This window comes from Aulonocara sp. 'chitande type north' Nkhata Bay, linkage group LG7, assembly GCF_057382095.1.
Source record: "Aulonocara sp. 'chitande type north' Nkhata Bay isolate Kocher_YH1m ecotype deep benthic linkage group LG7, A_spYH_male_GT1.1, whole genome shotgun sequence".
Taxonomy (NCBI): domain Eukaryota; kingdom Metazoa; phylum Chordata; class Actinopteri; order Cichliformes; family Cichlidae; genus Aulonocara; species Aulonocara sp. 'chitande type north' Nkhata Bay.
This window is the reverse complement of record NC_141350.1, coordinates 16,139,332-16,255,532: the sequence shown is the minus strand read 5'-3', so window position 1 is coordinate 16,255,532 and position 116,201 is coordinate 16,139,332. Positions and strand designations below refer to the sequence as shown.

The 116,201-nt window shown below is 40.5% G+C and overlaps 2 protein-coding genes across 2 annotated transcripts; both read left to right on the top strand.

Annotated features, from left to right (window-relative positions):
- Positions 1-13,152: 13,152 nt before the first annotated feature.
- Positions 13,153-57,152, top strand: LOC147324892 (tumor protein p53-inducible protein 11-like). The gene is made up of 7 exons (XM_086299044.1): positions 13,153-13,310; positions 47,455-47,592; positions 51,957-52,015; positions 52,173-52,221; positions 52,547-52,643; positions 54,121-54,222; positions 54,726-57,152. Exons 2-7 carry the CDS (start codon positions 47,464-47,466, stop codon positions 54,857-54,859), a joined length of 570 nt encoding a protein of 189 aa, XP_086155170.1. The 5' UTR covers positions 13,153-13,310; positions 47,455-47,463; the 3' UTR covers positions 54,860-57,152.
- Positions 57,153-58,500: 1,348 nt separating this feature from the next.
- cd82b (CD82 molecule b) lies at positions 58,501-82,357 on the top strand. The gene is made up of 9 exons (XM_086299043.1): positions 58,501-58,664; positions 67,028-67,100; positions 68,173-68,245; positions 72,873-72,997; positions 74,805-74,879; positions 76,395-76,490; positions 77,260-77,433; positions 78,755-78,838; positions 80,290-82,357. The coding sequence occupies exons 2-9, from the start codon at positions 67,038-67,040 to the stop codon at positions 80,365-80,367; spliced, it is 768 nt and encodes a 255-aa protein (XP_086155169.1). The 5' UTR covers positions 58,501-58,664; positions 67,028-67,037; the 3' UTR covers positions 80,368-82,357.
- The last annotated feature ends 33,844 nt before the right edge of the window (positions 82,358-116,201 follow it).

Here is a 116,201-nt window from a genome sequence, read left to right as displayed (position 1 = left end):
TGGTTGTTTTGTCACATTTGCAAGTCACACAATTGCTCTCATACCCTTCAGCTGTTAATTGGAAATGATTGGGAATTAGCTTCCACTTTGTTTATTAGCTCAAGAACAGTGCGTGGAGAGCTTCGTGGACTGGGTTTCCATGGCCAAGCAGCTCCATCGCAGCCTCATATCACCAAGCAGAATGTCAAGAGTCAACGCAGTGCTGTAACGTACGCTAACACTGGACTGTAGAGCAGTCGAGACGTGTTCTCTGGAGTGACCAATCATGCTTCTCTACTCCTGCAATCTAACAGATGAGTCTGGGTTTGGCGGTTTCCTTGTCTGACTGCATTAAATATAAGTATAAATCTGGTGGAGGGTGGATTAAGATGTGGGTTTGTTTTTCCGGCTTGACCCCTTAGTTCAAGTGAGAGGAACTCCTAATCCTTCAACATACCAAGACATTTTGGATAATTTCACGCTCCCAACTTTGTGGGAACAGTTTGGGGACGGCCCTTTCCTGTTCCAATATAACATGATCTAACCAGTGGATGAAGCAAGGTCCATAAAGATATAGATGAGTGAGTTTGGTGTGGAAGAACTTGACTGGCCTGACCTCAACCTGTATTTCTGCCTTCTCCACTTTTCATGTCCAACTGTCCTGGAGCAAAACAAAACAAATCCCAAAGTGCATGTATGAAAACTCTCCCCAAAACTGTGTATACATGCTGTCCCTTATACATATTTATTTATTATTGCTTTCTGTTGTGATACAGCATTGTGTCTCATGTTACATTTTACTCCCGTTCATCGTTGGCTTTATTGAAAGATAATCCCTATATTATGCTAAGAAGAAGAATATTGTCTTCATATGGCGTGCCAAATGTGCTGGGTTTAATCCATGATGATAATTACACTTCATTGAACTGTCAGTCAGCGAAGAGTTGGACAGATTTTCTTTCCAACCATCTGTGCTCCTTTATAAACTTTTTGGCTCTTTTTGTCCATCTGTTGTCCTTTGGCACACTGCACTGACCTTATTAGCATTTAATTAAACAGTATTTGCAGAGATGAGGCTGTTCTTGGCACTTAATCTTAATCAACTTCATTTCCAGCAGCAGAAACAGGAGTGGCTCTTGATGTCTCTGCTTTAACCTCTAGAAGTGTGTCTTGTTCTGACCAAAGCTGGCTGTTCCATACTCAGATACAGAGAAACAGACCTTCTGTGTCTTTCTACTGTTTTATGTTTCCTGTATTGGGTTAATTGTTGACTGTCTACGACTACATTCACAAATAAAAATGTCTCCACTACTGTTAATTCATTAATATGACAGTCAAAGACAGAGTGTCTTAGATGAGTGACCTTTTATAATTTGCTATTTCAATCACAGACATGGACTCCTATGACCTGCATCATGAAGTCATGTGAAAAGTAAGATCATCCATGGAAATTGGAAGCAGGTTTATACCTTTTATCCTTACTTCTTGTACTTCTTGCCTTTTTAATGGCTCTGTGACATCAGTTAACTGGACATTTTGACCAATCCTGCTTTAAAGATCCCCTCACCTGCAAGTTTGATGTTTTAAGGGTGTTGTATTCTTGCATTTTAATTCCCAACAAAACATTTCAACACAATTTCATGACCCTCCATTTATTCTTTTTGATGCTTTTCTTGGTGGATTTTCTAGTGTGCTTATAATCCTGTTGAAAGCTCCACTTCTGCTTCAGCTTCATCTTTCAGACAGACAGCCTCGTTATTTTTAAGCACGACTTGATATGACAAAATTCACAGATGAATAAATGACTGCAGGCTGTCCAGTCCCTGAGGCAAAGAAGCAGCACCAAACTGGCCTCAAATTATATTAGTTTATTTCCTGTCACTGTGCCTAAACACTTTTAAAATTTGTCTGTCCAAAGAAGTTTTCTAAAACGTTGGGTTTTTAACATATTTTTCTTCTTTTTCTTCTAATCTTCATGTTTTGACAGCAGTTATTTTTTGCCCTGGCGCACCTCCCAAACAGTTTAGACTCATCCAGTTTCTTTCTTGTTAAACAAAAATGTACTTTGACACCAAACATTGTAAGAGTTACCTCTAGTCTTGTGAAATTTTGAGGTTCCTGGAAACTTCTTTTTCCATCAGTCTGGTCTTGGGCTAATTTTGCATGATGACTGAAATCCATATTGATTTATTTGAAATAATTTGGCGATCTTTTAAAAGTCTTTGCCAGACTCAAGTATCCTTGGAGAGCTCTTTAGATCTTGGCGTGATGGCACCACATACTTCAGAGCAAACAGAAAACCAGACCCTGGATATAAGAGAGTTTAAAAGGCAGATTTCACTTCATGAGTCTAACCTTTGGCACCTAATCTTATTCTAACTTTATGGATATTTCCATGTGATTGATTTTTAACATTTAAAATCTGGCAATGATGTGTTTGAATATATAACTTTAGAAGGAAGAGGGCCTGGAAGGTATTGGCATTGACTGCTTTCAACTTTAAAAAGAACTTTATAACAAATTTATAAAATTCATACTTCAGAGATTGTATACATTTGTGTATTTTGCTATTTTGTGGAAGAGGCAAGCTGCAGCCCACTACTTCCAGTTTATTTGCTTTGCTAAGCAGTCTGGTCACTGGCTGTAGTGAACAAATGAGACTGCATTGATTTGCAGACTGACTCAAGCCCTGCATAAAAATGCATTTATTCATTAGAATAGGACCCAGTCTGTTGACACAGCAGTGTACGAAAGCCTTTGATGAAATAATGCAGCGTCATCAGGCAACAAGTGTAACTTTGCTAACTTTTGCTGCAGCTAATTGCAATGTGGGCTGTGCAGCAATGTGCTTCCAGGTGCTTGGATTATACCTGTGCCCATTCATACCTCCTGGAATGTCGTGTTTCTATTCTTTACGTGACAACTTTTGTGATGAACAATACAACAGGAGTCACTTTCCAGAGCTGCAAAAACCTACTGGACTGATTACGCCTTTGTATTGTACAGCTATGTAGTGGTACATGCTGATATTAGACATAGGCCAGACTTTCAGATCATTTCAGAAAGTTTTCACAGGACTTAAAACTGGAAAATGTTATCAGTATCTTACATGTGGAGGTATTTTTCGATGATTATGTTTCGTGAGATTTGCAGGCATTCCTTTATGCACAGCTCAGGTTGATGTTTGGATTTTGTGCCATTGTAACAGTTTGATTCTTTTCTCTTTTTTTAGTCATTCTGCTGCCGTCCTCAGGATCATTGTCTTGTTGCAGGATCCAAATTCTACCAAGCTTTAGCTGCCGGGCAGGTGGCCTCACATTGGCTCTAGGATACTTTGGCATACAAAGGAGTTCATGGTCAGCTCAAAGACTGCATGGTACCCAAGTCCAGTCACTGCAAAACAAGCCCAAATCATCACCCCTCTACCACAGTGTTCAACAGATGGTATGAAATCTTTGTGCTATGCTTGGTTTTTGCCAAACATGGTGCTGTGCATTATATCCAAACATCTCCACTCTGTCTCGTCTGTCCAAAGGACATTGTGTCAGAGGTCTAGTGGTTTGTTTAGACGCAGCTTTGCAAACCTAAGTCATGCTGCCATCTTTTTTTTTTGTTATAGAGAGAAGAGGCTTTTTCCTGGTAGCCATTCAAAACAAACTATACTTATTCAATATTTTTCTAAAGAAAAAGATATTGTACGGTTCTGAACTTTAACATTTAATATGCCAACAGAGGCGTTTAGAGTTTGAGATGTAGCTCTTGGTTCTTTTTGATGTCAAACAGAGCAGAAAAAGTAATCTCTGTCACACAGCTAAGCTCCACCCACCCTCTGTACAAACCTCCTATTTCCCAGAGGCAACCAATTAGGGGAAAATTGACTTAAAGGGAGAAGAATAAAACAAACAAACAGAAAAATCCTGCATGTTTCTGAGAGTGATTAAACTGTGCGCTTTCACCAAGATCCAGTGAAACATGGTACAGATGATGTTGAACTGCGACACAAGAAAAGTTACAGCTGTAGAGTTCAAGAATTAAAATGTGAAGGCTGAACTGAGCATAATAGATCCCTTATTATGCTCATTTCAAGCTATTAAGCACATTACTTTGACTCTACTACCACACAAATCATCTTTAAGCAACAAACCATCCTTGCAGGGCTAGGTCTGAATCCCCTCTAACTCCTGGCGAGGAATTCAGCATATTCCAAACATGTTACAGCTGGACAAAAGCATGTTATTAAAAGGCAGACAGGCCAGTGTGTCTGTAGACATTTTAGGTACTGGTTTCTGCAGTCTGGCGCTCACCCGCTGGATGCTTTGCATTTGGTCTAATAATGTTTTAAAGTACTTTGGGGAACAACATGCAGGGTTATATCAGCTATGATAAATCAATTACAGTAAACGAAACGCAAACGCTCGTTGATTACACGAACATAACTCTTAATGGGAAATCTGGGAGAAGTATTATCACATTTATCTCACACCTACACCATCAAAATGTCAGTGATGAGACCTCTTCACTCGAAGCAGATTGACAAGCGGTAAGAGATGCTGTGGATGAAAAAATGTTTGACATTTCTACACACAGCAGCATTGTGACCGGGAGATGAAGCCATCAGCTCTGCCCATTGCAATCAGGCCTCTTTTTTTTGGGAGGTGTAAAAGCAATACATCCTCAATCACCATTTTTATTTCCTCCTGCCTGCCTCCGGAGCCTTCTTTCAACTAGCCGGGATGTTTTTCTATTGCTGATGGAGGCGAACAGCTTCCAGTTTTCTAGGTAATTGGCATGTTGCTTAGTGAGCCTGCAGACGGAAATATTCGATATGAATCATGACATTATGGCTGTCTATATGAAAAGCAATAATTCACATATTGCAAACAGATCACGTTAAGTCCGGCCTTTCAACAGCTACCATTCAGTGGACTGTGGAGTATTTGTCTTTGTAATACGCAGATGTATAATCAATTCTTAAAATGAAGCAAGCTCATTAGAATGAAATCTTCACCTCTCCTGCTATTTCTCCCCCTTCAAATATCTTTTGGCCCATTATGAATTCTCACAGTTTGCTCGCTCTTGCTTCCTCTTCACACTCTCATTTATCTCCTCCGAGCTTTTGCTGACTTGAGTGATTTATTCACATCTCAAATTTAGCCTCTTGGTGAAATGTGAATAATGTCTGTGTCCCCGAGGGCAGCTGGCTGGTCACAGCTGAATACATTCTTAGCCCACGTTCTTCCATCCCTGCCTGTCATTTATATACCTGAGAATGAATAAAAATCACCTCTACAAAGGAGAACGAGCTGGCCAGGACCAGCGTGGCAGCATCAAACTGCATGGGTAGATTTTATTGCACTTCAGCAGCTGCACAAAATATCTTTTTATTTCAACTGACTTTATCACAAATGTGTAGGTGGTGTTTGCCACACAGTATGGCACATTGGAGTGCCCTGAGTGCCTTACCAATGCATTAGGCGACAGATTTTATGTAAAAGTAATATACTTAACAAAGCACTCAAACAGCACTCATCTTAACAACCTAAATCACAAAGTAGGGCAGTGAAAGAGGCAAGTGTTGGAGCATCGGGTTGCAGACGTAGATATGGATGCTGTCAGAAAGGTAGAGCAGTGAAGTATTTTGTTGATTTGACTCAGTATTTTCACATTTAATGTTTCTGCATATAAGAAAGTCTCAATAGCTGCTCCTGGAGGATAAGATTCTAAGCTTAAAAAGCTCACGGTCATAATCTGAACGTGTTGATGTTCTGCAGCTAGTCCTTTTTTTGTTCCAAGCACCATCTAAGTTTAGCACGTTAGCATGAAGACATTGGACGGTTGTAGTAAAACATAAAGTGCTCAGGCTGATCACAGTGGGATGTTTTTTATGTGTGGATCTAAACCTAGAGAGGGAGACACCACAAATGTCTGTGCAATATTTGCTGAGATATTTCACTCTGAAGGACAAAGCACATATTTACACTACAACCCACAGAACCAAGCCACGAGTAAACATTCATGTTTTTGTGTATTTTTCTATTATTCATGCAGCATTGTTTCTTGATATCAAGACAGTTATTGTTTCCCTGCCAGCTTCTGTAGTTTTAAAGCGCTCGAAATTTGATTTGACATGCTTTTACTGGGGAAAAAAATGAAAAATATTCCATTCTGTTGAGGTTTATACAGACTCAGAACTATTTCCAAATATGGTTCGACCCAGCAGCAGCAGCCTGCATGGACTTTGCCTTTAGTTTTTACTCTGCTTCAAAGGAGCATCTTGACCTGCGCATAAAGAACTGCAGGGAGCGAACTGAAGTATATGATAAGACTCCTGTCCCTCTTTATCCTTGTAGAGCTGTCATATATTCCACCAGGAAGCAAAGGGACCTGCAGAGTGTCAGCCTGGATCTTATTTCACCTCCTGTTGGAGAGGAAAGAAAGATACAGTTCCCCGAGTCTTCGTATCCTCATCAATAAAACGCCCGCCCCGTCAGCAGGGTACAGAACAAATCAATGTGTGCCTTTACATGAGAACATCTTTGATGAGTAGAGGTTGTCTGAACCCTGCTCAGCTGTATTTCAAGGCCCAATTTGGGCCTGGTGGAGACTTAAAGGTTCTACTGACTATTGTGTTCCTGAAATGCAGATTTTTTTGAAAGCGTTTACTTTCTGAGCTTAAGTAAGATGAAATGCAACTTTACACGTTTGTTTGTGGACCGAGGCAAAATGCCACTTTCCTACTGATGCAAACAGGACTGAACTGAACTGTGAAGTGTTTGCTGAGGTGTGAACTCTGACAAAGAAAACCTTGTTCAGACACTCACGGCACCAGATCGAAGCTTGCAGGTCTGTTCCTATTCATCCCCCCAACTTTAAAAGTTCATCGTGGGCGCCAGGCTGGACTTTTTAAAAAAAAAAATGTTTTAAATCTGCTATATTCTGCTGCTCGCTCTTATCTTCTTGCCTCACTGGTGTCTCACTGACACATATTTTATACTTTTATTTGGTCTTAATCAAATGCTCACTGATTGCTGATGGAGGGCTACATTATTTCCTTCTTTCCTGCATACATTTATCATCCAAGCACTTTCACTTGTTGACAATTCAACCTATTAGCTGCTAACAGCTGTTTGATATTGAAATGACACATTAATGTTGTGTGTGCTCATGCAGGCGAGTTACTCTATGGCTACATTAGTGGCTCCGCGGTGCTTTGAACTAAATAATAACATGAACCATTAACCATCTCCCAGTGATATTGGTGAAATAATACATGGATTATGCGGTGACCATGCACCAATCGGCGATAACATTAAAACCATTCATTTTGTCATATTACCCAAGTAGCTCACATGTCCTCAAAGCACTTATAACCCCTGTTGGAATAGCCTGACATTGGTAGCTGATCCTCTGAGCTGGATGTGACCTCTGTAGACAGGTCAGGTAGTTCTGAGGCAAAGTCAACAACTTGGTCCCCTTCTCTTATTTTGGCTGATTTCTTTAGGGGGGTCATCAGGCAGATCCTCTGCCTTCATCTCACCTGATCCGTAGCATCTTCCTTCACTACATCCATGAACCACTGAAGTTTTCAAACTGTTTTTGTGTAGTTTTCCCTTCCATGGGTGGTCACATCCATATGAGTGCCAGGATCCAAGGTTTCCCAACAGAACATTGCACTGAGAGGAGATAACCCAGGTTATCGAATGACCTGTCAGTTTTAATGTTTTGCTGAAAGATGCACATTTTCAACAGGTATATTTAAATACCTGATCTTACTTGACACTAAACATTGTTAGTTTTTGTTATGCTTTTTTAGAAAAAATTAAATATTCCTAAAATATGTTGCTCAACTTTGGCTATGTGTAAACTTTAGGACAAGCACGTAGGTGGCTAAGAGCTGTGGAGACATTTTTCTAAACAGCGGAGTTATCGTGGTGGGCTGACATGAAACGTGAAGCAGTCATCAAAGTGAGCAGGAAGGGGGTGGCTTGCCTGTCTATCCGTGCAGTATTTTCCAAAGTATTTTGGTCTAGTCTCAACAAAGTGGTATCTCGTTAAACACTGTGTTGTAGCCTACCAGCAAAACAAAAGTGGCCTAATAAAATATTTAAACGGCTCTCCGTTTCCGTGCATGCTGCATTGGTGTTCATTTATCCTCTGTGCTTTTGGAAGGAGTGGAGAAATTTACCGACATTGCCTGTGAAATGATCCACCAAGCAGTTTTCTACCTTAATGATGAAATATTAAGTAAACAACGCATGTAGCTGTGTGCAGGAAGTCATATACTCATCCTAGAAGGCGATGAGCGTGTTGATCCATTAGAAAACACTGCACAGCCCTGGCTTTATTCCCCCTAAACTGAACAAATATTGGTATTTTAAGACTTAAAAATATCTTTTATACCTGCATTCATTGCTTTAAAAAGGTTCGAACACTGTTGGTTTTTGTAAGCTTTGAGTCCAGCCATTCAGCTGGCACAGTCTTTTCATTTCAAACTGGAATTAATTAGAATTAATCTGTTTTTAATTAAGTTATTAGCATTTCTTACCGGTGAGATGTGTAGGCACCTAAAATGAAAGAACCCATTTTTCTTGTTTGTTTGTTATTTTCAATTTTTTTTCCTAACGCTCTTGGGAAATTGCTCAGCTCGTTTCATACATCATATAAAATGTGATTCATCATCACATTAAATCTAAAGTAGAACTATGTTTTTGCTAATATTTTATCCTTCTTGGAACAAATAGGCACACGAGTCTCAAAATAGCTCTTGGCTGGAGTAAAGAGGAAATTTAATTACACTTGAAAGAGGGAACCCTATTGTTTCCATAAGAAGTGAAGCTTAAATATTTAGTTGGATTCCCCCCCAGCAGCAGCACAATACGGCACACCGAGCGTTCATTTTTGTATCGAAACATTATTTCCATGTGCTTGAAGTCTTTTTAAATGAACTCTGTTGTGTAATCTCATTGGCTGCAGATCTCTGGCTTTTTGGAATACCTCATCTGTGTACTCCAATGATAACTGCTCCAGCATTTCTCTTTTTCTTCTCTGTCACCTTTTGTGTGGACACTATTCAGTGGAGCAGTAATTCAGCTTATGACCTGATTATTATTGAATTTATAGGTTCTTCCAATTCACGCCAGGATCAGATAGAGAAAATAATGATTAATCTGAAAGCAAAGAATGAGCCAAGGAAATGATTAACTCGCTGTGCGCTGGTCCAACCTGGTGGGAGAGGGGTCAACAAGCTTGTAAGCAGAGAGAATGGGTGGGGAAGAGGCACTGTAGCTCAAAACTGCATTTAACTAATACTTGACCTTTGCCTCTTTTCACTTTTGAGCAGCTATTGGACCGAAGTCGAGCCTCGTGAGCGAGTCTCTCTGATAAACATCCAAACCAGCAGAAACCTCTCCAACCCTCTTATTTGTTATACAAGAAAGAGGAGACCGGGACAGTTGTATTAATAATTAGAAATATCGGGTATTGCTTCTAAAAACAAGGAGGTTTATCCACCAGAATCAATAACTTCCAGTACATTTGCTCAAAAAGTTCACATATCAAATCACCTCTTCCTTTTTTCATTGTCTTCTTCATCATATCTTTCAGCTTTCATTATTGGCTGTGGACAGTATTGGCTCCTTTTCAGGAAGTCACTGTTCTCATCGATTTTGCAGTTTTCCTGTTGCGATGCTTGCCTCAAAATAAAGCAAATAGCCCATCACAGCATTGCTCCTTAACAGCATATCCTGCTCGCTATAGAAAAAGGGAAGGATTAAGGGGAAAGGAAGATTTTTTTTATTTTTTTGGAATCTCTTCATACATTTTTAAGGGAACAGGATTACCATATGCGAGGAGTCATCGTGCTTTTTAAAACACCCTGGAATCGTAGGACATGAAGTGAGATGAAGCACAGCAGGAGAATTTAGGACTAATGCCTGAGAGGCTGTCAGACTTGATTAGATGAGGACGTAGGGTGCCTGGAAGAGAGCTGATAACAAGACCCCAATGTTACCTGGGGCTGTTGAGGTGTTTAGTATATGATGCTAAGTCTAGTCTTTAAGGATTTGTTATCTGGACCATGTGTGCCCCATCATTGTTAATGAATCTTGTTAGCCTTGTATCCTCTTGTTTAGTAAAGAAATCGAGCTGTCTTGGCTACAAACCCTGATTTTCCAGGATTACATGATATATGTTTTATTTTAATCTTTTTATCTTCAGTGAAAACAGAAAACTGTTTCTCTTCCCGTTGCCATCCCAATTGCTTTGTTGACGTGAACCCTACCTTTTAAAATCAGTGAGAGAAAACAAGATAGGTTTTAAAGCCCCGTGCCTTTATCCACATTCATCAAACACCTTGTTCCAGTCAATCCCATATGGAAAAGAGTTGGCAGGAGGCAGAAACATTGAGTTTTGTGATACTGGAACCTGATTGGTTCGCTACACATTGGGGGTGTAAGAAGAGTGTTGTTTGTTTGACAGGTTTGAGTGTGGGTGAAGACAAAGCACACATGCCTCCCCCATACCAGCCCCTTTTCTTAGAGCCCATATTCTCTTGTTCATTGCTCAAATTGCACACAGAACATGCTTGCATTCCTGTGTCTGCAGGCTAAAAAAGGCACGCACTGAAAAATGGACAGGATAAAAGAGAAAAATCTCTATTTCAATCCATTGTGGCTTTCCATCAGTGTCTTCTCCCTCATTATGTGCCCATATCTTCAGTCCTCTCACACCAATCTGCTCACTCCAACACCTACCATCTTCTTCCATTTACCTGTAACAACCAGTCCTGTCACTGCTCAGTGTCAAATGTGACTGTTTCCCTTGAGTAACCAATATCCGGCTGAACCGTGGAACTGCATGTGTGTGTGTGTGTGTGTGTGCAATAATCAGGCGAGCAAAAATGCCACAGAAATAAATCTGATCTGCAGAGATGTTTTCCATGACTGCGATTACTAGTTAACGTAAACACCCTGCTGTGTTTAAGCGAACATTTTTTGCTATTAATGGAAGACGATATCTGTCTCACGTCGGCTTCGAGTCTGTTTTCAGTGTTTAACTGGAGTTTACGCGAGCAGTCACAAATCAGAAATGTGATGCTTGGCATTTTTCATGGAAACATGAAGGGGGGGGGGGGGAATATGCACCAAAAGTGACACATCCAGTTAATTTCGTCTTTCTGTGGTGTTGCAATAAAATGTACAGAAACCTGTGTTTCCTGTGCTGTATGTGAGAGAAATCTGTGTGGGCTACGTTGCAACGTGAAGCCGCTCTGATTAATGTGTGCTACTTCACTTCTGGCAGCTACATCAGGCAAATCCTCAGAGATACTTCCTCCAACACTAATTCAGCACCTCAAAGCTCGCAGCGTGTTTTATTAGCACCTGGATGAGTATTGTTGAAGCTGTTACAAAGGCAGAAGATAAAAACAAATAAACCTGCCCTTTTCCTTGTAAGCTGTGAAAATAGTATGAGGAAATAGGAGGCTGCAAAATTGTACATATGTGTACACATATAGCTTGTAAAGTATGAGTAAAGTACGAGCAGAGAAATGTTATTACCAAAATGAAAGTGTTCATAGTTCTGCAGAAGCATGCCATCAGTGAGTGCGCAGGGTGTTTTTTGGGATTGGGGTGTTTACTTTATTTCCCAACCTAGGGGAAAAGCTTTGAATCACAACATAAATATGGGGGAAAACTTTGAGGCAAAGGAAGCAACTCGCTTTCTCTCTGATTTCTTTCGTATCATAGGCTCTATACAGTATAGCCTATTTATGTTTCTTAGTGTTGATTTTTTTTTCACTTAAATAACATTCGGAGTTTACACAAAGTCTTCAGCAACTGGAAAAAATCCATTTATCTAGCATATTCTTTGGGCAGGCTAATCAATGTGAGCCTTTCTTTGAGAGGAAGGTTCTCTGATCAAATAGTTGTGCAAACTGTTTATTCAGACGAGCTAATAATAATAATAGTTTATCTCCATATATGCTTTCTCTCTATGTGCCTAGTTTTTGTGCGTAATTTATTCTGGAGCATGCATTCATTTTTACTCTATTTTCTCTACTTGGGTATCTATTTTGGCGATGAGGCAGTTTAGCTTAATTCCAGTAAACAGCATGAAAGTGAAGGGCTGCATAGTTAGTTTATAGCAGGGGTGCCCAATCCCAGTCCTCGAGAGCTACTATCCTGCAGCTTTTAGATGCATCCCTACTCCAACACAGCTGAATCAAATGAATGGCTTGTTATCAGGCCTTTGCCAAACATGATGGCATGCTGAAGAGGTAATCAAACCATTTGATTCAGCTGTGTTGGAGTAGGGATGCATCTAAAAGCTGCAGGATAGTAGCTCTCGAGGACTGGGATTGGGCAGCCCTGGTTTATAGCATTTGCTATTGCTCTGTGATTCTGAAAAACAGTAATATTAAAATGGCAACAGCTCTGATGTGCGTTTACCTGACACTTTACCTCTTACTGTGAAAGATTTAAGGCCTGTAATGACTTTAATTTAATTTTTTATTTCTATACATAATAGGCCTTTTGGGAGATTTTCCTCCATCCCCAAGATTTTTATGGAGCTTCAAAATATATGAGCCTTATAATGAAGTTGAAGCAGTCTATTAAGCATGTGTTTGTGTACTCGCCATGGTAGTTCAATGACCTTGAACTTGAGAAGTTTCTTTGATGGGAGGTGGAAATGTCTTCAAAAAACTGAAGTCCAGCAGCTTTCTTTTCAAGCTGCTTAGCCTTACAGAATTAAGGCTGCTAAATGTCTTATAAGCACATTTAGCCTTACAGAATTACTTGTAGGTGGCACTTATAATCTTTAATCGCATATGACTACCCTGCAGTGGGTTTTATGTGATTTTTTTGTACTTTAACTACGTTAATGCCACATTTCTCTTTTTTCCCCAAAGTCACAGGGAGCCACTGGTCATCTACTAGACTTAACTTTTCTAAGTTAAAGACTAACTTAGGAAAGAAACACAAACAAATGAAGTAAAAATACTTTCAAGGTTTTTTATGTTTTTACTTACCGCGAATAACAGATCAGCACACTCATTAAACCATTCTTTATTTTGCTTTTAAAATTTTTGGCCTGTGGATCACTCTGGCGGGCTTTTGCTACTCTGTGTATTACGGTAGAAGAATGTGCGTGTGCGCCCTGGTGTGAGCGCCGGTTATTACGGTAGCGCGGTTGACGATTGTTTGCTGCTCCGGGGTCTGTGAAAGCGCCGAGCGCTGCGATGAACCTCCACAAAGCCCGCTCTGCTCTCCCGCTGTAACCGCAGCTTACGTCTCCCTCTGAGGCAAACTTTGGATACCGCTCCGCTTCCAGCTGTAAGTTACACACACGTCCTCGTGTTTTGGGCACATTTCCCGTCTTTCCTCTTCCTTTTTAACGAACTACAGTTTTACTTTAAGATGCTTCACGCTTTGTTTTCGTCTCGGAGAGTTAATTGTTAACTGTCAGATAAAATAGAAGTCATTACGCGCTGCATGACTCGGAAAGCTTTTTTTTCCTTCCTGAAAGAGGTTTATTTTTTTATTTTTTTTAAAATTTTGTTCGCACCCGTTAGTTTTTTCCCCCTGTTGTATGAGTCGTTTATTTCAACTTTCTTAAAAGCTTTAATAGTATGCTACCACAGCCGGGGGACAATGAAGTTGAAAGTGGTGAACAGTTCTGTCAAACCCCACCTCATTAAGTTTAACGCTATTCCTAGCGTAGCGTTGAAGCTATAAGGATAAAAGGCTGTGTTAGTATTTAATTTTTAGCTATACATTAGCTTCCTAACTATCTGTGGCAACGTCTGAGCTGCTGCACCCCACCCAGTACATGTTTGGGAGCAGCTAATAATTGTTTGGTTATCCGGCTTAAAAGCATTTTACTGTCGTTATTCAACACGACACAGTCTATACTGTATTTCTTTTGGCTTGGTTTTAAATAGCAGTCTTCCAAGTTTATGGATTTCGTTATACATTTATTATTATTTTTAAACACGTTAAGGCATTGGCTTAATGACAGAGGTGGAAACTCATTTTAACTAGAGTGGTTGGGCATTGAAAGCCACAACAAACTAATATCTTCCTATACTGGCAGATTAGAATGACATCTAAATGTGTTTTCTTGAGAAATGCCTCAGAAGCAGCTGTGTTTATTATAAAGAGAAGAGAGGACACATGCATGCATGCCTCAGTGTGCTGCAGTGTTTGTAATATAAAAATGAAAGGAATTTCTGCAAGTGTACACTGTCCACATTTATGCTTTCTTTTGAAATTGTAATTAAGATGAATTAAGATGAAGCATGGCTACTGATTTGACGTGTGTTTAAAGAGCTGCCCCTCATTGTAGGAAATTAAAAATCCCTCAATGTGTGGGAGCCTGCTTAACGCCTGCGGGTCACATTAGTAATTGGTGTGTCAAGACTTGTCCCAAGCAGAGTTCAGCAATCCCTCAGTAGATGCTGAATAAACAGTCATGCTGTGAGTGTTTAGTTGTCTGAGGGGAAAGTCTCGCTTCTTTTTCTCCTGAGAGTTGCTGATTGAAATCTAAACTAAAAGTGCGTTTTCCACTTTCTGCCTGCTGAATTTGCTGAACATGTTGAGCTGGAAGGGTAGATGGTGAAGAGTTGTGTGTGTGTGTGTGGGGTTTCTTTTGTTTGTTTGGTTTTTTTTTTTTCCCCCCTTCCCCTCCCTCAGTGATACCGCTACTCGGTTCATGCGTGCTTATTGACACGCCCTTGTTTGCAAGGCAACAAGCGATTGAACACCTAACTCATGATGCTGGTATGAGTCAGACAAAAAGCAGCATGATGAAAGCGCCTCAGAAGCTTTTGCAAAAAATCTAATATTTCAAAATGTCACACGAGGAGACAAATGAGGGCTTTTCCTCTCAGCTTGAAGCCTTTAAAATTGCATCACTGGATTGCTGTTCTCATGAATGGAGCTCCCCCCCCCATCCCTTTTTGCATGCATTTGAGTCGCACTGTTTTCCCCCTAATCATCTTGCACTTGGACATCTCATCCAGGCTCTCTGTGTGGGCAGTGGTTTCTTATTGGTCAAGGAAATGGGAAATGGTAAACTGCGCTTCGATCTTTATTCTTAGTGGTCATGGCGACAAAGTTCCCACCTTTGTGAAATTTAAAAAAACAAACAAAAAAACCCGCAACAAAAACCTGATGTTGAGTGGGCAGCACTGGATGCCTTTTTGTGATACTGTGGCTGTATTGATGTAAACATGTTTTCCAGCTGAGGTACTTGCTCAGAATTAGCCAATCTTTTAAGCTAAGTGAGGATAATCTAACCATCAGGTATTTTTATTGTTAACATAGTAGCACTCTGAATGAAGTAGTGGCTCTAGTAAAGAGGTCAGATGTGGCTCGATGTTGACCTTTTGGGCAATTTGCCTTTCCTGTGAACGCTTCTGCCTGCAGGATACCGTCACCTTAGCTAACCCTCAAAGACTGTTTTGGCTTTTGTTGCAAGCCCTTCTCACTAATGGCTCTCATGCAGAACAATATCACGGTTCACTGTGTCACACAGAAGTAGCACACACTGTCATGCAACTGTGCTTATTATCTGTCTGACCAATGAAATCCTGAGAGGGGTGCCTGCAGTGCAGAACTGCAGGTTTTGATTGTGTCCCTGTGCACTCCACCAGGCTGGATAGGGAGTTGGGCTGGTCTCAGTGGAGTTGGGCTGCGAGGCCAACATCATCCTGTGAGAGTTAAGCAGAAGCATATGTAGATGTGTTTATGTGTCTATGTAGTCTTATATCAGAGCGCACTGAGACAAGCAGCAGCACAGAGTACAGCTCTGGGCAGTCCCACAGGCACATAAACATTCTTGTTTTACTGTCTGATGGGTAAGAAAAGCACATGGTAACATTTTTTTGTATTAACCTCTCAGTGATTTTAAAAATATTTCAGTTCACAACACTGTGCACCAGCATGGACCCAAACTAGCTATTCCATTTTTAACACAGAGAACATTTGTTTCTATTGCATTATCCTTTAAAAATGAAAATGTAGCACACGTTGTTGCTGTAGGGGAAAAATCAGAGTTTTGCCTTAAGCCTTGTTTTTAAGTGTTATGTAAATGGTTAGAGTAAGAATTTTGTTCAAACCACATCCCTGAATAAAGGCATCTTCTACTGTGCTCCTTTCATAATCGTCTCTTTAGATGTAGGCTATCCTCAAAATAGCAACAAATATGATTTACTTGAGCGAAACTGTGGTAAGCTATATTTAGTTTAATCTTTTTCTACTGACTTCTGGTCTGTCTCCAGGGCTTACTGTGCACCAGCAATATTGTCATGCCAGTGAAGATGGCTTTCTTCCTGGTGTCTTTGCTTTTAATTTCCTTCTGTCTGCTGTGACTCTGGGTTAGCAGACTCAGCAGATGGGTCCCTGTTTATTCCTAGTGGACAAGATTAGAGAAGCTAAGACTCCATGTTGCTTTTTAGATTTTGTCGTTTTATGGAGGTTGTAGACTTATTGATCTAGGAAATGCAGAAAAGTGGTTCTGTGGTTGAATGTTGGCAAAAGACTGGACAATTTTAGTGAATATTTGGCAAGGCCTTTCATTTTGAGAATTCCACACAGACTCTACAAAATCTCATCCTGGGTCCATTTCCTTGATGAGCACTGTAATTCCTTCTGCAATATTACTGTAATCTTTTGTCAGACTCACTTGCATCCTTATGCTCAAGGTGTGACCACAGCTAATAGTATTTATAATCAGGAAGTAGAGTAAAGCCTCTTACACACAGGCTACGTTTTTTTTTTTCTTTTTTGGTTTGTTTGTTTGTTTGTTTTTTTGTTTTTTCTGAAACAGCGATGCCATTCATTATCAGTTTAATTGTCCACAACTCCTGTCTCATTTTTGCTGCTAACCTGCTCTCCTCTGCCCTTTGTTATGCCTACGGAGTGGCTTACTGGACAGTTTGATTCAAACACCTCCAGTTATCCTTTAGGCGTTTTAAGAGAGGATCTCATCTATCTATTATCTTGGACTGCAGCTGGTGATGGTAGTCCTTGTTCTGCTCGGAGCTCCACAGGGAGCTAGGAGGCCACTCTAATCAGAACTGGCAGCAGGTGGAGAGCTGGTTCGTGTGCTGCTATGCCAAGCTTAGCAAGACTGCTGAGCAGAACAAAGACTGCCATCGGCAACTGCAGTCAGAGACGGTGAAGATTGAATTCATCAGCAAGATTAGAGGCTTACAGAAGAGACCCTTGATTATATTGCTCTGTTTTTGTTTTTTTGTTTTTTTAAAAGCTTTAAGCCTGTTTGATTACAGCAAAAATCATAATCACAACTATTTTGGTCAGTCATCTTGATTATTCATAAACTTAAAAGTTTTGCACTATATATGGGTAGGGATGGGTATCGTTTAGGTTTTATCCGATACCGGTACTTTTGAAACGGTGCCGGTGCTCAAACGGTGCTCAAACCGGTGCTTAAAGAATGGAGAACACAAAATTGGTCCAAAAACCTCTCATGTTCAGCTGTTTATTTTTTTGTAAAAAGATAACAATGTTAGCCTTTTCTGCAGCTATAGGGCATATATGGTATCACTCTTGGCTGGAAGCAGTGCTTAAACAATGGAAAAAACACAAACTTTGTCCAAAAACCTCTCATGTTTAACTGTTTTCCACTCTTTCTTTGGTCATTTTAGCCTTTTTGTTTTGGCCAGGGTGAAGGGAGTATCTGCCATCAAACAAGAAGACAGCCACATGTAACTATGATGACGTTTGCTAGTTCACCTTACATGCATTAATTTATTAACGTGGTTAGCCTACTCAACGTAAATTACACACGAACAACATTAAGCTACTCACGCAGAGAAGAACGGCTGCTGCTGCCATCATCATCCGTCATCATTTCTGCTACACTGGCAGGGCTAGGGGCCAGGACTCTCCTTTTCGGGTTTTTGGGGATGTTGCAAACTCCGGGTCTGATAACAGGCACCACACCCGCAGTAGATGTGCTCGGTGTGATGTCTCGCAGCAAGCTATCAAATACGGCACATTTCTCGGCTTTTAAAAAAAAAACGCTATGCGTCGCCAGGTGTTTCATCAGATTTGAGGTGTTACCTCCTTTGACAGTATCACAGTATCAGCTTAAAGCACTTGTTGCAGGCTGTTGAGTTTGCATCTTTTGCTGTGAAGTACAGCCAGACTTTTGACCACTTTGCCCTGGGCGTTTTTAATCTGTAGCTCTGCTCTAAAAGAACGTACGTACCTGGACCCGCCTACTATCCTTGGAAATGTAAAATGATTGGCTAGAATCTAAAGTGTATCACAGCTCAGGAAAAAAAAGCACCGAAAAAAAGCACCGAAATGTGCGCTGCTTTTCGGTCTGGTTACTACCGTTTATGTCAGAACCAGTGCCATGATGGCACCGGATACCGGTACCCATCCCTATATATGGGGGATTTCCTTATACTTTAAATATAATTCGTATGTGAAAAACCCCCCAGAAAAAACAAAACACATGTGGGCTCCAGGGGACACAGGGTTATCTGACTGGGACTTCTGACTCTAAAGCCCCTTCACCCCAACCAGTGGTGCCTGTCGGTCCACAGCCTCCACTGTGGGAATCCCTAGGGTACAAATGTGGTTATAAAGGGCCCCCTGCAGCAGCAGACTGGCTTGCATAGCAGCGCAGGGGTGAGCGGAAACCTTGTGAGTTTTACTTCCTTTAGAAATAGCTTGTTGACTGAGATTTCTCTTTTAGTCATCTTGGTTGAATCTGTGATAAACAGTGAGCAAGTGTACACGTGCAAGCATGCACAGCTGTAACAGAACAGTATGCACCCATGGGTGTGCATATGCTCATAGAATAAATAACCAATAGAATCTAAATCTGTGTTAAGCACTACAGCTGGTTTGTTTCACTCCTGTACAATAGCACAGGAGTGAAAGAAGTCAGCAGTGAAATGAAACAGAAATGAGTATGTCTGGTAAAAGACCTGCTGCCTTTCACAATAAGAAATAATTCATGCTGTGCTGGTTAGCTGCTCACAGAGCTATGCTGTGGAGTTGGGTTAATTGAGTCTGTGCGTATTCGTGCTCACAGTGGAACATTGTGATTGTTTTGGCTGCTCGTATGCGCTCCTGCATTGAGACATTCCCCCCCATGGTTTCACCTTTGCCATTTAAACAAAGTCTCCATTCATTTATCCTCAGGAGCACACAGACATTACGTCTGATGTTTTCAACACCCTCGTACAGTGGGGCAAAAAAGTATTTAGTCAGCCACCGATTGTGCAAGTTCCCCCACCTAAAATGATGACAGAGGTCAGTAATTTGCACCAGAGGTACACTTCAACTGTGAGAGACAGAATGTGAAAAAAAAATCCATGAATCCACATGGTAGGATTTGTAAAGAATTTATTCGTAAATTAGGGTGGAAAATAAGTATTTGGCCAATAACAAAAATACAACTCAATACTTTGTAACATAACCTTTGTTGGCAATAACAGAGGTCAAACGTTTACTATAGGTCTTTACCAGGTTTGCACACACAGTAGCTGGTATTTTGGCCCATTCCTCCATGCAGATCTTCTCAAGAGCAGTGATGTTTTGGGGCTGTCGCCGAGCAACACGGACTTTCAACTCCCGCCACAGATTTTCTATGGGGTTGAGGTCTGGAGACTGGCTAGGCCACTCCAGGACTTTCAAATGCTTCTTATGGAGCCACTCCTTTGTTGCCCGGGCGGTGTGTTTTGGATCATTGTCATGTTGGAAGACCCAGCCTCGTTTCATCTTCAAAGTTCTCACTGATGGAAGGAGGTTTTGGCTCAAAATCTCACGATACATGGCCCCATTCATTCTGTCCTTAACACGGATCAGTCGTCCTGACCCCTTGGCAGAAAAACAGCCCCATAGCATGATGTTTCCACCCCCATGCTTCACAGTAGGTATGGTGTTCTTGGGATGCAACTCAGTATTCTTCTTCCTCCAAACACGACGAGTTGAGTTTATACCAAAAAGTTCTACTAGAGCTGGGCGATATGAGATTTTTTCATATCACGATATGTTTTTTTCATTTCAGGCGATAACGATATCTATCACGATATAAGCCAAATAACTATATTTGTAAGATTTAAATGTGCCGTTGCTCACAAGTAAAATGTGAAATAATCAGCAGCTTGTTTTTATTTAAATATTTATTTCCCATAATAAGTTCAACAGGGTAGATGTACTTAAGGAACATGAGACTTTTTCAGATAAATAAAGGCAAATATTGCAAACTACACAAAAGGCAGCCGCTAAAGCGTTTAAGTTTCAAAATAGAACAAACAAAACAGACTAAATTGTCAATTCCACTTAGAAACAAAATATTAATTCTAAAAATAAATCTTAGTTTGTTTTACAGAAGAACAGACAAAACTGACTAACTTTTGTCAATATCAAATAAACTGAGAACTAAAAGGAAATTCTCAATCTCTCCTTGTTGTAGAGCTTAGCTTTTCAAACAGTTTTAACAGTTACTTTAGTCTGACAAAAGCCGAATGACGAATTAGCGCTTCCAGTCAGAGACACGTACACGGGTATTTTTGAAAACGGAGATTTTCCGTTTTTCCGTTTTCGTTTTAAAAAATAATCCCGTCCACACATAAAGGCAGAAATGAAGGAAAACGCTGCTATGAACATGCCAAAGCAGCAGGTGGCGCTAGATTCCTAACCGTGCCGAAATGTCGGCCAATCAGAAGTCTAGAAGCCTCGGTGGGAAAAAGTAAACAAAGCTGGGGCATAGAAGCAGAACCGAGTCGTATGTGTGGACGGACAGTAACTGTGTGTATATGTAAGCATTTAAACACTGCAGAGAGTACAATTAACAGTAACAGTATTGTAGAAATTCATTTCACTGAAACAATAACGTGGCGCAGTGTGACGCATGCACCAGTTCATTGTATTTCCAGACTTGCTTTCGGCACAATTTACAGTGCACGCTACTCTGTTTTTTGTCAGACTTGAAATAGCCGAAATACCTTCACACTACGGAACTTCTATGGCTCTTCCGTTCGACAATCTCTCCGGCATTGGAACCATCATCTGTTTTCTCTTCGGTCACGCTCGGTTGATTTTTCTAGTCGGCACACTCATTTCCTCCATTACCCGCTGGCTGCTTCCCAAACAAACACACGTGCGGCTTGGCACTTGTGCTGTACGTAACAAGTCACGCGACATGACGCTGCGGCTGTGATTGGTTCGGCTCTGCGCTACTTAGTTTGGATCGGCTGACCTTTTTTTTTTTTTTTTTTTTTTTGAGGACAAGAGCGGCGAGGTCTATCGCGATAGCTTAATTTCTCTATCGAGTAAAAGTTATATCGCGATACGTATCGTTATCGTTCTATCGCCCAGCTCTAAGTTCTACTTTGGTTTCATCTGACCACATGACATTCTCCCAATCCTCTGCTGTATCATCCATGTGCTCTCTGGCAAACTTCAGACGGGCCTGGACATGCACTGGCTTCAGCAGCGGAACACGTCTGGCACTGCGGGATTTGATTCCCTGCCGTTGTAGTGTGTTACTGATGGTGACCTTTGTTACTTTGGTCCCAGCTCTCTGCAGGTCATTCACCAGGTCCCCCCGTGTGGTTCTGGGATCTTTGCTCACCGTTCTCATGATCATTTTGACCCCACGGGATGAGATCTTGCGTGGAGCCCCAGATCGAGGGAGATTATCAGTGGTCTTGTATGTCTTCCATTTTCTGATGATTGCTCCCACAGTTGATTTTTTCACACCAAGCTGCTTGCCTATTGTAGATTCACTCTTCCCAGTCTGGTGCAGGTCTACAATACTTTTCCTGGTGTCCTTCGAAAGCTCTTTGGTCTTGGCCATGGCGGAGTTTGGAATCTGACTGTTTGAGGCTGTGGACAGGTGTCTTTTATACAGATGATGAGTTCAAACAGGTGCCATTCATACAGGTAACGAGTGGGGGACAGAAAAGCTTCTTACAGAAGACGTTACAGGTCTGTGAGAGCCAGAGATTTTCCTTGTTTGAGGTGACCAAATACTTATTTTCCACCCTAATTTACGAATAAATTCTTTACAAATCCTACCATGTGGATTCATGGATTTTTTTTCACATTCTGTCTCTCACAGTTGAAGTGTACCTCTGGTGCAAATTACTGACCTCTGTCATCATTTTAGGTGGGGGAACTTGCACAATCGGTGGCTGACTAAATACTTTTTTGCCCCACTGTATGGCTGGTTAGCTGACTTCCTGGCACCCTTTTACTGCTAGGATTCAAACCTACAGTGTGATGAAAGAAAAGAAAGGATCTCCTCTGCTAAATGTTGAGAATTAAGGCAGCAGCTTCATCTCCCTGTAGGATCAGTGTCACATCCATGCCACCCCTGTGGAGGTTCAGTAATCCCTATGGTATGGTTTGGTTTCTTTATTCACTCACAGATTCCTCATCATAAGTTCACCACTGAACATTTGGATTCTGCTAAACTCACAACTGTTACTCTTTTACTTCATTATGCATTACTTTCACGTTCCAGGTTCATCTAAAGGTCTTTTCACTGAAACAGGTCTTCTACCAAAGTCACTAGATTTCTATTCCAATAGCAAACTTGGATGATTAATTTAAGTATTGTTGAGCAACATTTAAGATAAAGTTTTCATTAATCAATTGCTTCTTTTCTTGTTTACTTGATTTTTCTGGACAGTAGCCAAAGAGTAAAACATGTCTTTATACCTTTTTTCAAAGTTGTTATGTTTATATTGTTTCAAATAATTGTTACAAATAATTAAGCAGTTGTTAATTAAAAGGGACAAAGTAAGCCTAAAAGGCTGGAATTATTGCTTATAAAAATGTTTATCATCCAGTTTTCCTAAGCTGCCTATTACTTTTAGGCAAACACATCTGGTAGCGACTGTGTTTGTCAGCAGAAAAGATGTCCCTGGTCCAAGTTGGCCAACCTTTGTTCAGCAGTGAGTGACTTTTCCTGCTGTGATGGTTTAGATAAGGATGGGAGTCTCATTTCCTATGACGCGATTCACAAACTTTGAGTTTGCAAGTTGGTGTAATCACACAGACTCTTTCAAACGCAAATTGTGTGTTTATATAACTGTCCAGGCTACAGCCAGTGCTCTCTTGACCAGTCTATATACATTTATTAGTTACTTGATTATTAATTCTGCCTTAAACTTTAAATGTGTAATGAGCTAGCATATCATATTTAGATTATTGTTATTTTTATTAATTAGATCAGAGCACAAGCATAAAGACAAGTATCAAGTGAGCATTGACCACTTTGTTTTTCGACTGCATAATGCACATGCAGCTCATATCACAGTGGTCACAGCAGGTCACTATTTAAATTGGTTAAAGACGAAGGCTCATTTTCTTCTTCTTTAGCCATTTGTGCCTGTGGAAGTAGGCGCCATCAGCAAGAGGCCTTTGTGCCTTTGCCTCTAGCTGGCTCCAAGGAAGATCTATTTTCTTGGTGTCTGCTAAATAATAATAATAATAATAAGAATAATGTAAATGTGTTAGTCCCTGTAGTGGACTAACATACCCCATGTGCTACTCTGCATTTAACCTATTCGCCCAGTGAAGCAGTGGGCAGCCACCAATGCAGCACCCGGGGAGCAGTGTGTAGGGTCGGTACCTTGCTCAGGGGTACTGCAGGGTAGCCGTACAGTGGAGTCAAATCCCCGACCTTTCGATCATGGGGCAACCACTCTACCTACTGAGCTATCCCTGCCAAAGGTGTCTTTACCACGTGCTTCTTGGATGGCTGGCCCTGCTCATGGCTTGGGGGTGTTCTATGTCAGGGCATGCATGGCTAGTTTTAGTACCATGTTCCCAATTCATCCTTACCACCTTGTTCCAGTTTCTTTTTCTACTGACACTTGTTGTGTCTCGCTCGTCAGATCGACATTGCTCATTTGGTCTGGCTAGTGGCTCTATTAAGAATTCTTCTCAGATGACTGCTGATAAAATGTCAAGCTGAGGGTAGTCTTTGTCATCCTGCATATTAAAGCTCAGGCTTGTCACCCTGCTTATTGATGTCATTCCCCTATTTTGTCTAAAATAGGCAAATAACTCCATTCTGTTAGGGTCTGAGTGTGACAGTTCAGACAATGACTGTGCTGTGATTTTGGCTGTATTTACTTGTAAATTGCTTGTGATTGCTCAGAGAGAAAGTTAGACCTCTCATTTCTTTTCCCTCTGAATCCTCACCCAAGAAGCACAGTAGAGAAAGAAGGAGAGCAAGGCACCGTTGCAAAGCAGTAGGACAACCACAGTTTTTGGGTTTTTTTCACTTGTTCTCAGATATTTTTGAGTTCATGTTGATTTCGTTTAAATATCATCGATCGTTTTGATAGCAGCCATTAAAACCCTGATGTGTGCACGAAGTTGCATAAAATCACCCAATTTAAAGTGCTTACTTTGAATAGCACTTCATAAGTTTGTTTAGAGATGAAATCACCAGGAATAATTCTTCTGTATGTTAAAGTAAAAAGTAGAAACACAGTTGAAAATGAGAATCCAAATTGAGTGAGATATGTCTCCAATTTGTGTGATTAAGCTCTACAGGATGGTTATTGGTTGATTACATTACAAATTATGCAATCAGTGCAGCGTGACATGATGTGACGGGGAAGAGTTGTTGTTGTTTTTTTTTTGTTTTTTTTGGTGATTGTATGGGCCATCAGATATTATTTTTGTATTACCAAAATGTACATTCATCATTTTGAATTTCTTTCACTATTTGACCTGCTGTGATTAAATCTAAAGGGTATCATAAACATTTCTTAATCATGTTGTCCAGCTATAATGGTGTTATACTTCTGTCTGCACTATACCTGATGTGGTTTGCTGACATTGGTGAGGCAAAATGACAAGACTCTTCTTTCTATTGAAAGGTTTAATTTTCTTCTAAATGGTTTAAGGCAGTGCAGTCACAACTAGACTTTTGCCAGGGGAATAATTGAAGTAAGGACTAGGAGATAAATGCAACCTTCTTCATGATTAGATGTCTACCTCATTGTGCTTGGACATCAACCATCTTATGCAAGCATTGATTTGCCACTGGCTAAGGTTGATTCCCTCATTTGTTTCTGCGTAAACTCAGCTGAGCCCACATGGTCTTTGTGGTGTTCAGTAAAAACCTGATTAGCGAGTTGCTCAGATGTGCTTACATTTATTAGGAAGTGGTTTTGGTGTATACAAAGATTGCAATGTAGAGATAGGAATGGGGACAAAAAAACTCTGGAAAAACTGTATAAATGGCTTACTATACAGAAATTGGATCAGAAGTTTTATGTGTAGGAATTTACTGACAGAGAAGAAAGTTAAAATGTAATGTTTTAGGCCTAATGGAATAAAGACTGAAATATTAGGATTGTTGCTAGGTAGCCTACTAATGTTACTACGAGTTACAACGTTGCATTACATTAGCTTAAGCATTTATAATACATTAGCATTATATAAATTCTTATGGAGCGTAATTGATATTACACTGACAAGTAAGGAATAATAACAGAAAGTACTTTTATGTTCTACTTACTGCCTTCTTTATCAGTGAGTCAGGGTGGCAGTTGCACTACTTGCTATCTCTGTGTGTAGTATTTCCTCTTGTTGTGGTTGTCCATCTTCAGCATGTAAAGAAACAAAAGTCATAGGCTTACAGTGCCCCTCTCAGTTCTGGAAGAAGGAAAAAAACAAGTACAGTCACTTTTTTCTTTAATATAATTAGAATAGAAAAGTATCGTAAGCATCTCTTCTAGTGACATACCTACTCTGCAGTGAAATGTTCATCTTGGACTTGGAGCTTATAAATGTTAAACAACAGTTGCTTTTACTGAAATCCCTTTTGATTTGTATTGCTTGCTAGTCACTATACATTGTTTACTTCTCTGGGAAAGTGTACCTTAAGCTACAGTGTAGGCTATGGCAAAGGGTATAGAGCCACTTGTTGCTTCCACATGTGCTAAACATTTGGCTGCATGGTCTTGCCATTAAGTGCCATATACCTGAGCATAGACAGTGACAGCATTGTTCATTGCCCATTGGTTTTACTGTTTATATTCCCCCCAACCTGAAAGTAAAAATCAATTTAATTAGCTGTTGGTCTACACAGATTTCTGCTACTGGTGAAGTTTATTGAACACGATTTAAGTAAGTGGCTTTGATTTTTCTGGCACTTTAATAAAGCTTAAAAGCATCTGGGATAAAAGGGTGATATCCACACATCAAAGGCCTCACACACACTGAGTTTGGGGACATTCTGACGACTTGGAGCAAAGCTTCAGTCAGATGAAACCAGTAGCCTTTGAGAAAAAAGTTAATTCCTGTTAGTGCCATTTGTTAAATTGGCAGCATATAGTCATTTTGACTGTAGGCTGCTTTAGATTTCTCAAAATTATAATCTCTGATCTGTCATCTCATAATTATGGCGATTGTGGCTCAAGAGTTGGGAGTTCGCCTTGTAATCGGAAGGTTGCCGGTTCGAGCCCCGGCTTGGACAGTCTCGGTCGTTGTGTCCTTGGGCAAGACACTTCACCTGTTGCCTACTGGTGGTGGTCAGAGGGCCCGGTGGCGCCAGTGTCCGGCAGCCTCGCCTCTGTCAGTGCGCCCCAGGGTGGCTGTGGCTACAATGTAGCTGCCATCACCAGTGTGTGAATGGGTGGATGACTGGATATGTAAAGCGCTTTGGGGTCCTTAGGGACTAGTAAAGCGCTATATAAATACAGGCCATTTACCATTTATGTCCAATTTATTGCTGTCTGCTAACAAAGTTTATTTATATAGTTGTCTGTGTAATTAAGAAGTTAGAGTAATGTTCGCCTTATCACTGCATTTGTAAAGACTGATTTGTACTTTCTGCATAGAATTGAGAGGAAAGTTGAAGGCCATTTGTAAAATGCATTGTTCGAAGTATTGATTTTCTGCCACAGAGAACCTTTATCATTTGCACTGAGTCTGCTGTGTGGGAGCAAGATCGACAAACCAGTCGCAGAGTCTGAATATTAACAAGAATGGTGTGTGAGTCTGTTGGCATGGACCGCTAATGTGTATTGCTCTATCATTGGAAGATGGCTTTCTTACTGACAGGGGAAATTGATTCAAGTATTTCTGACAATGAGTCAGAGCTTGGTTATGTAGAACCATTCATAATTTGATGAAATGTTTAAATTATTATTATTGTTGTTGTTATTAATGCGGTGAGGTGTGGTTGGTGGCTCAGCTGCAAGGGAGGGGAAGAGCAGCAGTCGAGGGAGGCTGGTCATCACAGCTGGAAAGCCTTACTAATTGTGCCTTCCCTGTTTTAGTAGCCGCCAGGGCTGAAGAGGAGCTGTGGGCAGGAACAGTAAGACAAAAGTAGCTGAAAACCTGCTTGTGAAAGCACAAGAGTACTGAAAAGCACACTGTAAGTAAAGAAACATCCATGTAATAGTGAAATTTGGGTTCGGAAAAATTTTCATTATCAGCGTAAAAACAGACATTTCACAAGTATTATTTCTGTCAGATTTATCAAGCAGGTTTAGTAAAAAGTAATTTATTCATATAGCCCATACAAAAAGAACAGTAGTATACATTAGCCATGCTTGTGGGACAAGCAGTTTTCAGCAGTGCAGAATTTAGGCAAACATATACAAAATTATCACATAATGAATGGAATTTAGTCTATTTACTTCATCCAAATTGTGCTCAGGGTCATGTGTTGCTTCATGGGCACTTTTCTCCCCGTTTTCAGAAGAATCACTCCTCGTCTTAGAATAATGGTCAGATTTGAGTGAAAGTTGGACACAGTGATTACCTCAGGGGATTCATCCAAATTGTGTTAATCCAAGGTCGTGTTTGTTAATTAATGGGAAGTAACTTGTGACGTGATGGATCTTTAGGTGGATGAACCACTGCATCAATGACATTCTGGTTGTTTATGTCGGTGTATTTTAATAATCAGGGTGTAGGCCTCTTTCTGTGCTCATTAAACCCTGTTTTAATGAGCATCGTTACGGTCACTGGCCCTACTGTAGATTAAACAGCAGTGTATTTAAAATTAACCTTTAAGATTTTTATCAGCAACATTAATCTTTATGAAACTGCCATGGATCACTTCTCTGCAGGACGTACTTTACTTTCGACATTTTAGGTTTGCTAATAATACACAGTGGTTTATAGTGTTTATAGTGTGAAACGGTTAATTTTGATGATCACTGTAGAAGCAATAATCATAGCAGTTCTTCAGACTAAAGAAAGCTGCAGAAGATTGTCAGCATACATAAAAGAATAAGACAAGCAGCTCAAAATAATGAAATGGTTTGTTACAGCCGTGACCATTGTTGTCCACATGCGCTTAACTTGATTTAGTTAAGCACATGTGGGCATGCTGTACAGTCCCTCATCTGTGACAATAGTGCCAGTCACTCTGCTTTCTGGTTGCACTCGCTGAGATTGGCAAGGATCCCAGTCCATTCCATCAATTAGTGGACCTACCTGGTTGATGTGCCCTTTAAGCCCAGTATATGACGTTAGAACCAGGATTAACAAAAGATGTGAACGTGAGAAAGGTAGCAGTGTGTGACGCTGCTCTCCCATATGGAACAAAATGGTAGTCAGCTTTTCAGTTTCAGGGTTGTTTCTCTGTGTTCTGAACTCTTATGTCTCTAAAGACATTTTTAAATACTGTGTGATTTTATTTATGTATTTGTATTTTTTTATTTATTTATTTTTTTTTTGTGAGCCAGCCAAAGTAATGCTTTCTTGCTTGAATAGTTTGGATAACACCTAAGATGTGCACTGAGTCTGCTAAGATTTAAATGTGCTGTATAACTGCAGACCATTTCACTTGTTTTGTTTGACATTTTCTTCATTGCTTGTTTAGTGTGAGCCCCAGAACATGGTGATTGTCATGCTGCCAGGTAATAATGGTAACGTCAACATCATCTTGTGCTTCAAAAGACTGCTTCCCAGTTTATGGCACAACAAGGAAGTTGTGCTTGGTTTCACTCACCTATACATACTCGAATGTGTTGCAGGGTAGTACTTAGAGATGGAACAAAATATTGATATGGCAATACATTCTGACTTCCTCTTTCAGTATGGCTGTACACTGAATAGATATTTTGCAGCCACTTGTCTTAGAGCTGCTGCTTTATGGCGCCCTGCATCACTCATGCATGTCAGTTAAGTGAAGCTAAACTAAATGAAAGGTATCCACCTTGTTGTTGTGAAGAGGAAACTCTTATCAAACTATTATCAAAATGGAATAATAATGATGCACGAATGTAATGCATATAAAATGCAGTGCTTGTTGGCTTTTCTAGGCCTATTTTTCCTTAGTCACTTTACAGATATCGTGAGGTATCACTGATAATTGCCTTGCAGTGTATTAAGTATGATAGAATCACTATCATCATAACAAAATTATCATGGGAACCTTAATAGCTTGGTAAATCCTGATTTACCTTTATAGCCGATAAAAGTGGACACATTTCTGTGGAAACCAGCTTATGTGTGTTTACAGTCATTACTAGAACTACTGCTTTCGCTCAGGATGCTAAATGAGACCACAGAGAACATAAATGCACACCTTTGATGTACTAAAATACATATTAATAGATGTTGAAATAACACCAACGTGTTGGGTACTTAAAGAATTTCTATTTTTATCTTTATTGAGCCATTAATTCCACGTGGACATGGTTTTAGTGACGCAAGTTGAAACCTCAAATGAGTACACTTCGTCATCCAGCAGTGCTGCTTAGCAACCAGGTAACGCTTCAGAAAGCAAGACGTGCTGAGAAAGCAAGGATCAAGTCGAAGTCTTGAAATACTGTGCCAGCTGAGGGATCTGTCCTCAGAACAATTGATTAACTGAAATACTTTAAAACTAAAACTTTGACATACCGTTTATTTATCAGTGGTCAGTACAAAAGGGAATAGTAAGGTTTTAAATTTTTTGATGTTTTAATCGGCTTAAACTCTTCGTCTATAGAAATCAACCTCTTAGTTTACTCCGCGTCTGATTGGTGAGTATTTGCTCGTTGTTTGTTGAACTTGAGGATGACTGAGAAAAGGAGAATGCCAAAATGTGATAGAGATTTTTGTACGTTGTGCTTTAAACCTTGAATATTAATTTTGTTAATATTTAATAGCCAGTGTGGCACATTTACATACCAAATGAAAATTCTACCCACATTTGGCATTTACCAGGTGTTAATTTTGGACCTTGTTCTCATCTGGACAAAGTAAATGTTCTCAACCCTGTGTTTTTCCTGTGAGGGCGGTAACATCTGCTTCACTTCTAGAAACTGCAGATTTTCATACTCCATTTTTAGCTTCTCTGCACAAAAGCAAGATCAAAGAAACACAGAAAATGTCAACAGGAAAGTTGGACTAGCAGGACTTTATTTAAGATTAAATTGTTAGACAGCCTGTGTGGGTCTTCCTTAGGTTTCCTAAATATGCTGTGCAAGTATAATATTGGAGTATCAATGTAGATCATACATTGTTCCACATCAAACTACTAAAATATCTGCTGTGTCCCCTGGACCTGTGTGGTTTGTTTTCTTTAGTTTGTTTCTCTCAGTGGTGGAGAATAAAATGAAAGAACTTCCAGTTTACTTACTGCTTATGTTTCACTGGTAACACAAAGTTTTAATAAAGGAGTTCAATAAAGTATCCCAGGATCTTTTTCTCAAGTGATGGAGATGGAGCTAGAGATTGGCCATCTGATTGGTGCTTCCTTTAACTCTGTGGAGACGAGAGAACGGAGCTAGAAGGCGATGTTTCTGCTTAACCAGCCAACCTACTCTCCACCACTTACCACTCGGAGGTCATGAACTCTGAGTAGTGGCTAAAAGAAGGGGCTGCAATATTCAGTTGTGCCATAGGGACACCAATGTAGGACACGGCATTGAAAGCAGCCAGCTGAGCTGGTTCAGGTATTTGACCCTTTGGCAGTTTCCTGCCACACCCAGCTCACAGGAGACCCAGTGGATGACCCAGAACTCACTGTAGAGATTAGATATCTTGTCTGGCCTGGGAGTGTTTTAAAATCCTCCAGGAGGAACTATAACGTGTTGTTTGGGGGGGGGAGAGAGTCTTTAATACCCTATTTAGCCTGCTCCCTCCCCAAGCTGAATGACTTCCGACCGGTGGCACTGACGTCACATCTTATGAAGACTCTAGAGCGGCTCTTCCTCAACCTCCTCCGACCACAGGTACAACATGCCCAGGACCCACTACAGTTTGCATACAAGGCGGGTGTCGGAGTGGAGGATGCCATCCTGTACCTCCTACACAGAGCCCACTCACACCTGGATGGGGGAAAAGGCACGGTCAGGATCCTGTTTCTTGCCTTTAATACCATCCGGCCCTGTATGCTTCAGGAAAAACTGAACAGGATGGAGGTGGACCCCTGCCTGGTGGCTTGGATCTCCGACTACCTCACCGACAGACCACAGTACGTCAGGCTGAAGGACATCACGTCTGACACTGTGGTCAGCAGCACAGGAGCACCACAGGGAACTGTGCTGTCCCCTCTTCTCTTCACCCTGTACACCTCTGACTTCTGCTACAACTCTGAATTATGCCATATTCAGAAGTTTGCAGATGACACGACCATCATGGGGTGTATCTGGGATGATCAGGAAGAGGAGTACAGAAGTCTGGTGAGGAACTTTGTTGCATGGAGTCACACAAACCACCTGCAACTCAACACCTCAAAGACTAAGGAACTGGTTGTGGACTTCGGGAGGTCCAGAGAAGGTCCACTGCCGGTTCAGATAGAGGGGGAGGAGGTGGAGGTGGTCAACAAGTACAAGTACCTCGGGCTGTGGGTGGACAATAAACTGGACTGGTCATGCAACACAGAGCACCTGTATAAAAAAGCCCAAAGCCGACTGTACTTCCTCAGGAGGCTGAGGTCTTTTAACATCTGCAGGAAGCTCCTGAGGATGTTTTACCAGTCAGTGGTTGCTGGAGTACTTTTCTATGCTGTGGTGTGCTGGGGGAGCAGCACAGCAAAGGAGGACTCATCCAGGCTGGAGAAACTGATCAGGAAGGCTAGCTCTGTGGTCGGCATGAAGCTGGACACTCTGGTGACAGTGGCAGAGAAAAGGACACTAAAAAAACTGCTGGACATTATGAACAATGCTGGGCATCCTCTGCACACGGCCATAAACAACCAGAAGAGTCTGTTCAGTGACAGGTTGCTTCTCCCCAAGACAAGAAATAACAGACTTAAAAACTCCTTTGTCCCACACGCCATCAAACTGTTTAACTCCTCTCTGGAGGGGAGAGGGAGGGGAAACAGGAGGACAAAGGAGGGGGGAACAACTAAGCTGTAGTGCCTCTTCACCTCACTGTACAATACCTTGTGCAATACTTTTTGTAAATAGTCAACAGTGCAATAGACTCAATACTTGAAATGTGCAATTCACTTGTATTTTTATTTTTTATTCCTATTTATTCTATTTATCCCCTTTGTATATTTTATTTTATATTTGTTTATATTATAATGAATGATAGATATAGAGATAATATTTTTAATATTTTTATAATATTTTAATAATATTTTTACTAGAAAAGCTGCAACCACCAAGTACCTGCAGAGGGTCAGGCAAGTCCTGAGGGGTCAGCTGAATGGTAAGAACAAGATCCGGGCCATCAACACGTACGCCCTGCCCGTGATCAGGTACCCTGCTGGGGTAATAGGCTGGCCAAAGGAGGAGATAGAAGCCACTGACATAAAGACAAGAAAGCTCCTTACCATGCATGGAGGGTTTCACCTAGTGCTCCTAGTGCAAAGACAAAAACAACAAGCATGCTACTAACTTTAGCCGAGTCATTTAGACAGCTGTTAGCACATGATTCTCCTTATGCTGCTGAGAATATAGCCCAGAAGAAGCGGATAGTATAGCTTTTATTTTGGAAAGAGACATTTCTCTGTAATAAACTCTCTTTTCCAAAGATGAGTGATTCCTCAATCAGATACAGGGCTTGCAATATCGCTAGCCCGACGTCCTGGGGCTAGCGATTTTTTTCAGTCGGGCTACCAAAATCTATCTCTTCCCTGCCCGTCGGGCTATTGTAGGAAGAAAAATATATGTCAATGCTTTTGCATTCTTTCAGAAATGTAGCTGGGTAATTATGTCATTGGCATCGGTGAGCCACTGTCAATATGTGACATATTGAAATCGCGTTTGAATTTGCGCTTGTTTTTTTGCTTTCACTTTGCAATCGCGCGAACTGTGTATAGAGAGCGACAGCACTGATCTGTGAGTGATGAAAATTTGTGCACCAATTCCTCTGACATCGTCTTATTAATCGTTAGCTTACTATGCAAACATGACAAGTGAAATCTCCCGCAGCAAGCTTAAACATGTGAGAGGTTGATCGCGCAGAGAATCGCTGAGCTTATGTGAGTGCGTGTGTAAAAGCAGGAGGATATAGATTTCATTTCTTCTGAGCCAAATAAGACAGGTGTGGCAAACAGGTGCAAGCCTTTTACCACAAACTCTATATATATATATATATATATATATATATATATATAAAAAAAATAAAATAACATTCTGTAACTTCTGTCGGTGCTGTGCTTTTTTGGAAATCGAATTTCCCAGAGGAACCCACCCGAGGGATTAATAAAGTTCTATCTTATCTTAAGCTGTCTTCAAACAAGCGAAAGAAAAAAAGTAAAGCGTACAGGATTGTAGTTAGTAAACTGTTATCATTATGGATGAAGTGATTTAACTCAACCCTTTTTTTACTTTAGTGCTTTAATGCTGAATCATTTGGAGTTTCCCATGAAATACTCAAAATTCTCCTGTAATGTGGCAGTAGTCTCTTGGGGAAAATTGGGCATGCAGAGTTTTAGCCACTAATAACCATTTGTAGTGCGTCATTAAAGCTTGCCTCATTAGCTCGTTTAATTATGGTTGGCTAACAGTTACTCTGGACAACAAGCATTTGACATCTGGTATTTCAAGCTACCTGTGGTTGTGCTACACCACCAGGGCCTTCAGTTCTCCTGAGTAAACTCTCCAGATTTCAGAGTTGCCTGTTTATTTGGTACGCCTGTTTAAAACTAATGTAGTACAGTCCAAAAATCATAGTGTCAGTGTAATAATATGCTGCTGCTGCACAGATGAGCAAATTAAACAGCAAAAATAATAATTATGTGTAAGTAGTAATAATTACTGGTTGGTGTCTTACAGCAGAGACGGCGTCATAGAGCATTGTGTTATTTTTGTCGTGTGTACATTTAAAGGCGGGAGCTCGTTCATTTCATCCTTTTTCCGTGTGTGCTGAACACCCCCCCCCCCCCCCCCCCCCTCTCCCAGGTGTGCGTGTACGCCAAGTGTCGGCACTCTATTCTGCAGCTTCTGCGATAGCTTCACAGTTAGCCTGCTGTGTAAAGAGTGATTCCAGAGATAGAAACCCCAACAATGCCTGGCAGCCCTCTGTGGCTTCATATTAGAAGAGTCTCTCCCTCTCAATTTCATCCCCCACATTGCCCCAGTGTAACAGATGGTAAACATAAGCCACCTACCTTACTTGCACACCGCTGTGTTGCACATTATTTGATAAATAACAAAGCTTTTTCACTTGTACTGCTGTCCCTCACTGTTCTTTTTTTTGCGGCATGCAACTAGTAAATTGGGCTGATTAGATGAAAATATCTGGCAGAAATTATTTTTGAAAAAAGAGCGGGTGTGTAATATTCAACTGTGATACATTCATATATTATACATCTATCTATTTATGCATATGGATGTTGCAAAAGCAAACTACAGCAACTCTGTGCGTGAATGTAAACACAGATTCATGTGCGTCATAAGTAGGGCTGCCACGTCGACTAGTCACGATTACGTCGACTATTAAAATCTTTGACGACTAATTTAATAGTCGAAGCGTCGTTTGAAGCTTTGTAAGATCCCAAAAGACGCAGGAATAAGTAGTAGGATTTAAGAGTGTAATAACGGACTGAAACAGAAGATGGCAGCACTGCATGTACGAGGATGCAAGCGGCCGTTAAACCTCGAAGAAGAAGAAGCTGTGTCCGGTATCGTAGCTGTGTCCAAATTCAGGAACCGCAAACTCGTGTGCCCGCAGGCAGATTACTTTACAGCGACACGACAAATTCGAAGACTCCGACAAATGCGGCCGACAAACGCGCCCTTCATTTCCTCAGATTTGAAGGATGGGTCGCTTCGTGGCCCAACCTATCCCAGAATTCATAGCGTGGCCCTGCTCAGTTTCCAACAACGGCGGCAACTAGTTAGGTTTAATATTACTCTTATTATTCTTTCTGGGTCACAAAATAAACGTTTAATATATTTTCAGGCAAGAATGTAGCTGTGTAAACCTCAAATATCTGCTCAGTTTATCAAGACACCACATATTTTCAAAAGCGCTCCAACGCTTTCTGAGACGTCTGTTACCCACCAGCTCGATAGTGAGCCGGGGTTCAAGGCTCACTAGAGCCGGCGAGAACACCGGACTCCCGGCAAATCATTTTCAAACCCACCGCCATCTTTCGCTACTCAGGATGTATAAGTCACTTAGATAACTTAAAACTGTTATTGTTTGGCTTTTTTCAGTATTTTATTTGTTCCTGAGTAAATCGGTTTGGCTGAGATTAAAGTTATAGTTTTTACACAGCTGAATAAACGTCAAGCAGACAACTGATTATCAGAAGTGTGAGATGCTCGGGTGGTGGTGCAATAAGCTGTACGTTTTACGTCCAATGGACGCATGATCTGATTAGTCGAATATTCGCAAAAATAATCGGTGACTAGTCGACTATCAAAATAATCGTTTGTGGCAGCCCTAGTCATAAGACAGAGAGAAAAGGAAGAATAGCTTCATGGCTAGGGATGGGTATTGATAAGATTTTCACGATTCCGATTCCATTTTTGATTCTGTTTAACGATTCGATTCTTTATCAATTCTTTTTAAAAAAGAGAACACTAAGGTCGATTAGCTTAGAACTTTGTTTTATATCTTCTCTTTGAACAAGATAGAAATTTCGGAGTAACATGGCCTTACAAACCCAGCAGTGAGATCTTAAGAGATCCACAGCCTATGGCTCTTCAATGGGGTGTCACAGGGTCCCCGGGCAAAGAAATTGTAAATGTAAAATAATAAAATAAATATTCTTCTGTAGCAATAACAAAGTATAACATAAATTATTCTGTAGCAATTACACAAGAATATTCAGTAATGTCCCTGCCTACAATTAAACACATTCACTTACCGAAATTCGGGGCATCTGCTGTGGCAAACAGGTGCAAGCCTTTTACCACAAACTTAGTCACTGCTCGGTGACATTCGTCTATCCTGGCCTGAAAGGAGACGCTACCGGTAGACTGCAGCGAGAACTGCCAGCATCAGAGCCAGCCAGACTCTGTCTCTCTCATCATGGTCACCTAAATGCACAGCAATGGCAGGTTTTGTAATAAGGCAGATCGCGCTAACATAATATGCACTGTTAGTTGATTAGTTACCTGCCGCATTAACGGGAGAGGACGTGCAAACATTACCGCTGCTGCTGGGTTGAGATTCACGAGTCCGGAGCGGAATTAAAAACACGACATTCATTTAAGGTTATCACGTGTTTTGTGAGCAAATGCTTTTGCATATTCGTAGTGTTTCCTCCCTTAAATGAAATATCTACTTTGCAAGTATTGCAAGTTGACGCTCCGCAACGTGGTGACGTCATTCGGGGTGACTGGAATCGATAAGGGAATTGTTTGCAAAAATGGCAAACAATTCCAAGGAATTGAAACAGTGGGAACCGGTTCTCAACAAGAACCGGTTTTCGATACCCATCCCTATTCACGGCATTTTTCATGGTAGTGTAACTTTGGTTAACTGTGTTTACCTGTGTCCCTGTCTAAGGGGGGGGGGCTAAATAGAATACATAATATGATAAATATATCTATTTTACTCATAATGCAAATGCATATGTTACAGATTGATGAGTCTGCTTGGCTCTGAGTGATGTGAATCCTCACTTTTGTGATGTCTGCATTTATTTGTCATACATGGAGAGAAAACATTATAGTACACAAGCTATGCATGAACCCTTTAGTTGGACTTCAATCAAACTTCAAAGAAGCATGGACTGATGGTGTCTCTAAGTATAAGCTCCACTTCATGCTAGGGCTGTAGGTGCTGAGCTGCTTCACAAACCTTAAGTGTAAAATAGTGCATTCTCAGTTGGATTTTATTTGTTAAAAAAGTGTTTAACTATGTAACATTGCAACTTGTTTGAGTAAAAGAGGTAGAGGTTACTCTAAGTCACTGTACAGAAAATATTAACTGAGCAATGTGTTATTCTAATTAGAGAATCAAATTAGAGAAGAAGTTTAAAAATTTTGAGTGCACGCTGACAGTAATGGTTCTTAGAAAATCATGGTGAAAGTTGCAGGTTAGCCTTTATTAAAAAACAAAACACAAATTGTAGTCGGTGCATCTCCTATCATTTGAGAGCAGGCATTAATTTGGTACTGGTTCCAGACTGTTCAGTACTGGAGTATAAATAAGGGCCTTGACAAACTGTGCCGCAATTAGAATTAATGCAAAGTAAATTTATTCTAACATAGCTGATGTTCTTCTCCCAGTAATGAAGCTGCTGGTGTTGAGAGATCACATTTGATATTGCTTTGTGTTTACAGCCTGTGCTCTCAAGTCCAGGGCTGATGAGGCAGAATGTTCAAAATTGATTGCCACATTTATTAAATAATATGCATGCATTATCTGCCGTATACATGGGCATGAGCCAGTGGTGAGGAGAGTAACAGCAAGACCAATTGAATCAAACAGCAAATGTAGCAACAGATGTTATTGGTTTAAATCAGGTATTCATTAACGTATTAACATATTTTTATAGGGGATTTTCTTTAACTTTAGAGATCATGTGAATGACATGCAAATACATACATTTGGGGGTTTAAAAAAAAAATTAGGCTTTGGCTAAGGGGTGTTTCTTAAAATATAACCAACCTATCAAGGCCAAGTTCAGTCCCTGCCTTCACTGCGGGATATCCATGGATGCAGATGGGAGCGAAGAGAGCCTCAGGCACCATCAGACCTGTTTACTTCAGGAGACCTGCACAGTAGCCACATAAGAGACAAAGATCACAACCGACTGTTTCGTGCCACCAAAAATGGACTGAGAGATTGAATGCTCCAGAGACAAAGGCAGCTACAGGGAACTCTTAATGAACTTTCTAATGGTTCATTGTTACAATCTTTAGTTTTATTTCCTTTAGATGGATCTTCTTGATCAAAGACTTTTACTTTTTTTTTATGACCAGGGGGGTCATATTAGCTCAAACTGAAAACAGAGAGAGAGTTTGAACAATAATTATTTTTGTCCCAAATATTTTGGTTTCATAACCACTGGAAGCCAAAATTTATTGATGCACTCTTTGATATATCACAATATGTGAGACCAGGTTTTACAACAGATTTATACTGTTTAAAAAAAGATTTTGTGGTAACATCTTACAATAACAATGATGACTGGGACAATAAGCTTCCCTTACGTAATTGGGATGGAGTAGGTCATCCTATAAAAGAATATACTCCCCCCTCCGCTAGGTTATGTAATAACTGAATATTGGACAGGGAAACTCCAAATCCCAGAAATCATTAGGGCAAGTTCATTCCATGGTAACTGTCCTCAGATGATCTGACAGTAATCATCTGTTTGAGTCAGCACAATAATCCATTGATAGTAACCGAGGAGCTTTTCTGTTCTCAGACCAACTGTGTACAGATCTTGCCTGTGCTATAAAGAGTAAAGTATCCAGGGCCTGTGTTGGTGGTCTGTTTTGACTCAAGACAGGAATTTTTGGCCTTTTCGATTGTCCTTTGTGTATCACCAGCTATCAGTTTTGTTGCTTCCTTGCCCATCTTCTTTTCTCTGCCCTTTTGCCACACAACTGAATCTCATTTGCAATTTCATCTACATCAGAGCCAGCATTGGTCAAGAAAGGGAATAATTACTTTGAAGAAGTCTGAGTTTTAATGTACTTGGATGTTGAAGCTTTTCTTCATACCTTTGTCATTATAGATTATAGATTCTGGTTACCGGTTTGTGTTTGGTGGATATTGGGGAGTAGTCCCTCAAAGATTTCTGGTTTAACTCAACTGTGCGAACATGTTGTAGGAAAAAGAGCAGACAGGCGTGTGTGTGTGTGTGTGTGTGTGTGTGTGTGTGTGTGTGTGTGTGTGTGTGAGAGAGAGAGTCAGGTGTGCAGTGGCTCCACTCACATGAGTTTGACGTCATTGTTTAGCAGTGCTTAACTTTCAGGAAAACATGTCAGCACGGATTCAAGGAATTGGGCAATTTGGTGGCGGCTCTTAACTGGAACTGGTCCTTATTTTCCAACCCTTACCGCTGGATATTATAGACATATAGTTGGGATCCATGTCCCTCCACTTATCAACCTAAGAGTTTATCTGGTAGTGTCATCAGTGATGATAGCTCATTGGATGGGGAGGTGATAGAAAATTCCCTTATTTTCTTTGAACTTATAAATGCTGTTGGCTGCACGCGTCAATGAAACGGTGAGTCTGTAATTTTTTCCTCAATATCAACAGAAATATTGTAATCGCAAATTTTTTTGAAATCACTTAGCTCTACCACTGATGATGGAATCATTAGTGTGCTGTAATTAATTGTAGTCAGGTATAGTTTTATTGAGCAGTTAAAAATGCTAAAGGAGCTAGCTATAAAACTGAGTGACTGCTAACAGGAAGCTACCATCCTAAGAAAATGGTTACAGGTAAGAGTACTGATAATGTGTAAATAGTATTAGTAAATCCAACTAGATCCATTTTAGTTCTGAATGTGTCAGGATTGTGTTGATTTATCAACAAAATTAAATGGAGTGTTTTTAAAGCAGTTAAAACTCAGAATTACTGAGTTTTTCGCCACTTTTTTTTTGTTTTATATCACAGAAAGCCAGTACTTAAAAGTAAGTGTATTATATTCCTTAGTTATTTTTTCCCCAAAAATAAATCTTTACAAGGGAGAAATTGACTAAATAGCTTCTCTGATAGAGATCAGCTAAAAAGGGAGCAGATCAGAAAACAGTAAGGCTTTTATCTGCTTTGTATGAATAGTTGGAACCAAACTGCAGGCGTTTACTGAACCCTGGATTAATGTACTCTGAAGGCAGTTTGCAGTTCAGCTATGGGTTATGTCAAAACACAAAAGCCAGTAGAGCTAGTCTCCCTGGAATAAACCTTGAATATCCAACTCGTAGTCAAACCATAAGTAGATCTGTCCACAGATCTTGTGAATGTTTCTGGGAGTTTGCTGGAGTGAATTATCTCATTACCATTAAGTAACTATCTGAGAGTGTTTGGGAAATACTGAACACTTAAAGACGAGAGACTGGAGCACTAGTCTGCATGAAGGAAAACCTTTTTGCCCTTTGTCTTCCCCAGAAATTGGATGTGGTCACACATAATCAGAGATACCATGATGCGGTAATGCAGTTACAAATTGTTGTCAGAATAATTTTCCACTTACTTTGTCCTTCAACAAGCAAATCAGCACATTTTTAATTTGTCTTTTTAGTCACTAAGAGGTGATAATGCATGTTAATAGTAAGACATGAAAGCGCCAGATGTCATTTTGATGTAAACTATTTCATCAATGAGTGGGCAAGATGAAGAGTGAGGCTCTGTGAGGTTATAATGCTCACTGTAAAATATAAAAAAAAATGTAAGAAGAAAGGAGCCACTATACTCTGACAGAAATGAGGGTCAGATAGTGGAATAGCTTTGAATCCCTCAAGGCCATCTGTGTGATGTACACAAGTGAGGAGAGAGAGGCTTTCTTTGATTCCTGACACAGTCTATCTCTTCTTATGTAAGTAATATAAATGGATTCTGAATCTGTCTCAAAATATGAGTTATTCCCATATTCAAGCATATTGTGTGTTGCCTGTGGCTTTTAAGTTGGCCTTTTGAGTCTTTTTTGCAAGGAAGTAGAATAAATAAAACTAGGACTGTGGATCAGGCTCTAAAGTTCAAAAACATTAACGTCTGCACAAATGTCAGTGAATGACAAGTCACTAGGGGATACCTGATACCTGAATTTGTATAAAGTTTTGTAATGGTGTAATGGTGCCGATTACATGACAACTTTGACCTGCCGATGCTACCAGAGAAAGTCGGTGCCGTTATTTTCAGTGTCGGCTCTTTCTTGACAGAGCTGTATGTGAGAACCAACTGATAAAATAGTCAGTGCTATAGTAAAAGGTCTAGTGAGTGAGCGGGAGTTATGTCTTCTGCTTCCTAATGTCACTCCTATAGCCTAAACCAGAGGATTTCCACCTGTTACTATATGTAAAATGAACTAGGGCTGTGCGATATGACCAAAATCTCATATCCCGATATAAGACTTCTATCGTCCCGATAATGATATAAATCACCAAAATTTTACATTTTCTGTAAATTCTGTGAATCTCGGGCAGCTCGACTTGCGTGAAATGTTTCCAGCTGGGCGTCGTGTACCTGGAGTCAAGTGTTTTAACCGATGCATGAAACGAAACATTTTTAGACACACGTTGTAAAGGCCGCCGTTTCTTTGTATTTATTACACAGGGTGCTGCGGGGAAAAGCCTGTTCTAACCTTTGAGTCTAAGGTTTATTTTTTAGCACCTGACGGCTCTTTTTTGCTATTCATCGGTAAATATTCTGCATAATCTTTCACGTGATTCATTTTATTTTGAAAAGTCTCAACAGGATCTTGAGCTTTATTGTGAAAGGTTTATGTGGAACATAAACAAGCGGACACGCGGTGGTTTTACCGTCTTTGTTGCTAACACAACGCATAAAAACAGGCGCTTGTCCGTTGGTAGTGTGGTTATATTAAATATAAGAGAAAGAGAGAACTTTAAGAAATTAATGTAACCACTACAGTGACCATCAAAATGATGAAAAAATATTGCTGTAAACAGTTTATTTTGCGACACCACGAAACAAACGTTAGCAGAAAATGAAACGATAGATGTTTTTATATTGTCATCCGATATCGAACAGCGCTAAAATGAACTATGCTTTGTTCTGGATCTAATTCTCCATAAATGGTCTGGAGTTCATTTGCAAAAATGTCTCAGAATTAACACGTTCCAGGTTTGAATATCTCTGACAAATTATCTGCCAGTTCATTCAGGAGTCATCGTGATATTTCACTAACAAAAGAAAAATAGCACAATAAAGTTGTGACTGTGACATTCTTAGTCTGGAAAAAATTTCTGAATATCTGTTGTTCATCTTCTGGTAACTAATAGCAGTCGTCCTAAAGTGTGAACCATGCGACTGACGTACACCGATTAGGGCTGAAGCAGTATCCTACTTTCAAATCTTTGCGTTCCACTGTTACAACCCCCGCTTCTGATTTTAGTCACCACTTTGCGGCTCCAAATTCAAAAAAAGACATGTAACTCTAGGCTTAGAAGATTTGAAGTCCAATAAGGGTCTAGGAAGCTTTATCTTAGTTGGCGAGAAAAAGACTGTCCTTACCTTTGTGGAAGCAGCAGTTTTCATCAGAGCAATGAGAAATCAATGCAGTAATATGTTTATGAAGATCTGTAAATGATTATTGGTGGTTATAAGAGATGGACATTTCATTGAGGGGAAAAACTACTCACTCTTGTTTCTAGAGTCTGTTTAGTGGAGGCTTTAATTTGTGTGCTGTCTGCTGTTGGCACTATATGGTGCTGTCGATATTCAAAATGTGGTGGTGAGGGGATTTGGAGGCTACTGAGCAACTGTATCTTCTGTTATTTGTGGAAAAAGAGAAGAAGAGCAGGCTGTAAGATCTGCTTTCTTATTTTGAGTAGCACATTTGTTCACAGTTGCTCCTTCACACCCACACATTGCTTTGTTCCTATGATACAATTATATTTTACAGAGCATCTTTTTAGTTGCTAACCAGAGATTTGTCCGGAGTTCACACCTTTTCCACAATATCTTCCTCCGTGTGTTTAGCAGCTTTTCGTTTCTACGGCACATGTTCTGTCACAAAGCCTGCAAATGAACTGAGAGGGTTTTGTTTGTTTCTAATATTGCTAGTCCCAGACTATGGGAGATTTGGTTCATTCTTGACTTCTGGTAGACTAATCTGGTCTTTCTCCTGACACACACCTGTTGTGTATTAAATTCACATGCCTATAAGTATTGTAAAAATATAATATCACAGTTTCATGAGCTCTTCTTGTGTTTGGGTCCATTGTTTCACTGTTAGGTGCCAAAATAATAAACTTGTATCTGTTTTCTTTATTTGTGCTTCCCAGCTTGCTTAATAATTGATTATTTTTACATGACCCTTCCTTCGTCTTTACTTTTCATACTTCTCTTATCTTGGTGTCCTGCTGAGTAACTGAGATTACATGTGAACTGTTAAATATTATATTTAATTTTAGCTGTTACAAAGTACCTAATTTATTCAGTCTTGTTTCAACTTTTGAGATTTAAAGAGCAAGTATTTCCACTTTAAGGTTTTTGGTTGTCACAAGAAGCCACTCATCAGGACATCATGCCTCCAATGCAGTTAATGGGATTCGGATCAAAGTCTCTTTAAAAATTCCTAAAATGTCACTTCCTACATCAAGGAGAATGACGGCAGAGACGTTGTCATCAAAGGTGTCTTCAGTCATGAAAGGTGCTTTCAATAATGAAGAAGCAATTGGTCCATTGGCAGTTGCTAAGCAACTGCATCGGCATTACACTTGTAAGTCAAGGAGTGCCTGTAGGGAGATCCAAAGGGAGAGACATGCAGGGACATTATTGCATGTGGGAGAAATGTGGGATTTACTAATGTATGCAGTGAAATGCGCTTCATTTACTGCTTTATTACAGATATTGATAGGGTCACGATAGTGGAGCAAATCAACAGTCGAGGGGCTTTAGAGCCATTGCTTAGGTTTTCCATCATTTACAGGGACATGATGCAAGGTCTGCTTTCTCTTTGTGGCTCAGTCGAGTCCACATGAAAGTTGAGCAAATCATTTGCCCGGTTACTTTTTCTGTGAGTGAGAAGTACACAACAGAAGTGGTCGTATTTCTGTACTGAATGAGAATAGGGCATAAGGGTAGAATAGCCTGAACAATATATTAACTAAACTATAATTTAACAACTTGTGGCTGTGCAGTAATCTAGTAATCATGTTACAGTAGCTGCACTGTAATTTGGCACACTGGGACCATCATCATACACCAACAGTTTAACTTTGCTACTTGGAAAGTAGAAAAGTTGTTTTGTTTTTTTCAGGGGGGGTGTAAGTAATCTAATTGTGTATTTCCCCAGAAAATATAATTAAGCCTGAGGCAAATGTCTCACTGCAATTATTCTGAGTGGGCACCAGTTCCTTTAAGCATAAAAAGCAAATGTGTGAAAGCACTAATGGATTTTTGCATCAGACTTTACAACTGGCAAAAAGGAAAGATTTGAAAGAGAACTGAGGAAAAAATATTCCTCTGTTCTCGTGAAGTGTTGTGATTATCGGTGTGTGGAACGGCTGGAATTAAAGCCTGCATACTTCTTTTGCTTCAAGTTCCAGCCATTGTATACAGGGTTTGGGGAGGGCCTTTTATCAGAAAGATTACCCCTCTCCATTGTGAAAATAGATTTACCTGCACTGATTACTTTCCATTCCCCGTTCTTTCTTTCTTGCGCCTCCTCCTGTTGATTGTTACAGAAAAAGGGGAAAGTCTTGTACTTCGCTCACTGTGTGGGGGAAAAAAATGGACAACAGAAGCCTGTAAACATGCTGTGTAACCTTTACTGACCTTTGCAATCCTATTCTGTGTGTGCATACCAATACAAGGGATTGCTGCCATGCCCTACTACACATATCTGACACAGGAATGCACTTAGACCAACACCTTAGCATATAACTGTTCTGGGTATGCCACACAAAACTAAATATCAGAATTATATGAATTGACAAAATACAAAGGAATACGAATTGCATGTAATGAATCAAGACAAGTTAAAGTGATTACATGTGTGATTTGCCGTGTTGCTTTTTTTATTTTATTTCATTTTTGAGATGATGGAAAGGAAAGTAAAACTGAATAAAAAGTATTATTTTTAAGATGACAATTTGGGAAGCGGAACAAAAATTTCTCATGGTAGAAATGTGGAAAAACTGATTCTTTAGTCACACACTGCAGCTACTGGTAAATTAAAGTTTTCTCCTTTGCCTAAAATATATATTAGATACATTTATTGCTATTATGTGTCTGTCTAAGACACAAGTTGTTTACAAAACTACAAAGCTTCATAAATTAAAAGGTTGGTATGCTTCCTGATTTGTGTCATACAGTTGTTCTATATTTTATTGCTGAGGTGTGTTGAAGTGCTTTGGCATGTGTGAGTGTTAACAATGTGTTTGTACGTTGTAAGTGGTTCTGTGCAGCTTAGCTTGCCAGTGTGACCTTGAAAAAACCAACTGTAGTAGTTTTATAACTCAGATTCTGCCTTGTCAGCTTAACTGTGATGATATACCGTACTTCCCAGTGGGTGGAAAGCTGAATACTTTGAGCTGTCTCCTGTTGGTACAAATTGTTTTCCTTTCCTGTGGACAAGGCTCTCTGTTAAAGATTCTGTCTTTGTAATTGCTCTCATCGGACTTCTCCAGAGAGCTGCCCTGTAGAGAAGCCATCAATTTTCGGACGGGCCGTTCCATCGTGTACATGTGTGCATATCTCTTTGCTTCCAGTTTAATCACTGTGGAGGTTACGTTATTGAGTCCGTGATGATGACTTTTGATTTGCCTACTGGTTGCCCATCGAGTCTGCAGCCACTTCTCATTAATGCTGATCAACAGGACTGCTGCAGTGTAACCTCCTGTCACAGTCCATAGCCAGCAAGGGCAAGAAATGAATTACATGTTTGTTTGTTTTTTGCCACTGGCATTTACATCCACTCTTGTGGACAGTAAGTGACGTCTGCAAGATAATTAACACATGTATGTGTGCAGGGGCGTCGTGGGGGAAGTGGTGACTTTAACTACCAAGGGTTAATTTCAGCTGAAGTGGAGTTGCAATGAAGAGTTTGATTGTGTTTGATTTTTTTGTTTTGTTATTTCTACACAATTAGCAATAACTAAACTGCCTGAATAAATTGAGACAAAAAAAAAGCTTTCATTCCACTTTCACCTGTTACAAATTACAGATTGACCCCCACTTGACTCTCCTTTACACCATAGCTAATTTATTCTATCTAGGTGACTGCTAATGCGCACCGTGTCCAAAAAGAAACTAAAGAGAGGAGACTGTTAACATTTAAAAAAAAAAAAAAAAAGCACGTGTTAAACATTGAGCCACTGCCAGATGTAACAATATAGTTCTCAAAATGGACCAGCACAACTTAATACCATAATTTTATGTAATACTTAATCATCTAGTATCTGCAAGAATATCAGACCGACATATATGACATCTTTTGTGTTTTATGAGCTCAAAGGAACACTAACACGAAATCTCCATTTTATGTCCTATTTATAAAACTAATTCAATCCAGTGCTTTTTAAAATACTGTTATTCTGCCTACTCCCACCAAGAGCTGTAATTTTACTGTTATAGCTTCATAAACATATATTTTTGGAGATTTAATTGAACTTTCACATTTATTAATTATAGGTCGATTGCCTTGACCTGTGGCCTGTGACTTGCTTTAGTGCCAAAAACATTGAAAACTGTATTGGGCTATAAAGCAGGTTAATATATTAACCTGTATCAATCCTGTATGCTTTACTCTGTGATGAAGCATACATGCAGTGACGATGTGATAAAGACTACAGTATATCCAGATATTAAGGTTGAATTCTAAGGACGCATCATAGGTTGTTCATATACCGTATATGAACAGTTCATTGGGGGCTACCCTAATGAACCCTACAGATTACTGCATACAGTGGTTGGCTTAATTAAAATGTAAAAAAAATAAAAATAAAACAAGGAGAAAGAAAGGGGGTTCACATAGACTGCTTATGTGCAGGGCCCAGAGTTCTGTGCTACGCCCCTGTGAGTCTATATGTGTGTCACTATTAGATGCTGTGATTCTCTAAGCAGCCACCTGCGTCTGTTGGGCTCTCAGCAGATACAGGGGGCAGCTGGCTCCTGCTTCCAGTCTGACTTAAGAGGAAGGTTTTATGGCTTGCCTGTATTTGTTACACCCGGATTACGTAATTGTGTTGCATAAGTCACATCCTCAAGGGAATTATTTGTAGATTGGTTGATGCCTATTCCTGCCCCATGTGATAGCGATGTCGTCTTCAGACAGAGGCGTAAAATGATGACGGGAGAACTCCACTGATGTTTATTATATAAATGGTCTAGGGAAAAACAAAATTAAATCCATCCTCTTTCATTCCTCTTTCAGTCCTACTTATTAAGTAGTAATTCATATTATTTTATCTCCTCTAACGACACCATCCATGTGTCTCCTTTTTTATTTTCGTGTCAGGTGTGCACCATGGCATCTAAACCTCCTGCTCCTCTAATGAAGAAGCACAGTCAGACGGACTTGATAAGCCGTCTGAAGAGCCGGAAGATCCTTGGAGTCGGTGGCGAGGACGACGATGGCGAAGTGCACCGCTCAAAGGTCAGATTACATCATATAAACATATTCCAGCGAGTTTGACTCAATCTAAGCGCTAATGTACAGTCAAATGGCTTGTGCATTAGTGCAACAAGCAGCTTGGTTAGAAATGAGTGCATTAGTTAACTATCACCAGTTAAACTACTGGAAAAGCAAAATGACTTTCCACCACAAATGTGTTTACTAGCCCTGAGAAGAGCTATGGATTCTTTTTAAAAGCCACAGTGGGCTGCTAATTGGCTCATCACTCTCTTCGTGTCCCATTGTCTGCATTTGCTCTTTATGGATCAGTAAATCTAGATCACGTAATCCAACAAGCTCTGGCAGCTCCACTGAGATGTGGCTTGGTCCCTTGAGAGACTTCCTGCCTCTTGCATCTCATATGTATTCTCTTTCTGCCTCCCATGCATTAGCACATCAGTATAGACGGTGCATACCAAAACACAACAGCACACAATCAGATATATGTTAGGAGACAGAGTATCATATTTGAATATCAAGTTCCACAGTTGCACACTGACAATAATTTATTCCATTTCACTGAGCTCAGATTTCAAGATTTCAGATTATTATTATACATTTTTGTCATTATCAGACCTCATTACAGTGAGCATAGGCATAGCAGATTGTTCCTCACTGAAATATTCATTAACATGCAAGTGTGAAAAAGGGACAGAACAGAAGGGAGCAGGCATACGGTGGTGGCTGATAGTTCGTGATGTGATGTCAGCCCCCTTTTTCTCAGCTCTCCTGAGTGTTTGTTTTCTCTCTCAATGTTTTAGCACGGAGCCTAACCCTGACATCTGCCACTCAGAAACCTTTCCAGGACGGTATGATAAAGACAGAAACGAATGTGGCAGTTGCTCCTCTCTCTTGAGTCTTGGGGTTGCATATTCACTGTAATGGCTGAACCAACAACAGGGTATACAAACCACAGTAAAACAACAGTTTGGTTAATGGAATCTACTGTACGTGCTGTTTTGAAAAAATGTGTTTCCCTGTTTAACTTCGACATTGAACTAAATTAGAATTTAATTGTTACTGTGACAGTATAATTGTTCACTTATTCTACTCCATTGTGCTTACTCTTGTTGTTCCATTTATCCTTGCCATACATCGTTTTTTTTTTTTATATATAGAGGAAACAGTTGACTCCATCCCGGTGGTTTAAGTAAACAATGGAAGGAAGTGCTCCTGCACTCTGTTCACTGTGCCTTCCTGCTTCTTCTACTACTTAGAGATAAGAATACTCTTCCTCTTTAAGGGACAGAAAGACAGTAGTGCATTACTGCAATGCTTTATCTAGGTGCTACTGTGCAAAAAGATAATGCCTCACCTGGCTGCACCATTACTGACAGCTTGTTTAATTCAGTGATCCTGTATTTAAGTGGTAATGGGATGTTGCAACTGACAGATACTGATATTTCAGAGCACTGCTACTCTAGTTGGTATTAGCTGAATATTTTTCATCCTCTATGGCTGAAAAGCTGCTCATTGTTTACTAAATAGCTGAAGGAGTGATTGATGACAACTCAAGGCCACAACAGCTGCACTATAGCTTCTCTCTGCACAAACAACATTGTGTATTTCTTTTCCTGTTTCTCCCTCTTTCCACTCAACTGCCTTCTGCAATATTCTGCCCTAAGCCACCATGGTACCATCAATTGATGCTCAGTTTTCAGAGTATGAATATTTCTCATGCCAGTCATGAACATTTATGTGTTCTTGTCAAAAACGGCCCCTAAAACCAAAGGCACAGGAAGGGTGATTCACCTGGTTATGTGACCACAGCTGGCACAGATGGATTCGTGTACAGGTGCTTCAGTTGCACTGCAATGAGGGATGTACATGTCTACCCCTAAATTAAAGACTGCAGCAGACATTGGGAATTTAAGAATCTTAAAAAGAAAAATCCCCTTCCCCCATCTTACTTCAAGCACATGAAGTCTTTGTTTTCCTTTCTGCTGCTTTTGAACACGGGTTCTCTAAAGCTACTTAACAAGTTCAGGGCCATCAGTCCTTCTGTTTGTGTATACATCAAAGATTGATGCAAATGCACACACATGAATCACTACCCTTATATATTTTGTTTAAACGTGGTGTGTTTTTTTTATCTGCATCTAAAGTCATTGCCATGATGAGGTTATTTTTATATGCCAAATTACTGTGTATTACAAATAAATGTCTGGTTGCAAATTACATATTTAACTTAGGAAACTCTTCAAACAAACACAACAGGTATAGTTTTTTGACAGAAGTGCTCAAAATGGTGACATTTGAAATTCACGTCATGATGTGAATTTCACAGAAAGTCAACAGACACGTTTATAGTTGCATCTCGGCCCCGAGGGCAAAAAGGAAAAGTCATGTTTAATGATATCCTGGAAAAAGCTCTCTCCAGCTGCAGTGAAATTGGGTCTTGCTGATATTGTTATATTACATAATAAGTATGATGTAATGCATCAACTCTTTGAAATACACTTTCTTTTGAAAATGGTCCAGATATTGCACTTATTACCATGCACCTTGTGGGAGATGGCAGAAGGTAAAAGCCAGTGAAAACCCATTTTTTGATATGACATCGATCATTGTTTCGTTCACATTAAGTTTTCACAGGCTTATCAAACAGAAAGCTATTCCGTGTTGCTTGTAAACACTCGTAGCCAGAAAATGATTCATCTTCTCTTCTTTAGAGCTCTTTTGCTTCTGTGTATTTTTAGTTCTGTGTGATGCTACATCTGGCTCCAGCACCGGAACCCTTTGAGGGAAGAGAATGTTTTATGATGAAGGGAAATCATTCATGTTAAGGATATGATGGAACCTGAAGGGTTTTAGATGAAGGAATTCAACTTCACAGCCAGCCAACAGTTGTAAATTCTCTGTGGGTTCCTGTCCGTTCAGGCAGAAAACTTGGTTTGTTTATTAATTTATTTTCACTCTCTGTGGTTATCTGGGACAGTTTGTTTTCCTTCCTGCTCATGAGCCTGAATCTGTTAACAACATTTCTGGGCTTGTTTCTCCTGTTTATTCTTACAGGAAAAAAATTACTACGAATCCACATTCTGTAAACACATAACACTAATGTAGTGCATTGAAAAGCAATTACCTTGGTTTGTAAAAGCACAAATTATTTATTTCAATCTAACCAACAGTCTGAACAATGCAGTATAGAATTACAATGAATCCTGAAAGAAATACATGTTTTCACTTTTTTCTTTGATTAAATTTGAACTATTAGCTTCCTTTCATATTTTTTCATATAGTTACTGTTCCAAAGGTGTATGCTAATATTAAATGTGGTCAGGCCTTCAGATAATAAGGTCACCATATGTGCAAGTAATCCCTCTGAGCCATGAGATGAGGCTTCAGCCTGCTGTAAATGCTTTCAGATGTGTTTTTTATGCTCTAAGATTTTTGTGATCTCTTTATGATAAAAATGATCTTGTGAGGCACATACGAGCAGAAGCACATACAACACCCCATCAGAAGAAGGGGTGGGTGAACAGAGATGTTGCCGTATAGATAAATAGGCCTTCTTAAAACAGCACTACAGCAATTTAAAATAAATGAAGTCAGACATGAGCATAATGGGTCCCTTTTAAGTGATTAATTGATTGTCAGATGTGTGTAGCATGCTAATGAATTAGTTTTAAATTCCAATAACTCTTGGGTCCTTTGAGTTTGAAAATATAGTTGCTGCTTATTAGGATTCCAGGGTCTACTCTCATCTGTAATAAGAGATGCTTATCCTATCAGATATTGTATATCTTCTGAATATTGCTGTGTGATAAGATCAGTTTGCATGGCATTTCATGAAATATTTACTGCTATCTGTCCTTGTAGTCGGCTTGAATGAACACTTGGTCATTAAGAAATGGCACGTCACACTTAGTTTTCAGTTTGTCAGACATTTTTCCCACTAACGATTTCAGGCTTCCAGGATTATAAATTGATTATTATGTGCTGCTACTGTTGCCAGCAGTCATTTGTTGCAGATGATGCTTTTCTTGTGGCATTGACATGGTAGTCAGTTATTCGTCTAGAATTCCCTAAAAGATATTATGACATACAGTGAGTCTTAAGGAGGCGATTAAAAAGGCGAGAACATTTACAGTCTCTAATTAACATTAAGAGATGCTTCTCTAACACTCAGCCGCTCTGTTCCTTTCTCTTGAACACTCTGTTTTGTGTGCTTCTCTCCATTAACTACTTTAAATACACCTCCAGAGTACTCTTTCTTCCTGGTTATGTGGGGTTTTGCTGAAGGTGATCATAACATGTATTTGTTATGATGACATGATTGTGATTGCATTTACCTTCTCATCACTCATTTCCTGTTTCTTTTGTCTTGCCTCGTTTGCTGATAGATCAGTCAGATGCTCGGAAATGAGATGAAGTTTGCAGTGCGAGAGCCTTTCGGGCTGAGGTGAGATTTCAGCTGCTCAGTTACTCAACATCACAACAGTCACAGTTAACACAGCAGACTGTGTAAGGTCATCCGTGCATCATTGCTAGTCTTGCAAAGTCTACAATCTGTAATTTTCACAGGATGGGTGTAGCATTTCATATTTCTCTCTTTTTAGGGTGTGGATACTCATCTCTGCAGTGGGTTTCACAGCTATGGCTCTGATGGTAAGATGTTTTGCACTGATAAATTTCAAAGTCTTTTCATTTTCAAATGTAAGGCAGAAAGAAATGTATCTTTTTAGAAGTGTGAAAACCACGTTATGCAAACGCAGCGCTGAGTTACTGTAGGTTCTGTTCCAAGATATCAGTGAGAGACATCTGGGGAAACAGCTCCGCCTTTGTTAACCTCACCATCTACATTCACATTATCCTCCAGGGCATTCCCTGTGATACTAGCTCAAAAATAGGGAGACTTTGGGAAGCACACAGTGCTGTTTTGCTGATATGACAAAGCTATGTTGTGCTTTTTCCTTTTTTTTACCCTACACAGGCTCTGGTGTTTCCCAACCAACTATATGAGGTCGTTTTTGAGGAGGAGCTCTCCACTACTAACATCTCTGTTCGCCTTTACGGAGGAGCATTGCTCAGTAAGTCCAAAGTTTTATGAAAGCTGTGCAGCTAATTCATTCATAAAGGTATTTATGCTACTGAGTGTGAATATACTTGCATGAACAAGTGCATTGACCGTGCAGCACTGATGCAGACACGATGCTTTAATATTTATTTATTTACATGCTAAAAATATACACTGCCTCACTGCACTGCACTGCCTCTTGTGTTTACAGCTTCTAATGTATTCATTTTGAGTCAAACACTTCAAGCACTCATTCAGATACTGTAGAAAGAGCTCTCTTCTTGCATTCAGATACTGTATAAAGGGATCTCTTCTTCCTCCAAAATCCTTCCTTCAGGCTGCAAATGGTGGCTCTATAATTCAAGTTCTGTTTCTCTATGAGGTAAAAGACTAGTTCTCCAGAACGGCCACAGTCACCTCCTTTTTGCAGCTTTATATATAAGATTTGGATCCAGTTGGTACACGGTGGCAGAACAGTAAGTTTGTGTGTGCGAATGAGGTGCCCTGGAACTAAAAGAGGAGGCAGTGTATTACTCTACATTCATATTTTGCAGTTTTCTCTTTTGCAGTGACTTAAAAATGTTTGTTTTTTTTAATGTCACTTCATCAACGAGACAAAGTGCCATTTTTGCTCAGCTCCCACCTCACGCATAGCATACAACGTGTCTGAGATGCGAGCAATTATTTTAATGGGTTTTGACTTGAGACAGAGCTGTCAGTCGGGTGATCACAGGGTTTGTAATGGGAGATGGGAGAATATGCAAAGGACAGACAGAGAGAGTGAGAAGGCTTAATGTTTAAGTACAATTTGTGAGGTTGTCATTTTAATTTAGTTTACTAAATCAGTCAAAATGCTAGCACCTAAACTTCATATAGGCATTCAATAACATGAATACTAAGGGAAAGACTTAATACTATGTTTTATGCATATCTTGATAAATCAAAAATGTAAAATCTGAACAAATCCCAGCTAAACCACTACAAGAACACATGAATGAACCAGCTTGACCTTGAACTGGCTTCTTCATTATAAATGTCATTCACACTGTGGGGATTAGCAAAAGAGGGTGATGGCCTATCAGACTAGGTGCAGTAAGGGGGCGGATGATGGGGTCTCATCTGCTGCACAGATGGAACCAGGCAGGGAGAGGATACAGTCCATCAGCCCTCCCACCTTTCAGCCTACCCCTTCTTGTTTCCATAGCCTCACTGTTCTCTGCAGGTGGGAGTGAAATTCAGGAAAATGAACAGGAAGAAGAGCAGGCACTGAAATGATTGCACGCAAGCCCGTCATCACAGACAGAGAGTCAGAGCTGAATCAACAGGCCCCGTTAGCAACATGTGCACATGGTGTCAAGATTCTTGTAGTTTTATTAGTGGAAATTCTCTCGGACATGTAGGAGTCTTCCTTCCCGAGCTTGCTCTTATTTTCTGTTTTCATTCCCATGCCCCTGAACCTATAAATTCCCTATTTTTGCATTCTTTTCCAGGCCTGTCCCTCATCATGTGGAACGGACTCTACACAGCAGAAAAGGTCATCATCCAGTGGACTCTACTCAGTGAGGCTTGCTACTTTGCTGTGCAGTTTTTAGGTGAGTTTTCCAACACAGATTACAAGTTATCTTCATCTTGTTTTGTTTCATCCTTTTCTGCCTCATGCAGAAAAAGGATGGCTACTTTTGTCCATGTGGGAGTGTTTGCAGAAAGAAAAATGTGCAGGTAGTGCCCTCTTGTGTTCAGTGTGAGGTGTCACATCCTTGTATTTCAAATTTAGACACATTTTTATTTAAATCTTAAAACAGTACTTTTAAGCTCTTATGTACAATGAAGCATTGTGTGTATGGGTATAAATGGTGCTGTTTTTGTGTGTGTGTTTTTTCATAGTTGGCATAAGTGTCAATTTTCATGTTGCTCTCTTTCATAGCTGCTCAGGTAATTAATACTTTATGAAAAACAAGCAGGGAGTTTGCATATACGCACTGTCTTTATCAAAAATCTACTGATAATTGTGCTGATTCATGCTTTTTTTCAGAGGCTATTGTTGTTTATTATCATTTAATATCTAATTTAAGTAAATTTCTATTTGTGGTTTCAGTGACGTCCATCACTTTAGTGGAGATCGGCATCCTTCCCAACGCCGCCATGCTGCTTCTCCTCAGTCGAGTACTCTTCTTGCTGGTCACCATGGCTTACTACTACCACCTGGGCCGTAAGCCAAAGAAGATCTGAGCTGACTGTGTGATAACTTCCAGGGTGGGGACAGTTAAGCACAGATCACAAATGCGGGGCCAGAAGGTTTGGATTATGATTTGATTGGGGCTCGGAGCATTACTTTGCCAGTCAATGCCCCCTGCCCCCTTCCACAGGACCTAGCCTAATGTAACCCCCAGTATTTAACAGATGGGTACAGTCTCATATTCCAGACTCTGCAACAAGAACAAGAAACCTCATAGTGAAAGTAAACTACTTTCACTGGGGCTGTGAGGTCCAATCCTGTATTCCTTTGATTTGTAATATTAATTAACATTACAGAGTAGTTCTAAACACCTGAATCTATTGTTCATGTACAGCTCATGATTTCCCGACTCTGTATTTTGTGTCTGATAAGAAGTTGCATCGACGCCGTTTCTGAATCACACTCGAGGACCAAAAGTTTGTGCTGTCATTTGTTTGTTGTTTTGATGCTGTTGACGTTAAATCACACTATGTACTCTAATAACTGAGCTTGTGCATGCTTTCTGACGGCTTTCCAGTGAACACTCAAAATACACAATCCAAGGTTTAAGATTCGGAAAAAGCCAAATGAGTGACGATGAAATCTGTTCTAAACTGATAGCTTTCACACTGAAAAAAACAGTTAAAGTTCAGTGTTTACTCTCAGTTATGGCCATTAATAATATTCAGATCTAAATACTTTTCAGGGACTTATTATTATTCCTTGAGTGGACTATTTTGGACTATATTTTCACTACTGACATTAATACATGCAATGTTGATGAACATGTGAAGTTACTCATACAAGAGGAGCAGAGTAGTTCTCTCTTTGCTGTGTGTGCACTACAAGATGGGACTCTTTATCCCAAGTAACATTCAGACTACCTTAAAGCTAGTGTTACAAGACAACCACATCAGTGTGCAGGTAAACAAATCTGAGCTGGCTGTACTTTGGTGATGTAGCACAGTTTTCTTTTTTTATATACACCATATCGTTAGTCTTGCCTTAAAACTACTTAAAAGAACAGTCATCTACACTGCATCCTGCTCCCTGTACATATGTAAATAAAATTATTTACTATTCTGTGCTGTTCTTGTGAACCAAACAGGGAACTTTTTCAGTATTGGGTAAAATGATTTTCAATTCTAATCCTCCACCTAATTATGGCGTGTCTTATTTTGTACCTATTTAAGTGACATTTGTGTTTTGACATCATGCATGCGATGTAATCCACCGAAAGATCTATAATCCATAAAACTTTGTAGCAAGTTGCCACAAACAGAAGACAGCAAAGCAGTAAATGGCTGAATGAACCAAAATGGCAAAAAAACAAACCCTAAAAATGAAAAGCTGATTGATAAGACAGTTATACTGTATGTGCTTTAAAACAAATATATCATATATTTGACAGTTTTCACCCGTTGCTGAGTACATTTCTACTTCCAAATCCTCAGCATGCCCTCAGGTACATCATAACTCAGCTTGGTTTTGAAGCGGTGCCAGCAATCCAGTTTGTTGACTCAGCAGCACCTAAAACCTGATAGAGACACTCCCAAATACAGGCGACTCATTTGTAAGCTCGAATTTTAAAAAAAGGGAGCATACTGTAGGTCTTCAAAGGTGGTCTGTATTGTTACAAAAGACCACACTGAGTCCTGCCCTAGAAGGGAGTGACCCGTGATTGTGGGTTTGCAGTCCAGTGCTGAAGGCAGATGTGCTCGTTACTTGGGGCGAACTTTTAGTTCAGATAGGGAACGCGAAACATGGGTGAGGTCTCCTGTACCCCTGAAAAGTAGTAATTATCCTTTTTGCCAGGGTTTAATTAGATGTAGCTCTCCCGCGTGACGTTCTGTTCCTCAACCTGAAATGCTCTGTCCTGGCTAGCACGATAATTATGGCGTGTAAGAGAAATGCCATTCCATTTCCCTCAATACTGCGAGGCCTCAAATCATCAGCCTTACGAAAATGTTCAAAGCTCTACAAAGCAGGTTATTTTTGAAGTGATGGGCAGGCAGGAGGAGGACGGCAAAGACATGGCTCTTTCATCTTCTGGTTCTCTGACATAAATTAGCCAAAACATTCACAAGCAGCCAGTGTTCTTTGAGTTTGAAGACATGGCAAGTTGAGCTATTTATTCCCTCCTTCACCCATCATGCGTTATACTGTTGTGAATAGCATTCCTTACTCTGTTTCAAGTTGTAGCATTGTTTTATATGTATTTATGTGGTATATTGTACCTCAAAAATGCATTGCTATTGATTTTGCATTACAAAGTGTGAAATAAAGAACACCATTGTTTATTTTGAAGACTTGACAATGTATCCAGTCACCTTGTTTTTTGCTGTCCTTGCAATATATGTATAAGGCTGTAAATATACCATATGTCTTAAATCACAAAGGGAAAGGTTTGGGGGGTTTTCTTAGCAATGGACTATTGCAGTTATTTAACAAAAGTATCCTCACATTTCCTGTTATTAAATCTAATGGCAGATCAACTTCAAATATACCTGCCTACCTAACGCCCAGCAGATAGGGAGCGACTTCTGCGCACAGGTAATGCTAGGGTGCAGTCTCTACACATCCCATTCACTTGTCTGACACCGCCTTTTAGACCCTTCAGCAAAACATCCCGTTCAACTTGGCCAAACGCATCACCCAGCAAAAGACGAGCTCCACGCGTTTGTTTTAACGTGTTTAACCAAGAAACTTAAGAGGAGCTGCGCAAGCCCGCGCTTTGTTTGGTGTTTTCTGTCGAGCGTGTCACAACACGATCATCTGCACAAATATAATTCGGTGAATTCCAGCTCGACTACATACTATTCCAGGTCTCACCTTTTCCCCGGGCTCTTCTTACCTCTTTACACACACGCACAGCGTGCAAAGGCTGAAAAGAGGGATTGTGTGGCTGTGGAAACGTGTGCGTAGTTAGGGTTGTTTATAGGCAAAAGGCTCCCATGTGCCCCGGTTTTGTATGCATTCGCCCCACATTTTCCCATTTAATTTATTGAACCCTGGTTTACTGCTTGGGGGTGACATACAGTGACTCATTTAGAAGCTGTGTGAAATGTTTCGTCAAGTTTAACCATCAGCACGTGTGCTGGTATAATCTGCATTACTTTATAAAGTCTTTGTATACAGACAATTCTCTAAACGAGAAAATATCTAGACTGATATTTTCTGTTGGGGCTTAAGTCTTTTTCTCTCGTGAGAGTTTAAGAGAAGTTGCAAAATGTCTGCAAAACGCACAGTCTTGACGCTATCAGGGTAATAAGATTAATGATAATCAGAAGACGGTGCTTCGTCTAATGCTGGGCCCCACATTTGGCATCCGCTGCGAATGAAACTGCAGTTGCAACCGCAGAAAAAGCCACGAAAATCCTTTACTGATTGCTAAGGTGTTACAGGTGTTACACTGTTTTCTTAGATGCCGTTGTAAACTGCGCAAATGCAATGTCTGACAGGAAGTTGAACGCGGTTTGGTTTTTGGGTTTTTTTTGTTGTTTTTTTTGTTTTCTCCTGATGAAGAAAAGAAAACAATGTGCCCGTTGTGTAAATGAGACACCCACAAAAGAAAAACTCACAAGGTTGAGGTTGTGAAATTGTAATAAAAGAACTAAAAAACACACCTGCAGTTGTGTTGCACCAGGAAGGCAGGAGAGGGTTAAAATGTGGGTGTAACGAATTTGCCCCCTCACGCACATAAACCACACACAAACCAGTCAGACAGACACCATCATTTGTTTCTCTCACACTCCGAGACCAGACTCTGTTTCAACGGTAGACTCCTCTGTCAGCTCTGAGCACCTCCAGAGACGCAAAGTAAGTGTTTGCGATGTTTTTGTGTATCTAGCTAGTAATAACCCCAGAGTTACCCGCGCTAGCTTGTGAAAACACGCCGTTGGAATGCCCCCTTTTTTTGTACTTTGTTTGGAGACCTTTTGTTTAGTTTACAACGGTCTTTATGGGCCGTTTATTTTCTGTTAAAGTTGCTGGAAACTTGTTAATAGAGTGAGTAGTTAATTTTGTCGGGGAAATTTGAGGAGCTGGTCAGTGGACGGTCAGCTAGCCGTGAAAGACACGAGATGCTGTGTTCAGTGTCAGGCAGAGCCAGAGTTTCAGTCCCAGGAGTCATTCAGATGTAAAAATACTTTTTCAGCCAGATTCAAGTCCTCGCTTTTTGTCGTTTGTACACGTTTAATGCTGGTGTATTGACTTTAATATGTTGTGTGAGAGCTGTACGTGTTTGTTGGGCAAACGTTAAAACAGATGTTCAAGGTTCTGCTTTCGACATGGTGTAATTACATTATTTCGACCTTCCTGGACACTGAAAAAATGGCTGAGTGTGGATAATTGTTATGATTGGTATTTTGTGATTATTTTTTTAGACTTTACACTTGAGCAAATGAAAAAAAAAAACTAATAAAACAACTCCCCCCCCCCCCCCCTGTTTTTTAAAATGAGGCAACGTAATGCAAAGTTTAAAGCGTTTAAGACCAGTGACGTACCTATGAAATCTGGGGCCCAAACGTATGTGGTCTCACATGCCAGATCGGTATAATAAACACGTGAAAGCATGTGAAGTAAAGCTATTATAGTTCACTCAAATATATTTTCACATCTAGTTTTAGTTAACTGAAATATAACACAAAACAAAAATGAACTAAAATAGAATTACAGGGAAAATATTTTTAGTTTAGTTTAGTTTTTATTTAAATTTGGCAAAGACATTGATAGATGTGTTTATTGAGGCTCAACTGCATTTAAAAAGGGGATCAGCTTTGGGTTAGTATCTTGCCTAAGGAAATTTGGCATGCAGACTGGAGCAGCCAGAGATCGAACCACCAGTCTTCCAATTAGTAGATGACCTGCTCTACATTCTGAACTACAGCCACCCCTAAATATTAATAGATCAGTAGTGGCTAAATCCTGCCTCTGACATTTTCCATTAATACAGTTTAAAAATTGAGAAAAGCTAGTATTGAAATGAAAAGTAAACAAATTGCCAAAAAACAAGAATTAAACTGAAACTAAACTGAATTGAAAGCAAAGTGCACATAAAACACATACTAATCAGAAAATTATAATAACTGATGTGAAGTGGTTATTAGTTATCAAGATTATCAGCATCAAAGTCTTTTTAAATATGAAATTTGAGCACAGTTCATCCCCTTAATGCAGTAATTACAGTGTGAAGCTTCAGGGTAAAAGAGTTCAAAGTTTTCACGTCTTTGTTATACTGTGAGCACAAAACATACAGGTGGAAGCCTTCTACATCTGGCACATACACAGAAAGATTACAGAAAATAAATCCCTAAATAAAATGAATTGTAATTAAAGTAAATTAGTTTCCAACAATTCCTATCAAAATCTTCTCCCATGTTGATCTTAATAAATCCCAATAAACTTGTGGTCTGAATATTCAAAGTAAAAAAAACAAAAACAAAACAGGTGACGCACTGACACTAAAACGTATTATTTACACAGTAGCCAGTATTCGTGGTGGATATAAAATAACTTTTAATTACCCACTTATTGAGTCTGTGTCTGATATTGTCTGTAATCTGAGAAGATGGGGCTGTTTTTCGAATTTTATACATTTCTCTTCATTAATCCAGCTAGTTAAGTGCTCTGATACTTGTCTATGGAACAAGAAGAACAAGAAGAACCAGAAACATTTTTGGCCATTCTCCAGCAGGAGTGGCCTAAACCTTTTGCACTTTTCACCGTGGAGGCTCTGTGGGAGCACTGGGGGGAAAAAAAAAAAAAAAACACATCCAAAAAATGGTGCTGTAATTCCAGGGTTTGGGTGGTCCTTCCACATGTTAGGGGCCTAGTAACTGTTTTATTTCTCTCAGTGCAACAGCCCTAATTGTAAGCTGAGATAGTTTGAAGTGGAAGCAATGAGTAAGCTACTGAAATTCTAGGTAACATCCAGTTAATACAGTCTTGCAGTCTTTCTGCATTTGTGGTATGCCTTTAAGCAATTTTGTGGTGTACGAGAAGAAGTTGAAGTCTGAGTAGGCAAATGAATTCTCAGTGCCTGCCTGGGCTCAAACGCCTCTCTCTAAAGTTTAATGTAGAGTAGAGTAAGGGACTATTTTGAGTGTTTGCTTATTCTGGAAGTATTTGTGATTGGACAAATTGTTAAATTTGTTAAACTGTACTTCAGGGTTTGGAGAACAGTTGTAGATTGACGTAATCGAGTTACTCAGTGGTTTTGTTGGACCTATAGAGCCTATACAGAATAAAATCTAATTTTGGAAGCACCATAACAGGTATTGATGACTCGCTGTAAAGGTCATCAGCAACTAAGAATATATGCCAGCAGGGCTTTCTAAAAAGTGGACCAAACTACCAATGAAAACTAAAAAATGATGTATTAGAAAAGAGAACTTTCTGGCAAAATACCTCCCAGACAGAAGTCTCTCTAAAAAAAAAAACCCTCTCCCACTGCTGTTGCACCACAAATCATTGTGTTAATAGATTAGTAATTACAGTTTTGTTTTTGTTCTTGTTTTTTTTTCTTTGACTCTTCTTGGTCTAAGGATGTCAAAAGAATTTCTTCTGGTATTAAACTTTGATATTTAATTCTGTTAAAATTAGATTCCTTTCTTCCCATTCATTATTTTTCATTCGGCTGCTGTTATGTATCATTGAATTTAGAGTTTGGTGGGGTTTTTTGCTACTCTGTTTTGTTTCGTTTATACACAAAATGATTGTCTCGTTGCCATAAATGCCTCATCTTTTCTACTGAATAGTGGGGGATTTTTTTTTTTTTTGGTTTCTGACAGTTTAAATGTCACATAAGTGGAAATTTGAAATCTGTCATCTCACAAAATTCCATCCATCCATTTTCTATGACCTGTAAGGGTCCGTGTCATGAGGACAGCAGTGTAAATATAGCTCTTCCTGTCCATCCTCACTGTCTTCAGCTCTTCTTGGTGTTCCTAAGCCAGCTGAGAGACGACATCTCTGCTAATGTCCTGTATCTGCCCTAGAAAATCTCTCAAACACCTTGACTAGGATGGGACAAGGAGGCATCCTAGTCAGATGTCCGAACCCCCCCCCCCCCCCCCCCCCCCCCCCTTTTGTCTTTTCTGATGTAGAGGAACGTTGGTCATACTCTGTCCTCTCCTGAGTGACTGGAGTCATCACGCTATTTCTAAGGGGGAGCTCAGACACTTTAAGTCCTTTCTACTGCTTGTATCTATGATTTTGTCCTTTCTCTCATAGCTCACAGCCCGTAGATTGTAGGAATCTTGACCAGTATATCGACATTTATTTGACAATGCTGGACTCCACTGTTTCACCACTTGTATAAATACTTAAAAGTTGCTACCTCAAGTAGAGGAGCTTACTTTCAAACCGGAGCAGGGATTTGACCACTTTTCCGGCCAAAAACCATGACATCACAATTAGAGGTGCACATCTCACCCACACCACTTCACACTCAGCTTTGAATAGAAAACCAGAAACAGTAGAACCCCACCCCAGAAAACAAAGACGTAATTCTGTGATCACACATCTGATAACCTCAACCCCTTGGCTGTTCTTAGAAACCGAGAAACGGGAACAAATCTCTCTGATTTATTGGCAATGATGTGACTTGATATGGTTGGATGGGTGGATAAAAACATTGTCAATTACATGATATAGTGACTGTAGACCAAATCTGTGTTTAGTCTTGTTGCCACAGATGTGTCATCATTTTCATTTACGTGGGTAGGTACCAGGCACCCAACCACAGATGGGGAGTTTACTGATTTCTTTTGCCATACAGCTTGTCATTACATAGATGCAAAATGGGAAATCCCCTCCATCCCTGAAAACCCACTGAGGTGTATCAACTAATAAAGCAACTGAACTGATAAAACATCGTCTATATTACCGACACCCCATGACTCAGGCGAATTAAAAACTTTCATAGACATAAAAAATAACATGTTGACGAAAGCTATCAATACTAGCAGCCCTGATTCTCTGACCAGCAGCCCTGATTCTCTGACCAGCAGACCGCAGAGGCGGATTTTACTCCAGGGGCTGTTTCTAGGAATGCATGCATTTTGAAGATGTTTTCTTTTGTCACTGAAATGCAGCAGTAAACAACCTACAACCTGTTCGTGCATGGTGATCAACAGTTTTTGAAATGTTAAAGCAGGATTCTGGCACGATATTGAGAGCTTTAGTAGTACCAGGATGGTGTCTGGTTCATTCGTTCCAACACTGTGGCCTCACAGATGCGTAAAATGGGAATATGACCCATGTTAGGAGGAGGTAGTAGAGGGAGCTTGGCACACTGCCTGACGTTTTGTGTTCAACACGACCATAGCTGATCAATGCTGGGTCCATTTCAGACACAGTTGCTGCCATCTGCCATTCGTGCTGTCTCGTCTCTGTAACCCATGCTTGTGAACTGACCCTTTGTACAAACACTTATTTCAGCGTAATGCTTTTAACCTTTTATTGCACCCAAAATACTGTTAGTAGGTGTTCGCACCTTACGCCAAACCACAGGGAGGGAGATGGAGGATGTAAAGAGGGGGGAAAAAATGTGTGAGATCACAGGGCCGGGAAGTTCAGGTAATTCTGTCGCGGTTTTATTCAGGGGAATTTTTCTTTTTTCTATCCTGCACATTGTTTTTACACCAAGCTGAGCCTTCACCTAGTTCAAATTGGAGAGATGAAAAATAACCTTTCAAGTAAACTGCCTTTTGACATCAGCAGCAGCATATATATATTTTCTACTTGTAATGAATGGTTAAAATCCCACTCCTGGGTGGCTGTTTAGCTCCACTTCCCATTCCACTGCCGAGCCTTTATTTTCACATGCTTCCAGGAAGTTAACTGTGATTGGCTTTGACTGTGTAAGCTACGCAATAAGAATTCTCTAAATGCATTTTCAACTTGATCTTGTCAGTGTGCGAGCTTCTATGAAAGCTATACTCCCAAAAGAGTATAACCTCAGTTACTGCCTCGTAATAAATTAGGCTAGCACTAGGGCTGCCACAAACGATTATTTTGATAGTCGACTAGTCACCGATTATTTATGCGATTAGTCGACTAATCAGATCATCATCCACTGGACGTAAAACTACAGCTTATTGCACCAGCAGCATCTGCTCTTATATAACTATCATTAGCTTACAGCTTTAAGCTTTTAAGGTGCTAACTAAAAATAATGACAAGATGATAGTTTATTCAATTTTAATGAAATTTGCAGATTGTTTTGGTAAAGTTTAATAAACTCCTTGCTATCTAAAATATAACAGGACACCGGAGTATATTCTCCAGCATCTCACACTTCTGATAATCAGCTGTCTGCTTGACGTTTATTCAGCTGTGTAAAAACTATAACTTTAATCTCAGCCAAACGATTTACTCAGGAACAAATAAAATACAAAAAAAAAAAAAAAAAAAAAGCCAAACAACAACATTTTTAATTTATCTAAGTGACTCATATATATTTAACCTGAGTCGCGAAAGATGGCGGTGGGTTTGAAAACAATTTGCCGGGAGTCCGGTGTTCTCACGGCGCTAGTGACCTAGCCCCCGGCTAGCTATCGAGCTAGTGGGTAACAGACGTCTCCGAAAACGTCGGAGCGCTTTTGAAAATATGTGGTGTCCTGATAAACTGAGCCGATATTTGAGGTTTACACAGCTACATTCTCGCCTGAAAATATGTTAAACGTTTATTTTGTGACCCAGAAAGAATAATAAGAGTAATATTAAAACTAACTAGCTACCGCCATTGTTGGAAACTAAGCTGGGCCGCGCTATGAATTCTGGGACACAGCTGCTTCTTCTTCTTCGGGGTTTAACGGCAGCTGGCATCCTTGTACATGCTGTGCTGCCATCTTCTGTTTCAGTCCGTTATTACACTCTTAAATCCTGCTATTATTCCTGTGTCTTTTGCGATCTTACAAAGCTTCAAACGACACGTCGACTATTAAATCAGTCGTCGACGATTTTGATAGTCGACGTAATCGTGACTAGTCGACAAATCGTGGCAGCCCTAGCTAGCACGTTATCTTATTTATGTTTGTTGTTTCAGAAATATAATAAGTAGCATTGAGGCATTGTTGGGAACTGTTTTAAGATGGACTGGGGGCTCAGTCAGCAAACAATGGTTGTCATAACTAAGCCTTTTTTTAATCCCCGCTGCTGCTCACCATCTAGACATAAAGACCAACAATCTCCTTTAAGGATTATCTACTTTGCAAGGGTATCTGCTGTGTGGTTTGGGCTTTGCATTGTGTGTAGCTTTGTAAATATGAAATTGTGTTGGTATTTCTATCAGTATTTTTATGCTACATTTAATAAGTAATAATATTGAAAGGCTTTTGATAGAGCTGCTCTACAGACTGTGTATCTGACAAACAACTTAAAACCACGAAAGCATGTTGAATCTGAAAGTATTCTTCAGAAAGCAATCTGAAGTATTTGTTTGTCTGTGTTTATGTTTGTGTAGTCTAAGTAACTCACTCATGTGATAGTTACCAGCAGTTCAAATGAAATTTGATGGTAAAACCAGTTTGAACTACACTGAACAGCATCAAAGCTTTGGGGTTTGGTTGTTTTTTGCTGGGGTTTTTTTTTTTTTTTTTTTTTTTAAGTCTGTTTTGTAGCTTTTGGCTTTATTTGTACAGTGAAGGAGATAGACAGGAAATGGGGGAGGAGGAGAGAGCGAGGCAGTGACACGTATCATAGATCTGACCCGGCTAAGTTTAACTAACAACGAGTATTGTTGAGCAGAACCTATTTTTCATATTATCTTTAGGCTATAATTAATTTTCATGTTCTCTTCTTTGACATACACAGTGTCTGGAAAAACACTGCAGCTTCCTTTATGCGTAATCTGTAGACAGACTTCTTATCAAGTGAAGAGGAAACAAGATGTGATTAAGAGATGTCAGCAAAGTAAATAGTCTTCATTTGCAAGTCATTTGAGTGGATTTCCAAGATACATATTGTTAATTTGAACTGTTGGTTAACATAGACAAAAGAAAAAAGAACTAAATACATGATTACTTGTTACAGATACTGGAAGAAGGTTTAGATGAAATAAGTGACACAGGAAGAGAGAGCTTGTCATGAGATATACAAGTGCCTCCATGTTGTATTTCAGACTCCTCGAATAACCACAATAGCTGGTTATATTTCCTGTTTTTCCTTAGTATGAGAAAGCTGTGGTGAATATTGTCGTTGGACTGGTTCTGCTCAGGCTGAATCATGTTACCAGGGAGGCTTCATGAAGTGTACAGAGTGTGTGGTGCTGGCCTGGCCTACTTTTTTTTTCTTTTCTTTCTTTCTTTCTTTCTTTCTTTCTTTCTTTCTTTCTTTTTTTTTTTAAAGGGAAAAATTACTTGGAGAAAAGTCACCAAGTGCACTCTGTGTATGTATGAAACCCAAACAGGCTGCATGTGAGCATGAGGTAAACTACTGTAAAACAGTGCAGCTGATGATATTCTATTCTAAAACCAAGAATATCAGACAGTGAAGGCCTTTCCTCGAGGATGTGATCACAGCAGTGTTCGGTCGTGTGTTTATTGGTTGTAGTTTTATACCATATAGGCTCCTTCATAAAATTCACTGCAAAAAAACTGTTGCTAACCAAACTCGTTGTTTCCGTGTTGTGTTATAGCAGTTGGTAGGTTGGTCTAGTCTCTCTCGATTTGAGATAGTAGTACACGTAACCACACGAGCCGTCATCCTCTCCACATAGCCGTCGTGACTTCACCACTCGTCACTTTGTGGTGGTCCTCCTGCTGCTCTTTCCAACCAGGGTGGTTCTTCTTGTTTGTCAAGAACGCAACTGCATTCATTAACAAGTGTTACTGCAAAAACACGATATTTTCCAACAACAGGGCAGCAGTTGTCGCACAAAAGAGGGAATAAGTTGGTCGGTTGAGCTATTTAAGCCTGGAGAAATGTGACTGTTTAAAAATGAACTAGGCTGACGCTGCTTTGAAGATTTGAAGCTGTGTTTAATCAGGAATCCAGCTGTGCAGATTTCTCGACGTCCTTGACTCAAAGCTAACTTTCCTTGTTGTGTCTTTTCTTCATCTTGAGTCGGTTTGTGATCTCTCTCTCTTTTTTTTCTTTTTTTTTTAATGTCTTGCCCACGCTTTGCTGTGATATAACTCTCTGACGTTAATAGCCAATAAATTCTCTTTTGTCTCCAGGAACACAGCCATGGGGAAAGGATGCGTTGCAGTCACCAAATACTTTCTATTTCTCTTCAACCTCCTCTTCTTTGTAAGTATCTGCACATGCATTGCACACACTGTTAGAGTAACCCAACTTTCACCTTGTCAGCAGTTTTGTTTAGCTAAGCTAGACAGACGAGTATGCTGCATCCTACACTTATGACGCACTTAGAGTTGCATGATGTCTTTCAGGGTTATATTTGAATAACTGTCAGATGCTGCCAGGGGATGGTAGAGATACACAGGGAAATGTCGCTGTGACTCTCTCTGTGATAGGAGATATGAAGTTCGGTCAGGTCTAAATTACAACAGATGGTTTCTGTTTGTTTCCTAGTCGCTTGGGCTGGTCACAACATAAAGTCCAGAGGTTCATACAACCCCAGACTCCTAAAACTGACTCTGCGAGGATGTCCAGACCTTTCTAGTGGGTCTGTGGCTGTAAACCTGATGCAGACCTTTTGATGTGAATGCGCCACTGGTGTCTAATAGGAAGCGTGTGTGTCTGTGTCAGTGTTTGTCCATGTGGACAGATTAGTCTAGGGGAGGTTAGGGGAAGCCAGGAAGTGGAGGGCTAATGATGGCTGCCGGGAGCACAAGAGTCTCTCTAAATGAACGGCTCTTAACGAAGGCTTTAATTACTGCTGGGAGGTTGGGGAGGGGCAACGATACAAGTGGATAGCTGGGGAATCAACAGAGCCTCTTATTTGAGAATTTTGCCCCCTCTACAGTGCCCCACAATTTCCAAACAAGGCCCCGCTTAATTACATTGATAGTCTCAGCTTCATAGCCTCATTACAAGGGTATATAAAGTAAATCTGATAATTTTTGGAGGCTTTAAGGAACCAATTACACTATGTTCCAGTTTCCAGTTCTGTTATGAATACTGATGTTAATTGTGAGAAAAGCCTGTGGAATGACTGCCTCCACATCCTGTTTCTTTCCAAATGTTGTTATGAGAGAAAGAGAAAGGCAGACAGAAACACAAGGGACAAGATGCAATCAGATGTATCCCACATGTGACAGACCAAGAGAGCAAAAAAGAAAAAAACAAACCAACTACAAACCGTGTGTAAGACATTAGAGCACATATTGTGCCTGATTTTTCTCTGTCACCTCCACAGGTGTTTGGAGCCCTTATCCTGGGCTTTGGACTGTGGGTTCTGCTTGATAACAAGAGCTTCATTGCTGTCCTACGTAAGTACCTCCTCTCTACAACTAATGCAGATTTTATCCCCTGAGGCGCATTCCTAAAAGGTCACGAGGGTCTGCTCACACCTTACTAAAAGTGTGACTCACATATGAATGTTGATGACTTCCTGTGCACCCTGTAGAGATACAGACACACACTGACAGGCACATCTGTGAGAAGTGGGTTACTCAGGGGGGATGACGGGCTCTTGATTACTAGGGCATCTTAAAAGGTTTCATCTTAGGGTGGAAAATGGCAGTTGTATCCCCCTCCTCCACTTTCCACACTTTGAACTTGCCCGTTTTCTTAGTCCTACAGATGGCAGAGGTGCTAGATAACATTTCCCACTTGTACAGATGTTCTCACATATCTACTTGTAGACACTGCATAGTAAGAAATACGTTATTATTGCAGTTATCAGCTTTCTTAAAGATAGAAACGTCTTCAACTACTGTGAAGAAGACTGGAGAAAGCATAATGAAGCCCATGTCCAGATTTGCCTGAAAAAGCAGAGAACCACGGATGGAAACTCTTAGTTGCCATAAATCTCTTTTATAAATGCTTTCAGTGTATTCATCCCAAGTGGAGCATTTCCAAGAGCAGCAGTCAAGTTTTTTTCTCAGTTTGTAAAGAGAAATTCCTTCTTTTTATTGTCTGGCAACTTGGTACATGTTGGAAGTCAGATGCAGCACTTTCTTCTACGTGACTCTGATACCTCTTTCCTATAGGAGATCTGCATATGTCGTGTTTGCCAAAGCAGGGTCTAATGTTCCATTTAACTCAACCTCTGATGAGTGGTTGTGACCTGATTCACTGTGCCAGGCTAGAAGGGCTGTGAGATTTACTGCTCTTAGACAGACTCAGTTTGAATCAGTCAAATTAGATTAATTACTGTTTTGTTAATTGTTTCGGCGCCTTGCATTGTTTGGTTTTACGGCATCGGCTGAACTTTCCAGTGATTTTTAACAAGTACGATTAATGGACTAAATAGAAGTCTGAATGATCAAAAATAAAAGTTGAGTTCTTTGATAATGAGATAAGAAAATTCTAGGTCAAGTAGAGCAGAAGTCATCTGTATTTTGGTTGGAAGTTTGGGGTTATTTTTTCATTTGCTATCTTGATCGGTTGTTTGTGAAAAGAGTAGAGTTTGATCAAAACAATCTCTAGAATTGACCTTTATTGTCCTAAAACTTAGTGAGTCCAAGGTTGTTGTTCAGCTGAGTTTGGTTATCTCAAATTAGGCCTTCAGGAAATAAAGGCAGTAGAGTGTGCATCATCCTTTTCAGCCTCAGGCCTATTGTTGTGATAATCCAGCTGTTCCCCAAGAGATAGCATGATTCATTCATACCTTATTCGTGCTAGGAGGAGTCTAATGACCTCCCCCCCTACTTGTATTTATGTTCCCTATACCTAAACTCTGCTCCGCCTTGGATGTCTAACCTCACAGAAAATATCGTATCACTCTGCAGAAGAACAAAAGCTCCAGCCAGCTCTGTTTATTGACTCTTGTGCATTCCCCTCAGAAGCTTGGTCTGCCTATAAACAGGATCTTTGTGTTTTTAGTTTCCATTCTTTATGAGTTATATTAGCAAAGGCCTTTGCAGCTGTCCCAGTGACTTCAGGCAGGGAAACTATGAGGATGTTGTGGTTTCAGGCGCCCCTGCCCCCCCTCTTTTTAAGTTAAAAAAGACATCTTCCCCTCACTATATACTCGCCTATATCAGAGCACTGATGTTAATAGTTTACTGTAACATGATGCCTTCAGTTTATCTTGCTGGCGTTTGCTAAAATACAGCGTGCATATTATTTAGACAAGTCAGCCTGGGAGTCAGGGAGAAGAGGTATGTGAGACGGAGAGCGCGCCAAAGCACTGTTTGGAAATGTGCTTCATATTAATTCCGAAACTTTTACAGAGGCACAGGGAGAGAAAAAGAGAACATGCTGGAAAAAGATTTTCTTTGGACTCTTTCAACTCAGAATTCAGCAAAGTAAAGGAAAAAAAACTTGATCTGCCTGTGTTTAATTTTTAAACCTGTGCGTATAGTCAAGTATGACTTTTCGCCATCTGTATGGAAGCTCAGTGTGTGGCTTCGGTCATGTTTACAGAAGGACCTGCAGCACCAAACAATCCTAACTCCTGCTCTCCCTCGCCAGCCGTCTTGAAGGGCACCATGAGTTTTCCTTCTTTAAATGGAAAGTTCCATGGAAACCACTGAAGTAACTATTTTAGAATATCTAACAGAGACCTACATAGAAACTTGCCAGAGTAGATGACAGAATAGCACAGTAACCAGGCTAATACATGCTGACTGCAGGAGGATGCTATGTTTTTGGTATTACTCCAGAAGCACACAGATGCAGGAAGCTTGTAAAGAACAGTTTCTGTTCTGCTGCTGCAACCTTTGAAACACCTGCAACTGGTCTTAGGAGTACAAGGAAACTGTTGTTTTGTTTTTTATTTAAAAAGGCTTCCTTTTTCTAAATGTGTGATGAAAAGATGGAAAGAAGAACTAAGCAGACTCAGTACCCCGATTGTGTTTTTCAGTTAGCTGCTGCCAAGGTTTTTGTAGTGAGTTATGTTAACAATCTAAAACTAAGTGTGTTGAAACATTTCCGTTAACTGAAATTAGCCTGCATTTTATACTATGCAGGCTAATTAAAATATACAGCTTTAATTCTGTTTGGTGACATTTTTCATACAGAGGCTTGGATGTCTACATGATTGTATAATTCTGTTTGTGAACTAAAATGTTGCTTCTTACAAATACCCATGTTATTGCATTAGAGTTGCACTGCAGTTCCTCAAACTTCTGGGTGTATGTTATTAGTTTGCGTAAACACCGGGCTGCATGAAAACCACACACAGAACATCTAATTTAAACTCTGTAGTTAATAATCATAGCACACCGGTTTACCATCTACATGGAAAATACATGTTTGCGGTCCACTGTAGCTGCATACTCTTCAAGTGAACCTTCAGTGCGTTGAATTACACTAATAAATGTAATGATGACAATATAGGAAGCAAAATGTCGGCACATATCTTGCTGTGTCATGTAACTTTTTCTTTGCTTTTCTCTCTCGTCTGACTATGTAAATGTTGATTTGTTGCACCTCTAACTAGAGCCTTAGAAATCTCTTACATGCATTAATATATTTAGTGTTGCTAAATGTTCTCGCTCCGGCTCCTAACTGTACCTACTGTATACTTTTATGCATGTCCCTAAATCCCTCAGGTTAATTACTGAAACCCGTGGACATCTGTTGCTTTTGCAGCTACTAGTTGGTTGCGTGTGTGTGTGAGGGGAGGGTTGGGCGTGCGGTTATGAGAAAGACAGAAATAACATGCCCCAGCTGAATACCGGATATAGAACATACAACATGGTTGTCTGCCTCCCTTTTAATGTTACCTCATAAACACTCGATACACGGTGACCTCATCACTTTCAGAAAGTATTCTTAAACCACCACAGCATACACTGTTATGGTAGCCCATGTCGAATCAGCAGTGTACATGCATTCAGTCACATCTTGTTCATAGTTTTGGTAAGTTTATATCACGTATTTAAAGGTGTTTCAGTACTAACAAGAAATTACTGTAAATGCTATAAAGGCTTCCATTTAGTGTTCTGACAAGTTGCGTGAGCTATAAAATATTATTTATAGTTAAGACAGGATATGAAAATGTGCTGCAGCCATAAAGATTTTCTATTTATTTTTGTTTAATGATGCATCCTGTTCCGATAAGTGCAGATGATAAAGTGTATCATGGAGGTTTTCAAAGTAACATGGTGCTAGTTCAAGAAGAGCTAATGTTCCTTCTTTGCAGTCATAAAGTAGAGTAATAAAGTTTAGCTTGATTTTAACAATCTTCAGAGATATTAATATTGACTGTGCATCTGACAGAGCACATATAAAGAAAAGCAACACAGAAATATATTCACAGATATTAGAGGTGAGGTGTCAGAGCCTTTCTGTCTGTCAGCTCTTTTACCAAACTGTCGCGAGTGAGTTATCTGATTTGCTGTTTTGTTTGCTTGGCCCAGGAATCCTTGATAAGATGGAGCCATTTGACAGAGCTCAAAATCTAGCCTCATCCGTGGATTGAGCTTGGAGTCTTTGGAGCTCTTCCAAAGCAGATAACACACAGAGTCACATAATGGCTCCAATTTATCTCCTCTCCAACCTTCCCAGTGCCGGCCCCCTCCTCCTGCAGAATCCCTCCCACTCTACATACCAGAAAGGGAAATCAATTTATCTCGCCACACACTGACTTGTCTCAGTCTATTCTGAGAGAAAAACCTTTTGTGTGAGAAAAGAATGTGTTCTCACACAAAAGCTTGCATGATTTCAACATAGAAAATTTGCTCGGTGAACGAGGTTTGGCTAACCGTAACCTGTGTGTGTAAAAATGTGTTTGCAGAAGTAAAAAGGCCCCCACTTATGTGGTGCAAAAGTCTGTCTCATTTGGCCTGCTAGACACAGTTGCATTTGTATTACAGTTAGTGGAGAAAAAGAACAGAAGTCAGGGGCCTGTCACCATAAAAATCATGTTTGTGCCACCCTTTTAGATCTCAGGAATTCTATATGTTGATCTCTTTCTGTGCCCCTGATTGTTTCCATCTTCTCCAGAGGAATCATCAGATACTGTGAAAGTGGCCTCATACATCCTCATCGGAGTGGGTTCCCTGACGATGGCCATGGGCTTCTTTGGCTGCATTGGATCCATCTACGAAGTCCGTTGTCTTCTGGGTCTGGTGAGAAGCTACACTGACTTTAAACTCTTTTTAATCTCTTTTGCCTCTATCTGCAATCGAGTGCATAATTAAAACAGTAAATACTGTTCGAGGTATTGTTTCCTACTTATTTATATTTATTCTCTTATCGTTTTAAACACACAGAAGCTTAATTTTATTTAATGAAACATTCACCTACCTGCTTGAGCTCTCAAGGCTAAGAACATGTGGTATATTCCTGCTGACATTAAAACCCTTCAGCATTTCTGCTAAATGTGTGCTGCCAGGCTATCACAGCATGTGTGGATTTACAGGTGGTGGGGTGGGGGGGATGGGGATAAAGCCAGTAAAATGTAGGGGATACAACAAGAGTGGGGATGGGTGCGTGACCTACAGTGTTAAACCTGCAAGGGGTTAACTGAATAACTGCTGTGACCTACTTCTTCCAGTGACAGTGACCAGCTGGCAGTAGAGCCTCTCTCTCTCTCTCTCACTCACACACACACACACACACACACACACACACACACACACACACACACACACACACACACACACACACTGAGGGAAGACTGGAAAAGCTGGATGTGTCTGCCCAAAAAGTGTTTTTCTCTTATTCTGGTTTGTTTCTATTTGTTACATGTGAATAAATTTCCATTTATTAGAGTTGATAATTTGTTTACTTTCTATCTATTCAGTACATTAACTGTGTGAGGATGAGATGCAATAAAAAAAGTTAAGAGAACAGGTCCAGATTATAAGCTTTACCGTTGGCTGATCTCACAATCGTCTCCTACACTGTTTTCAGCACGGCTGCTATCTTAGTCGAAGTCCTGTTATGACTCTACATTTATGTCTCTGCAATATTCATTGGATCACCTCCTGTGTGTCATAACAGTGGACCTGCAACTTGATTGTCATTTTCGTGAAAAGGATGAAAATGTAGGGAAGCAAAACTGGTGAGCGGTCCAGAAACTTCTGCGTTTTGAGTGTGCTCTGAGCTGACAGGAGATGGCTGGCTGACATGCACCATAATTCACATCACTTCTGCTGAATGTTCTTCTTCAGAAGCCCCAGAAAGTTCGAATAGAGCTCCACGTTGACAGTTTCACCGCAGGGAATGAATTCACTGTGCACCATGTTGGAAACTAAAGTGACTAGTATGCCCTCGGTCTCGCACCTCTCCCCACACACTTGCCTTAGGGCTTGGAAACTGTGGAGTCTGACACAAACTTCAGGTTGATTTGAAAAGACAAGTTAAAGTTTGACCTCTGTGCAAGTTTGAGGTCTGTGGTTTAATCATAGAGCACGGAATAAGATCTAAAAACAGCATTCATGCTGGAACTTGTCGGGACCAAAGCAGCCATGTCTGAGAAGATAAGCTTTAACGTGAGATTGGCCTCATTAAATTCTTCTGAATCTGTTTTTAGAGGGGGGTTTTTTTTCATTCAGAAAAAGTGTCAACACTTGTTTTGGTGTTTTGGCTGCCCAAAAATAACCGAGTTTCATGATATTCAGGACTTAATAATCTATTTTCTATCTATCAGCTGCGTGTGGCTGGATATGTTAGTGTTCGTTGAAAGTCTTCCTGCTGCTACTAATTAAAAAACCTAAACTAAACCAGCAGCCTATAATTACCTGAAACTTGCTGTGAAACTGTGCAAAGCTGATGGGAACTACAGATATATGTTCACCAATACAAGCTTTCTTACTTCATTCACTCCTGTTAAAAAAATAATTATTTTATCTGCTTTAAGATTTGGATCGGTGTTTTTCATCTCTTATCAGTGGTTATGTAAAACTGACATACGTCTTTGTCCCCTCACAGTACTTCACCTGCCTCCTCCTCATCCTCGTTGCCCAGATCACTGCTGGAGTTCTCATTTACTTCCAGAGAGATCGGGTAAGAAGCTAGTTTAGTTGATCCTGCTTTACTCTCTTCCCCTATATTTTTTTTCACATCTTCTTTCTTTTTGTGTTATATTTGTTTCCTTTTTTATTTTTACCATATTTCCTAATTTAACCTGTTTCCCCCGCTTCTCGTGCATTCTACCACCTACCACTCCTCCACCCACTAGTACAGTTTGGGCCCACTGGGTACTTGTTTCCCCTTCACAGCTTTCGCTGGCTGTGTGTACATTAACCTGTAAGGAATCCAAAGTTCAACAAATGGAAAGTTTCAGTTTGAGTTTGTGTCATGTGATTGGATTGTGAAAAGTGAGATCAAGAAGGAGGACAGGAGACATGTGATAACAGTACCGGAAGTAGTTTGTAGGTTGCTGTAATCGAAGGCTTTCGTCATCATATTAGTGATGTGGAGCGAGTGTGCTGGAGAATCGCATTAAATGATGTTTTTAAAGCTTTAATCATATGAAATAAGTCTGTCTTCATCTTCTATACGTTAGTACTTTTCACCCCAGAGGCAGAAATTGTCATCGTATTAACTATCATGTCACCCATTTCTGGGTGAAAAAAAAGTTTTAAACAACAGCAACCAAACTGTGGCAAAGTTTAATCCTTTGATAGATGTTATTAGCTCGGCAGGGGGGCTTGAATTAAAACACAAGCTGGCTAAAATAAAAACCATGACAAACAACACCAAAAAACAGCTTAAGATTTTCAAAACGTATTGGATTAAATTTTAAAAAGCTGTTGCGTAGCTGTAAATGTGTTTTTCTGAACTCCTGATGTTTTAATGTTTTCCCCCCTTAAAACCTTTCTTATACAGGTCAAACCAGTAATAGCACCACCTTTGTGTTGTTCTAAAGGGAGTGTTAAGTTGGAGCACATAAACATCTAAAACCGGTTTTGTTCTCTAAACATGGCCTTTCTTTTCCAAGACATAAAAAGCCTTTCCCTTGATAAACCTCACCACTGCGCTCAGGATAGGTGGTGGCTATTTCAGCCCTCCAGCATTTATATGCATGTATGTGTACGTACATGTGTATCTGCGTATCTGTAGCCCAAGACACCCTCCCTGTGTTTAAGGCTCACCACAGGGCAGGGTGGTGCCCATTCCCAGAATAGGGCGAGGCTCTCGCTGTAGAGCCTCAGAAGCTGCATCTCTGCCACCGCTCTGTGGTCGTACACACATAAACACGGAGTCGTTCTCTTGCTAAGCTGTATTTGAACAATGTTTGAGCCCAGCAAGAGACGTCACATAGAAGAACCGACTGCGGCGGTGCTCGAAGAAGCATAAATTTAAAATTTGGAAAAGAACGATCATCTGTGGGATTTGTGGGGGGTTGTTGCTTGTTTATTTGCTTTCCTTCATCACCACTGTTTCACTTCCCCTCTCTGGCTGGTGTTCAACCTTTTTTTTAATGCCTAAAATAAAAAGCACTTTTATTTACGTACAGCCATGGTGTGTTTTCTGATTCTTAGACACTGATAATAATATACTCGTATTCAATTCCAGTTGGCATATGAGATGGACAGCATTATTAAGACTGTGATCATCACCTACCCCAATAACAGGACCACAGAGCACCCCTTGGACTACATTCAGAGGACGGTGAGTTGACGCTTCAGTGTGTTTCCACGCCTTGTCGACCCCCCCCCCCCCCCCCCCGCCAAAAAAAACAACAACATTTGTTTAGATTTCAGTTTGGATTGTTTTGGTGGCAGGCGTGATTACTCTAAATAATTCTTCAAGAATCACATTACAATACATTATAAGCAGCTTTTCTATCCTTTTTAATGCGTAACTCAGTCAATCAACAATTATCATGCAAGCAGCTAACGGTGTGATTGCAGCTTTCCATACATCAGGAGAGACTAATTGTGCTGAATAGTTGTAGGTCTGTAACCTGCAGCCTTCGTCTAACTTAACTTTCATCCAATCCGGTGGGCTCCCTAAGTTCCATCACATCCACCGTTTTCTGGAGACAGCCTTTTCAGAACTATACAAATAAAACTGATCTGAGGGATACGTGAAAATATGTGTATGCTTTGCACTTTGGATGAACTAACTCATTAAACTAATCAGCCTGTACCCAGTTTCTTCCCTCTCTTCTTCCACCTTTCCCTCTTTCTTGCCAAGCCTCTTTCCTCCTGGTCTTTCTGAAAGCAGCAGCCAAGAATACATTGTTCTCAAATATCATAATACAAGTACTCATTCACAGAGCCAAGGGATTTGCTAATTTTGGATCCAGTTTCATTTCCAATTCATTTTTGTCTCTTTTAAAGAAATAAAATGCAGCAAAATCTTTTCAATCCATCCTCTGTGGAGGTTTTTGTGTTTCTAACTTGTCTCACATCCTTACTTTCTCCCATATTACCAGATGAAATGCTGTGGTTTTACTGGGCCGGGCAACTGGTCTGAGAACCCTGTGGTCAAGAACAGCACCCAGGTGCAGTATTCCTGCTCCTGTCGTAATGATTCCTTGCCTGGAGTGGATAAGGCGCTAGCAGGCCTGTGTTCAACCTTGTCCTCGGATCCACCTGTTTATGAAACGGTAAATAACACAATGTAAAGTCTGCAGCCTCCTGTCTGTGCGCTAAGAGTTGAAAATTAGGCGAGCAACTGTTAAATTATACAACCTAGACTGAAATTGTTTTATTTCCATACCATGATATTGCTGCTTATACAAATTATTATTATTATTATTATTATTATTATTATTATTATTTTTGGTATTTTCTTTAATGTTTTCTCCAGGCAGTGGGACAGCCCCAAAATACTGTAGTAAAATTAATAATATCACAGTATTTTAAAAAAAAAAAAAAAAAAAAAGGAATTGATGATCTGCATGTTTGATTCGGCCTTTATACGTTAGAGAGGCAGGGCTGAGATGGTTTGGACATGTGCAGAGGAGGGTTAGTGGATACACTGGACAAAGGAAAAGAGGAAGGACACAAAGAAGATTCATGGATGTAGTGAAGGAGGACGTGTAGACGGTTGCTGTGACATAGGCGAATGTTGGGGATGGGATGAAATGGAGGCAGATGATCTGCTGTCATCAGAGTTTTACTACAGTTATTATCACTGCATTTAAAAAGTATCTTACTTACTGATTGGATGTGTACTACAAGAAGTATAGACTTATTTGAAGTACTTTGCAGCTGCACGTAAGCATAGGAATGATTTTTAATTTATGATTCTTTGTTTTAGGGAATTTAACGATTTTTAACACTTAATGTTTGTGTCTGATAAGGCCCAATCAGCATTAAGGTAAAGTAGATGTCGGAGTTGAATTTTCCAGTAGTCTTAGCAAACAGATTACTGAAGCTTTCAGACTAAGACTGGGTGGAGATCTTAAAACACAACTCTGTTTTAAGGGTCCTAAAACTGTGGAGCAGAATGGACAGTAGACATAAACAGAGCAAAAGTTACACGTTTCAAAATGAAAACCCACCAGTTTGGATTTTTGTTTTGTTTTTAAGTCTAGGCCATGGTTAGGGAGATGACACAGACGTCACACCTTTAATCTTTACAGAACTGTTTGACTAAGACTGGCAGCTCAGTGTGCGACTGTGGTTAAACTCAATCAGCGCCGTGATCGGTGGCAGCCGAGGCAAATTGTTCATACTGCTCTGATTTATCCAAACAGCAGTACAACTCCACCGTTCTGTTGTTTGGTCTGCGTGTTTGAGAAACTTTACACTCCCCAGTCGCTCCCTTCCTCGGCTAAGCTAAACCTGTTATTCTTCCCCTCACAGGCTCAACCCAGAGCTAACAGTTGTGCTTTCAAAAGGCTCAGTTCATGTCCGGCTGTGATCCTGTAATCATTCATCTCTCTGCATGTCCCCCCCCCCCTCTCTTGTTCTCTCCTGTAGGGCTGTAAAACCACCATAGAAACATGGCTAAAGGATAACTTGGGAGTTATTCTGGGGATCTGTGCTGCCGTGGCAGTCGTGGAGGTACAGTATCCGCCTCTTCCTGTTCTGATTTTTATCAAGAGTGCCTTAAGGCTGCCAGTATATTTGTTTTTAACTGCACCATGTCTGCGTTTGCTTGGATCGTAGCTGGTATACAGTTTCAAGTTAGGTCAGGCAGACACAAGATAAATAAATGCATTAAATTATGTTTGTTCATTACAACGATGGCAGAAAGCAAACATATGTGTTTAGATTATCGTAGTAGATAGACTTTATAATCCTCCATATATACTGCTATAGGCTACTTTTAACTCCTTCCTCATTCACAAAAGGTCACCAAAGTGGGTTTGAGTTCGAGTTGAAGATCTGTGCCTTCTCTCGAGGTCTTTCCTTTATGGATCTTTTGCTTGTTTTGTTAGGTGAATGTGTAACTACACCGACAACAGCAGCTTAATCCTACACCCAGGTGCCACATGTACTGTTCCTTTAAAAGTTTGGTCTTCATTACCACACCTCTGGCTTCAGCCAGTTAGCTTAGCTGGAAGCAGAGTGAAACAGCTGGCCAGCATCTGTACATAACTCTTGTAGGCAGAATCTAGTTTGGTTAAAAAGAAAAGCTTCTCCTTCCTCTTTAACTGAATGTCAGAGGCACTAAAAGGAAAGTGAAGAAGCCTTTAGAAAACAAAACCTCCAAAGTTTTAGGAAAACCAAAAACGTATTTATATAGCTTACCTTTTTTGAATAATATATAAATGTAGGTGGAGGAGAGTGTTTGAACCTTTAGAATTTGCAGTAAAATTGAAGGTGAAATTAGAATCTGGCTCTTTACGTTAAAAAAACTGGGAGGTATTGAAGTACGATCCTGACATCTGAGGTTGTGAATCATGGCTCAAAAGCGAGAGGCCTGAGGTCCTCAGAACAGAAAGCAAGCAGTGTTTATTTATGTAGTATCTGTCCCTGCTTTTTCTATATAATAATGTTTCCAGTAGTCTCAGTTTCTGCCGTTTTAGACTAAAACACGGTGCTGTCGTTTTCAAACTAAGACTGGATATGTAGTGTTTCCAAAACGTCTCACAGACAGGAATCACAAAGTGCTGACACAATGCAAAATTTTAAAAAGAAAATAAATCGAACAGCAGATTAAAAAATTTTAAATTAAAAGACAGTGTACAATATTTTTAAAAAATACCCTTTTTTTGAAGCTAAACTAGGGTTAAGGGTACATTACATTAAAGCAGAATTTGGGGAAACACGTTTCTCATGCCAGCGTAAATGGACATGTGCGGTTGAAGCTCTGCAGTGGACATAACTAAAGTATGTGAATATTGTTTCAAGACAGACTTGGAGAAAAAAACAAAGCCTGTGGTTCAATAATTGTAGCCTGTTGTAAATACACAGAAATTCTTTGGTTTTATCACCTGCATGTTTGAGTGCACACTCTGCTCATCAGTTTCAAATGCAATATCTAAGCCGACAACTCCTCTTTCCTCCAGCTCCTCGGGATGATCCTCTCCATGTGTCTCTGCAAGAACGTTGGCCGGGAAGATTACAGCAAAGTGCCGAAGTACTGAGCTGATGCTGGAGCCAGCTTCACATCACACACACAGATGGACGGACTCTCCCTCTCTCTCTCCTCACAGCCCAGTCTTACTTACACACACACACACACACACACACACACACACACACACACACACACACACACACACACACACACACACACACACACACACACACAGACACACACAGACAAATGACAGCTGTCTCCACCATTTGAGCTTCTCATGTCTGCACAGCTGTACAGATTTCTCACGCCCACATGTACACAAACACACACACACTTCTCAAGTGTGATATATTTGTGGACCGTAAGTTGAAAAGTTACTTAATTTTCCTCATTTTATTTGTTTTTATTTTTGATGGAACCTTCTGGCGTTTGATACTATGCAAGTGTTCATTTGTATGTCGTCGTCTTTTTTCTTTTTTTTGTGTCCCCTTGGCTGACCTCAGTGATGCGCTTAACCCTGTAAAGTCATAAGAAAACTGCCAGAAAATTCTTCATTTATTGTGTCTTAATTGAAAATTCAGACACATTTTTTTTAAATAAAAGGAAGTATTAATTTGCGTGTAAGCATTTAAATTGGTATCATCTTTGCCACAGCCATTTTTTATGTTTAAAAATGTTCTGTTGCTTTAAAAAAAAGTGCAATGCATTGATGATGTAGAAGTCTCAAAAACTCATGTATCAAATGTACACCTGGCGCTACAGGGTTAACTGGTGAGAGAAAGAGAGCACTTTAGTGATATTGAGTTAGCTGAGAGCCAGTTATTCTGACTTCAAGGCACGGAGATGAGAGGAAAATGGGAGGGCGCATGCTACTATCTCAAGGTATTTTTGGTGCAGTGGGTGGAGGATGGATGCAGGGCATGGCTGCTGCGGTGGAGGTTTTGGCTTCTGTCGTCAACTCCTCGTACCTAGTAGCCCTCTGTTGACACCCACCACCGGCTCCACCTCATGCCTACCCATCATCTCTAAATCATGTCTGTCTTCCTTTCGGGTACGCATGATTCGTAATGAGCGGCTCTTCGAAATGAACTTTTCTGTTTGAAGTACGTATGCGTATGATGTGTTGAGTGAATATTTTATTTCTTTATGTTCTTTTTTAGTATTTTCATGTTATCTGTTCTTTTTTGTTGTTTTTAAACAGCTGTATATATGACTTTAGATAGTGATCGTGGCATGTTGAGTGCTCGGTCAGCGTTTTATATGGGAAAGCTTTCACCCACATGTTCCTGTTTTAAGACGTCCTATTGTTCTTCGGTTCCTTCGGTTCTTGATGAAGAGCAGAGCACGGCTGCCTGTCAGCACTATTTTGGTCTGAATCGGAGAAATTGGATCCCTTGGTAAATTGTCATCAGTCTTAAAGCTATATTTTCATTTCCTTAACATGGCATGGTTGTTTTTGAACTTACACACAGCTCTTGGCTTTTATTTTGAAAAGTCATTTTTTCGTGTGTCTTTTAGCAGCTGTGTGACCACAGTGGATTTCTTTCAGAGCGTGACTGTTTTCCAAGAAGTTAGTTTATAGTATCAGTCCGTGAGAAAAAGGAAAGACAAAAAAAGTTGTAAGTTATTACATATTCAGAAACTGACTCTTCTCCCACTTATACTTTCTTCTCTAAAAATACTTTTTACAAAACCTCTTCTCTTCCTCATTTGTTTTTTTAGCCGTCTTCTCCATAAAATCCCATCTTTTCACTTCAATACACTATTATAGCTCAATTTATGGTTAATGAGCACTTTCATGAGCCTTCGAAAGCGTGTTCAACACGCTGTAATTACAGAGGATTAAAAGCTGTTACAGTCAGCTTCTACTGCGTGAGCTGCCAAATTGAAAACATTAATTTAAGTTGAAGAAAAATGAAGGTTTCCTTAATGTTTAGAATACTTTGTACACTTTTTCCTTTGTGGAACTTTTAAGCCATGTTAGTAATTAATTGTTTCTTTTTATTACTGAGAATTATTAATAAACATGAACCCACTAGAAACTGTTGACTGCTGATTTCATTTTATTTAAAACTCCAGTTCGAAGTTGGTACGACTTCACGCACAGACTGGAGTCAATCTTTCGCAGGCTGCTTGTTATTTGTGTGTTCAGATGTCACGTTTGTTTGTTTTGTGTTTTACTCAAAGCAACCAGAAGATGGCAGTGTACACCTAACATTTGCACTTGGCTAAAATGAGTAAATTTCCCTGTTATGGCGTTTTATGTGTAAAATGAAAGACTTCTCATCACTGGATTAATTATGCTCTAAAACCCTGATTTATAAAAGCTACAGGTTTAATTAATGGGATTCATCCAGATTCTTATGAAATTGGTTATTTCACTACCTTTCCAGTTTTGCACCTCTAAGCTAATTAATTTCTTTTTTTTTTATCGTTTCTTTTCTTCGTTTTTTTTAAAAAAAAATTATGTTAATTTAGTCTCACTACCCCGTGGCTCAATACAACAAAAAGCTCCACACGCAGAAATTTCGCTGCTTCAACAGGATTTTTCCCCTGTAAGATTGTCTCATGAGATCTAAATGCAGTGACTCTTATCAAGGAAAGCGAGCCCCATGATGTAATGTCATACCACAAGCTAATACCTCACCACTGCCTTTGCTGCTTTTAAAGGAAACATGACAATTACAGCACAGACCTTGCTGCTCTAATCCACTATTGTCTAAGGCACTTAACCTCAGTGTAATGAGTACAGCTTAGTGTCCTCTCAGGAGGCTGCTTTTACATCTCATCAGTGAGCTTCAAGAGGCAAACATCACCTTATCATTTAAAGCACAACACTGAACTTAAACAACTGTGGCTGCTGAGAGGGCAGACCAAAAGGAGCGAGAATTAAAACTTCCAAAACTTTTCTAAGATTTTCATGCTGGCAAAAACTCACTCATCCTAGTTTGTTAGGTACGCCTGTTCAACTGCAAATATCTAATCAGCGAATGTCATGGCAACAACTCCATGCATTTAGACATAAAGACATGGACAAGATGACCTGCTGAAGCACAAACTGAGCATTAGAACTGAGAAGAAAAGAGACTTTGAATGTGGCATGGTTGGTCTGAGTATTTCAGAGTATTTCACTCCTGTCAGCTGATAACAGGAATCTGAGACCACAATTCAAACGGAGGACTGGAAAAATGTTGCCTGGTCTGTTGAGTCTTGATTTCTGCCTCAGCATCCCGATGGTAGGATCTGAGATTGAGGCAAGAAAGCATGGATCTGTCCTGCCTTCTATTAATCCTTCATGCTGCTGCTGGTGGTATAATACGATAATTAAGTGTAATTAGGCTTGATGAAACCCCACAGCCATGTCCATCCATCTATGACCATCAGTGTACCCATCTTCTGATTGCTGCTTCCAGCAGGATTTCACATCATGTTACAAAGCTCAAATAATTTCAAACTGCTTTCTTAAACATGTACTCAACACTATTCACTGTACTCAAATGGCATCCACAGTCACCAGATCTCAATCCAGTATCCTTTGTGATGTGGTGGATGTTTCCAGCTCCTTGTTGAAGCTGTGCTATGAAGAATTACATGAGTTCTCAAGGCAAAAAAGGAGTTTAAGCAAGGCGTAACCGTTGAAGAGGTTAATAGGTGTAGGTGTAAAGCTGATTACATCATTTGGGCAACACTATTAAATCACGGTAAAAAAAACATATATAATATGAGCCCGTCAGGTGTGCTCAGATATGAGTGTAGTTACAAGAAAGGCAGAGAAATCACAAAGGAACAAAACGATAACCATGCTGACAATTAGTCACACCGACGGAGTCGTTCAGCTCGAAACAAAAGACTTTTTTTGCTTGAAAGTCATATAATTACATTTGTCCTAACATTAACAGTTTTGCATCGCAGAAGATCATAAATCAGAAAGCAATCTATCCAGCACGTTTATCAATTATTTAAATGTTTGCAGTTTTCAGAGGCTGAGGAATTTCATCATTTTGCTGTTTTATGTCGGCATAAAATGATAAAAGTTATGAGGAACGGGGTTTACCTAGCAGACTGGATCGCTGGTACAATCGGACGAGGTGATGATCCCAGCCTTCTTAAATCGTTTTGTTGTTGATTATAGGGCTGCAACAAATATTTGGTAACTATTTCATAATTATTTCACGAGTCATTTAAACTCTTTAACATGAAGGTGCTTTTCACCGTTATCTAATACACCAAATAACAAACTGATTATTCCAGGCTCATCTATTCCCACACGATTCTATAAAATAAACAACTACTGACAGAAGCCCTACATGTTATTCACATGTACAGTTACATACATTTCATTTTCTCTGCTACAGGCTGTGAGAAACAGGTCTACAGACCCCTGTAGAGCAGGGTGGTGCGCTGCTGCTGCTGGTTCATCAGATCACACACCCACACTCGCATTGTTCTGGTCGAACACAACGAGGAAGGAAACGTTCCTCTGTTTTTTTCCACATAGCTGTCAATCAGCGAGCGGAGGTCAAAGGAAGTGGGAAAGATGATGATGCCACTGAGACTGCATGAAATGAAAGAATGATTGATGAAGGACTTTAAATCCATCTCTTTGTTGAGAATATTTGATTAGGAGGCATTTTGGTGAATACCTACTTTTGTAAAATCTTGCCACTTCATTCATCCCACAGGATGTTAAATATATTTACATATAAAAAGATGATTGAATATATTTGTCATATCAAATGTGTGTTCTCTGCAGTCAACACACACAAGGTCTGAAAAAGGAACACGGTCAATTGCTGGGGTCTCTCTGCAGCCGCCCCTCTGCCTGTTTCCCCCTCATCCTGTTCTGACTGGGTCAGGGACATGCTCAGGCAAAAATCCCTAATCGCCCCTTAGTCACCCGACGCCAGACCCCACCTCCACCTGCACACTGACCCCCCTCGCCAACTCCCTTCCTCCTGCACAGGCCGTGACTGTCTTTCCTGTTTTTAATCTCTCTAAGCGATCATACGTAAACAAACTGTGTGCACTCAGTCTGTTGCACACGTCCGCCTGAAAGATATGTTTAATAAAATAACTAGCTGGGTCCATCCCCTGTCTGGTGCAGAGCACTTGAAGCCCGAGGAGCTCTAATCAGAAATGAGGAGCATGAGTCACGGTGCCCCCTGTATGGGATCGAAAGAGGTTCGGCCCAGTTCCATTAGCTGTTTAAATTGTTTCTGTGATAGGCTGATAGGCGGCAAGTGGCAGCAGGTCAGCGGGTGTCCTCTGCCTCATTTCCTGCCCAGCAGCTTGGCAGGAATCAGAAGAATGATACTCTGACTCACACTCTGAGCCACCTTCCTTCCTCTCTCCTCAGCTCTTTATACCTCTGTCTCTCCCCCACCTCTGCGGGCAAATCCAGCATGATAAGGGCAAGCTCTCCTCTTCATGTGGCCTCTTTGGCCTGTGGAGAGTTAAGACTGCTGAAATCACTCTGGCACTCCGCTAACCATCGGGAGCCTGTGAAAACTTATTAAAGTCCAGTGAGATAGAGGAAAGGGAAACTGGCACGGAGAGAAAAATCTTGGCACCAAGTGTGGAGGAAGAGAGAGAAATAAGAAACTACAGCTGGACTCTGCGGTCAGCTGCCCTGTCTAATATTTTCCAGAAAAGCACCACATAAACTTTACTTCCGCTGGTGAAATTTTTGAAAAAGTACAACTCTTAAGCACTTATTTTTACCTGACACTTTATATTTTAAACCACTACATTTGAGGGGATTACCAGCTGACACAGGGTGAGATAGAGGGTGTACAGCGGACAGGTTGCCAGCCCATCACAGGGCAAACAACCAGAGACGTATAACAGCACACTCTCACAACCACTGAGCCTAACAAGCATTTCTTTGGACTTTGGAGGGGAAAAATCCCCCATGCAGAAACAAAACAGATATAAAAACCACAGAGAAAGGCCTCAGCTGACCAGATGGCTCAAACCCAGAATTGTTTAGCTGTGAAGCAGCAGCCTGTCCATAAGTACTTAAAAAAAATATCTTATTTTCAACATTTCATGTTGATGTGAACAAAAAAAAAAGTTTAAAGTTAAATGGAAACCTGATTTAAGCCCAATTATAGCAGATGAAAAATGGGAGGAAATGTCTAAAGGTGGACGTAAATTCCCAAATAGCCAAAGATGGAAAATCAAAATCAAAATGAGACGTACCAATTATTACTTCAAAATATAATAACTCATCTGAACTTTGTTGGAGGGGTTGTGGCTAGATCGGGAATTTGCGATTAGCCTCATTTATTGATAAGATGTTCAAGAAGAGATTAAACAGATGTTGGGAGTTGATGCTATGTTAGATCTGTTACTTTATATATTGAGCATATGAGTGGATAATATAATAAATGTGAAATTTATATATATATTAAGAATTATGCCACTGTGAATGCATTTTGTTTTTGTCCCCAATTTTTGAAAAATTATCAGTTCACTGCAACAAAATCCTGCAAGAACGTCCTCACAGGCTGGATTACTCTGCCTCTGACGGTCTAGAAAATGGACTTTAGGTTAAGTGGTGATTCTTAATTGGCAGCAGGTGTCAGTGACTGTCTGTCTCTCTGTGTTAGTCTATGATAGACTGGCAAATTGTCCAGGGAGTGAAATGACCTCACCCAAAACCTAAATCTTACCTAAAAGTGTGAAACATTAAATAAACCCTGTGATTTAGCAGATTGTAGAACCACGTGTATCAGAAATAACTTGGAGTAATTGTTTTCTGTATGACTTTATCAGTCTTTTACATCGCTGTGGAGGAATTTTGGCCCACTCTTCACCACAGAACTTCAGTGGTGTTGAGGTCTGGACTTTGGACCATTGCAACACTTTGATTATTTTCACTCTGATGTAGATTTAATGCTGTGCTTGGGATATTTGTTCTTTTGCATGACCTAATTTGGGCCAAGCATTAGCCGTCAGGCAGATGGCCTCACATTTGACTCAAGGCTGCTTTCGTATACAGAGTCACTGATTCATCGACTCAATGACTGCAAGATACCCAGGTCCTGTGGCCCTCAGTCATTGTGTTTTACAGCTGGTATGAGGTGTTTTTACTCATATGCTGTGTTTGTTTTTTTGCACGGTCTGACCTTGAGTCAGTTTGCTGGGACGTCCACTCCTGAGAAGATTGGTAACTCTCTTGAAAGTGTTTCACCTGTAGAAAGATGGTTTTCATCATCCTTCTCACCGTAGAAGGATGGTTTTCAAATTGTTTAGAAATGTCTTTTAAACCCTTTCCAGACTGATGGGAAGATCGGTGCTGATGCCTTTCATCTTCACTAACCCACATCTGAATGTTTCAGACCAGAAAACTGCAAAACTACTTTGAAAGTTCTCCCACTCGTCAGCTCCTGGTTCCTTGTTACCCTCTTTCTCTCCCCCCCCCCCCCCCCCCCCCCCCCCGCCTGTCCCGTTTGGTTCTTTTGCAATCAGAATTATTGTCTAAAGGCCAAGAAAGATGCCCAACGGATTTACTTTACCAAATGGACCATCCCGGCCTTGCTGTATTGGTCCATTTGATTGACCTTTGTTTTTATTGTTTATTTTATTTTATTTTCACTTGCTACACACGGGACAGACATGACTGGGGGAAAGAAAAGGGAGAAAGAAAGAGGTAAGGAAAGAAAAAAAGCGGGGAAGAGGAACGGTGATGAAGGGCAAAAAACAAAAACAAACAGACAAAAAATACATATATCACTCACCTGGATCACCTGTTGAGAAAGAAAAAAGAGAAAACAAGCAAAAAAAAGAGAGCAATTTAATAAACAACATCATCGCGATGATCTATGTGAATATAACAGTAAATACTAAACTTTGAATATTATTGTGCAGCACGTCAGCGCACAGTGTGCTTTAAGGTAGGAGCCAAAAAGGGTGCAGTTTGTGTGTGTGAGCACCCGTGTGTACACCTGTGAGCATGAGCGCGCTTGTATTTAAAAGGTTCCTTCATGTAATGATCTGCTAGAGGGTGTGGGGAGCCATAGGGCATGAAGCAGGTATGGAGGAGATCAAAACTCCAGACATCCAGAGACCCTCAGAGCACAAGAGACCAAGGAAGACCAACGGAGGGGCAGCCGTGCCACTGTCTCGGAAAGAGCTGAGGAGAGCCCCAGATGAGGGGTCACTCAGCAGCTGCGGAGCAGAAGGCAGGGGGGGTAGCAGTGATGTGCCCGTGAGCTCCGCTGGCAGCGAGCTGTGCCAGAGTGACCGAGCCCCAGGCCCAGAGGCCGAGGGCACCCCCCCCCCCCCGAAGGGGCCTGAGCGAGCCCCAGGCTCCAGGCCTCAACAAGCAGACACCAGGAGTGAGCCGGTGCGTACCTGAACGCCCATCCCTGGACACCAAGAACCACCAATGCACCCATGTCTGAGGGCGTCTGCCACTGGCAGGGGGAGTGGTTGGGGGGATACCCCACCACTATCCTCTTTCTACCCTCATTCTTCCTATAGAAGCAGTAACATTGTACTTAGTTTTTCTGTACACTTCCTCTGCATTTTTTCTTAGTTTTGTTAAAAAAAGAATAATAATTACACGGTGTATTCAGTCATGTGTGGTTGTTAATTTGAGGTTGTATTTGCCTGATTTTAAGGCCTATTAATGACCGTGTTATATTTATTACACATGATACATGTACAATAAATACAAACTTTGGAACTAATAGAGTTCATTTTCTTTTTTTACCATGGCTACAGCATTAGATAGAGGCGCTGGACTCATAAATACAGTATTTTATACTTTTTTTTTTTTCAATATGGAGGTTTAAAAAAATCTTCTCTCATCCAACCTGAGTCAGCAATAATTTAGAATCAGATGGTGACTTATTTTCATCTGAGACCACCAACACACTCCTTATTAATTAGGTTTCATGCAAAGCTTTGACTGCTTTGAAACACGATTTTGTAGGGTTGTAGAGAAATAATCAAGATAGCTTGCATCTTCCTATTTGAAAGCTAGTATAAATGTGCTAACCGTGCACATGTGGTTGACAGCAACTTTATATAAAAGCTAGATGTAGCCACAGTGACATCGCTTGTTGGGTTTGCAATGTCCCATTGTGAAATCTGGAGTTTGGTTTTGGAAACCAGATGTCACAGATGAGGTGTTCGCTTGTCTCTCCCCATGCCCTGAAACTTACTCAGGATTACTGTTTGTGCAGGCAAAACGGTGTTCATCCTTTGAAAGAACACAGGTTTAAGACATTCCACTTGTTGGTTTCCCTTTTCAGACCAAGAGGAAACAACCATCTTTTACATACTGTTTATGTATTTTCACTCGGAGTGCTATGTCTCATGCAACATCAGCTCTGGTGCTTAGGATTAGGAAGTATGGTGGTTAACACTGTCACCTCCCAGCAAGAAGGTACAAATCCTCAGCAAGAGTTTAAATCCTCAGGCCTTTCTGTCCAGTTTCTCTCTGGGGACTCTGGCTTCCTCCGACAGTCCAAAGACACACATGTTAGGTTAAATGGTGATTCTAAATAGACTGCATAGTCGTCTGTGCGATACCCTGGAGGGCCAGTGCAAAAACTGAAAGAGAATATTACACTACATTAATGCAGTCACTCTAACTCATAATCAAAATTTGATTGTGCAAGAAAATGTAATTGGAGGATCTGAATATTGAATCTATCATCTACAAAGAAACTGCAGACTGCGGTAGCACCTGTAGCTAACACATCTTCATGATCACACCTGACAGTTGTGCTTGAGGTACTAATTATTGTTCATTGTGTCCATAAATACCTCATAATAACACTGCAATCTTCTGCATCAGATTGCATTCTTCATCACTGTTTCCCTCCAGCTGTAATGAGATAACTCTGAATTGAATGTTTGAGGGTGTTTGTGTACGTGTCTGATGTGTTGGTATACTTTAAACATCTATGTATTTGTGAGTGTGTGTCTGTGTGCGTGAGTATTTGGTGCTTGAGTGGGAGTTCATGTCTGATCTGATTGATGGAGGCTGCAGTTGAGGCAGCACTCCCCCTGATTGCAGCTACAGGCAGCACTAGACTTCTCATTAACCTATGATAATGCACCTGTCACCCTGATACGAAAGCCTTGCAGCACATTTGCTGTGGATGACTGTTCTCGCTTCTTCTTCTTTACCCCCCCTTTTTTTTGTTTCTTTGCCCGGTTTCCCTCCCTGCTTCATCCATCTCCTTCTGCCTGTCCTTTCTTTCTCACTTTCTTCTACATTCATGTTAACACACACACACAAAGTAAGCTCTACCTTTGGAGAGCCTTGTTGACTCCTTGCCAAAATTGACCACAGCAGATGGAGGTTAGCACCCTCCCCTTCTCTACTGAATAGAGCAGCAGCTACAGTATTTAATAGGATCTGTGCTCACTAACCTATCGGGACAGGGGCTGATACGAGATCAACCGTTCCAGCTTTTGTGTATGGACTACAAATGTGGCAGCAAGTATGTGCAGCAGTATGTGCTTTCACACAACATAAGCCATCCGAGTTGACTTATTTTCTGGCTGGTAGAGACGTGATCTCTCCTTCTGGTGAATTTGAACTCTGAATGAGATAACTTTTCTTTCAATTCAAACACATTTGGTTATGCCAGGAATGTACATTTTAATCCAAATTTGTATCTAAAGTCTACAAATAAGTGGTAAGTTTGGAGTAACAAATAACTACAGTTCTGACTACAAAGGCAAGAAACTAACAACAAAAAAGAAGTCTCTGTACCTAATTTATTGTGTCATGATAGGGTTAAGGTTTTGCTTGAGATATACTTTTTCATTAAAAAAAAAAAAATAATAATAATATTTCATTTAACACATTTCAATAGTCTATGTACTGAGCTTGGAAGATAGCATCAAACTATCAGTCCTATCGCGCTAGTATTAAGCTGATACCAATACCAGGATTGCTATCGATACTATCGATTGATCCACACCTCTAATTTCTAAAATATTTTTGTTTACTAGTTTTTATGACAGGTGATTTAATAAATGTGTCAAGCACTGTATATATAACTGACTTATTTCCATTTTATTAAGGTTTAAAATCAGGTGTTTTAAGAAAAGGTAGGTCCCAGCTAGGCTGCTAGCTGCCCTAGCTAGGCTCCTCCTCAGCTAATTCAGGTCACTGAACTGGACCTATCAAGTGCACCTGTGGTGTTGGGATCTATTTAAGCATTTCTGATGCAATTACCTGCCAAATAAAAGTAGCTTAAGGTGCAGTGGTCAACACGTTCAGCTTACACACAAAAATACCCTGAGACACAAATCTAGCATAACAGGGTCACAAGCTAATGTACTCATAGCGCTGGCCCAAAACCTGGATAAACAGGAGGGGTGCATCAGAAAGAGCATGTAGTGTGGCGACCACTTAAGAAACAAACCTGATAAATAATATGGTTTGATTTCAAGTCACTTTCAATTTCACCCCATCTGTGAAATCGCTACTTCAGTTTTTTGGGGAGAAATCATGCATTTGATTTCTACATTAACACTAATAAGCAGATGTCTGTGCAATGCACCCACACAATCTGTGGCTAAGTTGCTAAGCATTTGCTAGCGTTTATGTTTGCTACCATTACCTGATAGTGGTCCACCTGTCTCATCAAAAGACAGACTCTGGAATATGATAGCAACAGCGATAAGGCAAAATTCAAAGCCCTAAAGACGGCACTTGATGAACCGGAAGGTGATGAATCAGTGGCGAAGTATATCTTTTACGTAGGCTAGCAAAAAACCCACTCTACACGCGGTTTGTTTAAAGTCTTCATTTTGTATTTAGTGGAGACTCGAATAAAGTTCCTTCACACATACAGATTTTTGTGACCACTAAACCACATACGGATGACACACTGAACTTGACACATGAAGTAAATGAAAAATGAGAACGTTACATTAAAGGGATGATGAAATGAACATAAAATAGGTATGAAAATTAAAAGAGTTGTGATTTATAATAAGTCTTCTTCAAAGACATCAATGTTAAGAATCACTGTATGTGTGATGTTCATGCAAAGTTTTGTTCAGATTGTCCCACCTGTTAAGGAGGAGATAGGGTGCACAGAGACATATGTAGCAATCAACATGAAGTCAACACAGGCCTGCCTCCTTTGAGGGGTGAACATCAGAATTCTCAAAAATTCATAAAAATGCCAAAATGTTAAACATATACAGTTTTATATTGGGTCAGATGTGCTTACCGTATATTATCATTTTCACACACAAGTTAGCTATGTGCACCTGACACTTGGTAAACAACATCTCTACCCACGATGCGGCTTGTGTTAATTTTGTGATGTGTAAATATTGTTTTAATTAGCACTTCCATTACATCTGAACTCAAGGCGAGCTGGCACAATCATCTCCAGTAGTCAGTGTCTTATAATAATGTGTCTCTATAAGTCATTTTCTCCTCAGCAGACAGGCTCCAGTTCCTCCACCAGATGTCTTCTTTATTCCCTGTAGCCCGTTCCACTCGGTTTCTCTTTTCTCCAGAGGGCCTGTGTGTGATTTATTTATCATATCTGCACATTTAGTTAGAGCCAGGAACACGCCCAGAGAGCTCGCAGGGCTGCGTGAACACACTCTCTCGAGCTGCTGGGGAGTGTCGAGAAAGGGAGGACTTCAGAGGACAGGCTGTAAATCAGTAAAGACGTGTGTCAGAACCGTTGCGTGTTGAGTCGCGGCTGTTTCACAAGGACATAAATGGAGATTCTCGGTCTATGAATTTGTTGAGCATGTTTAGGTTTGGGTCTTTTCGGCAAAGAGAAGCTTCAGCGGCTCCCATAAGGCACAGTCATAGGCTAGAGAGACCTTTTGATGCCGAGCGTCCTTTGGAATTCAGATTTCCCAATATTGGCAGGACTTGATCATGATTAAAGAATGAGCATGTGTGGTGCTGGGAATGTCTCTGGCATGACTCTTTGCTTCCAACCTCTAATCTCCTCTGTTTCATCTTATGCCACACTCATTTCTCCAAGGACAATCAAACATTGCTTGAACTGTTAATGTCTCTGGACAATAGCCTGAGTTTGTTTGCGTTGGATACCAGCTGCGCTCATTAAGGAAAAGCACAGGGATAATAAAAAAAGAGGAACACCCCTGCTTTGACTCGGACCTTCCTGTTTAACAACCATTCAGCTTCCCGTTGTGGTCTCTGTCTTGTTTTTTTTTTTTGTGTGTGTTCTTTTTGTCCTTTGACTCCCCGCGGTTAAACTGGCATAAATATCCTGCCGTCTTTTTGCTTTTCATCTATAAGCGGATCATCGAGATGTAACAGAACCCACAATCACTTACAAATGAATTCACACGTTTCAAATTGTCAGCAGTGACGCGAGTACCTTTTTGAAGTTATTTGGCTGTATTTGCCCAGCAAGCTGTCATTTGGAAAATGCACATTTTCAGCACAAGTGCTCATTTATTTCCACTGCTTACCGAGTGGAGCAAAAAGTACTGGAAAGCAAGCCTCTCTTAATGTGACGGGAGCAAAGTGGATATCTTTAACATGGTAGCCTGCTGTGTTTAACATGTAAAAAAGAGGGAGTCCACGCTGGACATAATTGAAGCTGAGAACAGACGCTGCTTTCTCGAGGAGTTTAAATTAGAACCCTTTATTTTTTTTTAAAAAAAAGAAGAAAAAGGTAATGGTAAATTTATGCATCAGAGTAATCAAAATGAGAGGAAGGAGGTTGGGAGCAGAGCGGATGGCCTTCAGTGGAATATTCTCGGCTGCTGATTAGAGAAGCCCTGTTAATGAGATTCACTGACAGACTAATACGGAGAACAGCATGCCCCCTGCTGCGGCTGTCTGTGTCGTCCCTTTCTCTCACTCCCCATCTTCGGCTCGTATTTTGCTCTTTTTCTCAGTTTCTTCCTCTTTGCTTGTCACGTCCTCACAGAGGGAATCGTGTTTTCACTGGACTGGGACAGCAGGGGATCCGTCTGTTTACCACCAAGTTCTTTAATGATCCCAGTTGAGGAGTTCTACTTTTAACAGCACACGATTCTCACAGTCCTCCTGTCTTCTTCAGGAAGGAGAGACAGGAGGACTGTTCTTAGCAGCCCACCACACACACACACATGCACGCTTACGCACAAAGTACCTTGGGATTTGGGTACGGGTGGAGCCATATGAAAGGCAGGCAGAAGGCAGCTGGGTCACATTAGCAGGAGTAATGACAAACGGGCGATTGCTGTTGGTTTTCTCATATATAAACAGTAAACTGCAGCTCTCAGGTACTGTCACTCAAAGGAGTAACCCAGTATGTGTCTTTTAGATGTATGTGCTTGTGTACACTTCATATGCAGCCACATGCTAAGAGGTCCATCTCAGGGCTCAGTGGAAAACTGTGCAGAGGAGGAGGGAGACCCAGCTGTTTTAGCTCAGTAAGCTGAAAGATGAGTTCATGGGGAGAACATCTGAGGCTTTCAGCTCTGTTGACCCCCGAAGAAAGTCTTAATCCAGACATTTTGTGTGCATATGTGTACAGTGAACACTGAAGATGAAACTATTGTTCAGGTGCTTTGGGTCCAATAAACTGTGATCTAATTGCCATTTTGCCATAATGATACTTCAAAACAAAAATAATAAGCCAGATGTGGAAACAAATGCGTTGGTAATGCCTGTGGCTGTGTGTGAGAGAGTCCGATAGAGAGGGTGAAACGGGGTCTTAAGGAAATAGTTGAGAGTGTGATTGTGCCAGACAAAAGTGTTCCCTATTAAGCAGAAGCGTGTCTGTGTGCGCAGGCTAACAGCTTTCACTACAAAAAAAGTCAAGCTGGAGTTAATGGCCTTCCTCGCATCTCACGATTCCCCTTTTCTGTTGGCCCAGCAGCTGCAGCCTCAGTGTTGTGACAAACAGGGAGAGAATTTAGCAGAGGTCAGATGGAGGGATGGCTCGCAGGGTGCGAGTGCCCTCTGGTCGCATCGCTTACCTTCCCCCAGCTGAGGAAAAACAAATTCTCTAAACCACAAGCAAACACCCAAAGACCCCCCCACCACACACACACACACACACACACACACACACACACACACACACACACACACTGTACTGCTGCAGAGTCTGTGGTCAACCTCAATGCCTGTATTTAAAAGATGGACACAGTCACAATGACTACGGTCTCTGAATTTTGACCCCTTAGCATTAGCATTTTTGGCCCCCATTATTTTGTCTTTTTTCTTTTTTTAGGAGCCAAAAACGACCGTATTTACACAAGAGGGTGTAAGTTTCATTCATCAAATCTGGAGCACAAACCTGACTGAGCTGCACCAAACAAGAGACCATAACAGTTTCGGATATGACAGCAAAATCCATCCACAAGCCTTGGCATCCTTTTTAAACGAAGTTAAGTTAGGCACTCTAACGTGGAACTTCATGGGAACTGACTTGCTTCTTGAGTCTGCCTCACTGGCTCAACAGGAACTGCAGTTTTTGACACACTGTTCAGCTCTGGGGGGTGCTTGGTCATACACAGCTGATTCACTTTGATCTCTCACTAGAGTTCTCCTCAATTCAACTTTTTTCAGCAAACCACACACCTAGATTATCATCAGGTCAGTCTATGTGTGAACTTTTCTGTAAGTTATGATCGATTTATTTGTGCCCAGTGCCTGATGTCTATTTAGATATGCCTGTTTTGCTGTCCTGTAGGCTAAATATCCCTCTTTGGTCAAGGAAAAGCTGTAAAGTAGACACAATTGACCAAAGTGGAAATGCAAGAGAATGTCAAAAAAAAAAAAACCCATACAAACACCAAGGAAAATATGCTCCAAATATAAAAACTGCAAGAATACCAAAACCCTAGCTAAAAGGGAAAACTAAACACTAATGGAAAATGCTACAAAAAGACTTGGCTGCGGTTTGATTGGGTATGACTGGCTCTTTTGCAACTTTCTTGTGGCATTACAATTTTTTTGTGACCGTGAACAATATTTCCCTAATGTTTTTTCTTTGATCTCTGATGACCAGGAAGGAGGACAGGATGAGCTCATCTGTGAGGCTGTGAACCACTTCAAAAACCAACAAATCACACCCCTTGTTTTTAAGGTTTCAGCCAATCACTGCACCAGTGGACAGGGGGGTCATGTGAGACCAGTTAACTCTTTTACGAGGCCCTACCAGACAGGGGGGAATGGGATGGAGAAACGCTGTCTTTTAAGGGTTACTGGGGGATAGTGCGCTTCCATCTCAAGGTTATTAATAAAGAGCTCGGCATGCGCACTCTCTTGCAACCTGTGGGTGAAGCCTGCTGCACCTGGGCTCAGCTAGAGAAAGAAGCTTAACCCCTGGTCTCCTTGCTCTGGTTGTCCTGATGCTTCATGTTTTCATTTCAGCCCTTATAGATTGTTTTCCCAGTTTGCAACTGTGTCAGAATCAATTCTCCATCTCAGTCATAACTCAGTCTAAACTGAACATAGAGACATGAGAAAGAAGTCTTCATACTTATATCTAAATACCTTTGTGCGAAGTATTTGCTCAGAAATCAGAGATAAGACTCATAGCTTGACATGTATTTCTCAAAATTATTGTAATTCAGAGATTGCATTCACAAGTACACTGCAAATAGAAACTACTAAAGGTATGTTTACATCAATTTAGTAAAGGATATTCAAAAAAGTAAAAACAAAAAAAAAGATTTATACGGCAAAGCTATTGGCTGGACATCATCAGTATACTTTCTTTTTGCACATTCTATTCACACAGTCATGTTCTTAAGAAATAGGAAACATTCCACCAAAGGCCTGACAAAGAACCTAAGAGATTCATCTGACCCTTCAGCTGATCCATCGACCGTTCACTGAAGCCTCATCAGAAATGGGCTCATTGGAAGGGTGGCTGTCAAGAAGCCATATTTACAAAGGGAAACGGTAGAAAAGGCAGAGCTATGCCACATTACACAAGAACTGCACTGAAAATCTGTGTTAGTGGGTCTTGTGGTGTGATGAATCCTAATTTGAAATTTTTGGTTGTATATATGGAGTTGGTTAGGAGAGAGGTACAACTGCAGCCATCTCTAAAACACGATGGAGGCTTAGTCCTGTTTTGGGGCTGCATATACGTCAGTGGTGTTGGGGATCTTTGTAAAACTGATGGATTATGAATGCAGGAAAGCACCATCTGATTTTCATACATCATGCTACACCATCTGGAAAGCGTCTGATTGACAACAGCATCTCAATGATCTCAAACACAGTGCCACTGAGGAAATAGCACACAGTGGAAAACAATGTGTTTTAAACTCTGGGATTTCCCCCCTCAGAGCATGAACCTTAACGTATCTGAAGTAACCTGAGAAAACACCAGTAACTATGTGGTGTATCTGAAGCGAGACACAATCAGTTCATCTTGTCAGATGACCTATGGACCACATGCATATAGTTTTATTTTGTTGTTTTTTTCTAGTCGCAGCACAAACAGTAAAACTGAGAAATAGTTCTGCATAGAGCATGCTGTGTACACTTGAGGTTCTCATTAGATTGAACTCTTCAGGCATCTGCAGCGATAAATGAACACACTTGAGTTTTAGAGATCTTCCTCGTCTCTGTTTCTTGGTCTTTACGATACACGTGTGCCCTCACATAAAGTGAAAGGACTGGGAAGAAGACTAGTCTAGTAAACCAGGATTTGATTAACTCCTCCACAGGGAATTGGTGGGGTGGGGGGGTAATATAGACGGTACATCTAACTGAATTTCACTTTTTAAATTTCCCTAGCTTGTACTCCTGTATCCGGTCTTCCCGAGAGCTGAGCAGTTTACAGCCAGCAAGAGAGAATTTGTCGCCAGATTGGCTTTGTCATTTTGATTCATGTGGGGCTCACTGCCGAGTGTGTTATTGTGCAATCCTGAGCCTATTCTCCTGGCTCACCACGCTCTCGTCTGGTTTTATTAACTTAGCATCTTAGATGTGTTCTGTAAGAGACGAGTAGTCACGGGAAGACTTGGAAAATGATAAATTGATAGAGAAAATTTTCTTTTTTCTACTCCCTGAAACTTGCTGCTGATTGAAGCCTTGAAGTCTTTACATATTGTACCCTCTGCTGTGAGCTGAAGGTAGGTGGATGACAAGAGAAACACAAGGGGAAGAAGAAAGAGTGTGGAGGAGAAGGTACAGGAGACAAAACAGTTAGCAGTGCATGATGTAACAGCCTCTTTTTTTTACCTTTCCCTTTTTCTGCAGCCACAAGATTTCTGTCACCCACATGGGAAACTGAAACAAACTATTCACAAGAGATCTGATGAATAATTCATGATTCTGTTGGATTACCAGTGGTATTTTTTTCACATGACAGAACCACTGGCATCCCATGACAGCATTCTGAGCCTGTTTCATGTGCAGATTGCTTTGACATTGTGGTAAAATTAGTATATTTGCTTTGTTTTCAGGAATTACTGTTAGTGTTGTCCCTTCAATATAAGCACTTTGATCCTGGACCATCAGTGCAACTGGCCAGTCATGCTGGTTGTGATTCCATAGAAAAGAGACTGGCGCATGGCCATAGAAATTCTATAAAGATGGATGTAGCCACTGTGGCCTGAGGTTGACGTGTTATCAGCTAATGCTATCAAGCCTTGATACAAAGCAACATTCATAACATGTATGGGTGCAGGGCAGAAGCACAAACTCTCACTATTCAGTGCTCAGTAATAGACTGTTAACAACACTAGAATTATATTCACCAAAAGTGAAGCAGTGGGTTCAACTACATTTGACATAATAGATAATTCCATGAAAAGGCTCCAACATGGTAAAAAGGTCCAGTTCAGTGTCACCAATTAGCGGAGATGAGGCCTTGGAGACAGCTACTGGCTACAGCGGCTAGTGTCGAGACATCTGCTAATCAAAGCTGCCGAGTCCCTTCCTGTCAGACCTCTACCGTATCCAAATGAACTTCTAAAAATTGTCACGCATATTATGTTATAAAAGGAGAACCATCGATCCAGACGAAAGTGTTTATGTACCAAAAAAGACATGTTTTCACAGCTGAAATTGGGCATTTTAATCGAGGTTTTTCATGTGACATCATGTGCACATTGCTCAGTAGTGGTCTGTCATACTGGCTGTGATACAGTCACCAGTTGGTTGGGAAAAATGTTCATTCACTGATTGGTTGGCAGTGGTTCCTGGAGGTTGCTGGGCAAAATTGGTTGAAAGAAGATGCTGCAGCAAAAACCTCCCAGCATTTTTTTTTTGCATGCAAACAGATTGCCACGGTAGTTTTTACCCCTCAGCCGTAAAAGGGTCATGGCGTATTGTTGTCCAGGTCACCCACCTACCGTGGGTGGCGTGAACGCCCAAATTTGTGTATGCAATAACTTGAGAACTAGGTGACAAAGACACCATAGAAATAGACACCATAGATCTACTAGGAGTCTTGGGGTCAGCATTGGTAGCCATCAGTTTGTCTTTAAACACTTGCAAACTAGTGGCCAACCAGTGAAAAAATGTGATACAAACTGGAAATGGAAAAGGTTCACCTTCAAAGTAAAAGTTGTGTTTTAGCTCTGCAGGTAACATGTTTCAAAAGGCGCCACTTTTAATTCAACAGTAAACAGTCTCCATTTCCGGCTTGTTTCACGCTTTCCACAGTTTCACTAAAGCTTGGAGAGTGGCTGGACCGTGTTTGTAGACAGCTCTACCACCTTCCTTCAGTCTGCAACTGCACCAATATGCTAGCAAGCAAAGCAATCACAAGTCTTTGCCAACAGATTTGGGGAATACAGGTTTTTCCCAAGTGACCAGTGGTTAACAGGGGGGCACTGAACCCGTCTGTACTCTTGCCTGCATGACTGAGGCTTTAGCATCATTTTTCCTGCAACTGCCATCAAGCAGTTTTTGGCAATTCCAGATTGGCCTATTTTCTTAGGCCTAAGGTTTCCACTTCTCTTTAAGGTTGTGATGGATGAAATACTACTACTAATAATAATGGATTGCATTTTTATAGCGCTTTTCGAGACCCTCAAATTCCACTATTCATTCACACACTGGTGGAGGCAAGCTACAGTTGTAGCCAAAGCTGCCCTGGGGCAAACTGACAGAAGCCAGGCTGCCATATCGCACCATCGGCCCCTCTGGCCATCACCAGTAGGCGGTAGGTGAAGTGTCTTGCCCAAGGACACAACGACCGAGACTGTCCGAGCCGGGGCTCAAACCGGCAACCTTCCGATTACAAGACGAACTGCCAACTCTTGAGCCACAATGCCCCCCCAAAAAGCATGGCTTTGTCTGAAACCAAAAGTAAACATGGCACTACTTAAAGCAGTTTTCAGTCGCACATTGGTTAGGTGTAACAGAAAAAAAAAGCCTCAGTTATCTTAAGGAAAAGATAATGGTTTCAATTAAAATGGATGCTTCACAACATTAACTATCTATTGAAAAGGTCTTGGTGCTTGTTGAGAGTGCACTGAAGGCCTTCTGGTGTAGTCTTTTTTCCCTGACTTTTGTAATGTTGTCACATTACAAAAACGTGATTGGCCAGTTCCAGACATGGTCTTTGTTGTTTTGGCATGTTTGTTTTTCTATAGTTTAAATAACAACATATAGTGTGTTACTTAAATAGGCTTATATTTACTGGGTTAATACTGGTTCAGGTCTGTGTGCTGAATCATGCTAATCAGCTGCTGGTGATTCACATTTACCATACAATCGGAAGGTTGCCGGTTCGAGCCCCGGCTTGGTCAGTCTTGGTCGTTGTGTCCTTGGGCAAGACACTTCACCCGTTGCCTACTGGTGGTGGTCAGAGGGCCCGGTGGCGCCAGTGTCCGGCAGCCTCGCCTCTGTCAGTGCGCCCCAGGGTGGCTGTGGCTACAATGTAGCTTGCCATCACCAGTGTGTGAATGTGTGTGTGAATGGGTGGATGACTGGATATGTAAAGCGCTTTGGGGTCCTTAGGGACTAGTAAAGCGCTATATAAATACAGGCCATTTACCATTTACCATACGACACAAGAGTAGAATCAGTCTTTCTGACACGCACAGGAAAGTGGAAAAGCAAAACTATTTTTGTAAGTCAGATAAATGCCATATAAAAATTCATGCAAGTTATTCATTCAACTCTCTGTCCCTGTGCCAGGAGTCCAGTTGGTTTCTTCCTTCCTCCTCTGCTTGGCTGCAGTCTGGACTTGTGCGCCATGTGCTTTGTGGTCTGTGGATACAAGAGTGGAAGTGACAGGGTGGGACAGCAATGTCCCCAGAGGGACCTGACGTCCTTCTGCCTCAGCAGTGAGCGAGACTCAGCGAATCCTAAATGAAATGCTCAGCCCAAACTCATCGTGACAGAGAGGACAGAGCCTCAGCTCAACCCTGAAGGTGACTGGACTCTCGCTGTGGTCAGAGGCCACACGTTTACATGCAACACTGCACCCATATGATCTGAAAAAAATACCTTTGGGATCTGAAATATGTTGGAAATCCATCCATAAAAAGAGAGAATCATGTAAAACGGCTTTGACAGCACAGTCGCCTCAACAGGTGCTACGAGACTGGCTCAAAGCCACAGCCCAATCGTCTGTGATGGCGAGACAGACGATGGCAGCAGCAAAGCCGTCCAAGTGTCATTATAAATCACTTATAGATGAGTTTTACTGGCTCGTCTGGTTTTGTGCATATGTAGTTGTGCTGGTAAACCCCAGAAGTCTACTTTGTGATTGGAGAGAGAAATGATGGGCCTCTTGGTTAATGGCGAAAGCAACTGGCGTTGGAAGCCTGTGTTTTTCTAGCTCATCTGGCTTAGATTAGAGCACGCCTGCACTCCACTGTCATAGTGAGAGTGGAAAGGAGATAGAGGCATTAAGAGATGAAGAGAGCACAGAGTGAGGAGGGAGGGGACTAAGGGACGGGTCTGGGCGGTGGGAGGGAGTGAAAACAATAATATAGAGAGCAGGGAGGAAGGAGGGGTGAAAAAAAAGCATTTGCAGAGGTTTTTAGGATTTGTGATGAGCAGTGTCACCCAAAGTGCTTAGCTCAAGTCAGAGGCATAAACCCTTTAGATAGGCCTTGTGAAACAATGAAAAAGGGGGAAAGCTTTTAAGACCAGGCCGTGAATGAAAACCGAGAGGCAGGGAACAGAGCCAAACACCACTGGTTGCCCCTGGCATGTCCTTGCCCGCTAACTAAAGAGTGCACGCCCATTGCGGGAGGGCAACTTTCACCCTTTTCACCTTCAGAACATCCTTCTGCCTCCACATCCGCCTCCTTTGCTAATACTCTCACTTAGCTGATAGTCGCTCCCTACACTCCAGAAGAAAAAAGCAAAACACAGGAAGAAAAAAATAGTAGGCAGGGCATCCATATCACTCAGTGCAGGTTAGAGTACATGGTTCACCAGCTTTGTGTTGTTGTTGTCGTGCACCTGCAGAGTCTCCGAAACAAGTTATAGACATGCTGGAACTAATTATTTCTTCTGCTGACAACAGCACAGTTTCACAATGCCTTAATTACGTCAGCTCCACCCATATCTGTTTCTTGTCTTGCAGTAGGTGCATCTGCAAATCTGCTTTGTGGCTCAAGAGATTTATTTTAAGTTAACTGGCCTTTTCTGTCTGTATGGATTTTGTGTCGTAAATGCTTGTACCCTTTTTTTTGTTTTTGTTAGTTAATCCAGTCTCCTAGACAGCGAGCTGAGTGGAGGGATTTTGAGTGTTTTGAGCCCGTCAGTCTGTCTCAGCTTGTTGTGCACCCTGCGTGCAGACAGGCTTTCTGGGTCATGCCTAATTGACAACCTGTATTAATAACAGTGAGCAGCATGTGCATGCGTGTGTGTGTGTGGATTTATGTGTGCATTACTGTCCTGGTTTTTGCTGTCTCACTGTCCTCAGGCGCAGTCTAGAGCTTTACCCATACAAAGATACAGCCCATCACAGAAGACCACCCTCTGATCCTCCACCCTTTCTTGTTCCCTGGGGTTCCTGCTAATTTTTGGGCTACCAGGGATGACACAGAGGGTGTGTGTGTGTGTGTGTGTGTGGGGGGTGTATCACGCTGTCACTCCAGACTGGCCAGCCTTCGTTCACGCTCTTACTTATTTTGTCTCTACATGGGGTCGGTTTCCCTCCCGAGCTGGTGTGGGGGATGTTGGGAGGGGTTGCAGTCTGAACAAACAGCATCCCCTCTAATGAGCAGAGAGTACAAAGCAGTGTTCTAACAAGAACCAGGGAAATGCGAATATACTGGCTGCTGTTGTGTAGGTGCAGTCATTATTTCAACTAACTGTTAGTTTCACGTTCACCACAAGCCTGTCCTAAAGGTGAGGGAAATATAACAACAAGGTCACTGCTTTGATGCCAAGACATTTGCACTAAATCTTGATTTCTCCCATCCATGTGAAACAGATGCAGGTGCAAGGATTTTAATCTCAAATGCTTAATCGGCCACCTTATCATACTGCTGTGATCATGTGTAGAGACTGAAGAGTGAATATGAGAAGGACATTGCTACAATACAAACGTCTCCTTGAATAAATTGAGGGAATTTTTAAAAAGGGTGGGTGGGGTTACTCAGTCAGACAGTTTTAAGCAAGCCAAAAGTTACGCCCAATTATCTAAAACTAAAACAAGAGTTCTCAAACTTTTAACGACTCAAAGCCAATTTAGTGAGTGAGCATATAATTGAGGCCGGCGCTGAAGAAATGCACACATCAAACAGTTTTACTGCCGGTAATGTGTCTGGCTTGTGCTATAATCAAAATGTCAGGGCTCCTTCATGTGTATACATTTTTTTAAACCCCATTGACAGAAGTATACTTGTCAGTGTTAGGAAGGTTTACTCTTTATGTTGGCTGCAGTTGAAAGTAACGAGACAAATGACCATTTCTTTCTCAAATCGCTCGACATTCTTTCTTCACCGTGCTTTCATTCAGCATCAAATGTTACTGATCTGCACCAAAGCGCTGCCAGTTTGAGAACCCTAAACCATCTGATCTAAACTATTTTATTTGGGGGTCAGTGTTGGATCTGATATGCTCCACATTAATGTGTAACCAGGGGTTTAAGTGGGCTGGAACAATCTGGAACAGCGTTCGGCCACCTTCAATAAACGAGCAATTGAATCTCGTATGAAGGCTAATACATAATACAGTTAGAGAGTTAATTTTTCCTGGTGTTGTTTCCAGCTGCTAGCTGTTAGCTGTTTCCATTGAGATACTTGCTCAGTAATAAAATAATGACGTCCCACCATCCGCTTACACCTTCAGCTCATCACTTTTTCCTTCTCGTCCCTGTGATGGGTTCATGGTGCAGATGTCAAAGTTACGTTTGTGGCGCTTCAGCATCTAGTTAGCACAACCGTAGAGGAGTGAGCATAAAAGGGACAGCTTTATGAAGCGGCAGGCAATTTAAGGTGTAACTTTTCAATCAACTGAAAACTTTTTAAAAACACATCAATGTTTGATACTGTCACTTGTGGGCAAAAATAAGAGCGAAACAAGGGGGTGAGGAAAAGGAATTAGTTAAAGACTATCAGATTTTTTGTCTCTGTGCATAATGTGTTGCTAAATTTTGTTCTTCTGAATTTCATGCAAAACAAACTTAAGTGTGCTCTTCTTGTGTTATCCAAATTTTGCACAAGTATACTGTACTAACCACTTAGTCTGCAGCTCTGTAGTGAAGTTTACAACAATAATTACAACAACACTGGTACAGAATAGGTTGTGGTGTTCATGGTAAATGCTAGGCTACATCAGCTAATTTAGATTTAACGTATTGATGCTGGTTAGATTCATTCATGATTCATGATTTTACCTTTTGTACTTGGTAAATGGTAAATGGCCTGTATTTATATAGCGCTTTACTAGTCCCTAAGGACCCCAAAGCGCTTTACATATCCAGTCATCCACCCATTCACACACACATTCACACACTTGCGCCATATTGTCTAAGGGTGGGAATCCAAGAAGATAAAAGCAGAAACACATCCCCCAAAGAGCAGCAGAGCAGGTCACATGATGACAGCCTGCACACAGAATGAAATCTACTTTATAATCGATGTGACTTATATCTAAGTGATTCTTTGCCCCATGCTGCACCTGATCATAGGATTTACCTACCTGCCAAATCTCACATTAAACCCTTTGTGTAACTGTAATCACAGTGCATTTGGTAACAAGTTGGTAACAACTGTGTTGTTACTTGCATAATTTCTTTGATTATCTGCAGGATAAGCAAAGAGAGAGAGAGAGCCCTTTTCCTGGAATCATCTGACCAATTCCTGTGCAGGAAGAAGAAAATGGCAGTGGTCTTTATTTGTTTAGCACAGCACTTTTTTTTTCTTTTTCTTATGTTTTGCACAAGGACAAGAATGGCAGACTAAAGCACAAACCGTGTCCTGTTTGGAAATACAGCATGCTAACACAAAGCTACTAGTGTGGAACCTGAGAGTCAGAATGATGTTCAAGCTGTGTGTATGTGGATATAAGCCAAGCAGCCCGAGCTCGATATTCAGCAGGTAAGAAAAGTAACAATAAGCAGCCAGCAGCATTAATGTATACACACCAACATATATATTTAGGTTTCTGGTAATTAGGTGGGAATATATGCTGTGGGATTGTACAACAGCAATGTCATATGTAAAAAGGAAGGAAGTAGATAAGCAATTTTCCAGAGTAATGTGGAATGCATTACTTTTTTCAGTAATAACTAGAACATGAATGAAACCCTTGTGAACAGTTTATATGGAAGCCAACCCATAGCTGTAGCACGATGTCAGTCTATGAGCTGTGACAAAGATTTACAGGGTGTGAGACGATGTTACTGTTCACATTTTTCTATATTTACAAATCATTTCAGACTGATTGTTTTCCAGTCTGACCGTTTTAAGTGAAGTCATCACGTCCCATGATTACGGTAGCTAATCTGTTCGGTGCAATCTTGCTATAATCAATAGACTTAAATCAGTGGATGTGGGGAACTCCAAGAGGATTGTAAAGTTGAGCTGCGATATTAAAAAGTGTACATTGGCAGATAGAGACCATTTACACCAACAAACTTACATGATGTCTCCACTGCCCCCTTCCACAGTTTTGTTTGTTTTTTTGGCAAAGACAAAGGTAGCTCATTCTTATTTACTGTCCTTTGGGGTCTTTGGCTGACACACTGAGTTATGACAATAGTGAAACGGCTCTTTTCTTTATATTTTGTTTCCAAGGAGCCCGACTTTCTACATTTTTTTTTCAATCCAGTCATTGTACCGGATCATCTTCAGAGGAATGTTTTTCTTCTTTGTTTGCTAAAAAGCTTAAAACCTACTAAAAATCACTCTGGTATATAAAGCAAATAATGAATTTTAATTGTATCTTTTAGCACTTTGTTACCAGCAGCTTGTTGCTAAAACACATCATTTGTTACATTTTCTTCAGAACAGTCTATAAAAAATGCCAAAGATAAAACAGTTTAACCGACATAAAATAGTATTTTTATGTCATCAAGGTGATTCCCAAGGAGCTATTAACAGACAACCCTAACAACAGACAATATCTCAGCACAGTCTGCAGTGCGTCACTAAAAAAATTGAGGGAACTGCACAAGTGGAGGACAAATGAAGAATTGGCAGCAGATGAACAGTATCTGAAGGTCATGTCTTTAGTAAATAGAAAAAGAAATCAAGCACAATCTGAACCTGAAAGATGCACTTTTGCTTTTAGATGATCCGTCTACTGTTCATTGAAGCCTCATCAGAAATAACCTCTTTGGAAGGGTTGCTGTCGAGAAGCCTTTTTAAGGAAGGAAAACAGGGTAGAAAAGGCTGAAGTTTGCCAAATTACATAAGAACTGGACTGAAAATCAGTGCTAACAGGTCTTATGGGGTGTTGAATCCTAATGTGAACATTTTGGTGGGGGTCAGGAGTGAGGTGCAACAGTGAGTGTGAGGCTCTGTCATGGTTTGGGACTGGATTTCAACCAATGATGTTGGGAATCTTCTCAAAATTGATGGAAATGAATTCAGAAAAACGTAGCGAAAATTCCTAACCTACATTAACCCAAATATTAATCTTTTCCTAAACCTGACCCATGTGTTCTTGGTGTATAAATCTATACAAGCATAACAAGCATTTGACTATAAACGACTACTACTAAAGACATAGACTACCTTCTGCTGACTTAAAAACGTTGGTACTGGCTCTAAAAAGATTGACAAGCCCTGCTCTAAATATTTACAGTTGTTTATTAAGTGTTGCTACTGATTTATATGTCTCTTTATAAATCTGCTCAGTTAGATACTTGACCCGTGTATTTGCATGTCATTTACTGTCTCCTGGAAGTATCCAGCTATTCAACTTCAAGTTTGAAGCAGGAAAAAACGTGGCTGTTATGCAACATCATCGGTAATGGTGCTAAACAAAGAATAAACTTGATTCAATTGGGCTTCACTCTCAGGGTCAGATCTTTGAGTACAGCAAGAGCCAGACAGTTAAGAAACACAACTTTTCTTCTTCTTCTTCTTCTTCACACAACGAGCAAACTTTCTTGTTAATCTTGCAAGAGGCACTTTGAGCTGATGCGTGCGTGTTTGCTGAGTCTGGAAGTGAAAGCCGTGTTACCTTGAAAGTCTGTACGCTCTACTCTCTGGGGCAAAGCGCTCCTGCTGCTCGGCCTTCTAATCTCTCGTGGAGTGTGCTGTGTTCAACGCGCACTCTAACAACCCTCTGCTCCTGTTTTTCTCACGCGCGCCTCAGCTTTGTTGGTGCTTCCTGTCTTTCATTTGTGCCTCATCCACTGGCTAGACCTGGAAAGAATCCCGCTTCGTTCTCCTCCACCTCACATCCCAGTAATGTTGTTGTTCCCAAGAAAGATATCGGTGCAAAGAGAAACGGTGTCCACGTTCACAAAACGTCAACACTGACATGATAAACGTCCAAGGCAACAGCAACAACATGTATATGTGCGTGGGAGAGAGCAAAAGTAAAGCAATGGGGAAATTATTTGTTTGTTAATGAGACCGAGTGCGTTCATATGTGCAGTCTGATGTGACTACTTTAAATCCCTCCAATCGACCCTTCTGACTACAATAAATCTTTGTCTCCTTCCTAAGATAATGTTTTGGACTCGGACTCTGGTGCACTATGGTCTGTGGAATTTAAATGTGAGAGCTTGTAATTTCTCACATCTGCTTTTCTCATGAGTATCCACGTCTTTATATGGTCAAACTATTCCGTGCAGCTCCTGCTACTCAGTAACAACATTTAGAAATGGCCTGAGATCATCTAATTACGTCCATGTCCACATGCTGACGGAGCGGTGCAGCCTGTTTAGAGGCGGCACTGAAGCGTGCTGTTCAAACTCTACTTCTGAGATGAATGTCTTCAGTTTAAGTAGCTTCAAGTGAACATTAACATGCATTTTGTCGCCGGAGCACACTTAACGCGCACATTGTTTCACCTCTCCATGACAGTCGTGCTGCTTCTGTGTGAGCAGACTGACGGGGCCACGTCCTGCTCGGCTCGCAACACTGAACTCTGTTGTCATGGCGACGGAGACGTCGTGGCAGTTGGAGTGCATCTCCTTCGAAAATAAGACCAGCACACAGCATTATGCATCTACGCGTACTGCCTCTTTACTATTAATGGACATAAATATTTATACGGTTTGGAAGATATTTTCACGGTGGAGGAGAGCCAGTGGCCTGTGGCGAGCATTGTCAGACATTTGTGTCGGTGTGCCCATGTGTGGAGGCGCAAGTGCATTGCTCAGCGCCATACTGTATAAGAATAATGATGCTGGGTTTTATAACATGCAAATTAAGCACTCATTGTGCTTAACATACATTTGAATATCTTCAGTCGTGCTCCGTATTTGAACAGTTAATCTCTGCTGCAGAGCCGTGGTAATGAAGCGTTCACAGTATTCTTTGACAGCAGTGAGCAAAGAAAAAAAAAAAAAAACAGCAGTTAGTTAATTGATTTGGCAATTTATACAACAAAATACTGACAAGTTACAGAATCCAGACTCTCTGTTGTTTCTTCTGTTTTATATCAGGTTAAGCGATGGGCTGGGCAGGGGGTATGATCAGTGTGGGACATAATAAAGATGGTGTTGAACTTTAACTAACTAATAATAATCTCACGCAGGTGTAGGTTTGTCTGTTTGCGTTAACCTACACCAGGGGTGTTAAACATAAGGCCAGGGAGACTGAATCAACCCGGCAAAGACTCCAATCCAGCCCAACACAATATATGAACTCACAAACACACTTTGCCATCTTAATTTATGTTCCACCTGCATCCTTACATGCAGTGAATGGGTCATTTGAACAGCACCTCCCCAAGAGACCCCTCACAAAATCAAGAAACTGAAGCTGTTTCACTTTGATATATAAAATAAATTCATACAAGAAAAAAATGTTGCTGATTTATCACCACATAGTCTACCTGCACATTAGTGCCTGTATTGAGCAAATGCTTAGCTAACCCAGATAAATTCACAAAGCATGAATTATGCATCCCAAATGTAACAAGTAAGCCTAATTTCTCTACTTCTAAGTGGATTCACACAGACGGGCGCTGTCTGCACCTAGCAGTGCTAGGGTTTGGGTCACTTACATCCTTCATGCTCTCTGGAGGAACTGAAAAACCTACAGATGACAATGACTAACAGCCAGTTAACCACAATGCACACTGGGTGAGAGTAAGCATCCCTAATTTCCTTAGGGATTAATAAAGTATGCTGATTCTGATAGTCCTGTCTACTGTCTGCACGTAAATACAAACCAAGAGTTTTTATCAATATAAACTGAGAAAAACATGCATGAAAAAAAATACTAAATATTTGAATAAATACTGACTATCTTTAAGCAGGTTTTTAGGGTTTATTAAAGTGAGATTTTAAAAAAAGCATCTGAAAATTTAGTTCTGTTGTCAGACCTCCACAACCTTCCACGTGCATTGGTGGAAAGCTGCAGTCATGGAGACACACAGCAACACCTCCTCTGCTAAACAGCGGGCATATGTGACAACAGACAGGGCACTGGTTGGAGCTGGGGTTGAGGTGGCTTGCAAATGTGGAGCAATTGTTGCTTGTATTTGCCAATCCATCTGGCAGTTGGATGCATGTATGGGTTTCAGATGGGTAGTTAGCCAATGTGGGTTGGCCATGGGATTGGTTAATCTGCTAAGACTGTGACCAAGCTTTCTCTCATATTTTTTGAGCAACAATACAACATGTAAAGAAAAGGTTGGATCCACTCTAATGTCCAATGAACATGTATCTAGAGCATCAAGATGATTAGCCTAGCTTAGCATTAGGACTGCAGATACAGCTAGCCTGACATCAAAAGTCTCTGAAGTCTCGTGGTGTAAATCATTATGTTGCTCTTACACTTCAAATAAACAAAATGTGATGTGTTGTACTTTTAGAGGCATTTATTGGCAGATGTATCTGACAGGACCAGGCTAACTTTTTTTCCACTGCTTTGAGAATTTACGCTAAGCTAAGAAAACTGGTTGCTGGAACTTGTTTAAGGTGCAGACTATATGGCATCAGTCTTCTCATTGATTGCAAAAATAGGTAAGTCAATATAAGAACAACAATACCCATGTGTTTTTCTTTTATTTTTTTACACTGAAAACTGATAAATGTTGCTCACACTACTCTTAAATTTAAAATATAGATCTTGTTCTCTGGCCATGTGGAAACAGAGCTGAAAAGCAGGAAGAGTAAAAAAGGCTTACTTTAAATGAACACAGTCCAATCTTACTGTATTTGCCTTTTCATTCTGTGTTGATAAATTGCATTCCCTGGCTACAAGGTCACCCTGTCACTCCAATGTGCATAAGATCTATATTTTATTGGCTTCTGTGCCGCCTGGATTTCACACTCGGCGCCCCGCTTCCCCATTTCTCTCTCTCTCCAGCTTTGTTCTCTAATGCGCACATCCTCTTTTGTCTTTGCACTTTCTCTTGAAGTTCTCTTGAATCTGTAACATTATTTCTGGTAAAGGTTCAGCATAGAGGCTCCCACAGTGGGCTCAGATTTATAGCAGATTAAATTATACGTAGAGTCCTTGGAATCTAAAGGGAGGGGAGAAAAATGATCCTTTTTATATTTCATTTGCATGCTTTCCCCATCTTTCCTCCAGGCCTTTTGGTTAACGTGACCAACCTCCCATGGCTGTCTCACAATCCATCCTCTCCATAATGACTAATTTAAAAGGCTTTGATAATCCGTTAGTACAATGAATTAAACAGCCATTAGAAGAGGGTTCACAGGGAATGATGTGAATAGAGGATGGTCCAGTCCTCCTCCCTATCTCACCTCTCACTCTGCAGAAAAGTCTTTTTTATTTATTATTTAAAACATTCAGTTTCTCTTATCATTCAAAGCTGGTCTTTGGATGTCTTTAATTTTTAAATAACTAAGTTTATTACTCTTTAGAGCAGCTGTAGCTATACGTTTGTCTTTTAAAAGTATTGTTTTAGTATTATAATTTTTTTTCTTAGCAATATGTGCAAATGATATCTCTCTAACATTTTTAGATATTTACCAGTTAAAGAGAATATTGAATGAAACTGATTATTTTGATTATTTTCCATATTTGTTGTAAAAATATAACCTCTGAACATATTTTAATGTTTTGTCAATACAGAAACTGACCTGGAACACTTTTTACATATTGCCTCAAACTCTTATGTTCAGGTTTCAGTCCAAGTCTTTGCATGAACACCTACTAACAGCTTTTCGGTTATATTCCATTTGAACTGTTGTATTGTTTATGAATATAAGACTTCACACAGATCATTAACCCCAATGTCGGTAAACATTTGGAGAATTTTCCTCCTGCAGCTTTCCCCCCCAAAGCTTTCTCCTCAGCTTTTGTCTCTTAAAATCACTCCTTTCTTGAATCCAGTTATTACTACAAGAACACATTTTTGGTTTCTGTCTTTTCTGCAGCCTTCCCTCAAGTTATTGTCTCTCTGAAAACACTTCCGTTGTGTTTTCAAAGATTTTTTTTTTTTGTATTTGTGGCATTTACTTAAGTTGTAGTGTGTTTGAACTCTCAGGGCCATCGTAGAAAAGAGGTGTCACCTGATTCAGCCCTAAGTCTAAAATTTAATGTGTAATCTGTCTGACATCCTTCCAAGTATCTGAGTTTTTAATGTCTTAGGCTAAAAGTAACAATAATATAGTTGTTGGAACTCAACTGTTCAGTATCTGTCGGGCTTCTTGACCTTTGACCACAGCCTGTTTATAAAAGATGTACATCGTTAAGGTGATGATACTCACTGTTTTCTGCACTCTGCACTGTTAAGTGTCAACATTGGCATTTAGGGGAATGCTACGTCGTTGTTTTTCAGCCAGGCGTGGGGTTATTTTCAATCTGCTATGTTGCTTTTTTAGCAGTCTGCATCCATAAACTGCTCAGGTCTGATACTTCACAGGTAATCATGCTAAGTGTCAGGCTAAAGCTAGAATTTCATCAAAACTGAAGTACAAATATTCAGCTAACTGTACAGTTGTGATGGTGCGAAAAACGATGATATATTATAATTATATTTATATAGAATAGAAAAAACTCTTGCACTAAAGTGTAAACACGCAGATTTTTAACATGGGAGTCTATGTGTATTAACTCACTTTTTGAGATAGTCTCAAGTGGCCATTAGAGGAACTGCAGTTTTTAGCACTTTGTGCTTGGCTTCAGTTTTCGACTTTAGAGTTTGCTGCTTACTTTCTGTCTCATGCTACCACAATGCACACTGGTTCTGGAGCTTAGAAAAGACATGAAATTACTTCTGTCAAATAGCCGGTCAATTACAATCAAGATTCCTTTTTTAAGCTGATCTCTGAAAGCACTATCCTGCATTATAGGACAGACATTCTTACCAGCTACATGTGAAAAAGAAAGCACATGCTCTTTCTTTCAAGGTTTTATATATGAGAACATAAGAAAACAAAATCCCCTGGTCCTTAATATGTCTTACATTTAGGTAAATACAAACTAATATGAACAAGAACACACAACATATTAGTCATTAGTTATTTAATAAAAACGAAGCCAAAATACAGAAGCATTGTGAAAAAACTAAGTATAGCCTAACTGCTTCTATAGGAAATAACAGGGTAAATAATAGAGTTGATAATCAAATGCACGTGGTTACCTGATCATCTGTGAAAACAGAGGTTTTTCCGGTTTGCCAGTCTGGAGCAGTCAGGTATTTGTTAACACAGTGCCAAGCAGGAAAGACATGAGTAATGATCTCAGAGAAACAGCTGTTGCTGCCCTTCAGTCTGGGAGGGGTTATAAGGCTTTTTCCAAACAATTTAAAGTCCATCATTCTACAGGGAGAAAATTTATTCACAAGACAGTTGCCAATCTTCCCAGGAGTGGATGTCCCAGCAAATTCACCCTCAAGGTCAGACCATGCAATGCTCAGAGAACTGCAAAAAAGCCAAGAGCTACATCTCCAACTCTACAGGTCTCAGTTAGCATGCTAAATATTAAAGTTCACGACAGGACAATTAGAGGACTGAATATGTAAGGCTTGTTTGGAAAGGCTGCCAAGAGAAAGAAACTCCTCTACATACCAAAACAATTTTGGAGTCAAATATGAGGCCATCTCTCCGACAGCTAAAGCTTAGGACAAACCGGGTAATGCAACAGGACAACGATCCCAAGCACAGCAGCAGATCTAAAACAGAACGGCTGAAAAAGAAGAAAAAAATTAAAGTGTTGCAATGGCACAGCAAAGTCCAGACCTCAACCAGATTGAAATGTTGTGGCCTGGACCTTAAGAGAGCTATGCATAAATGAATATCCACAAACCTCAATGAACTGAAACAGCACTGTAAAGAAGAGTGGGCCAAGATTCCCCCACAGTGATGTGAGAGACTAATAAAGTCACACAGAAAACGATTACTATGGTGGTTCTACAAGCTACTAAATCATGGGATGTACTTAGTTTTTCCCACTTCTGCATTTTGGCTTAGATGCTGTTAATGATAATAATTAATGGCAGGATGTAATATATCATGTGTTGCTGTTCATTTACCAAATTACCATTTACCTTATAACCTGCTAAGGACAAAATGATTTTTTTAATTATTATTTATTATTATTATATCCTGATACATAAAACCTTAGATCTGACAGAGGGTGTAATTTTTTTCTCACATGACTGTGCCAGCATTGTTCCGCTCAAAGACAATGCAGCTCCTAGTTTGTTTTTTTCTCTTTATGTGCAGTCTAAGCCTGTGTAAATAGCAGACAAAAGGCACAAAGAAAGATACAGTGGAGTCTGCATATTAATGAGGCCAATGACGCACCTAATGCCAAGAGAAGACAACAACAACACTCTAAAAGATCAACACACTATACAGCAGACTGAACAATACAAGCACCTAAAACCATGGGCATGTGATGTGACAATCAATAAATACGAGTTTTAAAAAAGGAAATCTTTCTTCAGTCTTGAGTTTGACACGTGGACGGTGTATTTTAAGCAGCGGTGTCTTAAAAGAATTCAGTCATTTGTTCCAATTTACCAGTATTGTGCAGTTTATCACACCCCGCTTCCAGGAGAGGAAAATGCATTCATTATTAAACATGACCCTGCGGCAATCAAACGTCACTATTGTTAGCAGTAATTAACAAGGCAGCTACCTTTAGGACAACAGTTTAATAAAGAAACAGAAAGCAGTCGAGTTTGAAGCACGCTCTGACTGCCGGGAACAAATTCATAACAAGTCTTCCTGTAAAGCTCCAACAAGATAAACTGATGCAGTGTGTGTGTGTATATATATATATATATATATAGTTCCATGTTACTGTCAGTTTCAGAATCGGAGCAAATTGAACATTCAACCCGGGGGGAATATAAATATCGCATCAAAGAATCAGATCCTTTTTATTAAGAATATGTACACTGCCAGCTGACAAAGGCATCAATTCTCCCCTGATAGACCCGAGCCAGGGTGGATTTTTGATTTAAAAATGTGATTTTATATGAAACTCAGCAGTCAGGTGTTTCCCCTGAAACTACCTGCTGAGTTTTGACAGGATGAGGAAAATGAGAACTAACCTGTGCTTTGTTGTTTTCCCCTTCTTTTCTTTTTCAACTTCCCTGTTATTTTCCTTTTTCGTTAACCTTTCGGTTTTATACATGTTTTATTCTTGGAACAGCTGCTACATTGGATCTTGAAGCTGCACTTTGATAAAGCAATAGTTCAGCTTTGCACTCTGTAAGCACAGCCTGAGCTTTGACTCATTGCCATTGATGTGATTTCAAGGTTAAACATTATATCAGCCCCCACCAGCCCCTCAACCTCATCCTTTCTACAAAGATTTGTACCATGGACTCACGATAGACTGTTCTAATTAATCACCCGGATTGTCTCTGCGACACCTAGGACATCTTCAAATAATGAGATGGGGATTCATCGGTAAATGAAAGTGTCACATCATTGTGACAAAATGGGTATCATCTTTGTCTTTTGTCGGTGAACAAATAAATGTCTATTTCTTGTTCGCCCTTTCACGTTCTTTGACAGACTTGATGGTGTCGTGACTGTCCCAGCACTGTCTTCATGGCAGCTACTTAATTACAGTCCATCAGTGTGTATAGCTGTCTATCATTTCTAGTCTTTTGATTATTAAGAGATTAAACAGCTGAGAATGTGTGAGGGTTTTTTTTTTTTAATTCACATCAGCACAAAGGTGTGTAAGATGGAAAATTAGATCTATCCATGTGTTTTCTTAACCACTGGGGGTGAGGGCAGGTGTGTCGTAGTACAAAAATGGTAAATGGCCTGTATTTGTATAGCGCTTTATTAGTCCCTAAGGACCCCAAAGCGCTTTACACATCCAGTCATCCACCCATTCACACACTGGTGATGGCAAGCTACATTATAGCCACAGCCACCCTGGGGCGCACTGACAGAGGTGAGGCTGCCGGACTCTGGC

Excerpts from the sequence above, each read along its gene's own strand:
- LOC147324892 (XM_086299044.1), top strand. The coding sequence starts at position 47,464 with ATGGCATCTAAACCTCCTGCTCCTCTAATGAAGAAGCACAGTCAGACG. Across the intron at positions 52,016-52,172 it reads CGAGAGCCTTTCGGGCTGAG|GGTGTGGATACTCATCTCTG; the intron begins GTGAGATTTCAG and ends CTCTCTTTTTAG. Across the intron at positions 52,644-54,120 it reads TTACGGAGGAGCATTGCTCA|GCCTGTCCCTCATCATGTGG; the intron begins GTAAGTCCAAAG and ends ATTCTTTTCCAG.
- cd82b (XM_086299043.1), top strand. The coding sequence starts at position 67,038 with ATGGGGAAAGGATGCGTTGCAGTCACCAAATACTTTCTATTTCTCTTC. Across the intron at positions 67,101-68,172 it reads TCTTCAACCTCCTCTTCTTT|GTGTTTGGAGCCCTTATCCT; the intron begins GTAAGTATCTGC and ends TCACCTCCACAG. Across the intron at positions 72,998-74,804 it reads TCCGTTGTCTTCTGGGTCTG|TACTTCACCTGCCTCCTCCT; the intron begins GTGAGAAGCTAC and ends GTCCCCTCACAG.